At 41.1% G+C, this 144179-nt stretch overlaps 4 protein-coding genes across 7 annotated transcripts in view; 1 reads left to right on the top strand and 3 right to left on the bottom strand.

Moving 5' to 3' along the window:
- ran (RAN, member RAS oncogene family) overlaps positions 1–6400 on the bottom strand; it is a 20287-nt gene extending 13887 nt beyond the window's left edge. Inside the window, exons 1-3 of one of the 2 annotated variants that reach the window (XM_039767526.1) lie at positions 6298–6400; positions 5501–5554; positions 194–278 (exon numbers count right to left, since the gene is read on the bottom strand). In XM_039767526.1, coding sequence (XP_039623460.1) covers positions 194–278; positions 5501–5533 — 118 coding nt within the window. In that variant the 5' untranslated portion in view covers positions 5534–5554; positions 6298–6400. The other variant, XM_039767527.1, reaches the window with a different exon arrangement.
- Positions 6401–24662: 18262 nt separating this feature from the next.
- Positions 24663–49144, bottom strand: prpf19 (pre-mRNA processing factor 19). Its single transcript, XM_039767524.1, has 16 exons — positions 48963–49144; positions 46355–46504; positions 43336–43412; positions 41101–41242; positions 40904–40977; positions 39774–39836; positions 39512–39553; positions 38572–38646; positions 38410–38485; positions 38168–38277; positions 37645–37800; positions 37257–37326; positions 30999–31084; positions 30627–30797; positions 30431–30536; positions 24663–25849 (listed from the first exon to the last, which is right to left on the bottom strand). The coding sequence occupies exons 1-16, from the start codon at positions 48979–48981 to the stop codon at positions 25752–25754; spliced, it is 1515 nt and encodes a 504-aa protein (XP_039623458.1). The 5' UTR covers positions 48982–49144; the 3' UTR covers positions 24663–25751.
- Positions 49145–59894: 10750 nt separating this feature from the next.
- LOC120538095 (transmembrane protein 109-like) lies at positions 59895–83128 on the top strand. The gene is made up of 4 exons (XM_039767523.1): positions 59895–59992; positions 72187–72438; positions 80171–80273; positions 82294–83128. The coding sequence occupies exons 2-4, from the start codon at positions 72241–72243 to the stop codon at positions 82641–82643; spliced, it is 651 nt and encodes a 216-aa protein (XP_039623457.1). The 5' UTR covers positions 59895–59992; positions 72187–72240; the 3' UTR covers positions 82644–83128.
- Positions 83129–94422: 11294 nt separating this feature from the next.
- tmem132a (transmembrane protein 132A) lies at positions 94423–132372 on the bottom strand. Of its 3 annotated transcripts, none has more exons than XM_039767519.1 (11): positions 131747–132372; positions 115728–115936; positions 112610–112831; positions 111169–111569; positions 107130–107288; positions 106821–107013; positions 103342–103485; positions 103041–103246; positions 100013–100241; positions 96962–97153; positions 94423–96553 (listed from the first exon to the last, which is right to left on the bottom strand). In XM_039767519.1, exons 1-11 carry the CDS (start codon positions 131826–131828, stop codon positions 95309–95311), a joined length of 3282 nt encoding a protein of 1093 aa, XP_039623453.1. In that variant the 5' UTR covers positions 131829–132372; the 3' UTR covers positions 94423–95308. The 3 variants fall into 3 exon arrangements, with proteins under 3 accessions (XP_039623453.1, XP_039623454.1, XP_039623456.1); XM_039767520.1 differs by having other exon boundaries at positions 115728–115933; XM_039767522.1 differs by lacking the exon at positions 131747–132372 and adding an exon at positions 117967–118000 and having other exon boundaries at positions 115728–115933.
- Positions 132373–144179: the final 11807 nt, after the last annotated feature.

The raw sequence follows: 144179 nt of genomic DNA, 5'->3' as shown, positions 1-144179 counted from the left end.
CTGTCATGTGCCATCTGTCTCTAAAAGATGTATGGCACTTATAAGCACTAAAGGTATTTCATGTATTGAAGTCACAATGGTGTGTCTCATCTAACAGTGACATTTTAAAACAAACACAGATAACGACTGAGAAGATTAAACACAAACAGCTAGCATTTATGTAAGCACTCAAAGTTCCTACGGAAGAACTTACCCACATACTTCTTTTCAAATTCGCCTGTCAAATGCCTCTTAACAAATGTTGTCTTCCCAGTACCACCATCACCCACTAGTACCAACTAAAAATTAAGAGGGAGGGGGAAAAAAAAACAGTTAGGACAAATTCTAATCTTTAAGAAGGCTGAGGCAAACAACGCATAAGCATCTGAAATGTACCTGTGAAGGATCACCAGGGGAACCAAATGACAAGAGCATAAGGTAAATGAATGGACACTGGAAACAGAAAGCTTCAAAACAGCGTGTACAACCCAAATGAAAGAGAAAATGGCCTGGGCAAAATGTAAAAGGGTTCATGAAGAGGGCAAAATGAACAAAGTTAAAGGAGTACTTCTCCCAAAATTAAAGTCCGTTTAACCCATGTAGTTTGTAGTGATGATGGCAATGAAAAATTTTCAAATCTTGTGTTTTTATGCAGAACATAGATGACAAATTTGACAGAATAGGCAACTCTGCAGACAAATGGTGGAAAACAATATCTAAACCGTCCATGAAAAAATCTCTTATTACTCGTGCCACATAATTCATATGTGAAGTCATTCAGCCACATACAATGCCCCAAACACATGTACTTTTACTATAATACCGCCTGAAGAAGGGGCCTGAGTTGCCTCGAAAGCTTGCATATTGTAATCTTTCTAGTTAGCCAATAAAAGGGGTCATTTTGCTTGACTTTTCACTACATTTATAATGGCTAACACTGTACAACACCCTAGTACTACTATACCACTTCTAGAAAACAAAATGGAACGAGCTCAGACATGAACAAGCGTGTGAACTGCAGACCTGCCACCCGTCGTTACATTTACATTCATATCCATAGCTGGAGTATCTCAGGATTATTTATCAGTGGTTTATGGAACTGCACGGGTGAATTCACATTCTGCTTGTTAAAGCGTCACCTTGGTACGCACATGTCCAAGGCATGTTCTCTCCCTGATAATCTTTTCACTCACTTTCCTTTAAATGTTCATCTTTAGTTGTTCACATCTCTCAGTGAACTTGCAATGTTGCTATCACATGAAGCGCAATGTTAGCCAATAAAAAGGTTAATGGGCTGGACTAGTGATCAAATGAATGAAATAGGTTGGGAAGCAGGTCTTCATTTCAAATGCTCAGCCACGTTTGATCGCGCTCTTGTTTTAATTCAAAGATATTTTCTGGAAGTGGTCTATTTAACAATATTTTATGGAAGATACACGTTTGGGTCGTCGTATGCATGAAATTGGGTCACCTGACACAGATTATGTGACCGTACGCATGAAATTGGATCACATGACACAGATTATGTGACAAGAGTAATGCGAGATTTTTATCCCCTTCTTGCTTCAATCACAAAGCCAACCCCCCCAGCTGACTAGCTGATCACTGTCACCTGGATGGTGACTGTAGATGTATTCAACAAACCCCAACCAACAGTAAAACCCATCAGTAACGACCTCTTCTGCTACTCTCTTAGGCTGCTCTAAATCAGATACTTGTACTCCCCCAAGAAAAACATCTGATGAGTGGTTTAGCCAATTATGCTGTTTAATGTTGGTCACAAAATTAAAAATGTACTAGGGGTTTTCCCCCTGCTTGCTTCGCTTGTGAACGCCCTAGCTTGCGATATGCACCATCCACTTCACAATTCTGCCACTCGCGTATGTGGATTTCACTTTCAGCAAACAACAAATCTTTTAATTCTCGCGGATAGGCCTCTTCATTAGGAAGAAACACTACTTCCCTGATGGCTGACTTTCACTCAGCGATATCAACTCTGTAAAAAAAATCTAGTACCGTTATATTTTTGGCATTTTGGTAAAGTATTAAGTTGCTACCAAAGTACCATTTCTTGTGACTGCCCACTTTCAGCCAATGAATTATTCAGCAGAAAGTGTCAAGAAATGCTGCTGGGACTCCTTCATACTTAACAGCAATACACTTTTATAATGCCTCACTGTGACTGCGACTACTCTTCTCATCTTTATCCAAGCCAAGTTTTTTTTTTCTCTGGTGTGTATTTGAGATAAAGGCTGTTTGTTATAATAATATTTATTTAATAAGTTTCTGTAAAAAGGCAATTTCACCCCTGGGGACAAATAAAACGCTGTCAACCATTCAGATTAGTTCCATCTTTAAGAAGATCTGAAAGGTTGGCAAGTGTGCAGAAATGGAAAAGGTTTTGCCTTCAAACCCTGAGGTTGTGAGTTTAAATTCCAATACTGACACCACTGTGTGACCTGAGCAAGTCACTTCACCTGCTTGTACTCCAATTGAAGACGAAAAAAAAAACCAAAACAGATATAACCTCTATTGTATCTACATGTTTTAGGTCACCTTTGAATAAGGCCGTCAGCCAAAATAAGTAAATGTAAATATCTGTCATATACTTTTTTTGTCCCCAGGAAAAATGTGGCTTTTAAAAGAAGCTCATTAACTCTTTCAGGGTGGATGTCGACCTCTGTCAAAAGTCAGGGGTAGAGGACGCTAATCAGCTGTAAATGGTGACAAAACTCGCCATTCTGTTTTAGTCCACCACTCTTTAAAGTTAGCTTTGTTGATTTGACTGAGGTTTCCTGCGCGTGCCTGAGTAGCAAAGAGCAAACAACCTCTCAAATGGCATCGACATCTGGTGAAAGACCAAAGCGAATGTGCAAGCAAAATACTCTGTGGACAGCGTTTTGAGTGTCATATTGCTGAGTCGGACTCTGGAGTTGTCGGATTTTGATGTAGGTGATACGGAGATCGAAGTGAGGAGGCAGCATCAGCTGATTGTGGTGCTGAACATCTCCGTGTTGCTAACGCAACTATGCCACTGCATATTCCTGCTGGTCACTGAGCTGCTCCTGTGCAGCCTCTGCTGTCAGAGACGCCGAACGGGCGCTGACCGAAGCCACGGCATGAAGCAAAACACATTTTATATTGATTTATGTGTGAAACCATTGCTCCGTGAGCTTTTCTGAAAACTGGAAAAAATATTCAGCCCGCTAAGTGTTAAATACATTTTATTCATCTCTCAAACACACACAATATATATATATATATATATATATATACACACACACACACACACTCAAGCACAAAGATACTATGGTGTGAACTTCAGTCAAACTAGTACTAAACTTTTGACTTTGCTGTCGATACGAGCTTTCAGGCCTCAGTACCAATACCAATACTGTTCTGAAGCAAACAGATAATTTCAGCATCCCGTCTTACTCCAGTGTCCCTGGTATGCCACACCATCACGCCACAGTGCATCCAAGTGTAGGGAGGCTGATCAATATGAAGTCTCAATCACATTGAAGCAATGGGGTGTAGGGGTGAAAGGGTCCATCTGTCAAGTTTTGGGCACAATGAAGCATGTATATCCCACCCCTACCCCGTGTAGTGTTCGGCATGCTGAAGGTGTGGGGTGTTTGGTTAGAAATCAAAATTTACTTGCTGTAATGAGAATACCAAAATTCTGGTAGCATACCGTTTTCAAAATTAGGCTTTTTGGTACTTTTTTATTTTCAGAACTTGTATATTGTGCAGCTGTAGTCTGAACACACACACCGGAATGATTAAAAAGAATGGAAACTTCTGACTTGGCAGTTACAGTCACAATCAGACACTACAGAGGCATATTGTTGTTGGTATAAATGAACCCCAGATGCATTTCTTGACACACTTTTACTGAATGATTTGTGGGCTGAAAGTCCTCAGTATTGATGTGTCAGAGACAGGATGTGCAGCGTTGTTCATAATGGCACTCAGTTTTTTCATCAGTCTCACCTACACAACTACCTCAGGATTTTAAAGAGGGTGCCACATATCCAAGTGTGCCTTTATAATTAGCTTGCAGATTCGGCTGGCCGTTCTTAAAGCGAGGTTAATGGCAAAGCACACTGCACTGGCCCTCACAGAGTTGTAGGGCATGCAGTTCTACTGGCATTACAGGAACGCCTCCCGGCATTCTAACAACCTTCTACAGGGTCCCCAGTGAGAGCGTTCTGACCAGCTGCATCACTGTCTGGTTCAAGATTCGTTATTCGTCAAGTACATAGTTATAAAGGACAACACGCAGTGAAATGCATCCTGATCCGCTTATCAAAAACTGTGCAAAGTTAGAAGAATATCAGTTAGATTAAAAAGAAGTCCTAGATTGAAAGATAACAATATAATAGAACATAAATAAGTGAAATTATGTGGAATAAAGTAGAATTAAGTGTTAAGGTGCAATACTGCAGTGAATATTGTGCAAAACCAAAGTTAGACAGGTGCATAGTTAAAAGGACAGACCAATTCCAAAACAAGGCAAGGGTAGACGTCATGGTACAATTACAGTCCAGTCTAAGTATGTGGAAAGCCGTGGACGAGCTGGCATGTTCTGATTTAACAGTCTTATGGCTCGAGGATAGAAACTCCTTCTGAGTGTCTCTGTCCTGGCTAGGATGCTACAAAACCTTTTGTCTGATTTTAATAGATGGAACAAGCTATTGCTAGGTATGCGATTTTGAGTCTGGGGTTGGGGACTGCAGTGTCTTTGATTGTAACATCCTACAATGAACCGATGGTGCACACAGCAAAAAAGATCACTGGGACATCTGTCCTCCATTAAAGGTATCTTTATATGGCATTGCATCCACAATGTCTATAATATTGAGAAGGATCACTCCCACCCCTCTCACGGTCACTATGTCCCATGTTCACCTGGCAGAAAGTACTGTAGCATCCAAACCAGTTCTGCAAAGGCTTCAACCCCTTGGCTGTCCCGACTCTGAATTCCATGCTGTCCCCCTGCACTCTGATCTACTCTAATAGCTTATTTACATGCAGCACATTTGTTACACTTGGTACTACTGTAGTTTATCAGGTGTTATTATTTATTACTACTTTAAATTACTACCTATAGTTTATTTACATGCAGTACATTTGTTACACTTGGTATTACTGTTGTTTATCATTAGGTGTTATTATTTATTTACTACTATTTTAAATGACTATCTATTCGCTTACTTATTATTTCCTTACCTGTTCTGCACTTTTCCTGTGTTTATGTATATGCTGCAACACACTGTACGGATGGAATGACAACAAAGCCACTTCACTTGACAGTGTCCTAAGAAGAAATCGAGTCTGTTCTGCCCTTTATCATAAAATCTACGTTCTTATAAATAATTCCTGTTACAATTTGAACAGATTTAAATCATAAGTGGGATCACAATTAAAAAATAAGCAATGTGCACAAATCTTGCGATGACTGTCAAGAAAGAAAAACTTTAAACAACACTTGCAATGACTGTTGAACATTTCGACTTACCTTGAACTGCACCTGCGGTTCACCTTCTGCCATCACGGTATAATCAGCTGCTTTCTATGGGCACAGAAAGCACAATTTGAGTCCTCCAAAAAACAGAGCATCGCCCACTACGTCCACTTTGTGCTGAACATAGGACATCAGCACCGCCCCCATCTCCAACTAATCAAGCCGGACAAATGTGGCGATCGTTCCCCGTTGGAGTGATGGCAACTTCCGTAAAACACCGGGCAGGGTTACCATTCAACACAAGGCCGACGATCTTGTGAATGCTGCCCGATACGCCATGCCCCGAGACTCATTTAATTCCCGCCATGCTCCGCCGGAAGGTAGGCCGGCTCGGCTTCCTCATCATGCAAGCTGGTGACATGTGGCCTGGCCAGAGCTAACCCTGTGTGTCCCCCCAGTAGTTGACACTGAAAATGACAAGCCGACATGCGTGCTGCGAGGTGCTAAGCTCTGCTAAATTGCGCGATCGGTTAATAACGAGTACATTATTTGACAGTCTCTCCCCATGCCCTTAAATCGATGGCCAGCCGCTGCGCACCCATCAGTTTGACAGCGCGCCGGATCACAGGCCTCAGTCGCACAAGCGAGGGGTTAAAAAAGTTACCAAGTGTTGCGAGCTAAAACAGGTAAGTGGCTAATGAAAAGAAAACTAACACAAATGCTAACGTGACCTTTTTGCGGAAACGTTCAACTGCAAAAACGTTCTGCCACCGAACCGCCGATGTCTTTGTTTACTAAAATAATGAAAGGAGGAAATAAAAATAGCACGCCGGCAACAGGAACAACCTCACCTGCAGGAGCGTCCAGCAGCAGCAACCCGACTAGCAAAATGGCGCCGTCCAACTGGGCTTCACCAAGCCACCCACTCACGCGACCGTAGTCCATCGGTCACATGACGGCCTGATTTTTTTTTTGCGCACCATCGCGAGGAAACGCTACTCTGGTCACGTGAGAGTGCCGCGCTGACTACAATAACATGAAAAGTTGATGCGTGTGGTAGTGAACGTCATCGGGGAATATTATGGTTCAGTAACGGTTCCAAATATCCAATAAATTGTGTTAGCGGAGCTCCTGTTGTAGTTTTCGGATAGCATTTAGGTTGGAGTCGCAAATGAAAGGGTAGTACCAAGAATAAGGAGGAAGGAACAGTGGCGACGAGATGGGTGGAAGGCATCAGAGGCAGTAGCCCCTCATCTATTGCGCCCATCCCCTAATTCTTTTTTTCCCAGATTGTGCGAGATAAACATCAGTAAGGCCTAGGCGTTGTTGTAAGTGGCGCCCAGCTACCTACCTTGGCTTTGAGTGGAATCATCACATTCAGACATGGGGGACAAGGGAGGGTACTTTCACTGCAGCAACTCCAAATCTTACTCAGTAGTTTGTATGAAAACCCCACCTCACCCCACCACCACGTGCTTGTATGCATGCCTGACAATGTCCTAATGAGAAGACGGATGGTGTCCTGGGGGATCTCCTCCCAGATCTGGACCAGGGCATCACTGAGCTCCTGGACAGTCTGTGGCGTCAGATGGACCGAAACATAATGTCCCACCCAGAGGTGTTCTATTGGATTAAGGTCAGGTGAGTGAGCGTGGGGGCCAGTCAATGGTATCAAGTCCTTCATTCTCTCGCCACAGGAGGCCATTGACCAGGAGGAACCCAGGACCCACTGCATTATCATAGGGTCTGACAATTGGTCCAAGGATTTCATTCCGATACCTAATGGCAGTCAAGGTGCCGTTGTCTAGCCTGTAGAGGTCGATGCGTCTCTCCATAGATATGCCTCCCCAGACTGACCATCACTGAGCCACCACCACACTGGTCATGCTGAACGATGTTACAGGCAGCATAATGTTCTCCATGGCTTCTCCAGACCCTTTCACATCTGTCACATATGCTCTCATCTGTGAAAAGCACAGGGCACCAGTGGTGGACCTGCCAATTCTGGTATTCTATGGCAAATGCCAATCGAGCTCCATGGTGCCCACTAGAGGATGTCGGGCCCTCAGGCCACCCTCATAAAGTCTGTTTCTGACTGTTTGGTCAGAGACATTCACACCAGTGGCCGGCCGGCCTGCTGGTGGTCATGTTGTAGGCTCTGCCAGTGGTCATCCTGTCCCTCCTTGCCCAAAGAAGCAGATACTGGTGGGTCCTGCTGATGGGTTAAGGACCTTCTACAAGGTCCCTGTCCAGCTCTCCTCAAGTAACTGTCGGTCTCCTGGAATCTCCTCCATGCCCTGGAGACTGTGCTGGCATACACAGCAAACCTTCTGGTCACGGCATGTATTGATGTGCCATCCTGGAGAAGTTAGACTACCTGTGCCACCTCTATAGGTGGCCTCATGCTACCAGTAGTGACACTGACCGTAGCCAAATGCAAAATGAGTGGCCTCCAGCTGTTAAACCATTCCTGTTTTGGGGGGTCATCTCATTGTTGCCCCTCCAGTGCACCTGAAACTGAGAGGTAGAGTGTTTTGTAAATACGTTTAAAAATCTGGGATCAGTGGTAGCCTAAGATGGAAAATTAGACTCAGAGATGATCCACAGAGTGCAGAGTGGATGGAACAACTGAAAAGGGGCATTCAGAGTATTGGGTGTACTTTAAAGGAGTTTTAAGACAGTGGTGAGACCAGTAATGATGTATGGAGTCGAGACATGGGCAGTAAAGGGAGAGCAGGAGAAGAAGTAGTTAGATGTGGAGGAAAATAGAATGTAGAGATGGATGTGTGGAGTTACAAAGATGGGCAGAAGAAGAAACGAGACAATAAGAGGTACAACAAAAGTGGGATGGAAATCTAAGAAAGGACAGGAAAGTGGGTTGAAGTGGTATGGACATGTGATGAGGAGAGACGATGAAGATGTGGGAAAACGAGTGATGGGAATGGAAGTCCAGGAGAAGAGAAAGCGAGGGAGGCCGAAACAGAGTAAAAGAAGATCTGAAGGAAAAGAGCCTGACTGGCAAGGAGGTGCAGGACCGAGCTGTATGAAGAACGTTGATCAAGCACACCAACCACACATTGTAGTAGGAAAAGATGGAGAAGGATGAAGAAGGAGCTCCTACTTTTGATCCCGATTCCGTAAGGTATAGATAAAGGTTTCTAATAACTTTTCTGTAGATGGTACCAACGTTGACATGGGAGTCACCAGATGGACTTGTGTAGCCTTCTCTTTGCAGGTTGATTGCTCCGTATGCAAATCAATTAAGAAAACACTTTTTGGATTTGCATGCTGAAACTAAACCCATCACATTGAGGATCATTATGAATTCCACCGATGTTGGCGGTTTGAATTTTTCTTTTCCGAGTTACATTTTTAAAATTACGCGGATTAGACGATTTCTTTCCAAATCTGAAACTGTCAAGAATTTTATTCCAAATGTTATCTTTTTCCAAAATGGGTGGCTTACCCTTCTGATTGATGTGTAACTATAATATTGTAACGACGCAAGAGGGTAAGGAAGACAGAGAAATGGAATTAGGCTCTGTGTGAAGATTGCTGGTAACGGCCCCTAAACAGAACCACTGCCATCTTCCCTGCCATGCCGTTCAGGTCTTCAGTGGCCACACCCACTCCCAGCTGCTTTTTCTTGCTCATACCTGGCACAAGGCTCTGCCTCACTCTACTAACCCGGGGTCCAAGGGAACCCGTATACCACACTATCCCCTGGCTTCATAAGCCGAGTCAGGGACTGGACCATAGTAGCCATGGATTTAGGCTGAGGGGCTTAGCCAGGAGAGTCTGTGTTCCCACTCCTCACCTGCTGCTTTATTGTTGCCTTCTCCAGGCTGTGAGGAGCACGTCCCTCTCCGGTCCAGACCCAGGTGTTGCTACACTCCCCCCTTCTTTTAAGTCCTCATCCTAAGGCTGGCATGAACCAAGCTCAATGAGGATCTTCAAGGGGCGTGAGGTGATCAGGTCTGCCGTGCCTGATGCGAGCCATTGTGATGTGATCGAGGGGTACACCAGCATCAGTGCTAAACCAGTCCTCAGGCTGTTGGTCTGCTCTTCTCCAAACCACATTCACCAGTGTTTGTTTATCTTTAAATAAACATCCAGTTCTAGGATGCAGGGATCTTCGATATCCGCTGCTCAGGCACGTTGAGGTATTCACTCCAACACAGAGGTGAGTTTCTGTACCATTGTTGCTATGGCTCCTGTTGCCTTCACCGTTCAGCCATCGATCGAGACAGGCAAGTGTCAACAGTAGGCATCGCTTAACTAACCCATGTAGCCAAGTGGGGTCTTTTACTCCGAGCCCCTGCAGTTAGCCTGCTGGCTTGAGTCTGGAATGGTGTCTGTTCCTTTTATTTATGGGGCAAGATCTTTCGTTACAATATTACTAAGATATCTTGCAGATTAGCCAATATTCAGAAGCTGATGCTTTTAGCTTGGCCCGTATGAAATCTAAATAATCAACATAGACCTCAGCATTAACATTTGTAGTACAGCATCAACTGGAATGTACTGTACTTTGTAATGCTTGTGGTAACAAAATGCACATTACAAACATTAACACCACTTTTACAAATCCCATACAAAATGGCATAAAACAGAGACATATGCATTGAATTTGTCATTCCAATAGATGGTGCATCACAAACATTTGTAGTAATGCATTTTATTACTGCAAAGTTTTGTGATGTGCCTTCTGTTGGAATGACAGATTCAAGGCATTTTATTATGATAAATAATGATGTACCATCTGTTGGAATGACAAATGCAAAGCATTTTATTACTACAAATGTTTGTGATGCACCATCTGTTGGAATGCAAATCGGCAAGGCATTTTATTACTACAATTGAAGACAGGACTCCTGAAGGTAAATGATGGGAAGAGGCAGGTCTTTAATTCAAAAGTGCAACCCCATGTGAAATGGAATTATTTTCCTGGACTACTTTCATTTCCCAAAGAGTTTTTTATCTAACAATATTTTCGTAAAAATACATGTACATGTTTTGCACATGGTAAAAGTACGCCTGGATGACTTGATTTGTGGATTATACCACCCTCACTAAACTTACTGCTTTGTCAAGTCATCTTAAGATGCCTCCCTTTACCTTCATTAATACACATTTCTTGCCGTAATTTGCCGATTCTGAATTTCACTGCCCACTTTTGATATCCTAGGCACAGTGTCAATGCTACAGTAGGTTATTTTGTGCCCTAGGCCAAGCTTATTAGTGTGCCAACCAACTGGTGGGTAGCTAACCCATGTGGCTGGGTTTCCCTCATCCCTTATGATTTGCACCCTAAGCGAATGCCCAGTTTGCCTTAATGTTGGCACAGCCCTGCCTAAACAGAAGATACAATGAGGAGCCAAAATATTCCAAGCACTTCCATATCAAACAAAAAACGTTGATTATCTTGTACAACTGGCGCATGCCAAGGTCAGGGCTTTACGAGATGGTAAGCTGACATTCAGTACTCGTAGTCAACATACTGAATGCAGAAAATATGGGCAGAAGTAAAGACCTCCGTGATAAGGACCAAATCCCTTCTGCATTAGAGCCTTGGCAAGAGCATCACCAGAGAAGACCCTTGGCACCTGGTGATTTCTATGAATCGCAGACTTCAAGCAGTCATTGCATGCTGGGATATGCGACAAAGCCCTAAATATGACAACGGCTTTGATAGACCTGCCATTGCGGTGTCCAAACATTAAGGTGCCCTGAAATGGGGGTGGGTGGGTGCGTAATGTATAAAAAGTGTGGTGTAACCAAAATGTTTGCAAATTCCCGTCAATGAACGTCTGCAATGTGCACTTTAATCACGATGCCTGAACTGATTGATTTGTAATTTGAAACTGTGGAGCAGAGGGGGAAATCAAGGAAAAAAAAAATGTCTTTGCCCCCAAACATGATGGATGGCACTGTATTGTAAGACAAAACTGTACATGAAGTGCAGTCTGAACATAACTGCCAAGGTTGGCTATTTTTTTTCCCCGAGTTTTGTACGTGAGGATTTCAATTTTACTCTTTCAGCCGGCACAACATGCACATCAGAGGGATTTGTTTGCTCACTGGGATTTACAAAAGACTGTTAAATGTAACCCAGCAAGAGCTTTTCATTTCAAGGGCAAGGCACAGTCTTTTTGACTCAGGACAAACAGAGATTATGGAGGATTACTGTTCACTAAAGCGCTGCCCCCACCCCTCTATATGTTTATTACGTACATCACCTATATATGCATTGCCAAAAAAAAAATAAAAAATAAAGAACCAAGACAGTAACATCCAACCACATGTATTGTGAACTAATTAGAATGGATGACACAAATGTTTAAAGGAATACAGAAGTTAAATAATGACCTTCAGGTAAACACTGTGGCCGAGTGACAAAAGAACTGGAGTGTAACACACAAGGTCACAGTTTCAATCCGCACCAATGACGCTGTAATCACAAGAAAGTCACCTGGTCTGCCTGCCTGTATGAATCATATAAATAGTTTCTGTTCTTCCTACCTAGGCTATGTACTGGACCTGTATAAATGATATATCAATGATTGTGTTGGTGCCACCTCTAAGCTCCAGAAACCAGCTACAAAAATTCATTAATGACTTTATGAGTTTCCATCAGGTTTACAGTCAATATTTCTACCACAACTGTACCATTTTTAGATATCAATCTTTCTAGGATTTTAAACCACTGTCTATTACAAGCCCACTGACTCACACAGTTAACCTTCTCTACAGCTCCTTCCACCCTCGGCCCGCTAAAAACTCTCACCCTCTTTTGCAGTTCCTTGGACTCCTCTGCAGGGATGATGTAGACTTCTGTAATTCAGCACTCGGAATGAGGAGTTTTGTCATTGAAGGAGAAAACCTTTCACATATTGTGGATCAGGCCCTCAATCAAGGCAGGAGTAGATCTTGTACCTTCCCCAAAAGTGCAACCCACGTCCCGCTGGTCCTTCCACAGGTGCCTATTTTCCTTAGACTCCAGTGCTCTCCTTCCATTGACGACCTAACCAATGCAAACTTCTCATCTGCAACTTGCTTCACATTCTCCACCAGGCAACTCTGCACTGACCCGCTGTATCACTTGCAAATATGTCACCAACAACACGCTTGTATCTGGTCCCTCTGGAAAATTCAATATTAATCAACAGGCTTCTTGCCAGTCTAAATGACATTATTTACTGCACTTCCAGTCGCGAGGTATTGGTCTGACTGTTTATGTGAGCAACAAATGGCGCAGAAACCAGTGCTCTCCAGAGGTGGAACGTCTATTGTTAAAGTGTCATCATTTTTAATCAAATTTACTATTATTTTTATTCTGGCCATTGTTTAGCAAGCGGGTTAAAGGACATCCTCACAGGCTCTATTGAGGTACATGGGCGAGAGTAAGCATGGCCACCAATGATCTCTTCTCCTTCTCTCTCCACAGCTCAGAGAAACCGCCCAGTGTGAACACTTAGCCCCGCCCCTTTCCCACCCATGCCTGGAAGGAGTCGTCATTCTCTCTCTCTCTCTCTCTCTCTTGCGTGAACCGACTCTTCTTTAAAAAGCCTAGAGCTTTTTGTGTTTTGCCCATGTAGCCAATTTTCTTTTTGTCTTAAAGGCGCATTTTTTGAGATGGACTTCTTACAATTAAAAACATCAAATCAAGTCCACTGTGGTTCAACTTTGCATAATAATAAAACGTGAAAACATCCCATGGGGCGAATACTCTTTATAGGCACAGTACATCTGATATTTGGAAATGCATGTAAACTTGGTGCCATCACAGATATGCAAATCCACCTTAATAAAAGGGTAAGTGTCTAAGTATTTGTGTGTCTGTCTAGTTGCTATGTCTCTATCATTCCGATAGTGGGCACATCATAAACATTCATTGTTAAAAAAAAGCATTTCAATTTGTTACTCCAACGCATGGTGCATCACAAACATTACCAGTGCTTTTCCTGAACCCATACCAAATGACATACAGTATAACAAAGAAACATGCATTGCATTTATCATTGCAACAGATGGCACATCACAAACATTAGTAGGAATGCATTTCATTGCATGAAATGTTTGTGATGCGCCATCTGTTGGAATGACACATGCAATGCACTTTATTACTACATGCATTACAAAATAGATTTCAATAGATGGTGCACTGTAAATGTTAACACCGAGTTCCACATTGATTACTTGGCACTAGTTGAAGATGTTTTACGAAACTAAATTATCTGAACTTACCCAGCTGTGACCACTTACGGTTTCCTCCCTCCAGCAGGACAGAAAATCTGCAGGTTTAAGCTGATCACTGCTTTCGGCCTGGCCTCATGTTTTACACCTACTAGCACAGTTGGTAGTCGCTCAATCCCTTGTTCCAAATTCTATGATTAGATCATTAGCCTAACAGATATATTTTGTAAGCATGTAAAAAAAATTCTCTTATACATTTGATCCAAAAAGAAAAGGAAACAAGTGCTAATACTGCTTCAGCATGCAGAAATAAACTTAAAAAAGGTAAAGATAAAGGAAGGAAACAAACCGCTCTTAGCAGTTATAATGCAATGGTCTATTTTTAAAAGTGACATTCTGATACTTCCAACTCTGTCTTTATAAGCTGACAAAAATCTAGTTAACACTCTTACAATTTACACCTAAGCATGAACTATTTAAATATTATTACGCTATTAATCTGAGAAGCTTTGTACTTTATATTTAAAAAAAAAAATCGGATGGGGAAAAAATAAAATATATACTACTAGGGGGCTTTGTCCCCTGCTCGCTTCGCTTGCCATCCCCCGTGTTTGTTTTTCTGGTTACACACTTTTAAGATTTTTTTTTTCTTTGAATTGTTGCTCTTTCATTAGTTTCACTTTTATTTCAGAACTTTGTTAAAAACAATATTTGGAATCTTTCGAGTCCCAACATGCTGAATCTTTTAAATGAGGTCTGTGAGACGTGTTTAATGACTTTGTACCACAATTCAGGAGAGGTTTCTCTGTTTGGAATTTCAGCACAGACAAAACGATCGACATAATTTTTTTTGCAAAGTAACCAATAAATGCACGTTAACTAAACCCCATTTTTGAAATTCTCTGACTTAAACTTAAAAGCCTTACAATATTTACATACTTCTGACATATCACCTGTGTCCATATATTCAATCTGTTTGCATTTTCATTATTTCTCTGAGTAATAATTTCCATTTGTTTGCGCTACTGCTATCGTTACTTTTTTTTTGATACTTTCTAATTTTCCTGATTTCATATTCTTTAACTTTCTCCGCATGTGTATCGCGCCTTTTTTATTTTTAACCTTTCGAATTCCACTGCTTTTATAATCTCTAACCTGCACTGCATGTGTATAGCACCCACGTTTTTGAACGTCTTTATGAAGTCCTACTTTATCTTTTAATTCTGAGCCCAATTGGACGTGCTTTTTTTCAATTCCACTTGTTCCGGGTTGATTATTACTTTCCTTATTTTCTGAATTTGCACCTAGATTATTCTTTTTCTTTTTTCTCTCCAACAATTTTGAGTCTCTTTTCTTCACACTGCTCGTTCTTCTTCGCTTAGTCGTCGACGTTTCATCTATAACGTACTGTCCTTATACGCTTTATATGCGCTGAGAGCCCTGGATCTGTGTGTGCTCAAGCCTCCTTTACACGACGGTTTTGCTGCCCGTGGTCTTATTTGATATTGATTGTAAGTAAGGCGTGTCTTGCAAGAATCTCATGTTCTACGTCCCCGCGAGACGGTCCTGGGTCAATCTCTTGGCACAAAGTCTCATGTTTGGTCACGGAGCGTCTCGCGGGACCCTTAATCTCTTTCGTCTCATTGGTCTTTTACGTGTCTTCTGTGATCTTCACGTGAAGATCATGTCTCGTCTCCCCAGTCTCTCTCTCCCAGGATTTTTTTTATAATAAAGAGAAATTAAAAGACTGAACAATTGAAAAAAAAATCAGTTTTAGAAAGAAAGAACTTTACCTGAAAAAACAAAAATAATAATTATTAGAAACAGCTTTATGTTGCAAAGACACTGTGGTAAGGCCCAAGTTTCAAGACCCAGCTCAGTTATGGTCTGTGTGGAGTTTGCACATTGTCCTCGTGTCCAGTTAGGTCTCAGCCCCAAAGCCTATTTGGTTGTTCTTAGGGTAACTGGCGTGTCTTGTAATTGGTCTAATGAGAGAGAGAGAGCCTTGCATCTGATCCAAGTTTGGTTCCTACTTTGTGTGCTTTAAAATGTCAGTACAGGCTCTGGCGTGTCACAACCATTTTGGACCAATCATGTTCAAACAAGTAAGAACATGTACACAAGATGCGTTCGGAGACTTGGTTATCAAGTTTGTAGAATTTAAAAATGTTTTACTGACTGTTCTGTGTATTACACATTTTTCTAACAGTTAGTCTTATTTAAAGGTGACAGACAACACAATGTAATTACATGAATTTGCAGTGAACATAAAATGCTCTGCATTACTGTGTGTCTGAAATTGCATTCATAGACAGCAGCTTCCAGCTCAACAGATCAATAGACTCTTGTGCTATAGTTCAGTTGTTGGAAGTGGTGGGGGGGGGGTCTGTGGCTAATTGTTATTCAAATTAGTCAAACATAATATTTTTCCAAGAATCCAATGGAGATTTATGCCGAAGTCTCAAGCTAAAATTGACAGCAGATTACTGTATGGCTTTACCTATAAATCACAGCGTCAAAGAAATACTGAATCACTGTCATCTTTAGATAATGCAGCTCTGTGGTTGCTTTTAGGCCGGGTTTATACTTCACGCAACGGGACGTATGCTGCAGCGGACGCTCCTGCTACGCTAGTGTTTGAATGTTTATATTTGAGCGTGTACTTTACATATATCTGGAGGAATCCAGCAGGTGGCAGTGTGAGATATCATCACGGTGAGAACAGGTTCAGCTTCTGTGTGTTGTGAATTGCCTGGGACAGCCATTAAATTCCGATGACACCTTACCGCAATATCTCTGATAAGGATGTTTAATGATTAAATCCATCAATCCAAGGATGTGTCCATTCCAGCAAGCATTAAGCACGAGGCAGAAACAATCCCTAGATGGGGTATCTCAAGGTGAATACAAGCACACACATTGGAGTCATTTTAGCGGCAACAAATCTGCAAGTCTTTGGAAGGAAAATGGAGCCCACTGTGGAAACCCAGCAGGAAAACATGAAAACTCCAAGCAGGGAATACCAGCGACATGACTCCCTGCGAGACAGCAGCGCTACCGCTCTGCCACCGTGTCACCCCCATGTGTGTAATTATTAACAGTATTTGTTATTTAAACGAAATTAACAATTTATCTGTAAAATGTAACATACATACTTTATTGCAATTCATTATGAAAGTGATGTCAAGTATAAATCTAAAGATTCTAAATTTGCAGAGAGTTGAAATATCATACATTTATTGAGTTCTGTGTGGTGATCTATTGCCGCTTGCCGCTGCTGTCAGGTCCAAGAAGCTCATAGCGATTAAAAACGTTTACGACGGTCTGCTATAATAATAAACTACGAGGTTAAAGTGGACATTGAGATTATAGCCGAAATTTCCACTTTAATCACAAAATACACGTTTTCACCATGTCCTTAATTTTTTTTCTCTGTGGCTCAAATACAGCGCTATACATTATGTTGCTGTTGTGAAGTTGCAAAAAAAAAAATAATAAGACGGCACAAAAGATGGTATGTGAGACTTTTAAAATGTATCGTATCATTACAATGAGGAATATGTGACGCTTGAATACAAAAGCACCACGAATGCATCTGTATGTCGGCATTTTACTTCACCACATTCATCAAACAGCGACGCACGCACATCGATTTATGATCCTCAAAGCGGCTTTCTGTCACATATAGATAGTAAACAGAGACTCTGATGTCACATTCCAACTTTTAGCACACTGCGCCCCCCGACTTTTTGCTGGTACTGCAACTTGTGCACGCGTCGCATTAATTTCTGAGGACCTGCTCAGAGGACACGTTAAAGGAACGCTGGGAACGCATGGCAGCCATGATGTGGGCGCGTACGCGTTCTGAGGGTGAAGTATAAACCGGCCCTTAGTGTAACAGAAATAGTGAATAGACATTTAATGCGTCAGCTAGCCATCCATCATACATTTTTTTTTTTATTTTCACAGGCATAATCATCGTGTCACTCACCCACTGAAATTTCAAGGACCAAAAGAAGTGAGCTGCTGTGACTGAGGTTTGCGCAAGACACCACAAAGACGAGTGTGGGACTGGACAGAGGGCGAGGCCAGACTTGATAGGATATAATAAGACCTACCGCCACATTCTGGTACAGTAAGAGACAATACCAACAAATTCAATAAATTAATATGATTTATTAGCAAGTTGAACAATCCAGCAGATAGATGTACTTGCTTCTGCATACACAACTGCTGGTGTTACAGTTTTGCTGTTGGGATAGACTGTTGAATGAATAAAAGAAAAAAAAAATAAAAATCTACAATCTGAAGCAACTGCTCTCAAGGTTAGATTGACACAGTAAATCAATCAGTAATTGAAGAATACACACAATCTTTTTGTTTTAAGTGTGCATACTTGCTGATGCTTTTCAAATGGGAGATTTTCAAATTTCAAAAATGTGTACAGTGTGCTGTGCTTGTGATAGCTCATCAAATTGAGCAGTCCATACCGATTTCCTCAAAGAGCAGATACGTCAAACTTCAACAAAATGTGTCCACTGGTAGCAGAGTTATGTCCTACAGACAGATATAGCTATTGCAAGTACATGCTTTTCACATTACATGCAAATATACGCAAAAACGATCAAACTTAAGTTTACTTTTCTGGCGTCTGTCAGTTTGACCGTGGCACATCCTTTAAAGACCTTCTTTGAATTGTGCAGTTTGCTGTTTAGAGTAAACTTAAAAAAAAAAAAAAAGAAGAAAAAAAGGTGTAAGTTTACTGCAAGGGCAATCATATCAAATAAATACTGTGCTCATACTGAGCAACTTCTCACAAATGATGGAAGAGGAGAATTCTAAATTGTGTTTCTGCATTTTGAATGTGTGAAGCAGTGCAATCTCCGTTCCACTCCAAGATCATATCACAAAAATACAGAAGTTCCCAGGCTTAAATCAAATGATAAATTCTCCAGGCTAAAGACCCAGTCAGCTAATGTCCACGTACCTCAAGACTTAACTCAGAATCTCAAGATTGAAATGTGATATCCAGACTCAGTCTTTGTATGCTCTCACACTTGGCGTTTGTATATGTATTATTATATTTCCGAGCTAATTTTTATCACCATTTTTTGGTTTGTGAAACAGTAACTTGCGCCTTTAATTTTTATTAATTCCCACTGTAGGTTATATATTAAATGAATAGATGGTTATTTCTTAGTGGCAATTCTTACACACACATCTAAATGTATACTTTATTAATATTTCTGATCTTTTAAAAGCACACAGGCTCTTTTTTTCTGGCCTGTGATACAAGCAAGACAAAAACTGTAATGTGTTCTCTGTATTAACTGAATCACTGTAATTGTAAAAGGGCAAAAAAGCACAGCAACAAAAACATACACACTGTAATTTTGTGCCAACAACAAGTATACAGTTAGGTCCATAAATATTTGGTCAGAGACAACAAAACGATTGCATAAAAATGTGAGGCAACTAAAATATTTTTTAACACAATCCCTTCATTTCAGGGGCTCAAAAGTAATTGGACAAATTAAATAACTGGAAATAAAATGTTCATTTCTAATACTTGGTTGAAAACCCTTTTCTGGCAATGCCAGCCTGAAGTCTTGAACTCATGGACATCACCAGATGCTGGGTTTCCTCCTTTTTAATGCTCTGCCAGGCCTTTACTGCAGCGGCTTTACTTTCAGTTGTTGTTTGTGGGCCTTTCTGTCCGAAGTTTAGTCTTCAACAAGTGAAATGCCTGCTCAATTAGGTTAAGATCAGGTGACTGACTTGGCCATTCAAGAATTTTCCACTTCTTTGCTTTAATAAACTCCTGGGTTGCTTTGGCTGTATGTTTTGGGTCATTGTCCATCTGTATCATGAAACGCCGCCCAATCAATTTGACTGCATTTAGCTGGATTTGAGCAGACAGTATGTCTCTGAACACCTCAGAATTCATTCGGCTGCTTCTGTCCTGTGTCACATCATCAATAAACACTAGTGTCCCAGTGCCACTGGCAGCCATGCACAACCAAGCCATCACACTGCCCGTCTCCACTGTGTTTTACAGATGATGTGCTATGCTTTGGATAATGAGCTGTTCCACACCTTCTCCATACTTTTTTCTTGCCGTCATTCTGGTAGAGGTTGATCTTGGTTTCATCTGTCCAAAGAATGTTTTTCCAGAACTGTGCTGGCTTTTTAGATGTTCTTTAGCAAAGTCCAATCTAGCCTTTCTATTCTTGAGGCTTATGAGTGGCTTGCACCTTGCAGTGCACCCTCTGTATTTACTTTCATGCAGTCTTCTCTTTATGGTAGACTTGGGTATCGATACGCCGACCCCCTGGAGAGTGTTGTTCAATTGGTTGGATGTTGTGAAGGGGTTTCTCTTCACCATGGAAATGATTCTTTAATCATCCACCACTGCTGTCTTCCGTGGACGTCCAGGGCATTTTGCGTTGCTGAGTTCACCAGTGCTTCCTTTATTTCTCATGATGTACCAAACTGTAGATTTTGCCACTCGTAATATTGTAGCAATTTCTCGGATGGTTTTTTTCTGTTTTCGCAGCTTAAGGATGGCTTCTTTCACCTGCATGGAGAGCTCCTTTGACCGCATGTTGTCTGTTCACAGCAAAATCTTCCACATGCAAGCACCACACCTCAAATCAACTCCAGGCCTTTTGTCTGCTTAATTGATAAGACATAACGGGACTTGAACACACCTGCCCATGAAATAGCCTTTGAGTCAATTGTCCAATTACTTTTGAGCCCCTGAAATGAAGGGATTGTGTTAAAAATGCTTTAGTTGCCTCACATTTTTATGCAATCGTTTTGTTCAACCCACTGAATTAAAGCTGAAAATCTGCACTTCAACTGCATCTGAATTGTTTCATTTAAAATTCATTGTGGTAATGGACAGAACCAAAATTAGAAAAAACTTGTTTCTGTCCAAATATTTATGGGCCTAACTACAGTGGTGTGAAAAACTATTTGCCCCCCTCCTGATTTCTTATTCTTTTGCATGTTTGTCACACAAAATGTTTCTGATCATCAAACACATTTAACCATTAGTCAAATATAACACAAGTAAACACAAAATGCAGTTTTTAAATGATGGTTTTATTATTTAGGGAGAAAAAATCCAAACCTACATGGCCTTGTGTGAAAAAGTAATTGCCCCCTTGTTAAAAAATAACCTAACTGTGGTGTATCACATGTAAGTTCAATTTCCATAGCCAACCCCAGCCCTGATTACTGCCACACCTGTTTCAATCAAGAAATCACTTAAATAGGAGCTGCCTGACACAGAGAAGTAGACCAAAAGCACCTCAAAAGCTAGACATCATGCCAAGATCCAAAGAATTTCAGGAACAAATGAGAACAGAAGTAATTGAGATCTATCAGTCTGGTAAAGGTTATAAAGCCATTTGTAAAGCTTTGGGACTCCAGCAAACCACAGTGAGAGCCATTATCCACAAATGGCAAAAACATGGAACAGTGGTGAACCTTCCCAGGAGTGGCCGGCAGACCAAAATAACCCCAAGAGTGCAGAGACGACTCATCCGAGAGGTCACAAAAGACCCCAGGACAATGTCTAAAGAACTGCAGGCCTCACTTGCCTCAATTAAGGTCAGTGTTCACGACTCCACCATAAGAAAGAGACTGGGCAAAAACGGCCTGCATGGCAGATTTCCAAGACACAAACCACTGTTAAGCAAAAAGAACATTAGGGCTCGTCTCAATTTTGCTAAGAAACATCTCAATGATTGCCAAGACTTTTGGGAAAATACCTTGTGGACTGATGAGACAAAAGTTGAACTTTTTGGAAGGCAAATGTCCGTTACATCGGGAGTAAAAGGAACACAGCATTTCAGAAAAAGAACATCATACCAACAGTAAAATATGGTGGTGGTAGTGTGATGGTCTGGGGTTGTTTTGCTGCTTCAGGACATGGAAGGCTTGCTGTGATAGATGGAACCATGAATTCTACTGTCTACCAAAAAATCCTGAAGGAGAATGACCGGCCATCTGTTCGTCAATTCAAGCTGAAGCGATCTTAGGTGCTGCAACAGGACAATGACCCAAAACACACCAGCAAATCCACCTCTGAATGGCTGAAGAAAAACAAAATGAAGACTTTGGAGTGGCCTAGTCAAAGTCCTGACCTGAATCCAATTGAGATGCTATGGCATGACCTTAAAAAGGCGGTTCATGCTAGAAAACCCTCAAATAAAGCTGAATTACAACAATTCTGCAAAGATGAGTGGGCCAAAATTCCTCCAGAGTGCTGTAAAAGACTCATTGCAAGTTATAAAGCGCTTGATTGCAGTTATTGCTGCTAAGGGTGGCCCAACCAGTTATTAGGTTCAGTGGGCAATTACTTTTTCACACAGGGCCATGTAGGTTTGGATTTTTTTTTCTCCCTAAATAATAAAAACCATCATTTAAAAACTGCATTTTGTGTTTACTTGTGTTATATTTGACTAATGGTTAAATGTGTTTGATGATCAGAAACATTTTGTGTGACAAACATGCAAAAGAATAAGAAATCAGGAAGGGGGCAAATAGTTTTTCACACCACTGTATATATTGCTGGGTTGTCCTCGAGATGTAGGAAAGGATGGACAAATATTGGAATATTGATGATGAGAGAAGAAACAATATGTTGTCAAATTCAGAGTCACAGAAAGTATTAAATGTCAAAGAATTAAAGTTGAGGGGGAAAAAAAGTGAAATCTATCTTACCACAACATGCTTGTCAATTCTTCCCAAAACGTATCTGGTGCAATTACTGTTTCATTTAAGAATCTGGCTTAAGTGTTATCAAACAAATGGTAAATATATGAGGTTGAGTCAGAAATTTTTATTTAACATCATGTTTTGAACTGAGCCATGAGTCGGGCAATTTAGAGAAAGCAAAGCTACCCCAAATCCTCCCAGTTGTGACATAACTCTGACCTTTTACCTTCGTCAACTGTCGTCTTCTTCTTTCAGCTGCTCCTGTTAGGGGTCGCCACAGCGGATCATCTTCTTCCAGATCTGTCTGTCCTCTGCCTCTTGTTCTGTTACACCCATCACCTGCATGTCCTCTCTCACCACATCCAAAAACCTTCTCTTAGGCCTTCCTCTTTTCTGGCAGCTCTATCCTTAGTACCCTTCTCTCAGTATACCCCTCATCTCTCCTCTGCACATGTCCAAACCAATGCAATCTCACCTCTAACTTTGTCTCCCAACCATCCAACTTGAACTGACCCTCTAATGTCCTAATTTCTAATCCTGTTCATCCACGTCACGCCAATGCAAATCTTAGCATCTTTAACTCTGCCACCTCCAGCTCTGTCTCCTGCTTTCTGGTCAGTGCCACCGTCTCCAACCCATAAAACATAGCTGATGTTACTACCGTCCTGTAGACCTTCCATTTCACTCTTGCTGATACCAGTCTGTCACAAATTACTCCTGACACTCTTCTCCACCCATTCCACCCTGCCTGCACTCTCTTTTTTACTTCTCTTCCACAATCCCTATTTCTCTGTACTGTTGATCTCAAGTAGTTAAACTCATCCACCTTCTCCAACTCTACTCCCTGCATCCTCACCATTCCACTGACCTACCTCCCATTTACTCACATGTATTCTGTCTTGGTGGTCCTACTGATATTCATTCTTCTCTCTAGAGCATACCTCCACCACTCCGGGGTCTCCTCATCCTGCTCCCTACTCTCTCTGATCATAATGGCATTAGCAAACATCATAGTCCACGGGGACTCCTGTCTAATCTTGTCTGTCAACCTGTCCATCAACATTGCAAATAAGAAAGGGCTCAGAGCCGATCCCTGATGTAAACCCACCTCCAACTTGAATGCATCCGTCACTCCTACCGCAGACCTCATCACAGTCACACTTTCCTCGTGCATATCCTGTACAACTCTTACATACTTCTCTGCCACTCCCGACTTCCTCATACAATACCACAGCTCCTCTCTCCTCATCCTGTCGTATGCTTTCTCCAGGTCCACAAAGACACAATGCAACTCCTTCTGGCCTTCTCTAAACTTCTCCATCAACATCCTCAGAGCAAACATCACATCTGTGGTGATCTTTTTTGGCATGAAAACCACACTGCTGTTCACTAATCATCACCTCACTTCTTAACCGAGCTTCCACTACTCTTTCCCATAACTTCATGCTGTGCCTTATCAAATTTTATTCCCCTGTAGTTACTTCAGTCCTGCACATCCCCCTTATTCTTAAATATTGGCACCAGTCCACTTCTTCTCCACTCCTCAGGCATCCTCTCACTTTCTAAGATTCCATTAAACAATCTGGTTAAAAACTCCACTGCCATCTCTCCTAAACACCTCCATGCTTCTACAGGTATGTCATCTGGACCAACGGCCTTTCAATTTTTCATCCTCTTCATAGCCGTCCTTACTTCCTCCTTGCTAATCCATTGCGCTTCCTGATTCACTATCTCCTCCACATCATCCAACCTCTTCTTTCTCTCGTTCTCTTCATTCATCAGGCTCTCAAAGTACTCTTTCCATCTTCCCAACACACTCTTCTCGCTTGCGAGTACGTTTCCATCTTTATCCTTTATCACCCTAACCTGCTGCACATCTTTCCCAGCTTGGTCCCTCAGATCAGCCAATTTTCTCCCTCCTTAGTGTCCAGCCTCTCATACACCATTTCTTTACCTTAGTCAACTGTATCAAATAAAAAATAAAATATAACCTGGTCAGCCATAAATTCTGTTTTTGAAACTGATACACAATAAATATGTTTAGTTTACTCTTTATTTTCATGATAAATGCAGGGTTTACCTTTGTTTTTTTTTTTCGTTTTTAAATAGACCAAGTAACAATCAACAGCGACCTCCTGTTTCCACAAACAGTCCAACCAGACTAAGATCTGGTGAAGTTGGAGCTCATAATATCCTGAACGACATGCAAACGCACCATTAGCCTGGATTTTCTTTTTTTGCATATACACAAACCCCATTATTATTGAAGCCCATAATACTCATAACTCGCACGTATTTCATTGAAGTTACTTTATTAGATGGAAGTAGAATCTGTTTACAAAAATGAGTCTTAGACATCACACAATTTCAAGAGAACAACACACTGAGTAGGTTCTTCATTTCATTCAACTGGAATACAAAAAAGATGTGATAATGTGTGTCTGGGGTGGTAACTTCCTCAAGTCATGATCAAAATGATTAATTCCTAATGCAATCACATCAAATCAGAAGAGGCCAGACAGAGACAAAAAGAAACAACGTAGTCCTCTAGGTTAAACCCCTGCGTGCCATCACTTTGCTGCAAGTGAGTATGTTTGAGACAAACTAACGACGTACAGCAGGCAAAATCTGTTAAGAGCCGACTCATACAGTCCAATTTAGCAGAGGCAAAAACAAATAAAAGCAACTCTTTAGATGGGAAAATACAATTCAACTATTAATTTAATTGCAATTTCCACAATAAAAAAACACAGTAAAAAGAGAAGAGCCTGTAAGCTCACAGACTTAAGCTTCAAACGATGAAATATTCTACAAGGCAATGATAACCATAAGTCTTGTACTATTCATCCATGGAATAGCTCTAAGCCCAAATCATTGGGGAACTATAATCCTGTGCCATTTTCTAATGACTCCTTATAATATCCATTCAAAAAATTTCTAAAATAAAGTTTGTTGTGGCTCAGTTTTAAATAGCAAAAACAAAAAAAAAAAAAAAACAAAAATAAAACACCTGTTCATAAAACATTTGTCGCAATCCTGCACCCAAAAGCAATGTATGTTGGTCTCTAATCCACTGAGGGATGAATATTGATGTGCATATAATCGCACAGGCGGTGCCACAAGGTGGAAGCAAACTGAACAGAATTCAAGCACAGCCAGCGAATGAAAGCTTAAGTGTTGGCTGACTTCTGTCCGTCAGTTTCCATGGAGCAAGCCAGTTATGTCCAATGCTTGGGCTATAAGCCCTAATTCAAAAATGGGGGAAAAACAAAAAACTGCAAAAACAACTAATTTCCTAAATGAGGAGAAAACTAAATTGTTCCTTAAATGAGTGCAACTTGACAGCCACAAAAAAAGGAAGGAAGGAAGGAAAGCATCCCATTTACAAACTGTAGAATTTAAGGCTACGATCCATTCCAGTTGAAGTAAGAAACTGAGCATGCTGTCCAAATGCCACACCAGTGGTGATTCCGCTGTGTTCTGTGGGGGGAAAGAAAACAAACAAACACACACATCAGTGTAGGAGAAATCACTTATCTGAATATCATGTGCGTTTCCCACCCAAACATATAAAGAAGCCAACTCCCAGTGCATAAAAACTGTTCGCTTGTTCACTAAATGGATTATTGTAGATTTTATGACACACACCACATCAGATAAAAACTTTTACCTGCACTTTCTATATATATTTTTTTAATTAATTTTCTGTAATATTGCAGACATTTTCCCTACATCTTCAAGCTGATGAACATTAAAGTAGGTCACAACTGTAAAAAATGTTTTTACACAAAGACCGGAATTGATAGAGCAAACAGCCAAGCATATTTTAAAATACCTATTTCTATAAACTTAAATAAAAAGCACAGTGTCCTCCCAAAAAGTAAACACAGCACTGTATCCAAAAGCTGTGTTAACACTGAGCAAAAAATGGAACATTAAGGTCATTTAAAGGTGTTGAGGGATGGATGAAACTCACAAATACACACTTTTACACTTTCCAACGAATGAGAGGTGGATGTATTAACACATGCTTCAAATACTTTTATTTTTGTGGTGAACTCACAATCTCTCATTTTCCTTTCGCCTTTCCAAATGTGAAACATGCAACAAACAAATTCACCTTTTAAACTCGGCTCCATTGTTTTGGATCCACCAACGTCAACAAACAATAATGCAAAATAGAAAACTGCATAAAATCATTCATTTCCTCATTGCTATAATTAATGTAGAATAATGTTGAGATTGCTGTCAAAATGACGGGTCGCATACCCTTATACCACATTGCCATATTTTTTCTTCTTCCCTCAAAGATGGTGAATTGCTGTGTCACAGCAACACCTGCCCCCAGCCACTTAGGCTTTCTTAGACGTCCTGATTCAGCTGTGCACAATTTGATGGAAAGACCATCATCTACTAAATGAGAAAGGTGTTCCAACTTTCATATGACACCACATTCCACTTTCTCTATATCAGAATGTCTTTTTTTTTTTTTTTTGGTAAATATGTTTTTGAATCTTGCAAATACTGAAATTGTAATTTGGATGTCTACTCTCTATATATATGAAATCCTAAACCTAAAAGTGAAACAATTTTATATCACGTTTTTATGTCACTCTTTAAAATCTGCTTATTTTAAAACCTACACACACACACATATATATTTTATATATATATATATATATATATATATATTTTATATGTATATATATATATATATGCTGTTAGATTTTCAGATTCTTATTCTGTTTTCAAATTATAAACTAAAAAAACATCAAGAACTCGTGTCCCACAAGAAGAGACTTTGTGACAACAGATTTATCCACGCCTGGGGCAGGAAATAAAAGACAAAGAGTAGGACAGCTGCTGTACAGGCTTTTAAATGTTCAAAGCACCATGCGAGATGCAGATCATGTGGCACGGTAGCAGCAGCAATCCAGCAGCTGATCAAGCAAAGAGGTGGTTTAAAAAAAAAAAAAACAACCTGGATTTGTTTCACATTGTATCACTGTTTAAGAGGGGGTTTTGGAGGAGCAATCGCGTCTCCTTGAGGTGCGTTCAGCCCACCTCTTCACAACAAGAGGGTTCAGAGACGTGAAGTGGCTGGCATCAAGCGCAGGCCGTGGGGTTTGGCGCGCGAAGTGAGCAGGGGGTAAAGCCCCCTAGTATGGTGCAATCTCCTTATCAGAGTAAGATCTGCCCTTCCAAACGGCATCATGTGTTTCCAATATGGGTCGTAGGTATTCAATAATGGATATTAATGTTATGGTTATTTATTTGATAACAGTAAAAGCAAAGTATCCTGTTTTTTTTGTACTGCTACAAAACAGTAAAACTACAAATATTACTTGTAGATATTTCATAACCATTTTTTTCTGGGTGTTCCCAACACATTCACCAATGCTTTTATATGCTTTTTCAAGCACTTTGAGCTACATTTTTTTTTGTATGAAAATGTGCTATATAAATAAATGTTGTTGTTGTTGTAATGTTTGGAATGTTATTCCAACATCTACGGAAATAAGATTAACATTCAAAGTGTATGTTTTGGTAAAAACGTTACTACATTGTGCAGCTTATTTTGCTGCGATATATCTATAACACATAGCAATTCCCCAGGTGTAAAAGTTCTGAAAGAGAAGTGTCTGACATTTATTTTGAGGAGTAGAACATACATACATACAGAGTAAAGGATGATGAAGTTATAGCCAGTGAAATCAAAGCAGCAGAAAACAGACATAAATGAGGCAGAGGTTAAAGAAACCTGCACTTGCTTAACAATACACACAAGGACAAAAGTCTAAGCGCAAACATTCACAAACACAGATCAGCATTCACTTTCATGCTTTTATTAGATCCCAAATACCATTTCTACAGACTATTGATAATCTGTAAACTTACCATTTAAGCAAACAAAATGAAATCACATTGCCAAGTTAAGGCCATAACACATTAAACACTTTTTCCAGCTATACCATTCACAGACTTGATTTACGTAATCTTTGTGCGTCAGAGGTAGTGGCAGTGACCTCTGGTGGCTGCCAGTTGTATTGTGTGCCATTCCCAGACACGCAGCCCAACTAGTCTATGACTCTTCCTGACAAAATCAAACAGGGTGGGCTCTGTGTGCATGAAAGATCACAACTAATGAGTGATCGCCCTAAAATAGAATACAGCAACAAAGGAGAAGAAATGTGGGTTTTTTTCGACCTCACGAGTTGAAGAGAGACTTGTCTTTCTGTTGTCTTGTGTTTTACGCATTATGACAGGATGGAAAAAAATAAGGGCCTAGACTGCAGCTGACCCTGCCATACCTGTAAAAATCCTTTGCATGGTCACAAGCTCCTTTGGGCAGCATGCTATTGTCTATAAGAAAAAGGGGTAAACTCTCGATACTCGGGACATGTGAAACTATGCTGGAAAATTATTACACCGTCATTTGAAATCACAATGAGTTCTAGTCATGTAAGCACATCAGTAATCCAATGGATACGTTGACATACCCTTCTACTAGATGTTGTGTAATGTGACACAGTCTTAAAGGAATCAACCAATCTATCTTAAATTGGCCTTTATTTTTGTGATACCTCTTTTGCTAATCACATAAACATCTATGGTTTCTTAAACTGACTGTGACTTTACAGTTATGTAAACGGGTTTGCATTGAATACTTTCTGTTCATATCGAGCATCGTACATACTGCATTGTCTGTTGTGAGGGTTTACAGCCTAACCTGAAACTTACATGTATAACTAATTTATTAGTATTTAAAGGAGGAAAAAAAAAAAAACAAAAACAAAAAACATTTTAGTAAACATAAGCAGCTCAACAGAAAACATTGGACAGCTAATCTGTATTTAATCCATATATACTGAAATTATACCATTTGGGGGAAACAGAAGATACTGGCCAAGCAAAAAGGTATTCTAAATGTATTATGAGAATGTATTCTTTGTATGTATTACAGAGCTTACTTTTGTAAGTCTCCTTGATAAAGGAGTTGGCCAAATAATCAATATTAATAACAATGAGAAGCATTTGGACCAGCAGTTAATGTATTTACACACATTCAGACGGCCTCGAGATTTGGTCATGCTATGTGATGACATTCTGACTGATAATGCTGAGAATCAAGTGAAATTAAGTTTAAAAACTGATCATGCAAGAATTCTGTTGTAAAATCACTTCATAAATGAGGTCTTGTTTTTGTAACCCAACCACCACAGTATTTCAATACAAACCTCAAATTTAGACTTTCAACAGGAACCTATTTTTAGTATTACAGAATGGATATTGGTTATTTTTAAAATTCAACAGTCCCCCAAAGACCACTAGACATATTGGTATTGTTCCTGAGATTAGCCAAAATGATTCTAAGAACTGAACTCTAGAGGTTTAATTAATCTACTGCGTGGCACTCAAAGGAGAACCATTTCCTGCTTTACAAGGATTATAGGGCCGATTATTAAAATAACAAAACACAAAAGCACTGGACTATGAAGTTTAAATAGGAACGATAAGGGAAAGAAAAGAAATCTTTGTGCTCAAAACTGTACACCCACTTCCAACTAGAATAATACACTCTTTATACCAACTTGTTTTAACATTAATTTAGAATAGACTTCATTATGTAAAGCCTAAAAAAAGAAATCATGACTAATAATCAGAATCTTTTTACATCATGCACACGAGTATTTGCTATGATGGCACTTGCACCATTTCACACCACCCCTTCTATCACAACTTAAGAACAACATCTTCACGCTTTTATTTCTTTAAAATATCAGCTACTTAAATGTTATGTTTAGTGAGCAAACTCTTTTTTCAACACCCATACTGTTGAGATGCTGATGTGGATTGCAGCTATTTGATTAAAAAAAAAAAAAAATGTGTGCTGGTAACTAATTATTGGTGGCCAACATAATGTATTTCTAACTTTGTTACTTAATGTAGTTGTGCCAACGATGTCCTATAATTATAGTGCAATTTTCACGTTTCTGTCAGTTACTTCCTTAACTCCTAAAACCAACTGACAGCAGCAACCAGAGTTAGCCCAGAACTTACCTGTGAAGTTCAGGACTTCTGACCATTGCTTACAGACATAAATTCTAATATCCGAGCCTGCAACTGCCAGGTATGTGCCACTTTGATCAAAGACAAGAGATTTCACCTAGAAGACAAGACCAGCACAAATGTTAAGTATTGCCTTTTAATAAAGTGGGTGCTTACAGCTTTAAATAAAAAAGGCTAACCACACTACCTCATAATTGTCATCCAGCTGGATAGTTTTAAAGTTCTTGAGCTTGCGCAGATCCCACAGTTTGACAGAAGAGTCATCTGCAGATGTGGCCAGGTAATAACCATTCTCCGAGAAAGCAATACTTGTGATTGGTCCAGAGTGCCCAGGGAAGTTGGCTACATTTGTTCTTTCCTAGAAATATGTAGAAAAGCAGAGTTATTTTGAGAATGGACAAGAAAACATTGACAGCTGTGTATTCAGGTGGCATTTAAGTAAAGTGAGATTTTGATGAGCTCTATTTAACACATCTGCCTGTATTAAAGATAAAATCTGTGGTATAGCGAAGACTCCACACCCCCCCATTCCAAAAGCAAGTTGAGAATGAGTGCTCACCTTTAGATCCCAAATCTTTATCTGAGAATCTATTGTTCCAGTCCCAAAAATCAGCCCATCAGGATGGAACTGGGCACAGGTTAAAGCTGCCAGGAAGACAAAGTGAGGAAAAAATTAACTGTGCACAGTTGTGTTTTTCAATTTTAACATTTTATTGTTGTTTTGGCAACTGCCCTTAGTGGAGGAGTTGGAGAATGACTGGATCTTGTTCACAAGCAATGAAAGGGGGGCTTGGGTAGGAGACTGACAAGCAGACTATAGCGGTGGCAAAAATTCTGCAGGTGATGTACCGGGACTTTAGACAAAGCTCCTGATTAACTGGTTCATCGACATCTCTGTCCTCACCTATGGTCATGAAGTGTGGGTAATGACAGAAAGAACTGTGAGTACAAGCTGCAGAAACAAGATTTCTTCACACAGTGGCTGGGCTGAAACTCTATTATTGTGTGAGAAGCTCAGAAATCTGGAAGCACTTTAGAGCATAAAGGCTGCTCCTCTGAAATGAGAAATGCCAGTCGAGGTGGTCTGGGCATTTTGTAATGATTCCCCTTCAAGGCAATTCCCTCTGGATTTACTCTTGGCACATTTGATTGGATGGAGACCTTGTGGCAAACCCAGGACAAGTTGGAGGGACTGCATTTCTCAGTTGGACTGGGAATGGAAATTCACAAGATAAGCTGGAATCTGTATGCTCTGGCCAGGGAAGTCTGGGCTGACCTGCTTGGTCTGCTGCCACCATGACGATCATCAGGAAAAATAAGTCTAATATGAGGATATCATGTTTCCTCATACAGTAGAATCACCAATCCAAATATCTTGTAAAATGCGGTCTAACACTGCCAGTTTCTCTTCAACATTATACGATTTTTAGGGGTCCTTAACTACTGGACACTATTAGCACGGCCTATTTTGAACTACAATTAAATGTAACTTTACTCTTAGATTAGCTGGCTCTTCTGTATTAGTTCTCTCTGAATAAGTGCAGGTATGTGCAGGAGTGTGTTGTGTGATGGACTGACATCCTGTCCAGAACTGGTTTCTAACCTGAACCTGTGGCTTAACCTTAAAAAAGAATGTCTGACAATTCATTTTTGAATTGTATGGTTGGACAGTGCAAGCAATAATAAAAGATCTTATTAAACTGGCAATTAAACAGGCAAGAGAACTGGAAGTCGCCAGGTTTCTCATATTGCGTATTATCAGGCCATTAGGCTGCTAACTGTTGGAGACGCATTACTATCAAGTGTAAAATTAACTCATGAACACATTCAGCTATGCTCAATTTTATGTTAAGGCTGTACTTATTTCACTTTTAGAAAGCAGGCATAATTAAAACTTTATTATAGCCTGTGTGACCTTTACAATCAGCTGCTGACCATTTTTTATTTTATTTGTGCTTATACAGTATCTCACAAAAGTGAGTACACCCCTCACATTTTTGTAAATATTAAAACACTGAAGATGACACTTTAATACAGCAAAGAAATTATCAAAGCAAATTTACACTGTTATACAAGCTGTACACTGACTACTTTGTATCAAATGGTCATATCCTCAGTGTTGTGCCATGAAAAGATATAATACAATATTTACAAAAATGTGACGGGTGTACTTACTTTTGTGAGATACTGTATACTTAATGCAGTAAACAAAACAGTATTTTAGATCAAGCAACACCAAAAATCGACTAATCCCTATGAATACTGGACTTTTTTCATTGACTAAGCTTGAAAATGGATACTTGGAAGTATATTTGTGACATCAGTTTCATCAGAATTCTACTGTTTGCAGCAAAAAACATTCATTTTACACGAAAATGGAAACATTTCTTCACTGCACTATAAATTCAGAGACATAACCAAAAAAAGTAAACTTAAAGTAACAGTAAACAAAGCTGAAAGGACTGAATTTTAGTTTGACACCTCTATTCATTTTGATTTGAAAAAAATATTAATATGTACTGGGATCCACTACCCACATACTTCATTTTCTAATATAAGCCATTTGTACTGCATTTTTTTTGTAAATCCAATTCATTTAAGTACATTTTTCAACTTCACAATATAAAACATCTGAATTAACAGTACAGTTAGGTCATATAGAACAACTGAAAATATATACATGTACACACACACACACGGCTGACCCGCCTTTTAAGGCGACCGACTTAAGTTGACCACTTCTTAAGGCAATTCAATATGTAGATCAATTTGGTATTTTATACAAACTCATTCATTTGGTTATACTGCATTTGAGCGGTATTACTTTAATACTCGTAGTTTCTGTAGGTGTAGTCCTAAAATCTTGATCAGCTGTAAAACAGCCTGTTTCAATTTAGTCGTTATTTTCAATTAATTGCATGCTCAAAAAAAGTTTTGTCTCACTCCCATTTCTTCTTGTTGCATGTTGAAGCTCTACTTGGAACCTTGTTAAGATCCAACCATGCAAAATATGATTTTTTGCTATTTTTCAAGTGGTCTTAAACTTTTGATCGGGAATATATATATATATATATATATATATATATATATATATATATATATATATATATATATATATATATATATATATATATATATATATATATATACATATATATATATATATATATACATACATACACACATGCCCTTGCCCTTAACAGCATTATGATTTTTTATAAGGGAAACAAAATTACAAACGAAAACCCTTGGACATTGATTCGATAGGAATGGCCTACTCGGAATCACTGTCCGAATCGTAATTATGTGGTGGTGTAGGAGCATTTCTGCTTCTGTCCGTTCACAGTCCGTCTCGTTTTCACGACGCTATCGTTTCCTCTCACAAGGTCTTCTCAACCTTTCTCCAATTTTGCAGTTTGCTTTGTGGCAATCCAAAGAGTAAGGCAATATACACGGAGCAATGATTATAAAAGGGGGACACATAGGTATCCAGGTTCTTTAAAGCATAAATAGGGATGACTTCACTGACATGCGAGCAAGGCACGGTACAACTGTGAGACGCGCAGCACTCGCCAGCTACAACATAACAATAATAATTTCTGGAACGTGCTGTTACTTTGTCATTCATTTTACCCACTGCCTTTCTTTCAGCCATATGTTACGTAGGCACGTATCTTTTATCTTCGGCAATCTCATTCTCTAACCAGGCCTCAGGAGCTAACCAGCGTAACACTGTCCACCACCCCTTTCGTTATTCCGGCACATTGTTGACATCCGTGAGTAACAACAACGTACTAAACTGGAAGGTGGAATTCGCGGACAAACAAAGATCAAGATCTAAATGAAGATCTCTTTAGTTAATTTAAAGCACAACAATTTGTTTAGTTTGAATGTCTGTGTTTTGAGGTGTGACTGGCGTACTGCAGTCTTCAGTAGTATAAGCCTGGAGGAGATTCTTAATGCAATGCCTATGTTTTAGCTGTCTCTCTACTGCCATCTAGTGTTGCTTCTTCTAATTCATTCGCGGACTAACAAAGATCAAGATCCAAATGAATATGAATATGAATATATATATATATATATGAATATATATATATATATATATATGAATATATATATATATATATATATGAATATGAATATATATATATATATGAATATGAATATATATATATATATATATATATATATATATATATATATATATATATATATATATATATATATATATATATATATATATATATAATTACATACACACACACAGTGCATCTGGAAAGTATTCACAGCACATAATTTTTTTCACATTTTGTTACATTACAGCCTTATTCCAAAATGGATTAAATTCATTTTTTTCCTCAGAATTCTACACACAATACCCCATAATGACGTGAAAAAAGTTTGAGGTTTTTGCAAATTTATTAAAAATAAAAAAACTGAGAAATAACAGGTACATAAGTATTCACAGCGGGCGGCATGGTGGCGCAGTGGGTGGCGCTGCTGCCTCGTAGTTGGGAGACCCGGGTTCGCTTCCCGGGTACTCCCTGCGTGGAGTTTGCATGTTCTCCCCGTGTCTGCGTGGGTTTCCTCCCACAATCCAAAGACATGCAGGTTAGGTGGATTGGCGATTCTAAATTGGCCCTAGTGTGTGCTTGGTGTGTGGGTGTGTTTGTGTGTGTCCTGCGGTGGGTTGGCACCCTGCCCAGGATTGGTTCCTGCCTTGTGCCCTGTGTTGGCTGGGATTGGCTCCAGCAGACCCCCGTGACCCTGTATTTGGATTCAGCGGGTTAGAAAATTGATAAATGGAAGTATTCACAGCCTTTGCTCAATACTTTGTCTCTGCCCCTTTGGCAGAAATTATAGCCTCGAGTCTTTTTGAATATGATGCCATAAGCTTGGCACACCTATCCTTGGCCAGTTCCGCCCATTCGTCTTTGCAGCACCTCTCAAGCTCCATCAGGTTGGATGGGAAGCGTCGGTGCCCAGCCATTTTAGGATCTCTCCAGAGATGTTCAATCGGATTCAAGTCTGGGCCACTCAAGGACATTCACAGAGTTGTCCTGAAGCCACTCCTTTGATATCTTGGCTGTGTACTTAGGGTCGTTGTCCTGCTGAAAGATGAACCGTCGCCCCAGTCTGAGGTCAAGAACACTCTGGAGCAGGTTTTCATACAGGATGTCTTTGTACATTGCTGCAGTCATCTTTCCCTTTATCCTGACTAGTCTCCCAGTTCCTGCCGCTGACAAACATCCCCACAGCATGATGCTGCCACCACCATGCTTCGCTGTAGGGATGGTATTGGCCTAGTGATGAGCGGTGCCTGGTTTCCTCCAAACGTGACGCCTGGCATTCACACCAAGGAGTTCAATCTTTGTCTCACCAGACCAGAGAATTTTGTTTCTCATGGTCTGAGAGTCTTTCAGGTGCCTTTTGGCAAACTCCAGGCGGGCTGCCATGTGCCTTTTACTAAGGAGTGGCTTCCGTCTGGCCACTCTACCATACAGGCCTCACTGGTGGATTGCTGCAGGGATGGTTGTCCTTCTGGAAGATTCTAATCTCTCCACAGAGGACCTCTGGAGCTCTGACAGAGTAACCATCGGGTTCTTGGTCACCTCCCTGACTAAGGCCCTTCTCCCCCGATCGCTCAGTTTAGATGGCTGACCAGCTCTAGGAAGAGTCCTGGTGGTTTCAAACTTCTTCCACTTACAGATGATGGAGGCCACTGTGCTCATTGGGACCTTCAAAGCAGCAGAAATTTTTATTTAACCTTCCCCAGATTTGTGCCTCGAGACAATCCTGTCTCGGAGGTCTACAGACAATTCCTTTGACTTCATGCTTGATTTGTGCTCTGACATGAACTGTCAACTGTGGGACCTTCTATAGACAGGTGTGTGCCTTTCCAAATCATGTCCAACCAACTGAATTTACCACAGGTGGACTCCAATGAAGCTGCAGAAACATCTCAAGGATGATCAGGGGAAACAGGATGCACCTGAGCTCAATTTTGAGCTTCATGACAAAGGGTGTGAATACTTATGTACATGTGCTTTCTCAGTTTTTGTATTTTTAATAAATTTTCAAAAATCTCAAGTTAACTTTTTTCACGTTGTCATTATGGGGTGTTGTGTAGAATTCTGAGGAAAAAAATGAATTTAATCCATTTTGAAATAAGGCTGTAACATAAAATGTGGGGAGAAAAAAAAAAATATATATATATATAGCATAGTTTTACTGTGAAATAATGCAAAGAATACGCTACAAGTATTTCGCCCTAATCAGGCGTACCCACTCACTGCACTCCCTCTCGGGGATCGAACCTTGGACGTCAGCTTCAGAGGCGAAGCCTCTTTACGTTGCACCACGGCGTGTGGTTCGTTTATTTGACAGAATGTAGATCGGGGTAATTACATTAATGGCATTCGTAGTCTGAATCACAATCTGATTTTATGGGTGGTTACCTTGCATTATTTGACAGTAAAACTATGCAACATTCTATGATCTGCTTCTAGGGCACCGTGGCGGATGTTTGCCGACTTGCAGACCAACCACAAGCGTTACCTGGTAGGTAACCTACCATACAAACTGATTTTCCTTTAAAAGAATACAATTGGACAAGATGTACTCCATTTGACAATAATAAAGTAAATGGTATGTAACTACAATGCAACACAAGATATGCACAATCAGTTTCACATAAACTTGCAAAAATGTTATCAGTGCTTCTACTAATAAATAATTATGTGACTTCTTCTTTAACACTTAACCCTTGTCCCCAATGCCCATCCACACCCATCTTAATGCATGTGATAAAACTTACCACAAGCAGAACTTTCATCTGCTACCTTGGTCAAAATACGGCCGGTCTGAACATCTGAGAATGCCCAGTACTGAAAATGAATACAGAAAGGCATTAATTAGCCTGTGAGCAACATAAACATGCACACATTTTCAATCAAGATTGGGACTACAGTGCAGCTGGAGTCTCTTTTGACTGTAACAGATGCAAGGCAAGAATTCATCCTGGAAGTTGCACCAGTCCATCCCAGGTCTCAGTTTCACTCACTCACTCTCTCAGCCACATCTACCTAAATTAAAACAAAGCCTAATTGGATTTGCCAGTTAACCAAAAAGGCAAGTCAATGACAACGTAGAAGGAAAACACAGATACAGTAATTTCAAAAATAACAAAAGAGTGTGCTCATCACCTGATCCTCTGAAGCACTCAACAGGTAGTCTCCAGTAGCATGCAGACTGAGCCCAGTAACTGGACCTTCATGGGCTCGAACCACTTGAATGCAAGAGGAATTGGGCACAGACCAAATACGAATAGTTGAGTCGGGGGAAGCTGAGAAGACAACAGTCTAAAACACAAAAAGGCAGCTAATTAGAAATAAGAAAAGAACATGAAAAAAATGACAATACAATCAGGTGGACATAAGTATTAGTCTTTGGAAAGCAGTGGTTATTTTTTTAATTTAGTTGACTGTGTGATTTACAACACTCTAAAGAGACCAAAATCAATATTAAAAACTCTGTAAACAATAAAATTACCAAAGATTGCTTTGAGATTTAAACTTCACTAGATTTATTTTTCCTGATTAGTACATGTTACTTTTACATTTGTTGAAAGCAGAACTGCACAGAATTTTTAGATCTAGAAATACCCTCTATTGTACATACTTAAAAGACAGAATTTAATTTATTTATTATATAACAACTTTTCATTACCTGAGATGGATGGTATACCACACTGGTGACTTTCTTGGTGTGGCCCTTGAGTGTTGCAATAATGTGTTCAGCATTTTTGTCAAAGACAACAACATTTTTATCAGCACCACCTGGTGTCAAAACAAAGAAGTGTTACTTATGTACAGGCTACAATAAAACAAAAAGACTAATAATGAAATAGAATTTCAGCTTTTCTACTCTTGCATTTTGCAAGCTGTATAAAGGGGGTACCAAATACCCACCAGTAAGCACTTTGCTGGTGTCTGATGGGCAGAGGTCAAGAGCAAGAATTCCTGGGATACTGGCACTATGCAGACCCTAAAAATAAAGTATAAAATTATGCTCTCATGTGATAATTGAATCTTATTGAAGAAAACCAGCAACATGAAGGTCACAAAACTTACTGCATGAGAAGCAACTTGGCGATATTTACTGAGATCCTCTGCACGAACCAATTCCTCAGGAACGGTCTTTCCTCTCTGTTGATAGAAAAAAAAAAAAGTTATTGGGCATTTATTTTAGTTTTTAACAAACAAAATATCATGGGTAAACTAATGTGTTGTGGGGAGCTACAGCCTGTGCCAGAGCACTGGGCACGGTTTCTCTCATGAAAGCTTTTTAAATGTATTTCTGTATTTAACTTTCTAGACCTTTTTTTAATAAAATTGATCGATTAACATTAAGGCATGTCTTTAAAACCTAGAGAATCCAAGGTACATTAAAATTAAGAACATTACCAAAGCTAATACAAGTTTTATGAATCAGACATTAAAGAAATGGGAGGAGGCACAACTATCCAATCCCTCGTCCCATGTGTCTGATGACAGAGTAGTAAAAATAAATTAATAAATACAATGTCAACATCCATTTCTGTGGTTCTGTCACTTCTGGGAAATGACATCCTTCAGCAGAAGCTCTTCTTATGACTAGTTAAAAGATTTTAAAATGCCCAAATATCCGAGAGTCAAGACATATAGTACATTTTGTATTCATTTGACCAATACCAGTTTAATTCAGTTGATCTTCATATAGTGCTCTTCACAGAGTTATCAGTTGACAATATGCTTCATAAGCCTTTCTAATTATAACCAACACTGTCCCTTTCCTGGCAACAGTAGTCCCTCTACCATATTGTGTTATTTTTTTTTCTTTTTAATTCTCTGATGGCAGACTGAATGTTGATTCCATCAAGCAGAAAAAGTACACCAAAAAAAAAAACAAAAAAACAATTGCATTCTTCACAACTATTACTATCACCTTATTCCTACACTACTGACCAAACCCTTTACACAAAAAAGGCTAAGTGTGCAATGCTATACATTAAATATATTATATTCTTATTACCTTCTTACGCTCAGTGGTGAGCACAGTAGCTTTGTCTTGAAGCTGCAAAACAAGCAAAAAAAAACTTTAATACAAAAACGACTATCAAGACACCATGAATATGTAATTCATAAATGAAAAACACCACATGGTTTAGTTTAGCTTTGAGACCACTTTAGAAAACACTGAAACTTATGTACATTTATACAGCATTTTATAAACTTTGCACTCAATGTAAATTTTAGTAAATACCACTGATTTACTTATTTAAACAAGGACTTGCCTTCTGAATGATGTCAGGAGTCATTCCAACCTGTTCACCCACTTCCATAGATTCTCCAGCACCCTGCCAACAAGAACAAAAATGACCTTTGACAAGTAGTAGACTGTTTAAAAACTAAATAAGAATTCCAGTAATCATCAAAAAAAAAGGAACAGATGTAACACTTAATGCAATTGATTCTCAAAAGGGCCGGCACGGTGGTGCAGTGGGTAGTGCTGCTGCCTCGCCATTAAGAGACCCAGGTTTGCTTCCCAGGTCCTCCCTGCGTGGAGTTTGCATGTTCTCCCCGTGTCTGCGTGGGTTTCCTCCGGGTGTTCGGGTTTCCTCCCACAGTCCAAAGACATGCAGTTTTGGTGCACTGGTGATTCTAAATTGTCCCTAGTGTGTGTTTGGTGTGTGGGTGTGCGCCCTGCAGTGGGCTGGCGCCCTGCCCGGGGTTTGTTTCCTGCCTTGTGCCCTGTGTTGTCTGGAACTGGCTCCAGCAGACCACCCTGACCCTGTCGTTAGGATATAGCGGGTTGGATAATGGATGGGTGGATTCTCAAGAGTATAAAAAAAAGAGAACAGTTACTATTAATCTTTACACATGAATATGTTAGTATGCCTCTAGAATTTGGTGCGGAAAAAACATAATCAAGGTTACTACTGTACTCCTTTATCACAATTCCATACTTAGCATTACATTTTTTTAAACATATGAGCTGATCCAACCTGTTAAACTACAGAGAAATACATCACTCAATTGCTCATTATATTTCAAATAATGTCACCAGAGTTAATGGAACTGTAGCTAAACCTATTAGAGAATCACTCTTGGGGTGTATACGAGTGTGTTACAATCAGCATACTAACAAGCAGCAATGAAAACCATTACAAATTGGATGTTAATTACGGCCTAGTCCTGACACTACAACACAAGGCAACCCACCAGATGTTTGATGCCCCCACATAATGCAAATATGCTGGATATAATGAACGCTTATGTAAGCTATCATATCAAATCAATTTTTTCATGTTACATTCAAATAAATTCATGGGAAAGAGTTAACAGTGTTATACAAAGACTGATCAAACAATTTAACTGAGAAGCCAATATAAATTAATAGCAAATACACAATACAATAACTTACCACTGTCATGGGCTGAGAAGCTGGCACTGCTTGAGGAACAGCCAATCCAGCCTGAGGCTTCAGAGTAGCCAAGGCTGGAGAAAAAAAACAAAAAAAAAACATTAATAGGAAGCAAATAGTTTTTATATATAGCTTAGATATACTAGTTATTATCTGGCACAGCTTCAGCTGCACAGTCCATCAGTACTAAGATATACCTTCTCTGGCAGCAGTTACTTCTTTGGTCAGCCTAGCAATGACTCTGCAGGCAGCATCATGCTGGTACAGGGCGTGGGAGAGCTCCTGCCGAGTGGTTTGTAGCTGCTGTCTAAGAGTGAAGCTGTGCAACATAACAGCATCCTATAAAAAGAGATAACTGTCTTTAAAGTCAGATTTAACAAGAATAATTATTGGGGAAATTAAACTAGAAAAATTACAAAAGAAAAAAAAAGAATGACCACCATACCAACAACTGTAAGCAGAGACACTAAGATCTCATTGTGCTCGACAGTAAAATTGTGCACCTTTTACAACTTAACACAAGTATTTGACCGTATAAAAGGCATTGCTTTTCTGAGAAAACTCAGGCATAAGCTCTCCAGGGTTAACAAGAGGAGCTGTAAAGCAGAGCTCCAAATGACGCCAAGGTATGCAACTTCAAAACAAAAAGAATATCATTCTGCATACTAATTTAATCTATTGAAGGGAAAGGGTGAAGAGCAAACTAGAAAGTGATCTAATTCTCTCCTCACTTCCCTTCCCTGCCCTGCCCCTTGAGCGTTCTGTTGTTCTTAAATTGCCAAGTTTCCAAGAGATATTCCCAGTTGGCCATTACCTTGGAGAGTCAGAGAGACTGTGCCATTAGTAGATGGATGCTGAGTACCATCCACCTTCCAGACTACCCTCTACTCATTTTCCAAGACACATTCGGTCATCCCTTGGAGGGATAACATTGCGCCGTCACTTGCCATTGTATGACCTTAGTAAAGCAGTACCAACCACAAGACACTGGCCATGTGGTGCTGCCTCTCTCTCATATGATCTTGCACCCTTTGCCACCCATCCCTAGCTTCTCTATGAAGCTTCATAAAATGGTCAATCTCTACCACCTGCTGGATTGCTTTGCCCTATTTAATCCATCGCAGGCCCTACATTCCCTATTTGCACCTGCAGAACCTCTCCTTTTGGTATAGTAGCTTTCACACTGTACATCTTGGAGAAAGATCATTAGAGTCATGTTTTATTCAGAATAATTTCTGTTTACATCAATGTGAATTCTCAACATAGGATTATAATAAAGTCTGTGCTTTACATATGCAAAAAAAAAAAAAAAAAGGTAACTACGTAGTAGCAGAAGTACTTTTGAAGAGCTAAAAGAACGTACACCCCGTAATGACTTAGCTGTTAAAGGGAAAAAAAAAAAAATCAGTAGAAAACTAAAACAAGCATGTTCTTAAAATTCCCGCGCGTATATACTGCCATCAATTTCCCTATCATTGCCCCATAACAGATTATAATTATTCTTGTAGCACAGAAGATTCAAAATAGTGTCTCAAGTCCAGGTAAGTGCCCGATATTTCATATTTCAATTGTGACCCCCATATATGATTTGTGATTTTTGTATTAGTACTTATAAGGCTGAAATGTATCTAAAGAAACTATTCTGATATGTACATACTTACTGCTCTAGGGATTTTTTTTTTTATTTAGCAAGTAAAAAATAACAATCTGCACACTGTACTTACTTACCCAAGAGTGGGTAAAGTCAGTCCTGCAGGACCACAGCGGCTGGAGGTTTTTGTTCCAACCCAATATCTTTATGAGAACTCAGTTATTGTGGGTGAAGTCCTTACTGCTCAAGCTAAATTTTTATGCTCCACTTTAGTTGATTTTAATGGCTCTTTAAGGAGTAGTTCTCAGTCTGACTTGTTTCCTCTTAAAATCATTGTGTATTTATTGCAAACCATCTGGTTTAATAAAATTCTTGAAAGGAAACTGAACAAAAAAAAAAAGGACTGACAATTACTCATTCATTTCAGGCCACAAATCATCTGGATGATATCCATCCAAAGAAAAAAATCAATGATATAAGAATAGCTTAAATGGCTTGACATGGCAGAATGAAAATGCTAACAAGCTATAAAATTAAATAAGATGTTATTGGTTTAGAACAAAACCTTCAGCTTCCATAGCCCTCCAGGTCCAATTTTGCTTACCCTTGCACTAATTAAATACTATGTTAGTATTATACTTATTCCTAAAACATGTAGGAAACTGGTAAAATAAATCCAGACTCAAAAATAAAAATAGGAGGCTGAGGAAACTTGATTTGAATAACTGCACTGTGTGACACATCAGCCAGCACTATAAATACCAAAGCAAATCTGACAGAACTAACATTTGCAATGTTCCTAACATATTTCAACATGATACGGAGGGTGTGCTCTACTTACCCATTCATCTTGTAGGGCTTTAAGAATTGCAGGGATACTTGTGGATGAAGGTGGTTTTGGACGAATAGGATGTGATACTAGCAAGGAGAGAAAAACAAATAAATTAAACAACGTCTTGTCTGCCTCCACCATACTAACTGGGGGAGGTCAAAAATATTAAGAACAGATAAGTCTTCACAAGGTTAAATTGCTTGATCATGAAAAAACCTTTTCATTACAGCAAAGTACAACATGATAGGCTAAGAGCAGTTAATTTCAAGTTGATTTACAAGCTCAGCAGTCATTGTAATGTACTGGGCAATGACTAATGCAAAGGTCATATATTCTCAAACCCACTTATGCCAGTTCAGTGACACAATATCTAGAGCCTAACCAATCTGCACTGGGAGCAAGACAAGAAATAAAGGCAAGAGTCTAACATATGGCACACTCACTTACACACCTCACACACAACTTAGAATCACAAATTAACCTAAATGTACAATCTTTGGGATGTGGGAGGAAAATCCCTGAAGGCATGTGGAGAACATAAGAAAATAAGAAATTTGACAAACATGAGGTGACCACTCAGTCCATCAAGATCGTTTCTTTAGATAATAGTTAAACTGTCCTAATTTCTCTTAAAAGGCTGTCAAGGTTTCATCTTCAACTACATGTGTCAGTAAGTTGCTCCCAATTTCCACAACTCTTTGAGCAGAGGAGTGTTTCTTAGCTTCTTCAACTTCATGTTACAAGTGTTCACACAGTTCTGAAGCTTGTCCAATTCTTTTTTGAGTTGTTTTTGCTGCCTCTTTGATATCTGTCATTCTTTAATTTTACTGCGATATGTGAATTTCACACGTTTACTAACTATACCAAAATCAACGTCATCAATATAAATCAGAAAAAGTAACAGTCCCAGGACATACCCTAAAGAAACTCCACTGATGACCTCACTCCTTGTTGAGCATTCTCCCCTTACCTGTACTCTTTCGTCTGTAGCCAGTTAACCAACTTGAGATCCAAGCTGAGAACTTTTAACGTCCACACAGATAACAACCAATTAAAGAACTTGACCTGGAATACTACATCTGTCAGGCAGCAGCACTAACCTAAATATTCCTTCAAATGTAAAGATGTTTAACTAAAACAATAATAAACACCTGTTCTACAGATCTGTCTGTCTATCTCCAAGTCCAAAGTTTTTTTTCCTTGCTGTACAAATGTGATATGATGTGGTAAATGAATTTAAACTCCGTACAGGTTTCTTTAAAATAAAGACTAAAATTATTAACATTGTTGCCCAGAACTACAATAGGCATCAGGCAGCAAGTTAATTTCTCCGTATTAATTAGCACACCATTTGGTTTGCCTGCCCCCCAAGGGCATTCCCGAATTTTTCCAAAAGGATAGTTAAGGTAATATATATATATATATATATATATATCTATATCTATATCTATATCTATATATATAAAAAGCGGTTGGGATTGTCCTTCTGTCCCGTGAATGCTATGCAGGCACGGAGTTTCACACACGCCCCGTCCATTTTGCAATGCACGATGGGATTTGTAGTTTCGTTTTTCCAGGTAAAAGATGATTTTCTACTCCAGACTGTGCGATATCTTCTTCTTTCTTACTATATAAAAGCGGTCGGGATTGTCTTTCCGTCCCGTGAGTGGAAAGCGTACCCACTTATCACAGACTTACTACTTGCAGCTTGGGGTACGAAGCAACATGATGTGAGCAGAGTTCTGGTGCTCCCATTGTTCCCTTGCTTTTGTGCGCGATGCGCTGGAAAAATAGACAAAATTATGTCTCTGGAAATAATTAGTGTTGATGGAGTACAAATGCCTCACCACGTAGTAAATATCAGGGGGGTTCAAAAGGGCGACCTCAATATAGAAAAAAAGTTTAAATTTCATCACAAAAATAACAGAAACTACGAGTATTAAAGTAATCAGGGCTGTGGAGTCGGAGACAATTTTGGGTACCTGGAGTCAAAGGCAAAAAGTTAACCGACTCCGACTCCTACTAAATTTAAATGGGAATTAAAAAAGTAAGTTGAAATGTCCCAATTCACAAACAGTCATAATGAACTACTTCTCTGCTGTAAGAATAAAGCCCAATGCATGCAGTGCATAATGTTACCACAAAATGAACATGTCAAGTAACCATGAAGCATGCTTTTCATTGACTGTATGCGTCACTATATGGGATGTAATGCACAGGTAAGGTGCGGCACTGCTTTCCATTGTGTCATGTTCCACTGTTACAGGGAACTGTGAACCTAGCCTAAAGCCCACCGATTTTAGATTGTATTTAAAGGGACCCCGAGGTCAGAGAAATATGGAGGCTGCCATATTTATTTCCTTTCCTTTAACTATAACTGTGTTCCAAGTTTAACATAGGTTTTCCAGATATTGTTTTTAGTTCATATAGTTAAGCTTTTTTTTGTTTTAAAAGTTAAAACTAGCAAAGAATGTGGTTTGTATTTTTGAACCAATACATTTCCTGTTCCTGATTTTTATTCCTGCTATTACTATCCAGACACTTGTTTAAAAAAATAAATAAATAAAATCTTGTTTTCATTGTGTTTGTCTTTAATCTGGCATTATAGTAGAGTGTTGACTTCCTAGCCAGTAGTTCTGTGGTGAAATGACATGTATGTTGCCTTCCTTTCCTTCAATGGATGTAGAAAATACATTGGCATAGTATATACATACAGAGGAGTCGGAAGATTTAGAAACTGAGGAGTCGGAGCATTTATCTACCGACTCCACAGCCCTGAAAGTAATACCGCTCAAATGCAATATAACCAAATTAATGAGTTTGTATAAAATATCAAATTGATCTACATATTGAATTGCCTTAAGAAGTGGTCAACTTAAAAGTCGGTCGCCTTAAAAGGCGGGTCAGCCTAGTATATATATATATATAAATTTTTTTTTTTAATTCTTCTGCAGCTTTGTGTTTTGACAATATGTGGAAGACACAAAAAGTAATGTCTGCTTAAGAATCAAACGTATTAGAAACATACCTTTAATATCAATTAGCTGCTCCTCGGAGAGTGGCTGTCCATTAACAGGATCAGTCCCATTCTCTGCAATGTACTTCTCGATCAGCCTTCGCTCAAACACCTGATTAGACACAGGAGATACACAGGGGTGCTCAGGCACCTCATTAGAAACTATGAAAGAAGGAGAGAAAAGACAAAAAATAAATACATACATAAATACAAAACCAATTAATTAATGAAAACACCAAGAAACATGTCTTCAATACAAAGTTTTCCTATCTTTTTTCCTTATTATTACTTAAGGTCTTTCATTTAAATTCACAGGTATACATTGAAAAAATTGTTTTGACCACTTCATGTGATTTTTATATATTTTTGGGCACTGAATTCAAAAATGAAAACCGTTTCTCTCCATCATATATTATTTTTCTCACAAAACACATTTTTAGCTGCCAAGGTTTTTAAAATTGTTTTCATATTATAATTATCAATGTTTTAGTGATAACTTGTTTGATTTTAACATTTTCTAATATTAAAATCTATGTTCAAAGTAAAACAGTTACTCTGTGTGATAAGGTTCATATATAGGGACCTAAACGTTCTGTGTATTTTACTGGGCCAGCACAGTGAAGACATGCAAAACTCCCCTATTTTCTCAGCAAGGAAAGAATTGACATGGTGTTGAGATTTAATAGCCAGTTAGGAAAAAATAAATAACATCTACAGCTCGGTGCCAAAAACATCATTTAACCTCACTCTGTGGATCCAGATAAAGCACTGCTACCACCACCTCACATTAAGCTTGGTTTAATGAAACAGTTTGCCAAAGCCCTATCAAGAGATAGAGCTTGTTTAATGTACTTGTGCTGAACGCTTCCAGATTTGTCTGAGGATAAACTGAAAGACGGAATTTTTGCCAGACCTGATATCAGAAAACAGATTTTGGGTGCACAATTTGATGGTCCGATGAAAGACTTGGAATGAGAGACTTGGGTATCAAACAAAGAAATTACGTTTAAAGCTAAAGGTAACAGTAAAGACACAAGCTAGAAAGAAATTGAGAAAAACTTATTAATTAGGTTTAAGGAACTGGGTTGAAACATTAGTTCATTTTTTGGATTCACATTTGGAATTTTCCCCTGAAAATATTAGAGTGGTTAGTGAAGACCAGGATGAAAGATTCCATCAGAATACTAAAGAATATGAAAATAAGATGCCCAGAATGTTGTAATATCAGTATAATGGCGGACAACTGCAGGACAATGCATGGGGTTGCACCAGAAAAGCAGACAAACGATGGGTCGTCAAATGAAGAAAAAACAAAAAACCTAAGTAGTGATTAAAAACCAGAGAAATTATATGCAGATCAATTAATATATATTGTTGTTTTTTTTTTAAATACATACTGACTCAATATATATAATTTAATTTAGAATAACATTGTGTACAATACATGAATAGTTTGTATATCTTCTTAAAGTTTAAGTTTCTTTACAGCTTTGTCCTTAAATGTGATGTGAAGGAAACATTCCAATTTAATTTTATATTGTGTTCATGAAAACAAACTTCACAAAACATTTTTATGAGCTTAACTTTTCAGTTATGTGTTATTAGTATGCGAACAATCGTGACACTCACTGGCTTGACTACAGGAGTTACTTTTACAGTAAGTTTAATTTTAATGAATGAAATAAACAACACTTTATAGAAAAAAAAATAAGACAGGCATCTGACAGCAGCAGACTATCAGCTGAAAGGTTGAAATGCGTTGTAAATGTAAACACACTAATGCAAAATTTAAAGTCAAAAGATGACTGCATAAATATGATGGCATATTAAAAAGGGTTCCATATTTATAACCAGACAGAATCTTTATTAATCCCGAAGGAAACTACAGAGTTACAACAGCAGACAAAACGGGCACAAATATACGTATAAATACGAAATTTACATCGGTTTGAAAAGTGAAAATCTTCTAAGCCTGGATAAACAGAAGATCCATTTTTCATTGGGCTTGAGTCGATCCGTGAAACGATAAGCACACATTGATTCATCAAAAAGAATACAATTTTCAAAGGTCTGAGATTTAAAATGCTGCATACTCGGTCTGTCCGGTGAAGCAGTTTTAAAATGTATTTCACTAGATATTCCCAGATGTTCCCCTAGATCCTTCTGACTTGCTCTGCTTAGACTGCATCTTTACAATAAATAACAACGTAATAAAAAAATGTATCTAGAATCCATTTCTGCAATATCCATCAACCCGGCAATCAACTACAATTCAGACTCGGCATGCTCTGGAATACGGGGGTCTCAGCATGACGAGATCTTTTGCTTTGAGATGACAAGGGCCGCAAGCTTGCATTTTTTTCTGTTTGCTCGAATGGCTGTCTATTAAAAGAAGACGATGCGCCTTTAGTAAGCATTCCGGTCGGAAAACACGGGATGCAAATAAACAAGGCACACGGCCATGGAGGTGCAGTAAGAGTCAGGTAAAAGTGAGCACGAGTTTCTGAGTTCAGTCCCGCCAGCCTGAACGAATTCCACCGATAAGCATTCCATTCATATATGAAGCGCAAACTACGCATGCAAATATCAGCAAAATAGGAAACATAAAAACAAAACTTACTTGAGCAAATTAACGACATTTCGATGCGACCAGCCGTTTACTTTCTCCTAACTTTACAGGTACCGTATGTATTTCAACTTGTGTGTTGCCACTGGCGAGTTAATGCGCGGAAATACCGTCTATGATCCTTAGCGGACTCCACGCCGTGGCGTATGGCCTGCTGGGACAACCAAACAGGCTGCAGTCCTCCTGCCCCACCCATTGGGCGTACGAGAAGCCACTCAACAGCGAAACACCAATCCCCTAGAGCGTTCTGCTCCCGCCTACTGGCTCTGTGTACACCAATCACAAGGCGCAATGTCCACGCCGATATGAATTTGGAGGCTTCCGGGCTTGAGAGTGCGTAAAACGAACGTGTGTCAAGGCAGGTCTGATCAGTCTCATAAGTAGTAACGAATACGATTTTTTTTCAGTCATGTCTTAGCTCTTTTGTCTTCACTTCTGTCACACTGCAGGCGTTAGGTCGCTTGCATAAAACGAATAGAAATACAACGAGAAAGGGCTGGGTTTGTTATATTATGCAGTGCATTAAAACCAAGTGATGACTCCTTGAGGCCATGGTGATGATGTTCTTAATGTGAGGCAGCTACTGCGCCACTTCCGTGGATTCGGTGTTTTGGACAGTTGCAGTAATTGGAGTGACTCAATTAGCACCTCAACTTTTCTTTAGTACATTGAATAGGGTACACGCATATAATGGTATATTTACTCCTGTGAGATACAGTCGTAAGGATTTTTGGCCATTTGAGTGAAAGGAACATTCCCTCAGCTAGGGTTAGTTACCACATTTAACTATAACTATAAGGTGGCTCCACAGAGTTCCAAACAGCTGACACTTCAGTGCCCAAACAATTTTGGTTCAAGTGCAGGATTTTTATTTGTCACAAACAAACACCTGTGGTGGGCTGGCACCCTGCCTGGGGATTTATTCCTGCCTTGCGCCCTGTGTTGGCTGGGATTGGCTCCAGCAGACCCCCGTGACCCTGTGTTAGGATATAGGGGGTTGGATAATGACTGACTGACTGACAAACACCTTTCCAAGAACACCAGCAAAACTGCACCAATTCTCTTCCACCCCAAAAAGTGTTGCCCACTGCCTCCTGACTCTAACTCGATTAAGTGAGGTGGTGGGCTCTCTCTTAAATTTAACCCAGGAACTGCTTTCAGTGTCATGCACAGGTCATCTGGAGCATTTCCAGGTTGTGTGAAAACCAGGGAGGTCCTTCTCCAGTAGTGCCCTCTGGCGGTATTCAAAACCCCAACAGGGGTGCGTTTCTATGCCACCCTGCACGTGTCTTAATCTGGTCCTGCCCTGGGAAACGCTGCCACCTGTCTTTTGAGAGGACGAAATGCTCCCGGTAAGCTTCTTCAAACAGTATATCCATATGGCCTCCTGACCAGGTATGAATCCATCCTTTATCCCGGCCAGGTACTGTCATAGTGACCATGAGTAATTTGTCCTTGACGCATTTGTAAAATTAGGGTATTACTAGTGCACTTGTAGAGGCTGTTCTGATTACGTACGGTTTGCCAGTGCCATTTTAAGACAGTCTATGTACGGTTTGCCAGTGCCATTTTAAGACAGTCTATGTTCAGTAGGTGCTCTCTGAATGTGGTCAGCTATTTTCTGTTATGTTTTGCTAAAACTAGAATCATTCAGTAATACATGTCTTGTAGTCAAGAACTATAAAATGAGGACTGAAAGTGGAGATGAATAAACTAAGCAGCAGAATGAGGTTTCTTCAAAGGGTTACTTGGTTTATCCCCCCACCCCGACCGAGTGAGGAAATTAACAATGCAGCAGGAACTCAGTGTACTGTTACTTCTTGACTAGATCGATAGCAGAGAAGATGAGGCTGTCTCCGTGAAGTGCCTTCAGATGAATGTTTCTCAGGTACAACTCACTTGGAAGATAGCCAGGGGAAGATGAGGGCTTTTTATCTGGCAGTTGGCCTGGAAACACCTGGGAATCCCGCAGGAATAACTTAATAAAAAGTTGTTCAAAGTGAAACTTTCACCCTCGCATTGCTCATTAATTCGGTGTGCCATAATGTGTCTAAAATGTTATTATTCTGTACTTTAAAAATCCTCAAGGTTTTGCCATCACCTATGCTTTATACTAAAATGCTGCTTGTCTCGGAATCTCCCACTGTAAAGACATCCTTCCTGACATTTGTGTGAAATGTCCTCTTGACTCACTGCTGCCTGCGCCTGTCAGTGGACTGATCTTAATTGAATTGCTGTCGTTCTCTTTACGTGCATCCATTTTCCTAACCTCTGCCGTGGGCTGGCGCCCTGCCCAGGGTTTGTTCCTTCCTTACGCCCTGTGCTGCCTGGGATTGGCTCCAGCAGACCCCTGTGACTCTGTATTAGGATATAGCGGGTTGGACGATGACTGACTGATTGCCTGACATTTTCCTAACCCGCTTATCTAGGGCTGACTACTGGGATAGACTCCAGCTGCCCCCTTCCTTTACATTTTTTTATCTTAATTTTAAACATGCCCATCAAGTTTTTTTCCTTTTTTTAGACTGGGAAGAATTTACTTCTTCATTCTTATAGTACCTTAACACATAATTCTGGATTCTGGCTATTAACTCACATCTGAATGTCCCCTAAATCTCTTGTGTTGAGCAGATAATGACACAAAATATGCACTAAAGACAACATATCTTGACTTGCACGTCACACAGAGCTGTCAAAATGCCCTTTAAAACTTTTTGCACTCCATAACGAATTGGACAGAACTACAAGGTGGTGTCATGGTTACAGCCGATGCCTCAGGTCTAGCATCTTGATTTCGGATCCTTTCCCAAGGTGATGTCTGTTGGGACCACCTGAGCCCCAAAAACAATCCTTGGTTCAGATCACAGTCATTTATTCAACAAAATACCTTTGATAGATTCTGTAACTCCTAAATGACACAGCACAGCAAATAATTCTCTTTTCTTCTCTTGCCCCTCCAGTCCTTCCAGGTTAGTTTTGCCCTACTCCACTCCTGACTCCTGAAGTTGAGACACAGAAGTACGTCCGGCGTCAAAAAAAACTCATCTTCAGAAAGCACTTCCTTGTTAGGAAGAAATTCACCCTCACCTTCTGCTAACTCTCTCAAGGAACCCAACAGGGTGGCTCTATGAGACCACAACTCCCAAGCTGCCCTGTGGGTGACCATACCAGGACTCGCCATAAGGGATGCTGCCACCCAACATATGGAGGAGCCACCAGCACATGGGAGGCAGTTCCATGTGTATGGCTTCCAGACTGGGAAAGGGACTAATATTTATACTAAATTCATTTTGTCCATCCTGTCAGTTGGCATCCTGTCTGCGTCTGCAAGTCCTGTCAACTGTTTCTGGGATGTCTAACCTGGTTTGCCACTCTTCTGCGTGTCTTGTGGTGTTGGCGGGAATCCATTCTAGCCGGGTTGCTGCTCTGACCATTGCAATGTGTGAAGTTTGTGTGTTTTCTACGTCTGCAATATGTACCTAAAATCACATTGGATTAAGCTGATTTAAGAATGTTATGTTCTGGATAAATGTCATATACCCTTATCTGTGCTTTGTGTTACTCTGTTGTCTTATGGAAAATGGAAAATTTGAACATTGCAGACTCAAACAATTATTTGGGCATAAAAATACTTTTATGTGGATACTTCAAACATGTAGTTTATCCTGCTACACTATTGGCAAATGCAGTGACTATTGTAATACTAAAATAACCTTGCAATCACAGAAATGCTCTTTTTTTCGATATATCCATTCTGTGCTGTGTTTTATGTACTGCCATGCTTCTGCAACACATTAATGGCTGAAATGGCATGAGGCCTCCAAGAAGGCTGCCAAGAGGTCCAAAACATCCCAAAAATGCCCACTAGAGGAGGTAAAGACCTTAAAAAATCCTCATCTGGTAACAAGGGCAACAAATAATCCTTATAAATAAAAATATTTAGTTTTATGCTCTGTTACAGAAAGCTCCACTGAGCAAAAAAGGCCAATGGCTTCTCAAAAGGCAATCTAAAAGCAATCAAAGTCCTCATACAAATTCTAGCAAAAAGCCGAAATCCAGTAATTCGGTAAAAAGTTAAGTGCCTCAGAACAAAAGAACTTGCCACTTCTAAGCACATTCGAAATACACCACCAGGAATCTGGGGGCGACCCTATGGGAATTATAGAGTGGTGGGCAGCTACTAGGAATGATTGGCCTCTTGAGGGACCACCCACAAAACACATGGAGCATAACACATGCATTGAAAAGTGCTTATAAACAGAAATAAAATGAATACAAACAAAAGAATCAAAAATGAACAAAGAAGATGTAACAGAATGATTTGAATCCCAGCCACGACAGGAAGCTAGACTGAAACTTGATATATATAAATTTTAATACCTTCTTGTCTTTAACTTTCATTTGTAATAATTAGGGCCTCACTATCATATTGTGTGCCTCAGGTCTCTGTCCTTGATCCCATTCTTATTTTTGCTATACGTTTTACCCTTAGCTCATATTATTAGGTGATTTAATGGAGTCTCCTATCACTTTTATGATGACGACATTTAGCTTTACTGCTCTTTCAAGCCTCAGCAGTTACACAAGCTGGCAAGCCTGGTTGATTGTCTGCTGGAAGTTAGTAATTGGTTATCTGCCGATTACTTACAGTTCAATCCAAAGAAGACTGAGGTCTTGATTTTTGCTCCTCTTGAACTGCAACCTGTCATTAGTTAAAGAATTGTGAGGTGTGGAAGCCGGCCCGGACACAGACAGGCAGACACGTTGACATCACCCAACACACATTTATTTAAGTCCATTATACAGTGCAGCAACCCCAAAAGTCCCCCAAAGTCCTGGCCACAACACACTGGCTTCCTTTCTTCAGGCCGCCTCTTTGCCTTCTCCCAAGACCACGTTCTCTACACTCCTGACTCCAGCCTTCACATGAAGGGAGGCTGGCCCCTTTTATATGCACCCGGATGTGCTCCAGGTGTGTTCCGGCAATCTCCCACCAACACGCCCCAGTGTGGCAGAAATACCAGCTGCAGCCCCGGAAGCACTCCGGGTGTCCTTACTCTTCTTCCCCCAAGCACTTCCGGGTGTGGCGGGAGTGCTGAGGTCCGGGGCTCCAAAGGCACAGGGGCACCCCCTGGCGGTGACCACGGGCCCCTACAGGGTAGAGTTTCAAAGCTCTGTACCTGTGGCCCCCAAAGGAACCAGGGCGGTTGCCCCCACATGGTCTGGGGAAGGCATAAGCCCTTCTCCGGTCCTCCGGGGCATCCTGGCCAGGTCGCCAGCCCAGCCATCTCCGACAGAGGATATCCACTTCCACCCAAACATGTCTTCTTAACCTGGATACCATTTTGGATCAGTCTGTCACCTTTGATGCCAACGTCAGGTCTCTCAGTCGTTGTTATTTCTTCCAGCTGAGAAAACTTTCTAGGCTTAGAACCATGGTCACTAAGACAGAGATAAAAATGCTTGTCCATGGTTTTATCTCATCCTGCCTAGGCCATTGTAATTCATTATTTACTTGTCTGAGTAAGTCTGCCTTGAACCATCTGCACACTATACAAAATGCTGCTGTCAAGCTTTTAATGAGGTCCAACATGGGGCCTCATATTGCACCCATTTTATCACCCCTCCATTGAATGCTAGTAGAATTTAGGATTCAGATTTAAGATCTTTGTTGCTACTTAAAGAGCCCTCCATGCCCAAGCTCCCCGAGTATATTACTGACCTTGTGCATCATTATATTGTTGATCCAGAAAAACAGGGTTTGCTTTATGTTACCAAGCACGAGACTGAAGCCACATTGTCACTGTGCTTTTCAAACAGTTGGCGCTGAGGTTAACGAATAGTGCTACTACTTGTCTAAACCACACCTCATGTGACCTCTAGTGGCAAAATGCATGTAAACACAGCATTCTCATTTACCCTGCTATTGGTCCTCCTCCCAAACCTCCAGGTCTGTTTTATTAGACTGTATTGTATTGTTGATGACATTCAAATATCTGGCCACTACACCAAAAACATTTTATGGAAGAGCAGTTTTTTTTTTTTCAATTTGATAACAAGATTATTTCCACTCTGCTCCAGGTGAAAAAAAACAACTTTGATTTGAATAAGTTAGTCATTTTCCAACTCGCTATATCCTAACACAGTGTCACGGGGGTCTGCTGGAGCCAATCCCAGCCAGCACAGGGCGCAAGGCAGGAAGAAACCCTGGGCAGGGCGCCAGCACACACACCACAGGGCACACACCCACACACGCACACACACACACCAAGCACACACTAGGGACAATTTAGGATCGCCAATGCACCAAACCTGCACGTCTTTGGACTGTGGGTAAGGTAACCGGAGCACCCGGAGGAAACCCACGCAGACACGGGAAAACATGCAAACTCCTTAAAAATTACATTTTTTTTATTATTTACTGGCAATGGATCAGATGTAGTCCCTTATGAAATCAAATCAAATCAAATTGTATTTCTCACATACAATTATACACATAATACAAATTGTAGTGGAATGCTTTGTCAGAAAAAGCAGACACAAGAGTCATAAAAAGGTTTGGGGCAGCCACCCATATAATATTTTCTGGCTGCAAATGTTTAAATTTCTAGCACTGATGTGCTCAGAACAGAGTCCAAAACAGAACTGACAATGTTAGTCCAATATGGCGGCTTTAAAGGCCAGAAAAGGAAGTGAAGTCATTGAGGGTGGAAGTGGAGGGGTCCTCTTCCATAAGTTCAGACCCAGACGTGACATCATCAAAAGGGCCGGAACAGGAAGTCTCCTCAGTCATGGGTTCTTCACCGGAAGTGATGTCACTAGGGCCAGGTGGAATTTCCCGTGAATGGTCTGCAGGAAAGCGAGAATAAAGGTCAGTGCACTCTGCCACCCACTGGTCTGGCATGGAATTACTCTCATTTAGACAGCAGTGTGTGACAGTTTAGTTACAGACTTTCAAGAAAAATGCGAGGGAGAATCAAAACGTGAAAGCAACTTACCCTTTAATACTGGTAACTGTGGACAGATGAACATAACAGTTCAATCACTTCTCTACATATTCTCACTACAGGTTAATGCACTTCTTGTATCGCTTCAATAACTTTTTCATTCCTTGGGAGAAAAAGCTTTTTGGCAGCTCATGAATCTATGCCTGGACTGCTTCATTAACCTCATCATCTATTAAGGTGTTCGCTCAGAGATACGCAGGTGGATGAGCTTGTGGTGTCCTGGATCATGTCCCATAGTTTATGAGACTCAAAGACTGTGTGAGCAACAGTGGAGCACCACAAGGAACAGGCCTGTCTGCCTTTCTCTACACTCTGCACACCTCAGACTATAAATATAACACCAGCTCATGTCACTTCCAGAAATTCTCAGATGACTCTGCTCTTATGTATGAAATTGTGAAACAGTGGAGAAGAGTTAGGTGGAGAACTTTGTTTTTGGTTCAAAAAGAATTGTCTGCAACTTAACAACAGTAAAACCAAGCAACTACTTATTGACTTTCACTGCACCAACAAGCCTCTGTGTCCGGCCATGCCTCACTTCTTCTTAAATTTTTTTTTCCTTTTCAGTCATTCTGGTATGTGTTCAGAGCATGTATTTGTGTATATATACCTGTACTTATTTATTTATCAATCTATTATTGTATTTATTTATTGAGTGAGTTTTTGTAAAAAGCCAAATTTACCCCCTGGGGTAAATCTATCTGTTTATCTATCATGGATTTTTTACAGCTTATTACAAATTTATTTATTTATGGTCAAAAGTTTAAGAACACCTTAGTTTTTTTAGTTTTTCTTAAGATTTAATCAGTTGAAATGGAATGAATGACCAAAAATAGTGAAAAGGTAAGCAGTAAACTGGTTTAAATTTAAAGTTTAGGTTAGTAAAAACTGAAAAAATGAAATATCAGAATATTACAAATGGACCTTCCGCATGGAACAACTAATAAGTTACAACCTACAGATGTTCTGTAGCATTTAAAGTAAATTACGCCTTGCAAGTTGAAGCAAACAATTTGCACAGGTGTCCGAACTTCTGTTGGTTACTTTAAAAAACCCTCTAATTGTCTTAAAGCAGAGTTGGAACAGAATGTATTACTACACCCTCTGAAGTACTGCTTAGACAAAATTCCGGTGATAATGGCAAGAAAATGGCAATTAACAAATGAAATGAGACAGAGTATTTTTACCTTTAGAAGTTTATGTCTTTCATTTAGAGAAATTGCAACAAAAAAAAAAGTGTCAGTGAGTACAGTGGTGTCCTACACAATCCAAAATCAAGCAGAAACTGGAAGAAACTCTGATAGGACAAGATTTGGCAGAACCAAAGCCACAACCCAATCAAAAGTCAAATTTCTGAGGGTAATAAGCTTACGTGATAAGGTGCCTCACAGCTCCCCACTCTCCATGTAAAGAGCTTTGTGTAGTGAGAAAAGTGCTATATAAATACAATGTCTAAATCTACCATGTGTCGCAAAGGATGGACGTTCAAAGTGAGAGCCTAGTGGTGTAGCGAAAGGATAAAAATAAAGAAAGACAAGCAAAACATGATGTTCTACCAAAATCTTAACCTAACAAGACAACCTAAATGAAGCTGTAATACTGCAGTTGAGACATGATGGCTTGACTCAGCAAACATGAGTACTGGGAGCAGTTCACTCCCCCACACTGCAGGTGGCAGTGTTCCTCTGGGCTGAACCCAGTTAAGTCACCTGCAAGGTCTCATGGAAGTTGGAGTCCAGGATTGCAACCCTGTCAGAATCCAAAGTGGGGCTGCTGGGGGAGTACTGCCCAAGTTTCCACCTGACCCAGTTGACCAAGTCCCAGGTCCAATGTAAAGGGAAGCCAGCAGCCTCACCCTTATGAGTCAATATTGGATAGAAGAGGAAAAAGCTCACTGTGGAGAATTGGGAAGAGACAGAGGGAAGGAAGAAGAATTTTGCTTGTAATTGAGAACATATGAAATTTGATAAGCAAGAGGAGACCATTCAGTTCATCAAGCCTGTTTGCTTAGCTAATAACCAAGCTTTCCCAATATCTCATGCAGATTCTTCTTAAAGGTTGTCAGGGTTTCTTCTTCAAAAAATTGTGGTTGTGCAATCTTTGGAGAAGCCTGTGTGTGGGTATTTGTGAATAATAAATCTGTATTTGAAGGTCGTGGTGAGGATGTGCAACGCCCCTTACTGGTAACACTGTGCTATCAGAAGGAAGTTGTTTTTCTTTTCTTGTTTCCTGTAGATGAGATGTTGCACTCATCATTGGCTGCAAATCAACATTGAAAAAATGAAAATACTGATGTCCGACAGGTGTCCTGCTTCAGTCTACCTTAATTGCATTCAGCTTGATCAAGTAGTGGAGTTGAAATATCTTGGATCAATCATACAGGAGAGGAAAATAGCCGGTACCTCTGAAGTTCTCAGCCGGATTGGCCAAGTTACTGCTGACTTTGGGTAGCTAAACTGGTTTCCTTTGGCAAAAAATCAATATAGCAAACAAGACTAAGATGCAACTTTTCTGATCACTCGTCATCCCAGTCCTTCTCTATGGCTCAGAGACCTGGACACTTTTGTAGACAGACCTCAACTAAAAACACCCCTGATGTGATGTGATGAAAATGCTCGGAATCTCACTCAAAGACCACCTATGAAATGAAACGAAAAGATCAGATGCCTCCAACAACCCAGTATAGCTGGGGAAATTTGGAAAAGAAGATTACATGGTTTGGCCATGTGTACAGAATGGACAAAAATCGACTCTCTTACTGATTGCTATGGCGAAACCACCCAGCAACTGTACAATGGTACAATGAAAAGCGCCTAAGAAAACATGGGCACGTCAAGTTGATAATGACCTCAAACAACATTGACTCAGCCTAATGGAGGCCAAGGCGATAGCACAAAATCGAACCGGCTGAAGCAAATCATGCGGGATGTCCAAAATCCATCTGCATCTACAGTAGCATTCTGGCTCTGAGGGCATCCTGGTCCAGTTACCTGGTAAAGGATTGATGACAAGTTACAGTTGTTGTAATACATTAATAAATGAAAAAGGAAGAAGTTGACCATATATAAAGCTTTGGAGTTTACTCTACGTCAGTGGCCGTACTTGATTTATTACTGACAAATGTAATAGTCATAATGTGTAAGTATACTGTATATGTATGCTTAATTGGGGGTAGTGAGGTGAAGGGAATGCCTTTAGAGTTTCAACATCCTGTGGTCTGTGAGGTCTTCATCTGGTCTTCAGATCCTTCTGATGTTTCTTGCTCTGTGAGCTTATCCAGATGGTAATTGAGATGGTCTGACCGCTCGGGTCTTGTGATGTCAGCAGCATAATGATTGTTCGATTTAAAAATTAATTTAAATTTGATAGTAACAAGCCAGAGGTCATATCTTAATATTAATAAATAAATAAATAAATAAATACATTTATATAACCTTTTCCTTACTGAATGTTTGGTGTATGCAAAGTCACTTGAGTTAATTAAGGGCTGAAAAGCCAAGAAGTTGGTGAAAACTTTACTCAGTGATTACCACCATTATGAGAACATTATTGACGTCTTTTTTGTTTTCCTTGATTCTACTTTAATATTTGAATATATTATTTGTATTGTTATATATATTTCAAAATGCTCTGTATAATGTATGTAATATTTTGTTTTCTAATTTTAAAGTTTTCTAATAAATTATTTTTGCTTTGGAGTGAAGTAGGATTTACTTTGTAACTCAATATTGCAAAAAAAAAAAAAAAAACTGTCAGCAAAATATAAATAACTATACTGGAAACTTCTGAAGTTATCCAGGGCTTCCCACTCCACAGCCTGCGTCACGTTCATTCTTCAAAACTTCGATGACTTCCCTACAGGAGCCATTTTGGCTTGGCAGGCACTGGAGTGGGCGGGGCAATGAGGCAATATGGCGAATGTGGGCGTGGCCTCACGACAACCGTTCCAATCACGCTAAGTGATCGGGCTAGTCGCGTGTGTCTGCTTGACCGTACGAAGAGTTGTTCTTATCTTTCGTAAGTTTCACATTTTATTTCTTTTCTTGACGTTACCGTGGTTGGATGGTGCTTTTCTTTTTGCGTTACTGATTATTTAAACTTTAACGACTCAGAATATCCCGGGGTGGGGCAGGGAGGGACGTCTGTGACGTAAAAAGTCGGTGTTATGTCGGGACGCGCATGGCTTGTCTCATTTGAAGTTCTGGATGTTCCTTCATTTCGGATATCACTCTAGTGTTTTTGTAATGTTTTTGGTCATTGTTTGTTTAATCAAAGTAAAAGCGACATGCGACTTCATAGACATCCGCATTACAGGACGGTGCGACCAACTTGAGAGAAAAAAACGTTCGATTTATTTAACGCCACTGTCGGTAGAAAATCCTGTTTATTACTAATTTCTCTTTTCAAAAAATTTTACAAAAGACTGCTTTAGCCTTATAGCAGCTTCGGTAGATTAGCCAAAATTAGACCGGCAGCTTAAACCTGTTCAAAACTTAGGGGGTGCTCAGTATTTCACCCGTGGCCTGGCATTTCCGGACAATTCTTTGAGTAACAGCCGGGCCGAGCAGATGACTGGCACTAAACCTCTCTGCTATGGGCCCTCTTTTTTAACTGAGTCCATAATAAATCCAGCAGGTTAAAGCTTTCTGACAAGGCAGCAGTCCCAAATTTGCCTTCTAAACATTGTTACAGGCAGGTGGCACGACATGTAAAGACATCAGAAAGTCCTCACTGTGTGAAAGTTTGCATGTTCTCCCTGTGTCTGCATGAATTTCCTACTGCAGTATAAAAACATGCAGGTCAGGTGAATTGGTGTCACTAAATTAACCTGTGTGTATATGCTTACCATGCAATGGACTGGTGCCAGTCCAGGGTTTGTTCCTGCCATGTACGCTGTGCTAGCTCAAACCTCCCCCTGCGACCTTGGTCTGGAATAAAAAAAGGTTAAGAAAATGACATAAAAATATTACAAAATTATGTTCATTTTTATCCGGTGGGCATTGAGTGTGGCTCTGCTGCCCAAAACTTCAAAGTCCTTATTTTTGAATCCAGGTCTGGTTGTTGTTGGTGTAAAATTTGCATTTTCTCTCATATGTAGGTTTTTCTGACAGTGCTCAGATTTCTGAAACCTATCCAAAGTCAAGAGAGTTAGGTTCACTATCAGTCAAATGTCTGAACAAACCCAGAAAATGTAATGTTTTTGCTGAAATTTGATACCTTTTTGTTTATCGTGATACCAAAATACAGCCAACATCTTAAACAAACCTCTCCCTCTAATTTCACTCTGGTCTAATGATCTCTGTCCTCTGGCATGATATATTCAGGAAAGTCTGATTTTTTTTTACTTTTTTTGCTTCATGAATACCAGTTATCAATTTATACGATCTAAAAAGCTGTACCCCTGCGCCTCAGAAATATTTTTTTTTGGGTCAAAATTGTCATCTCTGTTCACTTGTTTTACCTAGCACTTCTTTTGCAAAAGTTCTGGCACTGGCTCCCCTGTCATTTCTCCTTGGACACAAGTCTGTCACTTTCTGTTTTCATTTCTTTTTGTGACTGTTAACCCCGATTCCACTTTTATTGTCCCTCTCACTTCTCACCAGCGTGATTTGTTCTGTCTTGCCACTTTCAGTTGTTAAATTACTGCCTGTCTCTTCATGGAAAACCCCAGAGCATTTTAGTTTTAACAACTGACATTCCTTATTTTTTAACTGAATCACCCTTGAACAGTTCTCTTGCTAATGCTTCAGTTAGGTTGATTTAGAACTGATCTGCCTTGACTAGGCCTGAGTAAAAAAAAAAGATTTTCTGATTAATCATTATTTTTCGTGGAAACAATTCAGTATCGGTTCTTAAAGTGTCAAGGTCAATCTCATGAATCTCTATCCTGCTCAATTACTATATGTAGATTTTTGCTTATTTTGTTTTTGGCGGCTGATCAAAGCAATTTACTACTTTCGCATAATGGTGCGTCCTCGAACTGAAATAAGCATCTTCAAACTTAAATCAGATGTGTGGACTTACTACGGATTCAAACAGTGGGTTTGTAAAGAACAACTGGATAAAAGCAAGGCCATATGCAAGTTGTGCAGCTTAGACGTTAATTATTGTCGTAACTCTACAAATTTCAGAAATCTGTTATCTCGATGTTGCCCAGAAATGTTGCCTTAGTCAACATTCAAACAAATAGACCCTAAAAATCTGCACTGGAGACTGCAATTTGTTCCAAGAGTTTGTTTTAAGTTTCCTTGTGCCCAAAAATAACAGAATTTATAGCAGTTTTTATATCTTTATATATAATACGCTACTGTGGCTGTTCAGGTGTTCGTTTGTCTGTCCAGGATTTTAAATCACCTGTAGCTTGAAAACCGTTGGACCTGAAATTTGGTACACATATACTATGTGACATTTACTATCCGCTTTCGGAGTGATAATTGACCTCAAAGGTTATTCCTTTTTTTAATTTTATTTTATTGTAGAAGTAACTCTCAGCAGCAGCCAGCAGGGTGGCCGTGTGGCGCATGCGTACGGGCGCCGTTCTCATCCCTACCACCTTCGCCATCACTTCCCCTACCTCTTCATATCTTAAATCATTCTTGAGGCAGATTGAAGACTTATGTGCCAGCATAAGTGAAAAATTAAAGAAAACGTACTAAGTAATTGCAACACAAACACTGACTTAATCAGTTTTAACGCGAAAAGATGCCGACTAAAGAAGAGAAGAAGCGGGCCGATAGGGTGAAGAAAAGGAGAGATGCTCATGAAGCAGCAAGTGCATCAACCTCTGAGCAAACGAATGTTAAACGTACAGAGAAAGAGGATGAAAACTATTAGTCAAGTGTATTCACTGCACCTTATCATGCAGTGCAGCATTACTGGTGTAAAGATAAGAGACCCTAAGGATAAGAGACCCTTCAGCTCCTCTCTTGGCAAAGCAAGCGGGGAATTGTTGGAATTTTCAGAGCAGCCTATGATATAAAAGTGAGTGTATGCTCAAAGCAGCCGACTTGAAGTAGCTCCATAATAGCAGCATTATCAGTCACACTGGCCGGTTCTTATTCTTTTATGTTCCAATCATTCAATGCCGCTGTCAACAGGCATCAGCTCTAGATCCTCATGGATCCTCTTATCAGTTATACACCTAGACCTTCCCCATCTTCTTTTTTTCTATCCTGGTTAGATGTAGTTTGTACTCTTCTCTCAAGGTAGTAATGGACACTTTTGAATGAAGTCTTTAGCTTCTTGGTAATCTGTCACATGGAATAGGCTTCATTCTGAAATTAAAAAAAGAAAAAAAAACAATTCAGACGTGAGTGTCAGTATGCTCAGCGCCCTAGGAACCAAGTTATCCAAACTATTGCATAATATTTTAGTAATTTTTACCACTAATGCTGATCTTTCCAGTCATAAAATAGGTAATTTTGATAGCAATTGATGAAAAGAATTCATAAGTAATTGCAGAATTATGGTATTTGCCATAATTCTCGAGATATTTTAAAAAAAAAAAAATAATTTGAGCGTTCCTCTAGAGTGTCTTTTTCGATTTGGCTCAAAAACTAATCCTATAACAGGCGTAAGTTTCGAGTTTGGTATTGTCCCATCCAGCCGGTTTTAGCTCTAGACCATCCTCAAGAAACTATGACACACAGACAGACCCATCATCGAGATATCAGTGTTTTCAGTATCCAGGGACCCTAAAATGTCGAGATCGGTCGAAAACTGGAAATCGAAATTTTTGACAACTCTAAAGCTTTTGCTCCTCCCCCTCCATGGACGATAGATTATCGTGGGGAAGGGTCCAAAGCAAAAAAAAAAAAACACTAGTCTGACTTGTTATTTTGAGAAAGCTGTATCATTTTAGAAATTTTTGAATCCAGAGAACTTTAGGAATGCCAGTACCTAGCAACCCAAGTGAACAGAATAACAGGTATCAGTGGTGCCAATGTAGTAACAAAGGTTTCTCAAATAACCAGTTAGCATTTATGTTTCTCTCTGTTATAATAAAAAGAAAATCTTGGGTCGAGACGTCATTTTCTCTGAGACACTTTAATATCCCACGATACAAGGCAGTGAGACAAAAGGACAGCTGCTGTACAGGCTTTTAAATGTTTGAAGTGCTGCAAGACATGCAGATCACGCAGCACGGCACAAGCAGCAGCAAGCCAGCTGATCGAGCATAGAGGGGGTAAAAAAAAAATGTATGTGTTTCTCATGGCATCACCATTTAAGAGGGGGTTTTGGAGGAGCGACTGCATCCCATTAGCTTGCATTCAGCCCTCCTCTTTACAACGCGAGAGGAAGAAACGTGAAATGGCTGGCACATAACGTGCCCTGGGGGTGGGCGAGCGAAGCAGCAGGGGGCAAAGCCCCCTAGTGACTAATTAAGGACTTTATCATCAGGTCACTGAAGAAATGGTCGCTGAAATTGGAACATTGCAGTTATACGTGAATAATATGTTAAAAAAAATCAGTAATTTCCAGAAGTAATATTCATTAGCAACACTAGCAATGACTTGGCTATATTTTTAAATCAATTTAATGGTATCTTGATAAAAATAAGGCATACATTTCTGTCAAAAACAGGAACATTTATGAGTGTGTCCAGGCTTTTGACGTGTAGTGTATATTATGGATGCTGAATTTCCTTAGTTTAAGTAATTATGTGTGTGTGTGTGTGTATGAATGAATGATTGTGTCCTTTAATGACCTGGTATCTTATCCAGGGCTCCATACTTTGGTAATCCTACTCTGGATAAACGGTATAGGTGGTTGGTTGGCTATAATGCAGGTTGCTTGGAACGAATGTATTTCCTAAATCTACTTTATGTTCATGGAGAGTATCCTGGTCATATTAGGCACAAAGACACCAGCCTATTGCAGGGCATATCCATGTGTATACTCACACCAGGCTGCATTAGGTTGACCCTTTAAACTATTCTGCACATCTTTGAAGCATGGGAGTAAAATTGGAATAGGATGAGAAAAACTTGCAAAGACACGAGAAGAATGTGCAGGCTTCACAGACTCAGGGATCAAGCCAGGATATGACCTCAGCCTAATGGAAAGGGCAGGCAAGAAGCTCAGACCACTGCTTTTAAAATATCTGGTTAGAATGGAGTCAGCTGTTCTCCTTTGGTCTTTGGGGAGGGTCTCAGGGTTTTACTCTGCACCTGTTAGCTTGTTGAAAGGTTCACTCAGAGGGAGAGTTGGTACTCATGTGTTATAAGCCCCCCACCCAACCCAGATAGCGCTTCTCCATTCACTTATGCGAAGACCCTTTCAGTGTTATACTTAATGACATTAGAAACTTTGTGACAGAAGTAATGTTTCAAAAGTAATTAAAAATCAAATTTTACGTATTCTTGTTTTTGTTTTGTAAAAATCAAAGAAGTTTTTCTCTTGCCTGTGCCTGTGGTGGGATTATAACACACGAGTATCAGATAGTTTCACTTCTTGCTAGATTTGATTTTTAATTTTACAGTTTATGCTCTCTGTTGACCTACAGTGTGAAACCAGGCAAAATTTTGAGTGTAACAGTTGTGTTCAGTCTAAAACCGGGTTTATACTTCACGCGATGTATGCTGTAGCGGATGCTCCTGCCACGCAAGCGTTTTACTGTTTATACTTGCGCGTGTACTTTACGTAAATCTGGAGGAATCCAGCAGATGGCAGTGTGAGATATCATCACAGTGAGAACAAGTTTGGCTTCGCTGTGTTGTGAATTGCCTGAAACATCCATTAAATTCCGATGACACCTTACCGCAATATCTCTGAAAAGGATGTTTAATGATTAAATCCATCAATCCAGGGATGTGTCCATTCCAGCAAGCATTGGGCACGAGGCAGAAACAATCCCTGGAATGGGCCTCAGCTCATCGCAAGGTGAATACAAGCAGACACATACACTGGCGTCATTTTAGCGGCACCAAATCCCCAAATCTGCATATCTTTTGAAGGAAAGCGGAACACACTGTGGAAACCCACCAGGAAAACATGTAAACTCCAAGCAGGGAATACCAGCGACATGACTCCCTGAGAGACAGCAACGTTACTGCTCTGCCACCGTGTCACCACCATGTGTGTAATTATTAACAATATTCATTATTTAAACAACATTAATGATTTATCTGTAAAATGTAACATATATGCTTTAATGTATTTCATCATGAAAGTGATATCAAGTATAAATCTAAAGATTCTAAATTTGCAGAGAGTTGGAATATCATACATTTAATGTGTCCTGTGTTGTTATCTATTGCTGCTTGCCGCTGCTGTCCGGTCCAAGAAGCTCGTAGCGATTAAAAACTGGGATGACGTTTACAACGGTCTGCTTTAATAATAAACTAAACTACGAGGTTAAAGTGGAGATTTTGAGATTAAAGCTGAAATTTCCACTTTAATCACAAAATACATGTTTTTACCATGTCCTTAATTTTTTTTTCTCTGTGGCTGTACATTATGTTGCTGTTGTGAAGTTGCAAAAAAAATAATGGCACAGAAGACGGTATGTGAGACTTTTAAAATGTATCGTGTCATTACAATCGGGGATATGCGACGCTTGAATATAAAAACACTACGAATGCATTTGTATGTCAGCATTTTGCTTCACCACATCGAACCATTCATCAAACATCGAAGCGCGCACATTGATCACGTAGGATCCGCATAGAGGCTTTCTGTCACATGTAGATAGTAACCAGAGACTCTGACGTAACATTACAACTTTTGTCACACTGTGCCCCCCGACTTTTTGCTGGTACTGCAACTCGTGCACGCATCGTGTTAATTTCTGAGGATCTGCTCAGAGGAACCATGATACGGGTGTGTATGCGTTCTGAGTGTGAAGTATAAACGAGCCCTAAGACTGGTTTACTTAATAGAGTAAAAATTCAAATATCTGATGTTGAGTCTTCAAAAAAACTCTCTTAAGGAGCATAATGTGGGATGGGTAATTTCCCAACTATGTTTAATTCCCTGGAATTACTGTTTTACATATCTTTATATATAATACGCTACTGTGGCTGTCCATTTGTTTAAATCACCTGTACCAAACCGTTTGACCTATTGACCTGGCACCGTTCTCATCTCTACCACTTTTGCCGTCACTTCCTCTACCTCTTAATATCTTAAATCATTCTTGAGACAGATTTAAGTGAACAATTAAGGATTACATACTAAGTAATTGCAACACAAATGCTGACTTAAATCAGTTTTAATGCAAAAAGATGCCGACAAAAGAAGTGAAAAAGTGGGCTGCTAGGGTGGAGAAAAGAAGAGCCGCTCAGGAATCGGCAAGCGTATTAACCTCTGAGCCAACGAATACTAAACGTACAGAGAAAGAGTATGAAAACTAGGAATGGTCAAGTCAAGTGTATTCACTGTACGTTACCATACAGTGTGCCGTTACTGGTTCTAGCATATTCTGGTAGCCTTCCCATGTTCCTTCCTTCATACGTGGCTATTCTGTAGTCTGCTTTTTCTGAAAATTGACTTGGTTCTCTAAGTGGGCATTTCCAGCCTCTTCATTTTTGATTGTCTTTTCATGTGATGTCAAGGTGATCTTACAAAACAAATTCCATCATCTTTTTTTTTGTAAATGTCTTTTTATGTTTTGATGTACAGTATTACATACCTCGAGGTACAGTGTCCTCCATACTATTTGAGGGCAAAGACACATTTGTTCTTGATTTGCCCCACTGCTCCAAAGTTTAAAATTACAAATGAAACAATTCAGACATTGTGATTAAAGAGTTTCATTTATGGGCATTTGCATACATTTTGGTCACACAACACTTTTTTTAACCTGGTCCTTCCAGGTCAGGGCACCATAATGTTTGATATGAATGACATCACAGGTGTTTGTGATTCTTCAGGTGCGTTTCATGGCTTCATAAGATACCTCGGCCTGCTTCTACCCTTTGGGGTCTGAAGTTTCCATTGTTCATGAGGAGTAAAGCTGTGCCAATGAAAGTCTATGAAGCAAATGAAACAAGAATGAAATCATTGGAGACCTTGGAAAAACCTTAAGATGTCCAACATCAACTGTCTGGAATATCATGAAGAAGAAAGAATGCACTGGTGGGCTCAGCAATCACAAAGGGACTAGTAGGCCAAGGAAGACCTCCACTGCTGACAGAAGAATCCTCACTATGGTAAAGGAAAAAGCCCCCAACACCTGCCCAACATATGTGAAACGGTCTTCAGGAAGCAGATGTGTGTGTGTGTGTGTGTCAGAGACAACAGTCTGCAGAACACCTCATGAACACAGGCCAGATTAGAGTTTGTGAAAAAGGACTTAAAAGAGTCTGCAGAATTCTGGAAGAAGGTCTTGTGGACAGACGAGACAAAGATGAACCTCATCACAGTGATGGGAAGAACAATGTGTGGAGATGACAAGGAACTGCCCGAAATCCAAAGCAGACCACCACATCTGTTAAACATGGTGGTGCTGGGGGTGTTATGGCTTAGACATGAATGGCTGCCACAGGTCCTGGCACACTTCTCTTCATTGATGATGGAACTGTTGACGGCAGTGGCGCAATGAATTCTGAGGTGCATAGAAACTTCTCATCTGCTCAAGTTCCAGTAGATGCCTCCAAACTCCTTGGATAGCGCTTCATCCTACAAACATACTGCTCAGGCAACACTGGAGTTCTTCAAAGCTAAAAAATGGAAATTTTGGTCCAGATCGATTACCCGATTTCAATCCAATTGAGCAGGCCTTCCATATGCCGAAGAGAAAACTTAAGGGGACAAGGCCCCTACAAAACAAGCAAGAGCTGAAGATGGCTGCATTAGAGGATTGGCAGAGCATCGCCAGAGAAGATCCTCAACACCTGGTGATGTCGATGAACCACAGACTTCAAGCAGTCATTGTATACAAGGGGTACAGACAAAGTCCTAAATATGACAACTTTAATAGACCTGCCATTGCTGTGTCCCTAACATTATGGGTCCCTGAAATGTGGGGACCACGTAGAAAAAGTGGTGTGTGACTGAAATGTATGCAAATCCCCTTATGTGAATGTCTGCAATGTGCATTTTAATCATGTCTGAATTGCTTGATTTGTAATTCTAAACTGGAGGAGAGCAGAGTAATTATAGAGTGTGGTGACTTGTTGCACATTGGTTATACCCTTCATGTAAAGGGAGAATTTCATCATACTCTACATGTAACAAATCCGTGCTTGAACTTGAAAACATAATAGCCATTGTTCTAATGTACAGTACCACGTTAGTGCTTTGCATGGCAATTAGATTTGCATATGCAGAGAATGGTGGGACATCTATTCACCCACACAGTTCTACTAAAATATTTATGAGCTTCAGACCTTATTGGGATGTTAAGCGCTCTGTTTTTTATTTCTTATTTGTTCATGTCTAAGGGGAGCGGTTTGGGTGGTGTAGTTTAACTGAATGAGCACCATGACATTATGGAGACTCTCCAGACACCAGGGCCTGTCCCTTTAAGTGAAAGAGTTCAGTTATGACTTGAGCTGGTAACCAGAGTGCAGTAAGTGGTATTGAAATAGGAATGTTCCTGTATACAGTACCGTATACTTTATAAATGTTTAAAAATAAAAAAAGTGATGGAGATTAGCCTGTTTAAACATTAAGATATTAGGAATGTGCTTGTATGTACATATTATATAGTAAGGATCAATGTCCTAGAGGCAAAGGTCATGTTAGTGATAGCAAATTTTCACAGCAGATGTATCCTGTTATACCAGCTTTATTTCAGTAATATGTTTAGTTATGTTTGTGTCAGTAGTTTAACGGTTAAGTGTAAGATGCTAATGAAAAGCTTTATTAGAGGGCTGATTGGCTAAACGTCTTTTGTTACTTTGTAATTCTTGTATTGTTAGCACATTAGACATATGGTAAGAGTTTATAAGTGGATTCTTCCTTTATTTTTTGAATTTGAGATGAAGAAAAAAAAGACCTAGAATTTATTTAGCTCTTTTTAAGACCCCTAAACCACTTAGCATGGGGCTTTCAGTCACTTTAACCGCCACCAATGTGTAGCACCCACCCGGGTAATGCAGCCACTTCATGCTAGTACATAATACAAACATAGCATATATATAATTTTTATTTATTTTTTTTTCATACACACACACAGGGGTGGTCAAAAGTAGGCTTACAGTTACTCATATGGAAAAAGACATGCAGGCTATGATTGCTGCACTCAAGTACACTTTAAAAATAATACCAACAGGCAACTGAGCTCTGTTTTGCATACATTGTGTGTGTATATACCGTAAAAAAAATATCAGTGGTCCAGATCTAATTATACATTTTAATTATGCTATAACTGTAAGTTTATTACATAGAGAATTCACAAAAAATTATTTTTGTTGCCAATAGATGGCAGCACCTGCCCTGCATTCCAAAATGGTGGGGAGACGGCTGTCAGTCGAACAGCGGGTGCGATGTGTTCGCCTTTTCATAATTGCATAATTAGATCTGGACCACCCTGTGGGTGTATATGTGTGTATGTATATATATATATATATATATATATATATATATATATATATATATATATATATATATATATATATATATATCTTCTTATATAATACGCTACTGTGGCTGTTTGTTTGTCTGTCCATGATTTTCAATCACCTGAAATTTGGTACACATATACTACATGACGTCTACTGTCTGCATTCGGAGTGATGATTGACCTCCAAGGTTATTCCTCTTTTTATTTTTATTTTAGTTTTTTGTAGAATCAACTCTTGGCAGCGGCTAGCAGGGCGGCCGTGCGGCACATGTATACCGGTGCCGTTCTCATCCCTACCACCTTCGCCGTCACTTGCCCTACCTCTTCATATCTTAAATCTTTCTTAAGTCTTCAATCTGCCACAAGTGCCAGCTTAAGTGAAAAATTTAAGAAAATGTACTAAGTAATTGCAACACAAACACTGTCTTAATCAGTTTTAATGTGGAAAGACGCCAACGAAAGAAGATAAAAAGCGGGCTGCTAGGGTGGAAAACAGAAGTGCTGCTTAGGAAGAAGCAAGCACATCAACCTCTGAGCCAACGAATGCTAAACATACAGAGGAAGAGGATGAAAACTAGGAATGCTCAAGTCAAGTGTATTCACTGCACGTTATCATACATACATATCACACAGAATTTTGACCCTTGTGTTTGTTTATTTATTTATTGATTGTGTGCTGCAGTTTGTACACCAGTGCCACCTGCTGGCTTAGAGCGAATGAAACATCCGAACAGACAGAAACCAGATCAGCAGACAAACTGGCCATTGCTTAACATCACTTATCCGCTGCATGCTGCTTCTATCTACTGTCTTATAAAAAAGAGTATGGTGCGCTTTTGCATTGAGGGGTGGTGTTGGGTGAGGCTTGATCAAGAGTGGAAGTGCAGCGCAACACAAAGGAGGGGTTGTTTAACTCCAGAAAGAGACCTTTTTAAGTAATCAAAAGAAGTTGGGACACCTGTACAAATTGTTTGCTTCAACTTGCAAGACTTCATTTATTTTAATTGTTGCAAAACATCTGTAGATTGTAACCTATTAATTGTACCCTGAAGAAGGCTCATTTGTAATATTCTGAAATCTCCTTTTTTCATTTTTTTGCTAAACTAAACTTTAAGTTTAAACCTCTGGCAGTTTATTACTTAGCTTTTCACCATTTTAGGTCATTTATTACATTTCAGCTGATTAAATTTGAAGAAATACTGGAGAAACTAAGGTTTTCTAAAACTTTTGACCAGTAGCGTGCGTATGTATGTGTTTATGTCTGTTATGTATGTATGTATACACACAGCTGCTTCAGCTTGTTGTGTTCACAAAAGGGACATGCCATTAGAAGTTTGTGCAGAATGACTCCTCTCATCTTTAAAAACAAATATCAGCAGGGTTATGCTACACCCTACTAGGCAGTAATGTGGACAAATCCATTTCATAGTCTGGATCAAATGTATCGACTTTAATTGTAATGTGTGTCCATCTTGCATTTCTTTTTCACATAAGTCTCCCGACCTTCTCTGGCTTTTCCACTCCGTCTGGTCATATTGTATGACACCTGTCAAGCAGCAAATCATTTCTGAAACAGGAGGTTTAAGCCGGTTCACTGCAATAACAAAAAACTTACCATAAGATGGTTAAAATATCTTAAAACATTTTTACTTACTGACGGTTGTACACCTGAAATGACAATGAAATATCTCCTCTTTTGCAGGTGCTGAAGCTTTCCAGCCTGCTTCATTGCTGCTGAAACAAGCAAGCTGCTGTCATGAACCAACGACACTGGCTCCTTTACCTTCTGCAGCTGTTCTTATTGCCGGCCTCACTGGCCCAACAGTACTCGTCTGAAACAAAGAAGTCCACGACATTTCCATGGTTTCGGGAGTTTGTCGGCGATGTCCTGGAGAAGGGCCGCAGTGGTTTGGAATTGTTGTTGGGCCGTGAAGTTGTGGACACATGCTTTGAGGTGATGAATCACAAGTTTTTATCTTCAGCATCTTTAACAGTAATCGCCAGATTTGCTACTGCTTGGACCTGCCAACAATGCATATACAATAGTCTGGTTTGGGGTAGGTGGGGTGATTATTACAGTGTTGCCCACTTTTGCCGTTTTAATTTTGGTGTGGGGATGTCCCTGCTACTGCAGCAGTGTAGGTTTGCTACATTATTAGAACATTAGAACACTCTCTAGACGAGAACAGGCCATTCAGCCCAACAAAGCTCGCCAGTCTTATCCACTTATTTCTACCAAAAAAACATCCAGTCGAGTTTTGAAAGTCCCTAAAGTTTTACTGTCTACCGCACTACTCGGTCGCTTATTCCAAGTGTCTATCATTTTTTGTGTAAAGAAAAACTTCCTAATGTTTGTGCGGAATTTACCCTTAAAAAGTTTCCAACTGTGTCCCCGTGTTCTTGATGAACTCATTTTAAAGTCACCATCTAGATCCACTAGACTAATTTCCTTCATAATTTTAAACACTCCACTCAGGTCTCCTCTTGATCTTCTTTTGCTCAAACTGTAAAGGCTCAGCTCGTTTAATCTTTCCTCATAATTCAACCCCTGTAGCCCTGGAATCAGCCTGGTCGCTCTTCTCTGGACCTTCTCTAGTGCTGCTATGTCCTTTTTAATAGCCTGGAAACCAAAACTGCACTCAGCACTCCAGATGAGGCCTCACCAGTGTGTTATAAAGCTTGAGCAGAACCTCCTGTGACTTGTACTCCACACATCAAGGCGCTATATAACCTGACATTCTGTTAGACTTCTTAATGGCTTTTAAACACTGTCTGGAAATCGATAGCTTAGAGTCCATTACGACTCCTACATCCTTCTCATAAGGTGGACTCTCGATTTTCCGACTGCCGATTGTGTATTCAAACCTAACATTTTCACTTCCTGTGTGTAATTCTTTCCATTTACTGACGTTAAATTTCATCTGCCACAAATCTGACCAAGCCTGTATGCTGTCCAAGTCCTTTTTGTGATGATATAACGGATTCCAAATTATCTAGTAATCCACTTATCTTGGTATCATCTGCAAACTTAACCAGCTCGTTACTTATATTCCTATCTAAATCATTTCTAGATTTTAAAATTAGCAGTGTTCCCTGCACGGACCCCTGCTGGTCACCACTCTTAACATCGGCCAATTCTGATGAGGTTTCTCGCGCCATCACCCTCTGCTACCTGTGTCTGAGCCAATTCTGCACCCACTGCACACCACACCCTGAACTCCCACTTCTTTTAGTTTGATGCCCAACCTCTCATGTGGCACCTTATCAAATGCTTTCTGAAAGTCAAGATAAATAACATCGTATTACACGGTTGCTACTTCTTGATCCCTGAAGTGAAATTCACTTGCTCTAGCATTAACCTAGAGTGGTGCAAAATTGTCAAAAAAAAAAAATTGCAAACTATTCCATAAGTAATAAGCATTAGTATAAATACAACAAAAATGATGTAATTTAAAGAAATGTAGGTTATGATAATAATGATTATTAATTACATTTATATAGTGCTTTTTGTGACAAACTCGGAAGTATTTTACAGAAACAGAAATAATATTAATAATTCTTGACATTTATATAGCAGTTTTCTTACTTCTCAAAGTGCTTCCATGATTGGGGAGCCACTTCAGCCACCATCAGTGTATATCATGTAAATGGCTGGTACGATAGCAGCTATTATTGCGGTCACAGCATATTAGCTATTAGGTGGTGAAAGGGTGCGAGAGATATTTGTCCACTGAGAGACAAGGGATGGGAGCCAAAATGAAAAGAATGTGATGGGCAGTTTAGCCAGGACATTGGGAAACTAAAGATGCCCAGAGATCTTTTATGACCGTGCAGATTCAGGACTTTGGTTTTGACGTCTTTTCCTTAGGAGCGTACCAGTTTTTATAGCACAGTGTTCCCATCACTGCATTGGGACATTGGAATCCCACACACACACCACTGGGTAAGAGTAGTAGCAGCCCAAACTTTTTCTTGGTGGTCTCCTATCCAGATACTGGCCAGACCCAAACATGCTTAGCTTCCGACGGATTACTTGTGCAGGTGGTATATTATGGTATGGTTACGGGAATTGGCATTGCTGAATTGGCCTTAACGTGTGTATTTTCACCCTGCAGCTGGCCAGTGCCCTGCCCAGGTGCTGTTCCGGCCTTGTTCAGGTCTACGGTTGCTGGGATAGGCTCTAGGTACCCCACCCTGGATAAGTGGGTTAGGAAGGTGGATGGATGGATGGATATTAAAGCCAATAACAAATCATTTGTTTAGACAGTAACAGGAATTCTGCCTTGAACTAATAATTAACAGGACAGTATTCAGCCAACATTCTCCTGTAGTGCTTCTAAGAATTCATCTGAAATTGGCAAGGCCGTACAGCTCCAAGAATGCTTAACAGTTTACAAGTTTATCTCTTAACCAGTGAAGCATTTCAACTAATACTATACATGCAGATTAAACACTCTTGTGGTGGTGATTAATTTTCTTCAAAATTATTCGTGCATTCTTGAAACAGTGATCATACCAGAGGAACATTAAAGGATTACTTTATCCAAAAATTACATTTTTTACGTGACTTACTTCACAGGATTACAAATGAGGACATTAGAGGGTCAGCTCAGGTTAGATGGTTGTTTGACAAAGTCAGAGAGGAGAGATTGTGTTGGTTTGGACTTGTGCAGAGGAGAGATGCTGAGTATATTGGGAGAAGGATGCTAAGGATAGAGCTGACATGTGAAGGGTGTAACAGAGCAAGACGACGAGGACAGAAAGATGATCCGCTGTGGCAACCCCTAATGGGAGTAGCCGAAAGAAGAAGATGACGACTTCGTGTAGTTTACAGATACATGGAGCTTTATTTTTTAAAATTGCACAATATCAGCATTATGCCAAACTCTGTACCGGTAGTTAATGGTTGTTACATACCGGCTCCTCAAGCTGTAAACCCAGAGGGAACACCCTCCAATCTGCTCCATATTATATTATGCATGCCTGAACATTCTCAATACTCTGAGGAGAGAAATCTCGATTAATCAATTATGAGCCTCGGAAGGACCTTGGTGAAACCATGTGGCAGTTGGGCTGCATCTGATGAAGCAGCAAGGAGGCAGGCGAGGGAGTTCCCTGTTTTTTGCATCGGTATCATTTTGGTACCGTTATTGAGGGGCGAAAGCTGGTATTGGTGCTGAAGTCCAAATTTTAATAATCAATCCCAACACTAGTCCAGCGTTGGTCTCTAAATGGCGTGTCTTTTCTCCTTGAAAAGGAAAATTCTTTTTGGCAGTCACTAAAAACAACACAGGTTAAGTGACATTAAAGAAATTAGTTTTTGGATGGGTAATTCCTTTAAAGTAGAAGTAAAGATTGTGCTGACATTTAACCTTATTTACTGTAGCAGATTTAGACACATGAGCTAAAGGGAAACACTGCTTATTAATAAATGTAAGTAGTTTATTCACTGATTAAATTAGGTGATTTCAGGGACGACCTACAATTTTGGTTATAAATTATTTTATATTATTATAGATTTTTCTCTTTGATCCAGTTCTCCCCTCCATTCCAATAAGTCTCCCTTATCTGCTGGTTAGATGCAGCACCGTAGCGTAGAGCTTGCACGGCTGTGCTGGGCAGATGGAATTAGGCTGAACATAAGACGTGCTTTGTTAGGCTGGATTTGGGTCAGTAATACATCCTTGTACTCCATTCCCTGCTGTTGCATGTTTGCTTCAATAAGCTTCTCAGTCATTAATCAGTTTGCTGCATGTTGCTCATTACATAACAAACTGAAAATTAATAAAGTGTCGTTGTAAAAGTCCCCATTCAATGTTAAGTCACACTTTTAAATGTTACAAGAAAAGTTTGGTTCCTTTTTTTTTATACACCTTTACAGGCCATATAGTGAAGTTATGTTCCCTTCATACTTAGTATGTGTTTGTGTAAAAAATACAGATATTAGTTTACGTTTTCCCCTTTTGTCCTCTCTACCATGGTGTTTATTACACGCTAAAAGCGGAGACTTTTGAAAATGTTTTCCAGCACTGTATTTTTATGAAAATTCCACTTACAGCACTGAAGTGTGAGTGGGCGAAAACTGAGTTTTTAAAAATGAAGAGTCTAAATCATGCTCTGATTGGTTTGTGCTTATTATGTAGCCATTCCCTGATTGGATCCTGCTCATGGCATCTGCTTGCGTGTATTTTATTCTTACAGTTTAAGTTTTGTTGTAATTATTACCTGAGAAATTTCATCTGTAGGTTGTCCTTTCCCAATTTTTTACACCACTTTAGGTGACAGATGATGCTTCTTTTTATGCTATAAAATGTCACTGTACTTGCATGGACATGACTCACAGAGTTGGTATTTTCCAAATATATATCTTTGTAGCCAAGAGCCTTTACTCTGGAGGTCCAAAGAAGTGTAGTTGACTCCAGTGGGCACCAATAGATTCCAGCTGCAGACATCCAGAGCTGTGCCCGGTTTCACTATGGTTAGATTTAGGTTATGGTAAAACAAAAGCAGAATAAGATTCAGAAGTGACGTGATTGATGTGTTTAATATTATGAAGGGAATTAGTCCAGTGGATTGAGACTGTTATTTTAAAATGAGTTCATTAAGAACACGGGGACACAGTTGGAAACTTGTTCAGGGCAAATTTCACACAAACGTTAGGAAGTTTTTCTTTACACAAAGAACGATAGACACTTGGAATAAGCTACCAAGTAGTGTGGTAGACAGTAAGACTTTAGGGACTTTCCAAACTTGACTTGATGTTTTTTTTTTTTTTTGGAAGACTAGGGGGCTTTTCCGGGGCACACTACACGCCAGCCACTTCTCATCTCTGTCTCTCGTGTTGTGAAGAGGGGGGCTGAATGCATGCTAAGGGGATAGGTTGCTCCTCTGAAACCCCCTCTTAAACAGTGATGCAAAGGGAAACAAATACATTTTTTTTACCTCCTCCTATGCTCAATCAGCTGTAACACTGTAAGATTATATTTTAAGTGGAAAGAATTTCCTTCAATATAAAAAAAAAAATTATTTAGTAACAAATTGCTATATCAGTCCCTAATCTTGTAACCATTTGAACAGATCCAATCATTTGGGTTGTGGGAGGGTTTCTGACTCCAATAACGACCACTAACCATTAAGTCAACTCTAAGTACTTGGATCTCCAGGGTAGAGGCTCCAGGCTGCTGAGATACCAGACTTGTATTTTCATCTGCTTTGCTTGACTTATATCTGTGTGTAACTGTCAGTGACAATTCCACGTCATCGTCAATCCAGACAAAACAATCCGTTTTTTTTTTTTGTATTCACAATTGCTGCTATCCGTGTGTAAACACATGTCATATGTGTTTTTGGATGTTTTGGTGTTAGCGGGAGATCCTTTTGTAAACGATGTGAAAATGCCAATGTATATGGGAGATTATTATGTAGAAATGGTACTTCTAATTGAAAACGTAGCCTGATAAAAATAGTGTCAGTTCTTGCTAGTGGTAAAAGGTAGTGACTGGCAAAAGAGGCACAATGATGGGCAGTGATCAGTCTGTGACTTTCAATGGGGGAAAACACAATACATGTACAAGGACGCAACATGTAGCTGCAGCTTGGACAGGTGAATCAGCCTTTTGAAGAGCACTCCAGATGTCTGAAGTTTTCAAAGGCCATGCTACAACAACCAAAAAAATAAATGTACAAAGATCTGTTGAAATTTCATCAACAGCAATGGATTAGTGTTCATTTAAACAATCCCATGGAGAAATTCAGATACATGCAGCAGCAGCAGCAGCAACATCAAAAACAGCAATGCAGACTCACAGGGCAGTTAAACCAACCAATCAATTGATAAATAAATAATTAGAATTAAACTTAACCAGTACACTGGGTAGATGCATTGAATTGCCTAATAGCAGTGGACAGAAAAGACCCTCAGAGGGGCACTTCTTACCTACCACACCGTGGTGGAACGAGCCTGTAGTTAAGAGTGCTCCAATACAGCTGCATTCTGGAGGGGATTTTTCATGATGGCATCCAGGTTTGCCTCCATCCCCTTTACCACAACAGTTTCCAGTATGTCCAGGCTTTGCTCTGTGTTGGAGCAGGCTTTCCTGATACCTTTGTTGAGGCATTGTGCTAATGATGAATCAACTTACCTTCGTTAAATTTCAAATCATAACACTGGGTAGATATGTTGCAATATTTGAAGTTCTTCCCTTTTGATACACAAGGTTATTTAGCAATACTAGTGCCTTGTCATAACTATTTTTATGCATCTTGCATGTTCAAAAAGATACTCACCCCAACCTCGTTCAGCACTGAAATATTTATAACTTCAGAGCATATCCTGCATATACTATAAAAATGAGATGGGTCTAACTGCAGGCTGCAATACCTATGATGGAGGTCAGGTAATGGCTGCAACGTGAGCCATGAAACGCCCTTTGATTCAGATACCTTCCCACAACCCTAATGTTAACCATTGTGTAACGGGGCCCTAATGTTAACCATTGTGTAACGGGGCCCTAATGTTAACCATAGTGTAATATGATGGCCATTTTGTGATGTTGTGGCACTACGTTACTGACATTATAGGTACTACGGTCTGCAATTACACTCTTGATAAAAACGCTTGCTTTTTCATTTCGCCATAGTAAAATGGGTGTGGACAGGATTTTATAACTGATAACTCAGTCAGTCATTTGGTTTATTTTTTTGAAATACTGTCTGTCCCAGCAACAACTAGTATTTTTCTATTGGGTCACATTTTCCAATGTAGGAAGTAACAAGCTTGTTGGTGCATCCAGTGTTGGTTCCAGCCATGTATTTTATACTGCTGGCCCTTGCAAATTTAAAATGGTTTAAGATTGATATAAAGCATGAAAAGAAGTCACAAAATGTCAGTGTATGGCTCTCACCATAGCCTTGTTATCTGTGGTTAGTCAAACTGTTTGGTATGCAGTCTTTGTGGTTGATGGCACTTTGCTCTTCCTCAGGTGTGAAAGGAAATGGCTTAAGAAGTACTTAAAAAAAAAAAAAAGTTGCCATTATTAAGAAAACACTGGAATAACTTGATGTACTGTTACTTGTATGTTGCAATTAAAAGCTTTGTAATGAGCTTTATGAGACTTTAAAGATCATCAGTTTAGCAGATAAATATAAATTAGAACATTCTGAATCAGTGCTTAATCTAGTTGAGGGTTGCTTTCAGCCAAGGCCTATCCTGGTAGAATCCAGCGGAAACAACTCTGAATGGAGTACCTGAAATTAGATTCGATCAAATAACACTTTATTAAGCCTATGAGGAAATTCAAATGCAAAAAGCAAGATAAACATAAAAAAACAAGAATACAGGACAGATGATCCAGCCAATCAATAAGTAAGTAAATAAAAATAAATTTAACAAGTACATCATGTGGAAGCATTGCATTGCTTGATAGCAGTGGTCAAAAAAGGCCCCTCAAAGGTGCTTTTCAGCACATCATTGTATTCCAAGAGGGGATGGAGGGACTATTCAAGATGGCATCCAGTTTTGCTATCATGCTCTTTTCCACAACAGTTTCCTGTGTGTCCAGGGTTTGCAGGCTTTCCTTATAAGTTTATTCAGTAAAGATGTTTGGCTTTGCTGCCAGCAACATTTTCTTCAGATGCTAATTCTAGTGTGATTTATTTATTTATTTTTTTGTTTGTTTCTCCTTTAGGCTATCCACAATGGCATTGTGCTGGTCTCAGGGACAGTGGCGACAGGTCTGAATTTGCTAGTCGTGCTGATAAAGGACCTGCTGCTGGCCATGGGCCTGGATGGTGAGTTGAACTAGGTAGTCCATTTAGATTTTTGTGCAGTGGTATCAGGATAGTTAGCTGTGAACTGATCCATGTATCTAAAAGATCATCCTCCTCGTTTAGCCAAGAAAAAGGAAAATTTAGAATACAAAAATGGTGTGTAAGGTTGTATGTACAGGTGGAGGTGGGCCTTGGGTTTTTAAAGGGTTCCATTCCTAAAAACATTCACTACTCAATTTTGTAAGTAATTCGGAATTTTTCTGAAAATGTTGCACTTATCGCAAAACCACCAAAAATACATGTTTTATTGGTTAGTTCACAAAAACGTGACTTGTTAATACTTTTCTTTTACTGTACTTTAACTCGCAAAAAAACTAAAGCACCATGGGTGTGTACAACCCCTATCAAAAATTATGGAATCACTTGGGGCCTCATGTATAAACAGTGAGTGTGCAGCATTTTTCGAGCTGCATAAAAACTCAACTTGGCGTAATGCTATGCACATTTTCAGGGTAGCCTCAGACCATGCATACGCACATTGCTACTTGGTTTTGTAAACGGGTGGCACTCAGCATCAAAGCAGTGGTACTGTTTCAATGGGGTTTCTTGTTTCCTTTTTAGATTCGCACCCATGACGTGGGCTTTATCAAATAAACCAAAATTAATTAAAGAGGTTCCAAAACATTGGTGCGATACACATGCAGAGCAGGTTAAAGATAATGAAAGTACTAAAATTCGAAAGTCTCAAAAAATGATAGTAAAGATTGCATTAGCACAAACAAACGGAAATTATTACTTGGTGAAATAACGGAACAGGGAAAAGAGATTAAATATATTGTTCGGATTTAAACTTTAAGTCGGAGACTTGTAGATTGTCTAATTCGTGTTACCATCAGGGAAAAGTACTGCTGCTTCCCAATGAAGAGGTGTATCTGTGAGAATTTGAAAGATTTGTTGTTTGGTGAAAGTGAAATCCACATACGCGAGCGGCAGAGACACAAACTGGCCCCCTAGTATGTATATAATATAAGTAATGTGTGTATATATATTGTGAACGTGGCCCGGGCACAGACAGGCAGACATGTTGTTTTCCACCACCACACGTTTATTTACAATTATATACAATGTTCACAAGTGCACACAAACCCCAAAGTCCTGGCCAACACACAATGCCTTCTCCTTCGGGCCGCCTTCTCTCTCTCTTCTCCTGCCTCGTCCTGCTTCCACCCAACTCCAGCCTCGACTGACGGGAGACGGCCCCTTTTATATTATCCCGGATGAGCTCCAGGTGTGTCCCGGCATTCCTCCCTGGACACTCCCCAGTGTGGTGGAAATGCCGGCTGTTCTCCCGGAAGCTCTCCGGGTGTCCCTTTCTTCTTCCCCAGCACTTCCTGGTGTGGCGGAAGTGCTGAGGTCCAGGGTCCCCAAGGCATTGGGGCACCCCCTGGCGGTGACCACGGGTCCCTACAGAGTTGGGCTTCCAAGCCCCCTACCCGTGGTCCCCAAAGCAACCAGGAAGGCAGCCCCCACGTGATCCAGGGTGGGCATTGACCCTCTTCCGGTCCCTCAAGGTGTCCCGGCCGGGTCGTTGCCCAATATATATATATATATATATATATATATATGTGTGTGTATGTGTATATATACATATATATATATATATGTGTGTGTATGTGTATATATATGTATATATGTGTGTATGTATGTGGAGATTCTAAGAGTCTGAAGATTTAGAGATTACTTTTAAATATTTTACACTGTTCAGTACACAGGGAGATTATTGTTGATGCAGATGATTTAGGGAATATTTTGATAATTACATGTTTTATTTTTTCATTAATCTCATCAGATTTATGTTATTGACTTTTTTTTGCAAAACTTGTTTTTAAATACTTTTCAGTACTTGGTTGTGGACGTAAATACAAAATCTATCCACCAACTCTAAGGGTGGATCTACACATTCTTTCTATCACATCTGCTTGCTGTTGTCCACTTAAAGGTGGATCCAATTTCTAAAAAATTCTTTTTCTCTCTTCTTCAGTCCAGTCCGTCTTACCAAGTTCCCAGCTCTTCACCCAGCACGAAGTAGCCACAATAATGGCCTGGGCCTTGATGGCTCTGATTATCTATTACTTGCTGGCAGCAGTCCTACGTAGAGTCCTGTGGCTGCTTCAAATGGCAGCTTTCTGCCTGGCATTCTTCTTCATTCTGCAGAGAGTGGAAGACCCCTACAACAAGGCTGCACTCCTACTGGTGCTGGTCACTTTGGCCGTCCTGCTTGGAGGGGCAGCAACCAGCTCCTCTCAGATAAACACTGCTAAATTGCAACGTGAGATTGAAAAACTGGAACATAAAGTGGGCAACCTAAGTAGTAAACTGAAAAGCTACTAAGAGTCGGATTCACTGTGACTGCTTAGTATGGCAGCACAAAGAATGGCACATGGCTATCAGTCCTTCACCCAGAAGCTGTCTGACAGTGTTTTGTATTCCCTGTGGGACAAGTTGTTACTAAAGCCACGACAAATGCATAAATGGACAAATTTATTTTAATTGGCCATCTGTATGAGCTATAAAACTCCTTTTATGTCTTTGAAACAAAGGGCCCAAAAGCATCATATTGCTTCATCATGATGCTTCTGAGACAGCGGTGCTGTCTGAACTTCAGCAAGGTGCTTGGGTCAGAGTGGCTTGTTTTTAATAAGTGTTACATTTAAGCTTTCTTGGGTTTTTATATAAGGTCATTAGGTGTGTAGGACCATGACGGTCATGTGGAAAATGTGTTACAAGAAAGAAAACCTTCTATATTTATGCTGTTTTATCTACATTTTAAGAATGAAACCTAAGTGTGAATTTGAAAATAAATAATTTACATAATACTGCAGGTTTGCTTTGTCCTTTATGATGGGTAGAGAATTGTTAGTCTTTTGTAATTTTACCTGAAATGACCATTAATTAAACTCATTCTCCTTAATTGTCTGCGACGGTAAGTTGATAAAATTATGCAGTGTCCTAATCAGTAAGTTTTTCAAAACTATTTGCAAACTGCTTACTCTTCTGATGCCCAATATGAGGAGTTCACCTTCTAACATAAAACCACTAGGTGCCCAGTTAGCCAGTAGATTGAGTAGGTGCTGAGGCCATTGAAGTTTTATTCTGCATTTGCACAAGAATTTTCCTGAGTTAACCGTTTGTGACTGCACACTTAACCAAATTTGTTTTCTTCACGTGCAAACCTGGTTTGGGAGAAATGCAAGGTTTCTGTTGATTTGCTGCTCAATCTAAAGCATTGAAATTAGTTGAAATTTCTTTCATTATAAAATAAAAAGTAAAGTAAATGCTTAGAGCAGAAAATTTCACTCAGAAAACATCAAGACTGGGGTGATTATTAACATTTTTTCATTTTATGTATTTAAGTGAGCCAAGAGGTCAACCTCATATTACAGCTTGGCTCATCCTGGTTCCAGATACAGCGTTCACCTTCTGTCTGAGAGACGATAGTTGCGAGTTTCTGAGCTGGAGTTTCCACTTGAATGTCCTACAACCTCAGAGGTTGGAGAAAACAAAGTTGCCTGAATTCTCTTGTTATAAATCTGACTTTTCACTTAAGTCAGTTACATAAAATAAAAATAAACAGTTATGAAGGATTTTTACATATTTTTCTGTATACAGTAAAACCTCAGATTGCGAGTAACTTGGTCTGCGAGTGTTTTGCAAGACGAGCAAAAATTTTTAAATAAATTTTAACTTGATAAACGAGTGAGGTCTTGCAATACAAGTAGTATGTATATGCTTTGCCTGCCGAGCGTCACGTGATAACAGCTGAACTGATGACGGTTCTCTCTCCACGGGATTGTGGGTAATAGGCTCCCATGCTCTGCCTCATTCTGTGTGCCTTACTCATACAGTCAACATCTGTACGAGTAGATACTGTTTACTATAGCATTGTGACCACATGTGTGTGCGTAAAAACATTTTTTTATTTTGTCTGCGAGCAATGAATGTTTAACGACAATACAATGTCACATTTCTGCAAAATCCTCAAAAACAGGCAAACGCAACTGTCATTGGATAGGTTCCTTGATAAAGTTGCCAAAAAAGAAAAAGATTCCAGTGAGCCAACAGACAGCAGTGATTCCGTTAGTTATAGTGAAAATCGTCCTACACAATTACCCTCCTCTTCTCTATCTCGTCTCCCTCACCCCAGCCACAATTCTTTTCAAAGATAAAGTGCCTGTTAATTTGTTTTATGTATTTTTACTTTATATTTTGTATTAATCATTTTTATATGAATATTTTTGGGTTGTGGAATGGATCGTCTGAGTTTCCATTACAGTGGAACCTCGGTTTACGAGTGTTTTGCAAGACGAGCAAAATTTATTAATAAATTTTGACTTGATAAACGAGCGATGTCTTGCAATAAGAGTAGTATGGATACACTTTGTCTGCTGAGTGTCATGTGATCACAACTGAGCTGATGGTTCTTCTCTCTCTCTCTCTCCTTATCTCTCTTGCTCGCAAAGCACGTCTTTTTCTCCTTATTTCGCTCGCTTGCACTCGCCTCTCTCTCTCTCTCTCTCCTTATCTCTCTTGCTCGCAAAGCGCGTCTTTTTCTCCTTATCTCGCTCGCTCGCTCACAGTGCAGTCTCTCTCTCTCTCTCTTCTCTTGAGGGCAATTGTCTCCTTTTCTCCGTCTGAGTCTGTTTGCCTCACTCATATAGTCATCATCTGTACGAGCGTATACTGTTTACTACAGCATTGTGACTGTGTGTGTGTGTGTGTGCGCGCTGTGAAGTGCGAGTCCCCATCTTGCGCCCCAAAACACGAAGCGGAGTCTCATTACTTTAACAACACCAGCCGCCTTCAGCTTGAAACAGCAACAGCGCTGTTATTTATTGCAGCAGGATGTTTATAATGTTTCTTGTATCGCCCATTGACGGCAGGTGCTTATAGCATGTCTGTGATCTTTTTAAATGTGCTTTTACGGCGAACTGCTACAGCGCTGGGAGACTGCGATTGCTTTGGGACGCTCTTCCGCGTGTCGTCCTGTTGGGTGGAATCCCACATGAGTTTAGAAACTCACACCAGCCATAATTCTTTTTAAAAGTAAAGTGCAGGTTAATTTGTTTCATGTATTTTTACTTTATATTTTGTATTAATCATTTTTATATGAATAGTTTTGGGTTGTGGAACGAATCATCTGAGTTTCCATTATTTTTAATGGGGAAATTCGCTTTGACATACGAGTGCTTTGGATTGCGAGTACGTTTCCGGAACGAATTATGCTCGCAAACCGAGGTTCCACTTGTATTTCTTATGGGGAAATTCGCTTTGATATATGACTGCTTTGGATTACAAGAACGAGTCTGGAATGAATTATGCTCACAAACCAAGGCACCACTGTATGCATGTTCATTTGTCTGTCCAGGATTTTAAATCACCTGTAGCTTGCAAACCGTTTGTCCTATTGATCTGAAATTTGATACACATATACAACGTGACATCTACTATCCACTTTCAGGGTCATGATTGACCTCCAAGGTTATTCCTTTTTTTTATTTTTATTTTATTTTATTGTAGAATCAACTCTCAGCAGCTGACAGCAGGGTGGCCGTGTGGCGCATGTGTATGGGGGTGACGTTCTCATCCCTGCCACCTACGCCGTCACTTCCCCTACCTCTTCATATCTCAAATCATTTCTGAGGCAGATTGAAGACTTAAGTGCCAGCTTAAGTGAAAAATTAAAGAAAACATACTAAGTAATTGCAACACAAACACTGACTTAATCAGTTTTAATGTGAAAAGATGCAGACGAAAGAAGAGAAGAAGCGGGCAGCTAGGGTGGAGAAATGAAGAGCTGCTCAGGAAGCAGCAAGAGCATCAACCTCTGAGCAAACGAATGCTAAATGTCCAGAGAAAGAGGGTGAAAACTATGATTGCTTAAGTCAAGTGGATTCGCTGCACCCTATCGTTACAGCAGTGCGCCATAACTGGTATACAGTGGAACCTCGGTTCACAACCGTAATTCGTTCCAAAACTCTGGTCGTAACCCGATTTGGTCGTGACCCGAAGTAATTTCTCCCATAGGATTGTATGTAAATACAATTAATCTGTTCCGGACCGTACGAGCTGTATGTAAATATATATCTGAAGATTTTTAAGCACAAAAATTGTTAATTATACCATAGAATGCACTGTGTAATAGTTAAATGTAAAAACTTTGAATAACACAGAGAAAACCTTGAACAGAGAAAACTAACCTTGCAGTCTCTTTAAAAATAAGCCCGGTGCATTCTTTAACTGCCTTCTCGTGCTCGCTCTGTCTCTCGCTCAATGCACTGGGAATGCACAGGGAGAGACTGAACATGTGCAGAAATCATTGGCGCGTACAAACCGGAAGGGAAACTGGCTTGTTCGTCACTCAAGTGTGTGGTCGTAAACAGATGCAAAAGTTTGGCGAAATTTTTGGTCGTAACCCGATTTGTACGTGGTCCGAGACGTTTGCGACCAGAGGTTCCACTGTATGTATAAAATCCAACATCAGTCTGTCTGCTTTTCACGAGAGAACTACTTAACGGATTTAGATCATGATTTTTTCTATAATTTGCTTGAACATTCCGGTTGAATTTGCGACTTATGTCATCGCACTAAGTATCATGGCTCGGCTGCAGCACGGATTTATTCACGCGAATGCGAGAGAGAGGCTGCGGGCAGAGGGGAGGGGGAAGCCTAACGTCAGGAATGGATAGCCGGGGTGGGCCAGTCTCTGTTTGTGTTGCTGTACCTCTTGCCATGTGTTGGAGGTCACCCTCCTCCCCTTAGCTTGCGATACCTGTTTGTTCAGCAGACATTGTAAAAGAGTAATGTTTGATGTTTTTGAGAGAGTGATCTCAGCTACGTGTGTTTAAGAGGTTAGCTGCTTATTGGCAGAGAGATCACATCCATGTGTTCTTTTCCCCACGCAGGGTACGCTCTCCCCTCAGAACTAAACATGATCAAATACAGTAGCAACATTTGACGCTGGAGCGTACCTACCTTTTGCTTGGCCAGAGATAACTTGCCAACTTTTTACACTTTTGGCAAAGAGATCTCAGCTACATTCTCGCTGCTGATATACAATAGTTTTGGTTTTGCTATCAAGAGGCCCTTGGATACGAAAGCCATCAATATAAATTCTTCTCAATACAAATTATTACATTTCTTTTTTATTTTTTTTTATTTTTAAAGTTTGTCCTGTTTCACTACTACGTGGGTGGAACTGTGAGGGACAGCTAGTATTGTATAAATGGATCCATCATCTGGAAGTGGAAGGTTCATCCCTGAACTCTTACTAGAACAAACCGTCCCTCAAAATGAAACACAAATCAAATCAAACAAGATGTTGACTGGTGAGAGAGGCGACTACAAATCCAACTGTCACTCTCTGAAGTCTGTAATGCTCTTTGGCTGAAACAGGAGTGAAGGTGAATGGGCCCACAGTTTCAAGAGCTCTTGATAAAACAGGGCTCTACGGCAGAGTAGCAAGAAAGAAGCCATTCCTCAAGAAGGTCCACATAAAAGTACATATGGCATTTGCTACAAAGCACAAGAAAGACCCGGTTAAAACGTGAGTGAAGGTTTTATGGTCAGATGAGACCAAAATAGAACTTTATGCCCAGACTTCGAAGAGGTATGTGTGGCTTAAAGCAATGCTGCCCATGCCTCAGGAAACACCATAAATATTGTGGTGGCAGCATCATGCTATGGGGATGTTTTTCATGTGCTGGGACAGGGAATCTTGATAGAGTTGAAGGGACAGCGGATAGACACAAATGCTGCACAATATTGCAGGTGAACTTGTTCCAGTCTGCTTATGAACCTACAGCTCAGAAGATTCATCTTTAATCATGACACTGACCCAAAGCGATACTGGAATGGCTCAAAATCAGAAAGGTGAATGTTTTTAGAATGGCCAAGTGAAAGCCCTGATCTAAACCCTATTGAGAATCTGAGACACAATTTGAAAACTACTGTCCAGGGGAGCCATCCCACCAACCAAGAGGATCTTTGTAAAGAATGGGGACAAATCACTCGTGAACAATGTGCAAAACTGGGACATGCTTACATACCCAAAAGAATGAAGGCTGTTATTGCAGCGAAAAAGTATGAATATGTAGGCCTTTTCTCCTGGCAATCTTAATGCGTGGGCACGATGGGCAGTTGCCTGGAGGCCCCATGCTAATCTATGTATATTGTGACTTGCTGTCAATAAATAAATACTATACTAAACTATAAATATTTGTTATTGTGTTACAAGTGGACAATGGCATTCGCCTCTTATTTAATATCACGGCCACCTCTCCTGCCTGTATGTGTACGGATCTCACGCACAATAACGTAAAATCGTAAATGTTAACGTTGCTTCAAACTCAATTGTCTGCAAAGAAATTTTGCAAATGTTTGTGTTGAACACTTGATTAATATTTAAATAATTCATAGTTTACCAATTGAGTATCATTTATATATGTTGAAATTTTTGTGTTTCTCAAGGCTATATTGTTATATTGTTCAAATGTTTGTGTTGATTAATCTTTGCTGTACAGCATGTAATTTAATGTTTAAAGTAAAGACTAATTTTGTTGGAAGTACCAATACAATGCATATATGTTCAATTTTATCTGCCATTTACATTTTTATTTCTGTGAGTGGTTATGTAGATAGGAGCCCCAGTGCACTGCTTTGCCCGGGGGTCTATAATGCTGTTAAGACGGCCCTGCCTTTACTCAAACATGAACTTTGGAGTTTTTCTTCTTTGGTTAAATATACATTGAAAATGGTTTATTTGGACTTTGGAAATGACAAAGCTGGCAAATGGACAAGCTGGGCTGTGGAGTCAGAGACAATTTTGGGTACCTGGAGTCGGGGTCGGCAACAGTGTAACGACTCAGACTCCTAATAAATTTAAATTGTAATGAAAAAAAAAATACAGCAAGTTCAAATTTTCCTAATGAAGTACTTCTCTGATGTACGAGGGATATCCAGAAAAAAAGGTTACACGTGCCCTGGAGGGTGCAGGGAATTTTTTTTTCGAAGGTTGGCATACCTGCGTGTAGGGGGGTCCTAACGGTCAAAATAAGCCCGGGACTGCGTCAGTCAGTTGTGAAATGTTATCACAGCAAGCGAGTTCGTCAGCCTCTGTTGAGGCTGTTTGCTCCACCTACTGCCGATGCGAGATTAGTTCGGTCATCAAGTTCCTCACTTTGCGTCGCGAATCCGCGGCCGAAATCCATCGTCAGCTTGTGGAAACTTATGGACCTGAGGTAATGTCACGTCAACATATTTACAAGTGGGTTAGGTCGTTCAAAGAAGGTCGCACTGACACTCATGACGAAGAAAGGAGTGGGAGGCTGTCTCTCATTTCAGAAGAGCTTCTGCAGCAAGTTGATGAAAAAATTCACAGTGATCGTCGTGTGACGATTGACACCCTTCATGAAATGTTCCCACACATCTCATGAAGTCTCATGGGTGAAATTGTCTCAGAAAAACTTGATTACAGGAAGCTGAGTGCAAGATGGGTGCCAAAAATGTTGACTCCAGAACATCGGCAAAATCGCTTTTTGGCTGCACGTGAATTTCTTCAGCATTATGAAATCGAGGGTGAGGCGTTCCTTGACTCTATTGTGACTGGAGACGAAACTTGGGTATGTCACTATACTCCTGAGTCCAAAAGGCAGTCCCAACAATGGTGCCATACCCATTTCCCATCAGCCAAAAAATTCAAAGTTCAGTTTTCAGAGCGGAAGATTATTGCATGTCTTTTGAATCTGAATGATCTTTATTGTCATTGTCACAGGTACAACGAAATTGGAAGATGTCTCTGGTCAGTGCATTATCACATATATAAAAAAAAAACAGTAAATATAAACAAACATTATAAACAAACATTCAGTAGTGCAAATTATCACATCTATAAAAAAAAACGAGTGAATCTAGACAAACATTCAGTAGTGCAAATTGCATAAGTCAGTGCATAATTCATATAGCTGTTATGTGACCATTATCTGCTTGTAGTGGCATTGAGACGTGCTATTGCAGTTGGGTAAAAACTATGTTTGAGTCTATTTGTCCTTGCATGTATTGCTCTATACCGTTTGCCTGACGGCAGCAGTTCGAATAGGGAGTGTCCAGGGTGTGAGGTGTCCTTTATGATGTTATTGGCTTTTTTGAGGCAGCTGGAGCTGTTTAGATCTTCTAGTGTGAGGAGAGGGCAGCCGATGATCCTTTGGGCAGCGTTGATGGCTCCCTGAAGTGCTTTCCTCTGAGCCACCGTGCAGCTAGCGTACCATATGCATATACAGTATGTTATACTTTCTATAGAGGCTCTGTAGAAGGACACCAGCAGTCTCTGTGCGATGTTATTCCTCTGGAAGTACAGTCTCTGTTGGGTCTTTTTCAGCAGCTCAGAGGTGTTCACACTCCAGGATAGGCTTTCCTCTATGTTGACTCCCAAGAACCGGAAGTCTGCCACCCTCTCCACACAGTCACCGCTGATGATTAGTGGTTGGACTTCTGTCTTGTTTCTTCTGTAGTCTATTATGAGTTCTTTGGTCTTTTTAGTGTTTAGGAGGAGGTTGTTATCCTTACACCAAAAAGACAGCTGCTCCACCTCATCTCTGTAGGCAGACTCGTCTCCCCCAGATATGAGCCCCACCACGGTGGTGTCTTCTGCAAATTTCACAATGGTGTTGCTCTGGTGGGCGGGGGTGCAGTCGTGTGTGTAAAGAGAGTAGAGCAGTGGACTAAGCACACAGCCCTGAGGTGACCCAGTGCTGAGGCTTAGGGTTGGTGACGGCCCACTCTCACTCTCTGTCTGCGGCCAGTGAGGAAGCTGTTGATCCATCTGCAGGTGCTGTGAGGAAGCCCCAGGTCTTTTAGTTTGACATCCAGTTTGCAGGGGAGAATGGTATTGAATGCAGAGCTGTAATCTACAAAAAGTATGCGTACATAGCTTCCTTGCCTCTCCAGGTGTGTTGTGGTGGCATGGAGTGCTATGGCTATGGCGTCCTCAGTAGATCGGTTCGCTCTGTAAGCAAACTGGTGGGGGTCAAGGCTGCGGGGTAGGGTTGCTGTAATGCGATAACGGACCAGCTTCTCAAAACACTTAATCGCCACTGGGGTGAGTGCCACTGGTCGATAGTCGTTAAGGCTGGAGATGTGAGGTTTCTTGGGCAAGGGTATTATGGTGGAGGTCTTGAGGCAGGGTGGGACAGTCGACTGTGTGAGGGATTGGTTGAAGATCCTGGTGAAGATCTCAGCCAGCTGGTCTGCACAATCCCTCAGTACATGTCCTGGTACGCCATCAGGACCAGCCGCCTTCCTCGGGTTTACGACCCGCAGGGTGCGCCTCACTTCATGTTCCTCCAGCGTGATGATGGTACTACAGTGGGCTGTGTGGTGTTGCCATGCCTCTAAAGCATCCACTGCAGTGACCTCAAAACGGGTGAAGAAGATGTTCAGCTCCTCCGCCAGTGCTAGGTCACCTTCAGCAGCGCCTAGGTTGGTCTTATAGTTTGTCAGCTTCTGGACGCCCTGCCACACAAGCCGGCTGTTCTTGCTTTCCAGGTGGTTCTCGATTCTCCTCCTGTAATCCGCCTTGGCCTCCCTGATGCCTCTTTTCAGGTTGGCTCTCGCCATACTGTAGTGGTCCCTGTTACCGGACCTGAAGGCGTTATTCCTCTCCTTTAACAGCTGTCGGACTTCCCGGGTCATCCAGGGCTTTTGGTTGGGGTAAGCCCGGATATGTTTGTCCACTGTGACAGTGTCTATGCAGTGTTTGATGTAACAGAGGACACTGTCCGTGAATATTTCCAGGTCTTGATGTTCCAGTTGGTTTTATCAAAGCAATCCTGCAGCTGTTGAGAGGCACCCTCTGGCCATGTAGTAACAGTCTTTGTGGTGGCCGACGCGGTTTTCCTGATGGTGGCATATACAGGAATTAGGAGCAGGGACAAATGGTCAGACTGGCCCAGGTGTGGTAGAGGTCTGGCCCTGTAGCCCTTCTTGATGTTTGAGTAAACTTTGTCCAGAGTGTTATCACCCCTAGTGGCACACTTTACATGCTGGTGGAAATTAGGGATTACTGTTTTTAAATCTGCATGATTAAAATCCCCAGCTATGATGTGTACAGCGTCCGGGTATTTGGTCAGTTTTTTGCTAATGTTTGTATGCAGAAGTGTTATCGCCACATTAGCATTAGCATCTGGTGGTATGTAAACAGCTGTTATTATGATGACGGTGAACTCCCTTGGAAGGTAGATGGGCCTGCATTTAACAGTCAGATATTCTATGTCCGGTGAACAGTGACGGTTTGTGATCACTGTGTTAATACACCAACTGTTATTCACATACAAGCAGATTCACCCTCCTTTTCTCTTACCGGAGTCCTCTGTTCGGTCCTGGCTTGCTTGCTAGCTCAATAGCCGAGTCCGAAACGGATTGATGCAGCCAGGACTTGGTGATCAGAAGGATGCATGAGTCTTTGATGTGGTTATTCGCTGTTATTTGTAACCTTAGCTCGTCCATCTTGTTCGCCAGGGATCTGGCATTCGAGAGGAATAGCCTAGGGAGCGGTGGTCTAAGTGGCTGCCTCCTTAGCCTGGTTAGCACGCCAGCCTGGCAGCCTCGCTTCCTCCTTCTCTCTTGATGCCGCCTGTGCCTCCTCCCTGCTGGGATAGTAATCCACGGAGCGCCCGGTCTCCTCGCTATTTTGTGCAAGCGGATAAATTCGATAGTCACACTCACACGGTAACTCACTCCGATCTTAAGGAGATCATTTCGGCTGAAGATGTTATTCGCTTGACTGACTGTACACAAAACAAAGCACAAGACGTACAAAAACAAAAACATCCAAACACAACACCGACTAGTGGGACACCGAGCTGCTGCAACTACGTGCGCCGCCATATTGTTCTCCTGTGTAACCGTGGTTTTGGGACAGAAAAGGGGTTTTGTTGGTGGATTTCATGGTCAAAGGGACCACCATCAATGCTGAAACATATTGTGAGACCCTAAAAAAATTGAAAAAAAAGATTAAAGATAAAAGGAGAGGAATGCAGACTCGTGGTGTGTCCCTCCTTCACGACAACGCCAGACCCCATACCGCTCGTGTGACTCAGGACCTGCTTGTGTCCTTTGGATGGGATATTGTTACCCACCCACCCTATTCCCCGGACCTTGCGCCCTCAGATTTTCACCTTTTCACCAAACTGAAATAATTCTTGGGTGGGAAACGTTTTTCCAACGATGAGGAGATGAAGGAGACAGTGGAGAAGTGGCTTTCGGAGGTGGAGCGGAGCGTATTCGACAAGGGTATAAAAAAGCTGGTGCCCAGGCTGAAGAAGTGCATCGAAGTTGACGGCGATTATTTTGAGAAATAAACACATATTTTGGAACATACCCTGTAAATTTGGTTGAAATATATTCATTTTTCGATTTTTAGCAGCTGTTGTAACCTTTTTTCTGGATATTCCTCGTAAGAGTGAAGCCCAGTGCATAGTTGTGTTACTACTAGTGTGAAGTTCAGCTGAGTGATTATACAACCGGACATTCACAGATTGTAATCTGGATTATGGCACATTACAAAAAGTGTTTTCATTTTATTTCAGATATAATGCGTTTATCAAGTGTAATGATGTAGGTGGAGGTGTGTGCTATGGCCTGAGGTGTGTTCAGGGGTTCTTTTCTTTTGTTTAAACTGGCCAATACGGTAGAGAGTCAGCTTCCTCGCCAGTAGTTCTGTGGTTAAATGATGTGTATGTTAAATTCCTTTAATCAACATGGAAAATACATTAGCATATTAAATACAGAGGAGTCGGAGTCAGAAGTACTGGAAACTAAGGAGTCGGAGTCGAAGGATTTATCTACCGACTCCACAGCCCTGGCCACAAGCATGTGAGTTCACATTAAACATACTGAATTGATAATTATGTGGACATGCAAAAAATGATGACGACTTTCAAGGGGATTGAATACTTTTTGCACCCCACTGTAGATGGATATATTCTTGAAGCCTTTTAATCTAATTCTGGGTCATAGGACCCTATCCCTAAAATTACTGTAACTAAATAAGAAATAAACATTTTTTTGAAAAGCTCTTTATTAAGAAAGTTTGTTTTTTCCAGTTAAGTTTATGTAATTATTTACACTACATAACAGTTACACAAATAAAATAAAATAAAAAAAACTTCAGTCAGGAGTTCTAGATGAATAAATCATGTAAAAGACATTTATAAAATGATCACCAGACACACAAAATGTTACTCAGAAGATGCACCTACCAGCTATTCAGTACAAAGGCTAAAGATACCAAGCTTGACTGACCTTTGCTAGGGGGTACCTGTGTGTCACCACATGTCAACTCTCACACTCTGGGCAGTCCTGCTTTGGTCATTGTGAAGATAATGGCAGATTGTGCACATGATTCTGTGAGTGGGATGCAAGGTCAAAGATGTTTGGCGGTACCCGGCCAACCTTCTGTCAGTGGTCACTGCAGGATGTAGGCCAGGAGTTTTCTCTTTTTTTAACCCTGTTTTGTATGAAGAGGAGAAGTTTGGGGCTGTAGGGGACTCCATCAAATCTAGGCAGGATTTTTAATGGGCTGGTGGGAAGCAAGACTTGTGTATGTCATGGAGGTTAGGTGGTCCAAAGCCCAGTTGTGTCCTTTTAGGGAACTTTGTTTAAAACATAAAAAGAAGGGTAAGGTGTGAAAGGAAGCCTCTTTCAGTCCCAGCTTCCCCTTACCTTTTTATCTCCACTTAGGACTTTTTTTCATCCTGAACGGACTCTAAACATTTTGTCCCTTAAGATGATCTAACCTGCAACGCATTGGCCTTTTTAGTATTGCTTTTCTTGATTACATGCACGCACTCAGACACACAAAACACACATGCTCTGTATGAATGGACCCCACTGACTGGAGGGCATTTGATGTTGGCTGCCATATCAAAGCTTTGGCTTTTGCCAATACAGGATAGGCCCAGTCCTCAACATCCGAGTTGTGGTTTTAGCTGCCTTTATGCATGCTAGCCAAGCTTCTCGGAGCTCAGCTTTATTTTGGCCATGTAGTTTTCCAGCTCTGCCTGCTGACTGATGCCCATGTCTTGGCACAGCCATCGAATATCCTCTTCCGAGGCTACCAAGATGGACCCCGCCTGGCGCTTGGAGTTTTCAGTGAACGGAGGGAAGTGGCTGTGCGTGACACCCTCACAAGCATGATCAGCCCTAGTTTCCGCCTCTGTGGCACTCTCATTGGTGGCCTTTAGGCCTAGAAGACTTGCCGTCACAGCAGAGTACTCCTCGGCGTCGCCACAAAGATGTTTCTCCGTGTTTAAAAGGCTTGGCACAATGTGAAGGCTGCCATCCTCCTCCTCTTCCTTGATTACTTCAGACTTGATTGGGGACTTGCCTTTCTTCTGATTGATGAGGTCCGCCAGATCTGCCTGGCGACCCAGCTCTTCACAGTCTGTACCCATCCAGACCCAGTTGTGGGGACGTTTGAGGTTTCCCTGTCCCATTGGCTCCTCTTTGACCTCAAAGGGGCCCTTTCGGTGATAGCGTAGCACAAACATAATGCAATTTACAAAGAAGACTGTGATGGCCAGGCAGAAGACTGCCAGTAGGGCGTACATTCCGATCTCAAAGTCGGAGAGCTTTCCCAGTCTTTGCAAATTGTCGTTCTCCCACTCGGAATCCAGCTGGCCCTCTGCATCCACCTGTTCTCCAAAGAGCTGGTCCTCCTCAGTCAGACGGAGAAGAGAGTCATTCTCAAACTCCAAGCTGGCCTTGGAAGCAGCTGCAGTGTCCTGGATGGCAGCACCTTCTTCACGGCCAAACAGAAACTCTGCCACCTCATCGTCCTCATCTTCCTCATAATGCTCCTCGTGGAGCTCCAAAAAGTCCAGCTCCAGATCTTCCACCGTAGCCTCCTGCCTCTGATCGTTCTGCCCAGATAAATCAAAGTTGACCCTCACCCAGCCTGACCCAGCAGCCAGAGTTCCTGACTTCTTCCGACCCGATGACTTTGCTTTATGGCAGCTCATGGTTCCATCATTCAGTTCTGCTTTAATTAATGGTCCGCCTCCCTCCCCATGGGCCACTGCCCGGGGCATGGCTTCACCTTCTTCCCGATTTCGTTCATCACTATACTCCAAGCTGATTACACCTTCAGCGAGTGATGACAGTTGTAAGGAGTAACTTTCTGTGTCAAATATCTCAAGGGGCACAACTGTGTCATCGCTGAACTGAAGCCAGACTCTCAGCACTGCCTCCTGCAGGACAAAACAGAAACAGCAACTAGAAAACAGGCCAGGTACAAAAGTAATTCATTGGTAATGGTGGTAGTAGTGGGATTGTCAAATCTAAAAAGTAGAGTGCAAGTGGCCAACTTTTGGCACCATGATTGACAAAGATTTATTAATACTAGAGCTGTCAAGTTAAACTCTTTAACGCATGCAATTAATTTTCAAAGGTAAAATGCGTTATTTTTTCCCTTAGCCATGTTAACCGACACCCTTTGCTATCAAAGCCAGTACTTTTCAAGCGGAGGTTTGTGGCCCCAACAAGGCTGGCATATTCTAATTTAAAATTTGTCTTGGCCTGGTTTTACTTTGTTTAGAACTTATCATATCCTAAAACAAAATGTCTGTCACACATTTCTCCCACTGAGTGCAACTCACCTGGCCAAACATGTGTAGGTGCTGCAGAGCACTAACCGTGGCGGTCACCACGCCATTGTGACCCGGGCTAGGCTTCACAGACAGTGCCAGGCCAGAGATCAGCTGGACTGAGAGGTCACCTAAAGTCACTTTATCAGCTGTCACGGTCACCTGATGCTGAGCTATGACCGTGTCCCAGAGGGAGGAGACAACCTGTGGAGAGAGCAAGAGGGAGAGATGAGTACACTTGCATTATCGTAGCCAACAAGGTGGAGAAATTAATTTTACTCTACACTGCAAGCTATATTCTCCATGGATCTTCAAATTTCAGGTGGGATGAAGCATTGGGATAAAATAAACCTTAGAGGTCACGGACAGACTCCAGCGTAGCCAACCAATGCAAAGAAAAATGGCATTCAGGAGTCCACTTAATTTTGAAAGGAAAAGGTTTGGATGAGTAAATAGGAGTACAACCCCTTTGAAAGGTAAAATTTCTAACAAATTCACAGTGAACACTAGAACATTTAGCCGAAATTTGACAAACCTGACTTTTAGTAAACATTTGTTTCATTAACCATATTAAAGATTGGTCACCAACATCATTTGGATAAGAACATAATTTTCTTATTACTTGAATATGCCTTACAACAAATTCCACTAACTCTAATCATTTGTATGTCCTCCATGATTTGTTAATAACGAGTTGGCGACATACTGCCACATCTGTTGTGTTCCATTCTTGGAGAATGGCCTCTTTGTTCAGGTTGATACTCCACCTGTCTTTTGAAAATTCCCCACAGGTGTTCCATATGGTTGAGGGACGGGTGACATGCCTGACCACTCTTATCACTTTCGCTCTCTTCTTCCTCAGAAATGCAACAGCGGCCTTGGATGTTTGTTTTGTGTCTTCATCATGTTGAGACTTTGCCCTGTGACCAAGGGTATGGAGAGATGGTAGCAACTTCTCCTTCTGTATTTCATGGTACATCTGTGAACTCATGATCCCATTAATGACACCTGCAGTTCTCATCCAACCCCACAGAAGAACAATGCCACCACCATGTTGTACTATGCGCATTGTGCATTTATCATTGTACTCTTTCACCCTTGCGACACCATACATTTTGGATCCCATCAGTTCAAAATTGATTTACGTTTGTCTCATCACTCCAGAGTCCCAACAAAAAAAAAAAAAAAAAAAAGTCAATTGTAGTTTTCAAGCACCTCATTCTCTGTCGTTTATAAGCATGATCAGAACTCCAACGGGGGTCCAGTTTTCCCTTCTCTTTGAACATATTAATGTTAACTTGCTAGATATTCGGGCGGCACGGTGGCGCAGTGGTAGCGCTGCTGCCTCGCAGTTAGGAGACCCGGGTTCGCTTCCCGGGTCCTCCCTGCGTGGAGTTTGCATGTTCTCCCGTGTCTCGTGGGTTTCCTCCGGCGCTCGGTTTCCTCCCACAATCCAAAGACATGCAGGTTAGGTGGATTGGCGATTCAAAATTGGCCCTAGTGTGTGCTTGGTGTGTGGGTGTGTTTGTGTGTGTCCTGCGGTGGGTTGGCACCCTGCCCAGGATTGGTTCCTGCCTTGTGCCCTGTGTTGGCTGGGATTGGCTCCAGCAGACCCCCGTGACCCTGTATTCGGATTCAGCGGGTTAGAAAATGGATGGATGGATGCTAGATAGTCCAAAAATGGAGGCTCATCTGATCGATGTACAGAGGGAGGCACATGATTGTGCGGCAGAGTGGCGAGGACTACGTGCATGTGGGGAACGGTGCAGCTGTTAGACCACTGGGGTAAGCTTTCCGTTATTTGCTTCTGAACCGTTTTGGTTCCGGTATTGAGGTCCAACAGCTGGTACCGATATTAAAGTCTAAATTTTAGTACCGATCCAGCGCTACTGCAAACCAAAGAAGTGCATGTATGGGTGGCAAAAGACATTGTAATTTTTATACCTTTTTCGGGAAGAATGGTGCATTGTTGGAATAAAATACAAGGGCACCAGTGTTTTCAGCTGCGTTTGTATTACTAAATAGTTTTTATAGGATATTAAGGACCATAACATACACCTAGTTCAGACGAATACATTTTATCTTTTAATTATTTCTTACTTCTCTGTCACCATCTGTCTTGTATGTCACATTTTATACATGTAGAGCCCCAGCTTCTGGGTGCAACTATTTATTTTTTGTTGTGTGTCTCTCTCTCTCTCTTTATTGCTATTGTAGTACTGTCAGTAAGAATGTCATTGTTCTGTGTATGCATGACAAAGTTGAACAGTTATGTGAGTGACCGATTTATTATGCTGTTGCGTGTTCTCAGGGTGCATCACTAGAATTCCTCTCCTTGTGCACTCGAAGATTGTCCAAGCCTGCATGAAATACCATATATAATCGCGTATAAGTTGGGTCTTGAAACCCGAAAAACTGATCATAAAATTAGACCCCGACTTATACGCCTATTCAAAAACACGACACTTGCTTCCTCCAATCTCGCACCAGTTTCTCAGACACATCAAATTTCTTTGGCCACTTCAACGACTTTTACTTTAAAACTAGCTTCATATTTTTTCCTGATTAAACACTCCATCGTAGATAACGGATGCTTTTACAATAAAGGTGTATGAGGTTGTGAGATTCCAAAAACACAAAGCAGTGCAAATGTCGCTTAGGAATAGTTCAGGTATTACCATGTGGTCACGTAGGCACAATCCATAGAAAAAAAAAAGGCGGTGTGCTCCGTGGTTACTGTCTCAGGTGGGCGTTAGCATATTCTAATCTCTTGGACCAATAGCATGAGTTTTCCTCTTTCGACTTATATGACTGACATTATAAAATATCAGAAATTATATTGTAAAAATAAAGCCCCGACTTATACAAAGGAGAACTTAAAAACAAGAATGTACGGTATGCCTATCAATAGTCCGTAGAACCAACATTTTTCTTGTATTTCCATCTGCCAAAGGTGCCAACTTGCAAACTACACTGAGCAGGAATGATGTCCCTCAACATACCCTCAGTTAACAAACACAACGCAACCGTTTTACATTCTACTTCCACTCCTGCACAGCTTACCTGTATTGATGTTACTCCTGGCTCTTGTCCAATCAGGACACCAGCCTTGTTGATCTTTGCTATCCTAGGGTTCTCGGTTTTCAGCCAGTCCCCCACCATCTCGGTAACATCCACAAACCAGTCATCGGCATCCAACATGAAAGCTAACTGGCCACCTTCCTCTTCTGGAAGAACAGCAGCAAACTGGGCCAGAACTTGAACAGAAGAGCGCTGGTACTGCAGGGAGCATCTGAAAGAGTAGTGTTTAAAAATGACAGGTCAGTTTGGACTGCTGAATTTAGGTTTGAGAAATCCTTTTTTATATTCAAGCTCATTTCACTTTGTTTAGAATTTCTAAATTTGGGGCTTAATAAATAAGTGTTATATATCCGGTGGCAGTACCTGTAAGAGACTCATTATGGTCAGCTAACGTATTCCTCAAAACGAAAACATTGCGAGTTGTATTATTTATTGTTTAAACACATATGAGATGGAAGTCTGGGGGGTTGAAACAACTGCGAGTGGAAGAATGGGTTTTCCCCTTGGTGAAATAACTCCAATTAGAGATATGGGGAAATATTCAGCCGCACTGTCAAGTGTGATATGGTATTTTATTATTTTCTTTCCCTTGTGTGCTTGTGACCCAGTGAAGGCCACATCGACAAAGATCTAACAGTAAGCATGCATGAAAGTTCTGCACGTGGCTGTTGTGATGTCGTGCTGGCCTTGCAAAGCATCATGGGGCGCTTAGAAAAAAATGTCAGTTTAAAGGCTGATTTATACTTTGGCATCAAGCCTGTGTAAAGCAATATATACTTCCGAATTCTAGTTTTTAAGCACACAACAAATATGAATGATCCATTAAAATGCAGGTTACTTTTGTCCTCCAGGATCACCGTTCTTCTTGCCACACATTTTCTTAAGTTGGCAAAATGAATTTGTCCGTCACGTCTTTTCACTTTTTCATAAATTCAACACCTCCAAACTGGAAGTCGAGTGGAAACATGTTTCAGGAAATAAGTAGTTACCAAACTGGTCAATCGGAGACGTAGGGATTCAATTATATAGTCAAATTTTTTATATTTTTTTATTGATTTTAATTACAAACAGATAACATTCCATACATTCAAGTCTAATTTAACAAATCAAAGCAAAATTCAACCCCTACCCAAGAGAAAGAGAGAGAAGCCAGCAACCAAAGCTACTCTATAAAAGGAGCAAGAATAGAAGGGTATTCTTTTCCTTAAAATGGAAGCTAATTCTGAAATCGATTTTAAAATATAGCAGGATATATAAAGTTTTGAACAGACCCTCCAAGTGAGAATTAGATTTTTTCCCCCCCAATTTCAATTTTCCAATTTCAAGTAATATAGAACATTGGTTACCCACCGACTTAAGAATGGTTGGGTGGGATTCTTACAGTGGAGCACGGTAAGCCTACGTGCTAGTAGCTTAGTAAATTAAATTACAGTTCGTTTGTCCTTTTCCACTTTAAGCCCCTCTGTGAACCCACCAAACACAGCTGTTAATGGGTTAGAAGTGATTGTAACGCCAAGGCTGTCTGATAAGCATGCAAAGATTTTTGCCCAAAATGTCGTTAACTTGGTACAAGCCCAGAACAAGTGGCTGGAGTTAGACTGTAACGTTCACAGGTTGAATTCTGCCCTGGAACTATTTTCGACAATTGTAAACGAGAAGCAAATCTAATTTTTGAGGAGGTGCACGTCAGGATACGCCTTAGATACGCCATAGGCTAAGCGGGCAACAGTGTACATATGGCACAAGCTCGATCTGGAAGTATACATCAGTCTTAAACTGACCGCATAGTGAACTCTCAGGACAACATTCGTCAAACAAGGTCACTGACCCAACGGTCACTTCTAATTCATATTTTGCAGTTCATAGTGCCATAAACAGAGCTGCCAGTTCTTTCAGGCTTCCAACGTACCGTTCACGTTTACCACTCATTCATTGATGCCACCGAATGCCAATTTAAAACGCCAGTTTGTGTAGCATCCACTTGCATGATGCGAAGGCAGATGTTTTGTTTTGCGCTGTATACGCTCACCGCACATGAGCTAATGAGGTGAAATGATGAGAGAGTTAGCTAATTAGAAACAGGGGGATGTTTAGGGGGCCAGAATGAATAGGCTGTGGTAGGCAATTTAGCCAGGAAATCGGTATACACCCTATACTTTACGAAAGACGCCCAGGGATCTTTATGGACCCAGAGAGTCAGGACCTTGATTTTATATCTCATCTGAAGAACAGTGCCATTTTTACAGCACAGTGTCACTGTCACTGCGCTATGGTACCGAGATCCACATTCAGTCCACGGGGTAAGCGCATCCTACTGGACTCACCAACAGCACCTCCGCAGCAACCCAGAGTTTTCCTAGATAAAACGTGCAATGTGCTCTCTGCACATGTGACACACATTTATATATCTAATAGGGTTTTGTTTGGGAGACTTCAACTGTTCTTCCTAATCAGAAGCTTGCCATTTGCCAGAGCAGCTTAACGACAGCACCTGTGATCTTTGCAGTTCCAAATCACCGCCCCCTACATTAAGCAGCGCCTTCATGAGGCATTGGATTGGTTTAGAAATGTGACACTCAGTGAGCCGTCTAATCGTTCCCGCCCACTTTTAAGCAAAATTCCCTCATGGCTGTCCCCAGACATTTATGTTGTATGTTTGGCTTCTTTTTCTAGAGAAAGAGAACCCAAGTGAACACACAATTACAGGGATTGCAGCCCCCTTTAACAACAAGAATTGCAACTCAAAACTTCTTATAATTTGATATCAGTCTTTCACTTTGAGGAATTTGATTGCAGCTCTCTTTGCAGGCTGCATTGTTCGGTTTGCAAGTATGAGCTGTTTATCTTAGCACCAGACAAAGTGGTATAGCAGCATTTTTATAACCAGTGGTTGAGGTGAAGGAATGTGTAGAAGTAATCATAAAAATGAGCCGTGTTGGTCATACGCTATACAGTATGTCGCATTATCAGAGATGGTTAAAAAAAAAAAAAAGAAAAAGAAAGGACTCACCCTCGGTCTAGGTGATGGACCTTCCACGGCTTTATCTGACTCAGATGAGGGTCCGATAGCTGAATGGTGAGAGGGATCCTTGGTACCCACACTGAAAGGGTCAGGGTATTGCGGAGGCTCTCCAGGTAAAACTCTACCACCGCTGCTGTAGCACCCTGGGCCGACTCCTCTCCATTCACATAAACGGAAGCACAGTTCCCCGAAACCTGTGTGACCAGAAGAAGAGGTTAGACCTCCCTCATTTTGTCTCGTCTCTCAAGTACATCCACATTTTTAAGCACTATTTAGTAGCCCAGATTACCTTTAGGACATCCTCGTTGGCAGAGCGGCAGTTGACCGAGTGAGTGATGTCAGATACTGTCCCATCTTGCTCAACCGCAAGGACGGTGACTGGAACTGAAACAGCCTGGCCGGTAAGCACTGCGGTGTTCACCAGTGAAAGGCTCTGGAAGAAGAGAGATCCTCATCATTGAAGGTATGGAGGCATTTTATTCAGGCTTCATGCTTGTTTTCAGTTTCACTGTGGCTAATAATGATGTTTAACTCTTTGTTGCACATGTAAATCTGGATTTTTAAGAAAATGGGTTTCTGCCTTAACCAGGTTACTCGCCCTATCCCGGTTACGTGTGTGTGTGTGTGGAAACACACTGAATATCTCGCTGGGCTACAACTTTTGTCCGAGTGTGTCCTTTAGTCTCATTGTGGGTTGTGTTTAGCCACGTTGAATTTTCTAAAGAAAGTTTTTCCTCTAATACTACAACTCTACTACTCTAATACAACACTGGATACTTTACACAGCTCCATGTAAAGAAAATTGGATTTATTCTAGTTTTGGGCAGAGCCTCTGTAGAATTTGGCAAGAATTCATTCATGTGAAGGGACAAACTAGCGTTCCAGCCAGTGTGGACCCCACTCTCCATTACCTGGTCTTGATAATGGAAGGCCAGGGAAGGAATGACAATATCTCCTTTTCATGCCAGAACTCGGATGTGGAGAGACATTACAGCGGGGCCGGCACCCTAACAGCCACTGAGCGACACCCGGGACGGACAGCACAGTGGGCGACTGCCCGCTATAGAAAGAGCATCCCCCGTATACTGTCTGGCAAGCTCCATTGTGGATGCCTGCAGGGCATCATTGAACCTGTGGTCCTACAAAGTCAAGTCCTATGTCCTGTCAAGTTCTGGTGGGAGGCAACCATGGGGGACTCTTGGATAGTGACAGCACAAGGACTGCTTTAGTCCTGCCTGACCTAGAAGAAGCGTTTCCTGGAGAAAATTGATTAAGTATCAGAACAACCCTTTGGTCTAATGTTAAAAGAGAGACCTCCACGTGGCTCTGGGAGTCATGAGTCGGGAGAGGAGCTGGGCAACACTCCGCTGGTAGGAGCAAAGGGAGCAACTGGTGGTATTTTTGGGCTTTACTGTGTTCTGTGAGAGCCACTTTGACACTGAAGCAAAAAGCACACGAAACTGCTAGATTAGAACCTGGGACTCTGTGCGTGCGTGCGTGTGTGTGTGTGTGTGGTTGTGTCTAGGGTTTGGGTTGCTTTTACGCTTCCCTAGTGGCCACACCACCTTATAAAAGGATAAGTGCCTGTGTGACGGTCAGGTTCAGCTCCACACTCCAGAGTTGTTTCCTGGAGCCTCTTAAACCCAGAAGTGCTGATAACGTACCCAAGGATGAGCTGGGCAAATGAAGACACACACACACAGTTAGCAAGGGGTCGTGCACAGCATTTGGTTCCTATCATTTCAGCTAACATACAGTGCTCAAAAGTACAGAGAATAAATAATCTAATAAAAAAAATCAAGTGCAAGTGGAGGTTAAAAGGTCCAAATAAATAGATCCAATAAATAATCCCATTAAAATGAGGTCAAAACACATGGCAGGAAACAGATCTAAAAACTCAACGTCTCCAATGCTTACCCCAGATGGGATCCTGCACTCAGGGGAGACGTCCCTCTGACAGGCACAGCAAACTTTTTAACTGGGATTGGACCCCTACTGTCATCACAGGCTCCTGGTAGGGCGCTGTGCTGAGCCTTGCTCCTCCAACTCCTGCTGCCACTCCCAGGCTTTACATGAGAGCCCCCAAGCAATGGGTCACTCCAGCTACCCCAAGATACTCAGCCCAAGTGACCATCTTCAGTCCCCTCCAGTGTCAGCCATATGCTCCTTTCTCAGAGTTCTCTGTGATGCTTGCCTATATCCCCTCTACCTGATCCTGCTGTCTTTGTCAACTTTTCCTCTAACCTCTGTGTCTCTTGTCCCATTCTCCATTTCGCCGAGCAGGCTCATTTTTATAGAGCCGACTGGGTGCAGGTTGCTGTCCTCCACCTGTTACTGAGGTGTGAATGAAGCACTTGGACTGACCCGCTCACTTTTGCACATGAATACATGATCAGCAAAGCGCCCCAGTCAACCTCGGAGCGGAGTGTGCGCGTTCACACATTCACCTGTACCTGCCTGGAGTCTGCACACTCTGGAACCCTTGATTATTTCAAAATTTGGAACACCACAAACCTTTCTTATCACAGTCCACTTGATTACTACGTCTCTCTCATTCCAATAGATAATGCATCACAACCATTAACACTGCTTTTGCAACTCTCATAACAAACAACAGAGACCTATATATTTTCATTCATCATTCCAACAGATGGCACACCACGATTATTTGTAGCAATGTGCGTTTCTCTAACTAAAAAACAAGGCATTTTAGAAACGAGGTTTCTGTGAATAACCACGTTATTAAAGCGTATGTAAAACGCACTGGCAGAAACTGTTGTCCAGTGTGATATATGGTCGGCAGTTTATCCCGGCCAATACCCCACACCGCTAGATGGAGTCCTCCCTGCAACATGGAGGGGCCCCGAATTCCAGCAGGGCATCATGGACATTGGAGTTTTACTTTACAGCCCTGCTGGATACCATGGAGGCTGCCAGGGGACGCTGCAGGGAGGCACAGGGATTTGTATTTTCCATATTGCCTGGAAGTACTCCCTAGTCACGGGAACGGAAGAAATGAAGTACTTCCGGGCTGAAGAAAAAGGAGTTTTCATCTGACTCGGAAGTGCTAGGAAATCACATGGACTGAGGGACAGAAACACTTCGGGTCAAGGAATATAAAAGGACCGTGGGAGATCCCAGCAAGGAGAGCCGAGTTGGGTAGGAGTGTGACGAAGCTGCTGGGTGGAGTGGAGGATCGTTTATTGTATTATTATTGTGATTATTTAATAGATTGGAGTGGATTGTGGAGGTGCTTTGTGCACTTTATTGTAAAAATAAATTTATTACTGGGACTTTTACCTGGTATCTGAACGTGTTGTCTGAGGGTTCAGGGGTCAACAGCGACCCCCATCTGTCACACCAGATTAGTTGAAAAGAAGACGCGGCACTGCAAATGATAATGTGGAGGTCTACGTTGATTACTTAGACTTCAGCCTGTCTGAAAAATAAGTCCACTGGGCTTCTGCTACTGTGTTGCTTTAACTACTTTGGTTTCATTCAAGCTTTCTGTGACTAATGGGCTCTTTTGTCTTGGGTTAGGGTGGCATTTTAATAGGTTTTTTAAATCAACCAGTCAGTTGGTCATAACTTGTTCTTTGGATCGAATGGATTTCTTAAAAACGTTTGCTCATAACAATGAATGTCTGATGAGTTTATTACAAATCTATTGCAATGCGTCTGGAAACAAAAATGTGAATGAGCTTCTTTTAACAAGACATTTTTTCAGCTTCTAGGTAGCTATCAGCACATGCTCCCAACCTTAGGTACCTCAGCTATAGGGACAATGGCCAGCACTTCCTTGTGAGTGAGCGTGATCTGAGTCAGTGCTCCACCTTCCATGTTGCCAAGGGGGTTTCTGCCTGGGTACTCCACCTGCCATGAAATCCGCCGGGTCACAGCGATGCCGGTAAAATTTTCTGAGTGTAGAGACAGCTGAGCTACCTCCATTAAGGACGTGGAGCTAGAGGGAGGGAAAAAGGTACAAAACAATAAAATGAGTGCTTTTTATTTTAAAGAATGGAGAAAGACCTTTCTTGCCAAAAAAAAAAAAAGCAACACAAGCAATGAAATGGTTACCTGTTCTCGTCTTTGAGCTGAGCACCCTGTGCCCTGCGACAAATCACCGACGTAGTGTGATGTTTGGAGCCCATCATTTTCTCCACACTGATTGACCACGTGTGAGGACTGATGGGTGGGCTCACTGATACTACACTGAGCCCCTTCTTCAGCTTTGCCCTGTGAACCAATCAAGAGAAGTTGAGCACTTGGTGACAATGGGGAAAAAAAATGTGTAAGTGAGATGGAATACTATTTGGAAAAAGTGGCCCTTTTATTTTGCATTTCTTAAAACATTTTATGGACATACACACTGTCACCGGTAGCCATACAGTAGGGTCCAGTCCATGAGTAGATTCACATTGCTTTCAGTACAACAGGTTGATATGCAGAAGAAGAGAGAGTCACACTGGAAATCTATAAGCTGTGGTGTAAAGAAGGATATCTATCTTTTCTATAGTGCATTTCACATCTAACTATCCATCCATCCATCCATCTAACCAGAGGGTGAGAAGCCCAATGTATGAAATACTGAGATTTGCTGAGGAAGGGAGAGTGTGTTGACCCCATAAATTAAAGTTCTGAACCCCCCAAAATCTCCCCATCATCCTTGTGTTTATCAATATTTTATATAAAATTGTATTGTCCCGTTTCTTAAAACAAGTGGGACTTCAATTACCTTGATTCACCTCCTACAATAGAGAAAGGTGAGGTGAATAAAGTAAGAGCATTACCGAATTATTTGATTATCTACCAACATTACAGCTGAAAGGTGAACCGTCATCCCAGTCTGAGATGCCGTACACCCTGGATCAGATTTTCTTCATGGACCTCGCTGAATTTACCACTCCCTTAATCCGGATCAGTTCTCCTTGTCCCTGCCGCCAAGCACCACCCAGATATCAGGATGCTGCCATTGCTACGACACTTCAACCATAGATCATGAGCAGTGCCTGGTCTTTGCCAGACATAGTACTTAGAGTTCAATTTTTGTCTCCTCAGACATGAGAATGTTCTTCCTCTTGCTCTCAGAGCCCTTTAAATGCCTTTGACTCAAGTATGGCGTCTGTCTAGTCACTCTATCATAAACACCCTGATTGATGGAGTGATGCCGAGAAGCTCATCCTTTGGACAGGTTCTCCCATCTCAGCCAAAGAATTCTGAAGCTCTGTTAGAGTGGCCATTGGGTTTTTAGTGACCTCGCTGACCAAGGCCCTTCTTGTCCAGTTACTCAGTTTGGCCGGACAGCAAACTCTAGGAAGAGTCCCGGTGGTACATTTTCCATGTCACAATTATTTGGGAAATTGCTTTATCCCCTTGGCCTGATCTATGCCTCACCACAATTTGATCACAGTGGTCTACAGAGTGTTTGTTGGACTTTATGGCTTGTTTTGTTTTTGTCCTGTCATACAGTGTGGATTGTGGGACCACTCAGGTACACATGTGCCTTTCTAAATAATGCCCTCAGGTGGACTCTAGTCAAGTTCTGGAAACATCCAAAAGGAGAATTAAAGCAAACAGGAAGCACCTGAGTGCCCCTTTTGGAGATCCAAAAGGGCTGAATGCTTATTGGAACGAGAGATTTTAGTTTTTGATTTAAAATGAAATTTTGGAAACTTTTCTGAAAATAGGTTTTCACTTTGTCATTATGAGTTACGGAGTGTAGATGGATGAACAAAACCAGTATATTTATCCATTTAAAATGAAATGTACAACAGAATTAAGCGTGCAGAAAGCGAAGGGGTCTCAGTACTTTCTGAATACACTGTAGGTGCGCATACGTAAAAGAAAAATGGCCGTCCTTGCATGATGCTTAGCAGAAGTACAAGCTGATTTGCCTTTTGTTTGCAGGTTGCCTTTGTGTAGGATACGATTCTTCTACCGATGATATGCGCATGCTACAATGAGGACAATATACAGTACATATTTTAAATGATCGCATTCTCCATAGCGTAAAGCTACCTCAGGCTAAGCCCACCCTGAATTTACAGTTGCAGTGGATCTCAAGAGTGAATTAGTCAACAATGAGACTCGTTTTACTCTCATTACTGGATTAAAAGCACTCAGATATAAAAGATAATCCTCAATCCAGGATGTGGCTCTTCACAAATGAAATTATATTACATTTTATATTACATATAGCAATCGGGGATTAGTTAGGCCGACATCTGTATTCAGTCAGTAGCGCCGTTTCCCATTGCAACTGCCCCAACATGCCTGCCCATCTCCACACCCTTTTGGTTTTTGTAGAAATGTCCGATTTCAGGCTCAACATTAATAACCCAAAGCATTCCTAGTGTTGGGGTGCATCGATGTCCAAACTACACTTCTCCTCAATATTTGGCCCATTATGAGCTCTGTTATATTGAAAGCTACATTCCCCCTCCATGATGTTTGGGACAAAGACACATTTTTATTTGATTTCTCGCTCTGCTCCACGGTTTTAAAATACAAGTCACACAATTCAGATGTGATCAAAGTGCACGTTGCAGGCTTTCATTTAAGGAGATTTACAGACATGCGGTCGCACAACACATTTTCCCCCCCATTTCTGGGCACTATAATGTTTAGGGCACATTACAGGTGTTTGTGATAAAAGAGCTGGTCAGAGAAACCATTAGGAGGGTGAAAAACAGGAATAAAACCCATTCAAGACATCAGTAAAACCTTAGGATGACTAAGATCAACTGTCTGGAATATCATGAAGAAGAAAGAACACACTGGTGAGCTCAGGGATCAGAAAGGGACTGGTAGGCCAAGGTAGACACCACTGCTGACGAAAGAAGAATCCTCACTATGGTCAAGAAAAAGCCCCAATGCCTGTCTGACAGATCAGATATAGTCTTCAGGGATGTGTTAGACACGACTATCAGCATCCGCTTCATGAACACAAATACAGAGGACACACCGCAGGATGCAAACCACAAAAACAGGATGGCCAGATTACAGTTTATGATAAAGGACTTCAAAGAGCGTACAGAACTCCTCAAAAAGGTCTTGCGGACAGATGATACAAAGATGAACCTCATCAGAGTGATGGGAAGAGCAAAGTGTGGAGATGACAAGGGACCACCCGAGATCCAAAGCAGACCACCTCATCTGTTAAACATGGTGGTGGCTGGGGGGATGTTATGGTTTGGGCATGTATGGCTGACACAGGTCCTGACACACTTCTCTTCATTGATGATGTGACTGCTGACGGAACAGTGAATTCTGAGGTGTGGGGAAACATCTGATCTGCTCAAGTTCCAGTAGATGCCTCCAAACTCCTTGGATGGCTCTTCATCCTACAACAAGGTAATGATCCAAGCATACTGCTGAAGCAACACAGGATTTTGTCAAAGCTAAAGAAATAGAAAACTCTTAAAATGGCCGAGCCACTCACCCGATTTCAATTCAATTGAGCAGGCCTTCCATATGCGGAAGAAAAAATTTAAAGGGACGAGCCCCCCCTCAGAAAAAACAAGCAGGAGCTGAAGAGGACTGTATTAGAGGCTTGGCAGAACATCTCCAGAGAGCCTCAGCACCTGGTGAGGTCCGTGAATTGCAGACTTCAAGCAGTCATTGCATGCAAGGGATACAAGATAAAGTCCTAAATATGACAGCTTTAATAGACCTGCCATTACTAGGTCCCATAGACTGTGGTGCCCTGAAACATGGGGACCACGTAGAAAAAGTGTTGTGTGACCGAAATGCATGCAAATCTCCTTAAATGAAATCTGCAATGTGCACTTTAATTATGATATCTGAATTGTTTGATTTGTAATTTTAAACTGCAGAGGGGAAAATCAAGAACACAACATCTTTGTCCCACACATTATGGAGGGCATTGCATGTACAAATAACCAATGGGTTTTACATTTTGATGGCAACATCTAGCTGCGGTGGGCTGGCGCCCTGCCCGGGGTTTGTTTCCTGCCTTGTGCCCTGTGTTGGCTGGGATTGGCTCCAGCAGACCCCCTCCCCCCGTGACCCTATAGTTAGGATATAGCGGGTTGGATAACAGATGGATGGATGGATGGCAACATCTAGATGACAGAACTCCCTCAAAAACATTTACCTGATAACCACTAGGTCTGCTGTGAAGTTCCCACGGAGGAGAATGGAAACCGTAATAGGTCGTCCCAGCTTGAGCGGCCCTTGTGGAGAACGGATCACAACGTTGGCATCCACTGCCAGCTCCTCCTTTTCGCCTCCCCAATTTTTCAGCCTGCCAGCGTCTGCCTGTCGTGTGTCCGGACTTGCAGTGGGTTCCTTCCTCTGCAGCTTGACATATCCGACGTAGAACAACTCACTTTGGGAAGGGTGCAAGGCAGCATCAACACAAGTTGGGGAAGTCGTGACTAACTTGGTGGCGCTGTAGTACAGCTCAACTTTTTGTCCTGTGGCAACACTGGCAGCGTCTAGAAGGAACCAAGAGTCTGGAAGGGTGACAGACGATACACAGGCTCCCAAAGGATGCTGAAAAGGAAGGAGGAGATAGGGGAGTTAGTTTATTAAGTGGAGGAGCAAATCATAGGACATACAAAAATTGCATATGATTAAAAATAATAATCCCATCATCATAAACAGATAAGGTGGGCACAGTGATTGAATCAAACAAAGGTCTTTACGTTTATATAGCACTTTTCTCGCTACTCAAAGTGCTTTTTATAGAAGTATGAGTAGCGACTTCAATCACTGCTAATAGCATCCACCTGGATGATGCGATGGCAGCCATTTTTGTACCAGTGCACTCACCACGCATTAGCTATTAGGTGGTGGAAGGGAGAGAGAGACAGAATTAGAGACGGGATAATTAGGGGGTCCCGAATGACTAGATTATGGTGGGAAATTTAGCTTGACCACTGGATACATCCTGCTCTTTACAAAGGATATCCAGAGAACTTTTATGACCATAGAGAGCCTGGACCGAAAGCTTTATGTCTGATCCGATGGACATTTTTTCAGCACAGTGTCCTCATCACTGCTGTGGGGCATTGGGATCTATATTCAGGCCACAAGGTAAGCACCCCCTACTGGCCTTGCCAACACCTCTTCCAGCAGCACCTCAAGCTATTCCCAGATGGTCTCCCATCCAAGTCCTGTCCAGGCCTGAACATCTTATCTAAAGCACCAGTTGGCCAGCTGAGGAACACCAAAAAGGTCCCATGTGTTGTGAAAGGCTGTTTTTGAGGTCCTCACTTCTTGTACTAGGGCATTCAGCAACATTTGTGTCACCAACCACTCCCAGAATGAATGTTTCCCATTGGCTCCAGTCATGCAGACCACAACTCTTCAGGAAGCTCACCTGCATAAAAGGCTCAGCAGATGGGTAAGACTGTCTTCTTGAAGTTTACATTGTAAATACTAACTTATAAAACATAAAAAGCAAGTTGAACCCACCGCCTTGCTGCCTATAAAGTTGTATAATTTCTGGCAAACTCCACTTTGGACAGACTGAATGAATTTTTTTAAGCCTCCTTTCCACTCTTAACTATAAATTATGGCTCATTCCTCACCTGGAGATGACATGTGGCCCTCAGTTCACGGGTCTCTTTGAAGGCGTGCAGGGTGACGCACGGCATTCCCTGCTCACTCGACTCATTTCTTCGCTCCCTGATCCCTCTCCAGTGGAATAAAACGCGAACCCAGGGGTGAATCTCCGTCACCACCATCTCAGGTCCTCCCAAAATAGATGCATGCAGTAGAGGAGCTGAAGGAAATAGCGATGGATTCAGTTCCTAAATTAAGAAAGAAAAACACATACACTTGACATTATAAATGTGTGTAAAACAACGTAAATATAACCGATGCGTGGGGCGCGCACACACACGCACACACACGCACACACACGCACACACACGCACCGTACTTGATTTACACAGAGCAGAAGTAGATTTCCTAAATTAGATCACCATAGTATAGGGTCAATATTTCCTGGAATCAAGGCCATTAAAATAAATTGGAAAAAGTAACAGCACTGATACCCATACACCATAGGTGGCATCCACCTCTCTTCTCTTCGGCTATGTCTACATGACGATGTTCTTGTTTAAAAACGAACGGATATTCCTCCCGATCTGAAACCGCACTGCTTGTGCCCGTTTGGCAGCAAGACACACCACAATACGTTTGTACCTTGGGACTCCAGCTGGATGCTGCAAGTGGGACCCAGGCAACAGCATCACACGCGCCTCAAGTAGCGAACCGCTGTGCCAGAACATGTGGCTAGTATGCATTTCAGCTCCTTTTCATGGCTGCTTTATGGCCTACCAGTGATGGGCAATTTGAGAACGATTTTTTGAGCAATTCTTTTCAGTGAATTACATGAATCTATTTGTGAGCGCAAATGAGTCTTTCAGTGGAGCTCAATGGGATGCGTGCCCTGCCTGATGACGTCATCATCTTCTGTTTCACTGCCGCTGGTGGATTTTTAAAGCGCTTGTACAAGAACCGCCCGACTTGAGAGTCTCAACTGATTCAATTTGTGAACGAGTTCCAACCGGAGAAATCAGTCTGACTGCACTGGGGCTCGTGTTTATTTTAAAATGGATGGATAGATGCCTGCTGTGTTTTAATTACCCCTGTTTATATGGATTTTAATCTCCACGTATGACTTTGCTTTTAAAGGTTATTTATTTAATCGATGGATGATCGGTTTTAGCACTGCATTACTGAACACAGTATGCTTTTGGTTTTTTTTGTTTTTCTGCACCAACCCCTTGCTGATTGTGCGTGTCCTCATTTGTCCCTGCTCGTCTCGGTTAATGACTATCGATGGTTCAAGGGTCAATAGACTTCTAGAAGCAACCATCGAATGAGGAGCCAACCTGGACCATCACAAGGATGGGTTATGAGGAAATATTAAAAGAGCCGAGCGTTTTCAGTTTAAGCAAAAGACGATTAAGAGAAGACATGAGTGAAGTGTTTAAAATTATGAAGGGTGGCTATTCCAGTGGATTGATACGGTGACTTGAAAAGGAGTTCATCGAGAACACGGGGACACAGCTGGAAACTTGCCAAGATTAAATTTCACACAAACATTTGGAAGCGTTTCTTCACAGAGAGAATTACAGACACGTGGTGGAATAAATGACCAAGTAGTGTGGCGGACAGTAGGAATTTAAACAATTGCCAATGTTATTTTGGAAGAGTTAACATGGATAGGATTTGCAAGCTTTATCTGGCTGAATGGCCTGTTCTCCTCCAGATTCTTCGGAATGTTTTTCATTTTGGAAAGTTAAAAACCATTAGAAGTGGAGTGCAGTTCATCTTGGGATTTGGACGAGCATGTGTATGTTGTTAGACATAACTGTCATAAGATGAACACTTCAATCATGTCTTCTCTTAGGGCTCGTTTATACTTCACGCTCAGAATGCGTACGCATCCACATCATGGCTGCCATGCGTTCATTTGACGTGTCCTCTGAGCAGGTCCTCAGAAATTAACGTGACTCGTGCACGAGTTGCAGTACCAGCAAAAAGTCGAACGGGCGCAGTGTGCTAAAAGTTGGAATGGGACGTCAGAGTCTCTGGTTACTATCTACATGTGACAGAGAGCCGCTTTGAGGATCCTAGTTGGTTCGATGTGCACGCTTTGATGTTTGATGAGGTGAAGCAAAATGCCGACATTTAGACACATTCGTGGTGCTTTTATATTCAAGCGTCGCATATTCCCAACCGTAATGACACGATACATTTTAAAAGTCTCACATACTGCCTTCTGTGCCGTCTTTTTTTCTAGGGCTACTGACAGCAGCGTCAAACAATAGATCGCCACACTGAGCACATTAAATGTATGATATTCTAACTCTCTGGACATTTAGAATCTTTAGATTTATACTTGATATCACTTTCTAGATGAAATGCATTAATGTATGTATGTTACATTTTACAGATAAATCGGTAATTTCATTTAAATAATGAATACTGTTAATAATTACACACATGAGGGTGACACGGTGGCGGAGCGTTAGCACTGCTGTCTCGCAGGGAGTCACGTCACCGATATTCCCTGCCTGGAGTTTTCATGTTTTCCTGCTGGGTTTCCTTCCAAAGATATGCAGATTTGGTGGCGCTAAAATGACGCCAGTGTATGTGTCTGCTTGTATTCACCTTGCGATGAGCTGATGACCCGTCCAGGGATTGTTTCTGCCTCGTGCCCAATGCTAGCTGAAATGGACAAATCCCTGGACTGATGGATTTAATCATTAAACATCCTTTTGAGAGATACTGCGGTAAGGTGTCATCGGAATTTAAAGGCTGTTCCAGGCAAATCACAACACAGAGAAGCCAAACCTGTTCTCACCGTGATGATATCTCACACTGCCACCTGGTGGATTCCTTCAGATTTACATAAAGCATGCGTCGCATCGTGTGAAGTATAAACCCGGCCTTAATCTAATTTTACTTAAATATTGTCAGATTTTATGACCATAATAATATAAAACAATATAATTGAACAGTTATATTCCAAGAGTTTGTAAGAGAAGGTTAGTAATTGTTATAAAGGAAAAAAAAATTGCTGCCCCAGGTGACTGCCTAGTTTGCCTAAAAATGGTAGAGCTGGCCTCGACTACAGCCACCTGACCAAAAAAAAAAACAAAACACAGAAGGATTGAACAGTAAGATACTAACCTTCTTCACAGTGAAAGGACCAAAGGCAGCCTGGACAACAGGAAGTCTGGAAGAACCAGATGGTTGCTGAAGTAGCATGTGCTCGGAGCGACTGCGGAGGCTGGAGTTTCCCTGTGCATCTTGGCCAAGCTGTACCACCGACAAGAAATCCCAGGGCTTTGAAACGGACATGCGAGCGGGGAAGTTGAGGATCAACTCAGCGGGACCTGCTGAAGGAAGCAAAGTGACAGGTGGACATGACAATAGGAAATGGAGACTAGGGTTAGAAATAGGAGTGCTGCAGCCACATAGCTGAATTATGTCCATTGTGTGAAACTGTAGATCAGACGTCCAGATGTATTTACTTATAAAGCACTTTAAAAACAACACCCAGGCTGGCCAAAGTGCTGTACAGTAAAACCCAACATAAGAAACACACAAAACCCAAAGGGTAAAATAAACAGAAACACATAAGAACTGAAGAAATTCATAATTAAAAGTACACAGATAGTCAACATATCATACTGGGTTAAAGACCAGGGAGTAAAAGTGCATTTTTTAATAAGATTTAAAGACAACAAGTGAAGGAGTCTGTCTAACGTGCAATGGCAAATCGTTTCAGAGTTTTGGAGCCGCAACTGAAAATGCCCGATTACCTCGGAGTTTGCATCGTGTCTTAGGGACAAGTAAAAGCATCTGGTCTGCGGACCTGAGACAGCGAGGTGGTACGTATGTGTGCAGCAGTTCCGACAAATAAAAAGGGGCACAACCATTAAAGGATTTAAAAATAAATACAAGGATCTTAAAATGGAAAACATGAACTGGAAGCCAAAAATCGGGGTAACATGCTCATGCTTACTTGTGCCAGTTAAAAATCGAGCAGCGGCATTTTGCACCAACTGTAGGCGAGCAATGGAGGCCTGGCTAATTCCAAAAAGAACCGCATTGCAGTAATCTGAACGAGAGGTTATAAAAGCATGTACCAGTGTTTCAAGGTTGCGTTTAGACAAAACAGGAACAGGAGAAATCTTAATTTATTTTTTATTTACTTTTTATTTAAGTACAGAATTCCAGTGTTAATCATGCTACCAAATAGCTGCATCCTAATCAGACCTCCTTGGTCCAAACAGCTGGTTGTTTTGGATGGCATGTGCACTGGAGCTGGAGCCGGTGTCACCCACATGCAAAGGTGGTCCTCTTTGTTTTTACAGATGCAGGCAATTTTGTTTTTTAAATGTATGTAAAATAATTTGTACATTGCTTCAAAGAGCGTTTAGTATGAAAGGCACTGTATAAAATACCCAACAGTTTATGGGTTCAATGTAAATTTTAAAATTAAGCAATGGTGCCAAAGTGGCAGAACCTCAAAGATTCAATGATCTGAATCCGATTTATGAGGGAGGCACAAACTGTGCAAAATGTGTTAATTTTCCTCACGTTTATTCCTGAATGTCAGTACTTATTTTTCCCTGATGCCACTCGGGTTAGTAATGGTCATCGTCTACTGCCAACCTCCCAGGGTATGGCAGATTTTAAACAATTAAAAACAATCCAATATGTTAACTACATTGCGATGCATGTAGTGCATTCAATTTTGGCATATTTTTTATTGTGTAATAATTAGTTTTGATCGGCAACATTTGCAGGAGCATTTTTTGTAACTGGCTCTTACCTGGTGGAGGGCAGAAACACCTTTAAAATAGTAATAAATCTTTCATTGTTATTAATTCACAGGGCCTTGTGTTTTCTGATGAGGGGAGGGAGAGTGGGAGGGTTTCTTTAAGGTTTGTTTTGACCTGACCTGTGGCACATGGCTAATTATGAATGCCAATTAGCCATGTGGTGCTGCACTCTGGTGGCAGTATTCCAAACCCTTGGATGGATGGATGAATGAGGGACTGCCTCCCATTACATGTATTACATGTACCCTCGGCACACTGGGTGGCAGCATTCCTGTGCCAGTACAACAACAACAACAACAACATTTATTTATATAGCACATTTTCATACAAACAGTAACTCAAAGTGCTTTACATATTAAAGAATAGAAAAATGAAAGACATAATTATAAAAAATAAATCAACATTAACATCGAATAAGAGTAAGGTTCAATGGCCAGGGGGGACAGAAAAACAAAAACTCCAGACGGCTGGAGAAAAATAAAATCTGTAGGGATTCCAGACCATGATACCGCCCAGTCCCCTCTGGGCATTCTACCTAACATAAATGAAACAGTCCTCTTTGGATTTAGGGTTCTCACGGAAGGGCTTGATGATGATGATGGTCACGTAGACTTCTTCCTTTTAATCCGTCCATCATTGTTGGAGCATCATGAAGCTTTGAGTAGGTGGAGGTGGCGCAGGCCACCACCACAAAGAAACCGGAAAAAGAAACAGAAAAGAGAGTAGGGGTCAGTACCGATTTTAGAGCCACCATGAATAGTTGTTATGATGAATTGAACATACAGAGTATCAGGATTAAGTTAAATTACGATTAAAATGAAGTTATAAAAGGCCATGTTAAAGTAATGTGTTTTCAGCAGTGTTTTAAAGTGCTCTACTGTATCAGCCTGGCGAATTCCTATTGGCAGGCTATTCCAGATTTTAGGTGCATAACAGCAGAAGGCCGCCTCACCACTTCTTTTAAGTTTTGTTCTTGGAATTCTAAGGAGACACTCATTTGAGGATCTGAGGTTACGATTTGGAATATAAGGTGTCAGACATTCCGATATATAAGATGGGGCGAGATTATTTAAGGCTTTATAAACCATAAGCAGAATTTTAAAGTCAATTCTGAATGACACAGGTAACCAGTGTAGTGACATCAAAACTGGAGTAATGTGTTCTGATTTTCTTTTCCTAGTTAGGATTCTAGCAGCTGCATTCTGCACTAGTTGCAAACGATTTATGTCTTTTTTGGGTAGTCCTGAGAGGAGTGTGTTACAGTAATCTAGTCGACTGAAAACAAACGTGAACTAATTTCTCAGCATCTTTCAGTGATAAAGAGGTCTAACTTTACTTATGTTTCTTAAGTGAAAAATGCTGTCCTAATGATCTGATTAATATGTGATTTAAAATTCAGATTACAGTCAACAATCACCCCTAAGCTTTTTACCTCCGTCTTGACTTTTAATCCTAATGTATCCAGTTTATTTCTAATAGCCTCATTGTATCCATTATTGCTGATCACTAAAATTTCAGTTTTCTCTTTATTTAACTTGAGAAAATTACTATTCATCCATTCTGAGATACTAGTCAGACATTGTGTTAGTGAATCAATAGAATCGGGTCATCAGGTGCTATTGATAAGTACAGCTGTGTGTCATCAGCATAGCTGTGGTAGCTCACGTTGTGCCCTGAGATAATCTGACCTAACGGAAGCATGTAGATTGAGAATAACAGCGGACCCAGGATAGAGCCTTGTGGAACACCATATTGGATATCATGTGTCTTGAGTTGTAATTCCCACAACTAACAAAATATTTTCTCCCTGTCAGGTAGGATTCAAACCAATTTAAGACACTGCCAGAGAGGCCCACCCATTGACTAAGGCGATTTCTAAGAATGTTGTGATCAATGGTGTCAAATGCAGCACTCAGATCTAAGAGGATGAGAACAGATAAATGGCCTCTGTCTGCATTTACCCGCAAGTCATTTACTACTTTAACGAGTGCAGTTTCTGTGCTGTGATTTGTTCTAAAACCTGACTGAAATTTATCAAGAATAGCATGTTTATTTAGGTGGTCATTTAACTGCATAATGACTGCCTTCTCTAGAACTTTACTTAAGAAGGGCAGGTTAGAGATGGGTCTAAAATTTTCAAGAGCGAGGGTCAAGATTATGTTTCTTAAGTAGGGGTTTAACTACAGCAGTCTTAAGACAGTCTGGGAAGACCCCAGTATCTAGTGACAATTTACTATGTCAAGAACATTATCAATTAGCACGCCTGATACTTCTTTGAAAAACCTTGTTGGTATCGGGTCAAGGACGAGGTGGAGGGTTTTAATTGAGATATTATTTTTGTAAATCAGGTAAATCTATCCTAGTGAAAGAGTTTAATTTGTTTATAACAGGATGTTGGGGTTTAGGGGATCCTTAGTGTTGGGGAGATATACTATGTTATTTCTAATATCATTAATTTTTTGATTGAAAAATACAGCGACAGCCTCACAGGTTTCACTGGAAGCACTTAGGAGGCATTCCTTTGAGCTACCTGGGTTTAGTAGGTGATCAATTGTTGAAAATAAGACTCTAGGATTACTAGCATTGTTATTTATAATATTAGAGAAATAGCAGCGTCTCTCAAGACGGACAGTGTTATTGTATTCTGTTATTTTGACTTTTAATATTTCGTGGTGGATAGTAAGTTTAGTCTTCCTCCATTGACGCTCAGCTCTACGGCATGTTCTCTTTAAATCAGACACTCTTTGGGTCTTCCATGGTATAACAATGCTAGAAGATTTTTTCACTGTCTTTTCAGGTGCAACTATGTCAACAGCAGCTCTCACTTTAGAATTAAATCTTTCCACCTTACTATTTACATTGTCCTCGCTATTATAGCTGGCACTATAAACGGACTGATTGCTTAAAATGTTTGTAAGTTTTAAAGCTGCTGCGAATCAAAGAAGCGTTTTTAACAATATGCTTCTCATGAGTGTTTTTATCATTATTTCTATATTAAAAAGTAGAAGAAAATGGTCTGATAGACCAATATCAATGATCTGTTTTATATCAACTTTCAGTCCTTTAGTAATCACTAAGTCTAATGTATGACCTGCTTTATGTGTAGGCTGATTTATGAGTTGTCTCAAATCAAAAGAATCCAGGAGGTTCATAAATTCTTTTACTTTTAGATCACACTGATTATCTATATGAAAATTAAAGTCGCCAACTATTAGGAGTGTGTCATAATTAGTAATTAAAATTGACATTAAGTCAGAGAATTCCTCAAAAACGCGCGTTATATTTAGGAGGTCTATACACGGATAGTACTAGAACTTGAGAATCTCCATGAATAACAACGGCGAGATACTCAAAGGACTTGAACTTACCAAAACTGACATCTTTACATTTTAATCGGCTCGAGTAAATGTTAGCCAATCCGCCCCCCCTTTTTCCCTGGCGGTTTGAATGAGTAAAACTGTAATCCGGAGGCAGATTCGATTAAAACTGACGCGGCATCTGAATTCAGCCATGTTTCATTTAGTGCAATAAGATCTATTTTTATCACTAATAAGATCGTTGATAAAAACGTTTTGTTAGTTAAAGCTCTGACATTTAATAGTGCCATATTTAATGTTTCGGAGGTGCAGAGATGAGTACTATGTGCGTTATTGTTATTTGGAATAGGAACTAAAATTATTATTATTAGCGCCGCTCTGTGTATATTTTTGTTTAATCTGATCTGTTTTATAGTTTTAATACATTGTTCCTCTAAAATAGTGATTTTAATTAGATTATTGGAGTTTATGCCGTATTTCCTAGGTTTTCTACGTGCATTGAGATTGCTTATTACAGTATTAATGGTGTGAACTTTAACGGAAGACTCTATTAAACATTCATCATGTCCTGGCACAGCAGTATTATTTCGGAAGGGGTTAAGAGCAGAGATAGATAGTCAAGAAAAACGAATTACCTTCGATATGTTTTCGGAGAGGACCCGGGCGCCGAAACTGTTCGGATGCAGGCCATCACGCTTGAAGAGACGCGGCCTTTCCAAAAAGAGATTCCAATTGTTGATGAAGCCGACATCCTTCTTCTTGCAGAAACCCTGTAGCCAGTTGTTCAACCCTAGCAGACGACTGTAGTACACCCATTCATGTGCCTGCAGAGCATGCTGGGAGTTGTAGGCCCATAGGGAAGCACTGCTGGGCTCCATGGATGCTGGGAAGGTCTGTTACTACTTTCTGGGGCTTCCATACATCCTCCTTGACACCAGAAGTATTTCTGTGTTCGGCATAAAACGCCGAACACCTCCATTCAGTCAGAGTTGGGAGAGGAGTCAGACTAAGCTCACTTGGGAGTAGGGAAGGGGACAGACGTGCGTTATAGTTGTGCTTTGGTGACTAAAAGAGACTTGTGCAAGGCATTGTAAAATAAGATTGTTTGTTGGCACCAAAAGCATGTTAGTAAGGTGTGAACTTGCTCTCAAAATACAATTTTGGATGTAGGTATGCAGCTGATGAGCCAAAAATGTTTTTTTTTCTTAGCATTCCATGATGTTTTGTGGGGCCAGTGTGGTATGACAGAGCTGTGGCAGCTTTGCTTCGAACTTTCATTTATTCGCTGCCATGTTTCATGTTTTGGGCATGCGTAATGTCACAACCTGATCAGTACTCCAGCCATTCTCCCAGCATTAAAAAAAATAATAATTAAAAATTTGGACGCGAACGTCAGTAGGTTTTGCACCCTAGGAACTATTGTAAAACATTTCAGTAATTATTCACCACTCTGATGCTGATCTTTCTGATCATAAAATAGGTTATTACGATAGCAATTGACAAAAAGAATTCATAATTAATTGCAGAATTACGGTATTTGAAGGTTCCTCTAGAGTGCCTCTTGCACGATTTGGCTGAAAAACTAATCAGCACGTCATCTCATAGCAGACTTAAGTTTCAAGTTTGGTATTTTTACATCCAGCTGTTTAAGCTCTAGACCATCCTCAAGAAATGGCGGCACACACCGATCGTCAAGATATCAATGTTTTCAGTATCAGGGGACCCTAAAACGTGCAGATCTGTCAGAAACTGGAGATTGAAATTTTTGATAAATCTAAAGCTTTTGCTCCCTGTCCCTCCAAAGATGGTAGGTTATGGTGGGGGAAGCGCAAAGCAAAAAAAAGAAAACAAAACTTGCAGTATTTTCATTTGAGGGGAACTTTTGTGGACCATGTTACAAGTACTTCTCCAGATAAGAGCGCAGCACCACATGGCTAATTATGCATGCAAAGGATAAGCCAAAACAAGCCTTAAAGCAGCACTCCCACTCTCCTTTCCCTCATCAGAACTCACAGGAGACCCCATGAAATAATCATAATGGTCGTTCAGTTTTGAAAGGTAGAGCAAGGGGTGTCAGCATTTAGGATGGGACTTTCCAATCACGAGTGTGTTCACCCAGCACTGAAGTCTCACTGAATAGGTGGAAGCCCCTCTTGCCCTTCTTAGTTTATTCAAGACTCATTTCTTGGAAAACCGATGCAGATTATAAGAGCTAGGGGGGTGGTCCTCCTTGGCAGATCACTGCCTATCATTGAAGCTTGTTGGTGTCCAGCTCAAGGAAGAACAATGGTGACTGCTTAATCAATCCGCAGCGATCCACCATGATGCACTTCACAAACCATGCAAACCCACTCACATTAAATACAAGAGTGACTCGCGACCATCTGGTAGCAACCCACAACCCATAGTTTAAGATGCTCCAATCTAGGTGGGCCAGCTCACTAAGGACCCTAGAAAGATGGATGGCTAATTCAAGTGGTGGAAACTTGGCCAGAGTTGGTCTTCTACATCCAGTGGGTGGACCCATTTACATTATATATGACAGTGACTCACGACCCACCAGCAGAAACCCACGACCCATAGTTTAAGATACTCTTACGCAGGTGGACTGGCTCACTAAGAACGCTGGAAAGAAGGATGGCTGATGGACACTTGGGCAGCAGTTGGTTTTCTACATCCAATGGGCAGATGACTGCGACATACAATAGCAAATGGCCAGACAAGTGACATAGAGGTTCTGACACATGGTGCAACGAAGGAAAAGCACTCCTTGCTGCGAGATGGAAAGAGGTGGATACCCATCATCTTAATCACCCCAGATAATGAACTCAAACATGCATAACTCATATTAGATAAAGCTTATAAAATCTGTATGTGGTCTGTGTGAGAAGTTTGGAATGAGGTACTCCATCATGTGACCCATCTCACCCATTTATCCAGTTCAAGGTTACAGAGAGCTGACGCCAGTCCCAGCAGTGGGTTTAAACTCAATCCTGGACATGGTGCTAGGCTTTCGGGGGCACACATAGTCTGTTCACTGTCACCATTTAACTGAACATTCATGACAACAAGATGTGGGAAGGAAAACTGAACTATCAGGAGTGAAACTCCACACAGATATGAGGAGAATGTCTAAACTCCACACGGGCTGGGATCTGCACCCAAACTCCATGAGCTGTGAGACCATAGCAATAACCACTCCACCAGTGTGGCACTTCCAAAGTTAACAAAAGGCCAAAAATGACCAATGTAAATACATCATTAGCCTACTGCTGTAGAAAAGGGTTTTAAATGGGAAGCCTAATTCCTGTGCCGATTTAATCCACAAAGATACATTTATGCTCCAGCGGACAAAGGCGTAATACTGATCTGCAATTAGGTAACAGATGCGCCATCTTCAATTAAAAAATCATTACTGCCGCTCTCCCTGCCGGCAGCTTCACTGCATGACAGCTGTCATCTTGGCCAAAGAAAGAAAATGAATAGGCTGACCTCTTACCAATTAGTGACCCCAAGCTCCACACTTCCAGACCTCTGGGGACAATGGGCAGGTGCCACTACAAGTAATACTGTCTCCCCTGATGCTTTCTAATTAATACAAGTGCTCTCCTACATGCTGTCTGGGAGAAAAAGCATTCATTACAAGCTGTTCTTCTCCAAAATTGGAAAGCGGCTGGCCTTAAGTGCAAAGTTCCTGTACAGGTGGCAGGTGGATCCTGCTCATCTTAAGGATGGGAGGGAGGAATTAGACCCTGTTTCTAGCAAAATAAGTAGAAGTTAAAGGCATTAGTGACAGTACACATAATTAGATTAAAAGATACAGCCTGGGGTGAGGTCATTAGTGGAGTTCCTCTGGGTTTTGTAGGAGAACTGTTGCTCATCCTAATCTGTATTAATGGTGGGTATTGAGAGATGGAAGACCAGAATCGTGATGAGTCAGTAGAGATGAAGTCCGGCTTATCTGGCAAAATTTGAGAGAATGTTTCTTGTTTTACTTTATTTGTCTTCAATATTACCCGGTTTTGTTTCTGTAGGTTGGTATAGTTTTACCACTTGTAGTCTCATTTAGGGTTGAGCCACAGTTGGAACGACTAGGCAGAATTTAAGGCAAATAAATAAATAGTTCATTTGTTTGTCACAAACTTTTGTTCTCTCTGTAGGTGTAACTTAATAAATATATATATAACTAATAATGTGGTAGCTAGTATACATGATCAAAAGATTCTTCCAACTATACCATGCAGTTCCCTAAATTTTGATCCTTCCGACTATACCATGCAGTTCCCTAAATTTTGATCCTTCCGACTATACCATGCAGTTCCCTAAATTCTGATCCTTCCGACTATACCATGCAGTTCCCTAAATTTTGATCCTTCCGACTATACCATGCAGTTCTCTAAATTTTGATCCTTCCGACTATACCATGCAGTTCTCTAAAGGGACCACTTTCAGGGAACTAATGCAGAAGCTTTAGAATTTGTAAGGATTAGAGGATGTTGGTGCACCTCTGAAGTCGAAAAGCATGCGCCATTATGAAAATAAACACATAAAAAGATAAGAGCTGTTATTATCACATATACAAAAGTACACCTTACATAATGAAATGCTTAATTGCGTATGTTAATCAAAATGCAACACGTGGCAACTCTCTGCCACGACATCTAGTGAGAATAACTGCCTGACCTCGAAACTGAGGTCTTCCCAAACTGGAAATTTGTCAGAATGTGCCAACATAAAAGATAAATCTCAAGCACTGAGAATATTTTATGTATTATATAACACACACATACCGTATCACACAAGAAACGTACAAACTCAATTCAGAAAAAAATGTTCATAATCAAGTTCAAGTTACGTTAAGGAAGAAACATCATACAGAACTTTCCTGCAACAATTTAAAAATTGAAGTCCGTTTAATGTGTTAACGAGAAGTTAATTATGTTTGCTCAACCATATTTAGAGGCTTGTAAAATCAGAGCGAGGGACATTTCTAACTCTGTAAGTAGAAATGGAAAATTTAAGAATATCGGCACAGAGATGGAGTTTAAAACTAAGCTGGGACTGGCACTTTGAAAGGCTCCTGGACAGTCTGAGGTGCAACCTGGTGGCATTGGATGGACCAAAACATAATGTCCCAGAGGTGTTCTATTGGATTTAGGTCAGGAAAGTGTGGTGGCCAGTCAATGGTATCAATTCCTTCATCTGCCTGCATACTCTCACCACATGAGGCCAGGAATTGTCGTGCACCAGGAGCCACTGTACCAGCATAGGGTCTGACAATGGGTCCAAGGATTTCATCCTGATACCTAATGGCAGCCAAGGTGCCTTTGTCAAGCCTGTAGCGGTCTGTGTGTCCCTCCATGGATATGCCTCCCCAGACAATCATTAACCCACCACCAAACTGCTCATGCTGAATGATGTTACAGGCAGCATAATGTTCTCCATGGCTTCTCCAGACCCTTTCACTTCTGTCACATGCTCAGGGTGAACCTGCTCTCATCTGTAAAAAGCACAGGGCACCAGTGGTGCATCTGCCAATTCTGGTATTCTATGGCGAATGCCAATCGAGCTGCATGCTGCTGGGCAGTGAGCTCAGGGCCCATTAGAGGACATGGGGCCCTTGGGTCACCCTCATGAAGTCTTAATATCAAGAAAATAATTTTCAATTTACAATGGGGTAGAACCACCACCTTTGGTTAATAGTTGTACAGCAGACTGAGTAGCTAGAAACTGTGCTGTGCCCCGATATGCCTGAATGACCCCAATTCCTTACCGGCATCAATCCATTTGGCCCGTGTTGTCCCTGCTGCGTTGCCCTCCATTATTTCCATAGCTGCATAAAGCCAGTAATCTGCAGCACAACCGTAAAAGCAATTATAGTCAGTGGCCCCTGTTCTACTTACTGTGGTGGAGCACGGTGTATTTTTATACCTGACCTACTCAACTGCCAACACTTCTACCACAGAGATGGCTTCTGTGTTCCTGCACATTAAAGCTTCCATATGTTCCTCTGTTCAAGGAAATTAGCGCAGTCTGTCCAAAGAATTCAACAATAAGAGAGGAGGAAGCCCTGGTAGAACATAAAATTAGTTTTGAAGTTAGCACGGTTGCCTTATGGAGCTTTTGGGAGTGAGAAGATGGACATTAGGCTCGACAAGCAAACCCCGGTTTGGTGGTTTAACTTCATTCCCTGGAGACACACTGTGGCTCCTTGTTTTCACTCCATCCACCTCCAGTTACGAAGGTAATGGAACATCAAATAAAACAGAATGGTTTGTTTCTGGTCTCCATCCAAAAATTAGAAAGAGTCTTCTTTATAAGATGGCCGATGATCAGAGCAGGATGATATTTAATTAATGACATAAAACTAATCAGACATATGGTGCCACATTTGACGTTACCGGCATTTCATTTAAGCAACACACAGGGTGTTTTCTTTGGAGGGGAGCCCAATCAGCTTTAAATAATGTAACATGCAATTTGATTCTGTGCATGTGTAACTGTTTTTAAATAACAGTAAGTGAGCACGAAACCAGAGGGTGATGGTGATGTAGAAAAGGTGGCCATAACTGGCAGGGGCATTTAATGGGTTGCCTCAGAGGGAACTATCACGTCTATGCTGAGCCTCGACAGGATGGCACTTGTTTGTTTACTTTCTATATGATAGGTAAATCAAAAAGTAATGACAATTGAAAATTACACACTAACCGCAGAGAATGGATGCTGACCCAATATAATACGTTCTCAGTGGCTTATGGGTAGTTTGAACACGCACAGCACGGTCTTCTGCCATTAAGCTAATTGAAGCCAAAGTCAAATGAATATCAATGCTCTGCTGTGGGATGGTTGAACAACATGTTGTGGTGACATCTCTTTCTTCACTTCCATAAATTTACCATTTTTAATATTTTTATTAATTGGGTGTGGACACTCCATTGCTTCAGTTAAGCGAGGAGCTCCCTCTTGACGATTTCAGCCCATGGACACTTGATCAATTCACCCAGCGCTTCCCCCTTGATGACTAAATCAGCGATAAAAAAAAAAAAAAACTGCAAATATTTTATAGCCAATCATGTGGGTGTCACACCCTCTGATGTCGTTACCCGATGCTGTCCGCACTCCCCTCACCCGCCGTAGTGGCCCCACAATGTGGATGTAGGCATATTCTGCGTTCCATTTACCTCGGAAGTCAGATGTCCGAGCTGAAACCCAAGTTGACGGCGTTCCAGCAAAACACTCAGAAAACCAACATGAACACGTCCGGAAAAGCCTCTGTCGTGCTTCCTCCACTGGAATAAATAGCAGTTGATAACTCATTACGCGGCATTTTGAGTATCCAAACACCATAGCAACATTTCCACGGACAGACGCAGCACTGTGAGTATGACCGATTTAACGAGACACTAATAGACAGAAGTGCTAATAAACTTTATAATACTGCAGCTTACACTAAAGTTCGAGGTGTAGGTCGCCATTTTGGATCGGCATCATGACGTGAAGTCGAACAAACATGGACTTTCAGACCAGCCCAGTGTTTTCAGAGTTGGAAATCTGACTTAAGTGGGCCCTCCAGATGAAAATTCCAACTAGGAACTGGGAAATTCCGACTTCTCACTTCAAGTGGAATGCAGCATTGGTCGCTCATTAAACAGTACAGTTGGCTCAAAAGAAACCTCCTGTGCAACAAAAGGGCAAAAGCGATCTTTGCCCGCTCATACGTCTCTCCGCACACTAAACGACGATTGCTTACAGTTGCTCCCATGCTAAAGTACCACAGAAAGTCTTTCTGGTTCTCCTGAAAACCAATAAGAAAAAATAAAATTGACCTGCAACAAAAAAAAACCAAAAAAAAAAAAAAACACACCAGCAGTGTAGATGGCGCAACCAGACAGTGGTATATTATGGGCGTACTCTGACACAGTGAAGATTGCCATTCCGGCCAGCCAGGTTATGCTGGCACAAAGGTGTAGCGGCCTTTAGGGAATATGCTGTACGGCAGCAGACTGCAAGATTCAGAGAGTAGAGTAGCAAAACGGTAGCAGAGCATAACAGACTTACATAAGTCGGGCCAGCAGGGGTATGCAGTAGATGGGTGGGCTGTTATACCAGCCTTTCAGGTATGCATCGCTTTGGAGCGGGCTTGAAAATAACCTTGGCAGGTTTAATAATCCTGGTTTCTTTTGTATCCCAAAAACATGCTGTATATTAATCTGAAAATCTAAAACTAGCCCTGGTGTTGCTTAGTGGCTCTATGAGAAGGATTTAGGAGTGGCAGTGGACTCCTCACTATCAACTGGCAGACAGTGTTCATACACCATTAAGAAGGCTAACAGAATGTCAGGTTATATAGCGCCTTGATGGGTGGAGTACAAGTCACAGGAGGGTCTGCTCAAGTCTTTATAACCCACTGGTGAAGCCTCATCTGGAGTCCTGGGTGAAGTTTGGGTCTCCAGGCTACAAAAAGTGCAGAGAAGAGCGACCTGCCTGATACCAGGGCTACGGTAGAGGAGTTACGAGAAAAGATTAAAAGAGCTGAGCCTTCACAGTTTAAGTAGATGGAGATTAAGTGAAGACATGATTGAAATGTGTAAAATTATGAAGGGAATTAGTGCAGTGGATCGAGACTGTGATTTTAAAAATGAGGTCATCGAGAATATGGGGACACAGTTGGAAACTTAAGGGTAAATTTCACACAAAAATTAGAAAGTTTTCAGGATGTTCAGGATGTCTCAATGGATATCAAAGCTAACTCCCACTTTCTGGGGCCTGGGTTCAATTCTAATTCAGCCACTATCTGTGTGTTCAAGTCTACCTACGATTTGTTTTGTGTACTGGCTGTGCTACCCACCTAAGACAGGCGGAAATCTAAAGAATCAACACAGACCTCAGTGTTGATGTTTGCAGTGCACCATCTACTCAAATGTATTATTTAAATGCATGCAGTAATAAAATGCATAGCAATTGTCATTCCAAACCATTCTGCATCACAAACATTTGAAGTAATAAAATGCATTGCGTTTGTTATTCCAACAGGTGGTGCATCTCAAAAGTCTGAAATAAAATGCGTTGCATCGGTCATTTCAACAGATGGCATATCTCAAACATTTAAAGTAATAAATTGCATTGCATTTGTCATTCCAACAGATTACATACATTAACATGGCCTTTTTCACAAATCCCATTCCAAATCATTATAACAGAGACTGATGCATTCAATTTGTCATTCCAACAAAATGCATTTTATTACTTCAAATGTCTGTGTGGTGCAATTCGTCATCTCTGTTATATGCCACTTGGAATGGGATTGGTGAAAGCAGGGTTAATGCTTCTGAAGTGCCATCTGTTGGAATGACAAATGCAAAATCATCTTTTGAAAGGGGGGGGGTTAGGGGTGGCATACTGGTGCAGCGATAGCACTGCTGGCTTGCAGCAAGGAGATCAGGTTCATGTCGTATGTCTTCCCTGCATGGAGTTTGCACGTTCTCACCTGGGTGAATTCATTTCCTCCCACCATCCAAAGACATGCAGGTGTGTGCGAGTGTGTTTGTTTGTATTCGCCCAGTGAAGGACTGGTGGTTTCCCCAGGGTCAGTTCCTGCCTGGCACACTATGCCAGCTGGGTTAGGCTCCGGCCTACTGTGACCCTGGTCTGGTTTAAGCAGGCTAGAAAATGACATCTGTTAGAATGACAAATGCAAGGCATTTTATTGCTACAGATGCCGGTGATACACCATCTGTTGGAATGACACGGGCATAGCAACTGGACAGGCACATCATTGTAATAAGGTGGATATACCCCTAACCCCTGTGCATGTTTGTCTAAATGGAGAGTCTAACCTGGCCTCCTGCACCTCAGGAAGTGCCAATGCACCTCAAGACAGACATTTAATCCATGCGGTTGCTTCCTTGTGCCCTCCAATGTTACTGACAAATGGGCAAAGGGGATTTGAAAAACAGACATCTCCGGCGATGGCTTGAGAGGGTATCACGACTAGGACGCCCCCTGCAGGTTGTTCCTGTGTCTACACGAGCTTCCTCCACGTCCAAAGGGACACAAGGTTGGTGGACTGGCGATGCTCTGTGCGTTTGTCGTTGCATTCACCCTGAGAAGGACTGGCGCCCTGTTCGCAGACTGCTCCTGCCTTCACCCCGGTGCTTACCGAGATAAGCTCCGTCTCGATGCCAGTTTGGCCAATCAATTCTTTAAAATATTGGTTCTGTAATGGCACGTTATCAGATTGTGTGGTTCCTCGTAGCTCCGTCGCTTGACAAACGACCTTTTCATTCTGTGAAGGGTACTCTGCACAAGAAGTTGGTTCTTTGGGCTTTGAAAAGGTTCCTAATACGCGGACGAAACAAAATGTTTTAATAACTAACATAGTATACCCAGCAGCATACCAACAGATCAAGAAAACCCGAACTGAACCTGCGCGACTGTATGCAGAGAGAGTCCGTTTAAAATCAGGAAGCCATTGGTATTTCACACATTTTACCATCTATTCGTGTTATTTATTGAACCCGTTACGGATCTTAATGAAAGGTGCTTTGCTCCCTCCCATTACATCACTCCGACACCTTGATTTGTTTAAAGAGTGAAGATCAATAGCATGAACGAACTTGTTCTTGTTACCCCCTTTGTAATATTCTCCCCGTATGACTAACATGGGCGTTTGTCCCAACACAGGCAGGCTGCGGGTCCCAAATAATATCGGGACGGAAACGCAGATTTTAAAAATAGACTGTGATGAAGTTTAAGCATTGTCTTCAACGTCTGCCTCGACAAAGGCGCTATACTGTACATAATTTAACTTAATACCAGCACCGAGACTTGACTTAATTAAAGTAGATCGGCTCATACTGCCAGGAGGTATGACCCAAACAGTTTTCCGATCAATCGGCTAAAATCTGACCCGAACCGCCGACACTGTTCTCATTTCCTAAGAAGGTCCTGCGGCGATGAGAGTCGCAGCTCTCTTTGAACACAAGACACGAAGAAAAAGAAATGTTCACAAAGAAATGAAATTAGGCACAGCCTTACTTACCTCCCAGAGTACTGCCGCACAGAAAAGCGAAAGCCAAAACGTTTCGGAAGAGCCAATGGGCCGGCGGCTTAGCGAACTCCATTTCCACAAGGAGAGTACCGAACGGGACAAGCGCCCCGGCGGGTTAGGGTGCGGTGCGGTGAGATGGGCACGGGACAATCCACTCGGTCAGTCAGCACGTTCGATGCGATTCCAAGTTCTTCCAAATTCTATTCAAAGTTAGCCACTGGCTCATCTCAAACTTTTCCTGGACACACAACGAGTCCGCTGTTGATCTAATCGCGGCTGCTGCGCCGTCGGGCCAATTTCTAATCACGGCTTTCCTTAACCGAGGCCGGACGCGACGTCAGCCGCACGATCTTTACTCTGTGCGATCGGATTGGCTTTTCTTTATTTTTCCGGCATTCCACTTTCTCTCTTAGTCTCTCCCGCTTTCCTTTTTTTAATCCAACAGCTGATCTCCAAGCAAACTCAACAAGCTATAACCACCAAAGTCAGACAAGACTTTTTTTTTTTTTTAGCGAAGCCTTTTCCATAGACACTCGTCAAGCTCGGCTGGGCAACTGAGACTTTTTAACAATGGAGCCACGAGTGCCGCTGAGGACCTCGAGCCGCGAATCCCTTAATAACCACTCAGTGGCGCTAGACCTGATGACAAGATAATACGAACGAGATGGGCAGAAGCGGGGATCGACACGTCCTCCCTCGGGAGTGGCAGCTTCTACCGACGGATCAAAGGTTCCAAAAAAATGCGTGGTCGAATCTCAATGGGCGTAATTTAAGGAGAAGCCAAGTTAGCGGAAAACCTCCGTCGCCTCACTTCACTCAGCTAGAAATGCAAAAAGATACGAGCGAGTTATTAATGAATCAATCATCTTCCGAATCCGCTAGCTGTGAGACAGGAGGATTGTTAATTAACTTTGATTATGCTGTCTATTTATTATTTGCAATACAAAGCTAAAAAGTCTGAAACCGCTCTAACTCGGGGTGTTCATACAAAACGTAATGATTTACAGTACTTCATAAAGTGTTTAATAAACACTCTCTTGAATAATACTGATTCTTAAATGGCAACATATGGTGCTTTACAGGGTCGTGTGGATCCTCGTAGAACGTTTTACTTTTTACTAAAGCTGTCCAGTTTCACGACTTGAAATGACGCAATCGCTATTGCCCCGCCCTCTTTCACGCGGCCAGACTCATTTGCATGTCAATGACTTCAGAACAATCAGGGCAGCATGACGCGCCTCTCGAGAGAACATCGCGCCGTCGTCCCGTTCTCTGGTTGCGTGGAGCTGGCAAAACTTTAAAAGTTGGACTCCTCAGCCTCGTCTTTTCAGCGGAGACGACGTTAAGTGGAATGTTTAACTTAATGTTCTTAACTTATTTGTAAGGTACAAGGTTAGCAAATGTTTTCTAATTAATTGTAGTAAGAAACACTCATATAGTGTAACAGAGTACATAGTACAGAAACGGCACTTATCAAAATTACTAACGACCTCCTTATGGCAGCTGATTCTGGTTTCATTCCTATTCTCATCCTCCTTGATCTGAGTGCAGCCTTTGACACTATTTGTCACACTACTCTTCTCAGTAGATTATCTTCGATTGGCATTACCCACACTCCACTCGATCGGTTCAAATCCTACCTCACTTTGTTCAGCCTAAAACTTTCACATCCCAACTCACCGCTGTTACTTCAGGTGGGCTCTGTACTGGGGTCCCTCCTTTTCATTATTTACCTCCTTCCACTTGGAAATATCTTTTGTAAATAGAACATTAGCTTCCACTGTTATGCTGATGACACCCAGCTCTATCTCACTAGCAAACCTACTCTTTCCTTTCCACCGTCATCGCTTACTGATTGCAGAGCAGAAATCAAATCCTGGTTTTCTTCAAGTTTTCTTAAATTAAATAACAAGTGACAAATCTGAGGTTCTCCTCATTGGTACAAAATCAACATTATCCAAAATTGATAACTTTTCCTGTGTTATTGATAATTCCTCTGTCTCCCCTTCCCCACAGGTGTCATCCTTGACAGTACTTTATCTTATGTCCCATTTAAATAACATCTCCTGGTCTACATATTTCCACTTGCGTAACATTAATCGTATTCGATCCCCACACCACAGCTCTCCTTGCTCATAGCCTTGTCACTTCTCATCTGGATTATTGCAATTCCTTCTTCGTTGGTCTTTCTCGCAAATCTCTTTATAAGCTTCAACTGGTCCAGAATTCAGCTGCCCACATTATTGCTAGAACCCCCTCGATTCACCATATCACTCCCGTCTTGCAGCAGCTTCACTGGCTTCCAGTTAAATTCCATATTCAATTCAAAATTCCTCTACTAACCTTTAAGGCTCTCCACAACCTTGCCCCCCCTCCATATATGTCTGATGTCCTCCATGTTGCCATTCCCTCCCGTACCCTTAGATCCTCTTCCTCCATCCACTTGACTGTCCCCTTCGTCCGTCTTACCACTATGTGGAGCAGAGCATTCAGTCGCCCTGCTCCTCAGCTTTGGAACTCACTACCATATGAGTTTAGAAATATTGAATCATTCTCACTTTTCAAATCTAAACTTAAAACTCATTTGTTTAAGACTGCTTTTCTCTTTGATTACAATTGCTCTGTCTAATTTTAATTTTTGTATTTTAGTTGTGTGTTTTATCTATTGTTTGGTGTCCTTGAGTGTTTAGAAAGGTGCCTACAAATAAATAAAATGTATTATTATTTATTATTATTATATAAGTACGTGCCCCTTGTAATTTGCACCATAAATCATCTTGTGCATCTTTCTTAGCATCCTACACACTTAAAAATGCTGGTTCTTTAATGGCACTTTATGGATCTTTACTGGGTTGTGTGCTTCTTCATAGAACCTCTGACTGACAAATTTAATTCTTGGGCAAGATCTCCATATATTGTATGAACTTGGATTGAGTTTTGAATATGTAGAAAAAAACTGAAATCTTAATTGCATGGTAGGCTACCTAGCAGGACAGTAACAGATTTAGAAAGCCTGTGCTGCTGGACAGAAAGAATTCTTTTAAAATCAGGAGCTATTGCTATTTCAAAAAACCTGTTACCATCTATTATATAATATAATACCACCTATTTACTGTATTTATGGAGCCAGCTACAGATCTAAAGAAATAAAGGATTCTTTCTGGAACCTTCATGTGGACCAACATGGTTCCTCAATGGCATCTCTCTGAATAACCGCTCTGGCACTTTTATTTTTAAACGTGTGTGTCGTCTAATGGATTGAATGGCTTTGCCAAGAAGTATCCCCATAGCATGATGATTCTACAGCCATGCTTCACTGTAGGTATAGAAATTCACGAGAGTGCTTGGAGTTCTGCCCAAAGAGTTTATTATTTGTCCCATCAGAAAGAAACTTTTCTTAAAAATAAAGGTGCCAGAGTGGTTCTTCAGGACAATGCCTTAATTAACCCTAACCCTAATCCTAACCCTTTTTGGTTCCCAGAAGACCCATCCAAATTTATTTAGATGCATAACAGGCTCCATATAATAACCACCGTAAGTGTTGGAGTGGATGAATTGGCATCTCAACAGGGATCCGGGTTAATTCCCTATCTGACTGAGAAGCCATAATGGAAGGATGTGGATGGCCAGGCATGCTGGCCAAGTTGGTTGCTGGTATCCCGGTCTGGAAGCCATAATAGATGGACAGAGGGAGGCTGCATCATTGGGACCATGTATTTGGCGAGTCGAACCAAATTGCGCTTGAATCACGACCCCACCCCCCTTGGGGATTTGTACGATCGTTCGGTGGTCCTGTCTTGATGATTCGAGAGCAATCGTCGGAAAGGGACGTGGCTGGGGGGCACCATCTTCATGATTCCAGCACGATTGTTGGAGCTGTGACTTGCCGCTACCCATTGCCATTATAAATAAAGTTAAGTTGCAGCCCATTTTAACCCCGGTGATCACACATCAATCACCAAGGTGAAATCCCAACAACGCATTCTAATTGGGCTCCTCGAATCACCCCGGTGGGTTACGAGTTTAAAAAATAACATAGAAAAAAGGGGGGTCACAACACCTTAAATGTTAAGAAACACTGCCATACATCACATGTGGAGAGACCTGAAGATGGCAGTTCACAGACGCTCCCCATTCAATTGAACCGGATCTGCCAGGAAGAATGGGATAAACTGACCGAATCCAGGTATGCAAAGCTTTTAGAGACTTATCCCAAAGAAGAATCAAAGCTGGAAATCCTATCAAAGGGGCTTCTACAAAGTACTAAATTAAGAGTTTGAATACTTAAAATGAGAGATTTCTATCTATCTATCTATCTATCTATCTATCTATCTATCTATCTATCTATCTATCTATCTATCTATCTATCTATCTATCTATCTATCTATTATATAGTGCCATTCATATCTATCTATCTATCTATCTATCTATCTATCTATCTATCTATCTATCTATCTATCTATCTATCTATCTATCTATCTATCTATCTATCTATCTATTTATCTATCTATCTATCTATTGTCACAAACTTCACAAAGAGCCATAGCAAGGTTTGGGGCAACCACCGTATAATTGGTTTCCTGGCTGCAAATTGACGTTTTTAAATGATTGCACTGCTGTGCACAAAAACGAGTCCAAAACAGAACTGAGGGAATAGGGAAAAGGTGGAGGCTTTTAAAGGGGAAGACAGGAAGTGAGATCAAAGGGGTTGGGCTCAGGAAGGTCTTCAGCCATAGGTTCGAGCTTGGATGTGACATCACAGGGGCCGGAGCCGGCAAGGCCTTCTTCCATAGGCTCGGTCCTAGAAGTGACTTTTAGAGGGCCAGGTGGAACCTCCCGTGAATGGTCTGCAGGCAAAGGAGAAAAAGAGTCAGAGCACTCTGCCACATTCCGGTATGATTCAGAACTGCCCTTACTCAAGCCCTTTAGCTGCCTCCCATGCACAAGTGTGTGACACTATCTATTATATAGTGCCATTCATATCTATCTATCTATCTATCTATCTATCTATCTATCTATCTATCTATCTATCTATCTATCTATCTATCTATCTATCTATCTATCTATTATATAGTGCCATTCATATCTATCTATCTATCTATCTATCTATCAATCTATCTATCTATCTATCTATCTATCTATCTATCTATCTATCTATCTATTATATAGTGCCATTCATATCTATCTATCTATCTATCTATCTATCTATCTATCTATCTATCTATCTATCTATCTATCTATCTATTATATAGTGCCATTCATATCTACAGTATCTATCTATCTATCTATCTATCTATCTATCTATCTATCTATCTATCTATTATATAGTGCCATTCATATCTATCTATCTATCTATCTATCTATCTATCTATCTATCTATCTATCTATCTATCTATCTATTATATAGTGCCATTCATATCTATCTATCTATCTATCTATCTATCTATCTATCTATCTATCTATCTATCTATCTATCTATCTATTATATAGTGCCATTCATATCTATCTATCTATCTATCTATCTATCTATCTATCTATCTATCTATCTATCTATTATATAGTGCCATTCATATCTACAGTATCTATCTATCTATCTATCTATCTATCTATCTATCTATCTATCTCCTTCCTGTTCTTGCTGTCGCTGTGCATGCTGGGTGGTTGTCTTGAGTGTGAGCGAGTGGAACTGGTGGTGGACGCTGAGGTGAGTGTGGTGATTCTTTTTTCTTCTAATTTTCTAGTTTCTTATTTCTATCTTTTCTTTGGTGAAAACAGCTACACTTGTTTTTGTACTGAGTGGCTTAGGCCACGGCAGCCGCAATGGCTGCTAATCTTGAGCGTTTGAGCCGCCGCCATGGGATTAAACTTATATCGGAGGAGTTTGTTCCTTTAGAGGCGGGGGTTTTGGCGGTAGGCGAAGTGGTCGGATGTGACAATATTAAGTCAGCTTCACGAATGAGCGGGAATATCGTGGTTTTTTTGAGCTCTGTGGATTTAGTTCCGACAGTGGTTGAGAAGGGGGTGGTTATTAATGGCTCCTTTGTACAGGGTTTCCCTTTTGCCGTCCGTCCCGTAGAGTAACAATTTCAAATGCGCCGCCTTTTCTCAAAAATGAAACTATAGCGAAAGAGTTGGAGCGGCATGGGCGTCTGGTATCGAAAATTCGGCACATTCCTTTAGGTTGTAAATCGCCTGATTTAAAACATGTCTTGTCATTTAGGAGACAAGTTTTTATGGTTTTAAATAGAATGGATGACGAATTAAATGTGGCAATGAAGTTTAGAGTGGACGGTTTCGATTATGTGATTTTCGTCACTTCTAACGAAATGAAATGTTTTGGGTGCGGGAGTGAAGCTCATTTAATTAAACAGTGTCCTGAGAGACAGCAAGGGAACAAGAAAACTAGCCGTACAAATACAGAAATAGAGGGGCAGAAAGTGGAAGATCACGAAATTGTGGCTGATGGCGCAGAGGCGCAAGGTGATAAGAATAAAAATGCTACTAGAGCTGAAGGGCAGGAGAATCAAGTGCCGCCCAGAGATGAGCCGAATGAAGGCGGTAGTGAAACGGTAGATCAAACAGCGACTGCAGCAGAAAGTGTGTGGGGAGAAATTGATATGGATGAGGGAGGCAGCAACGAGACAGAGGAAAAAAGTGAATTTAAACGTCCTGCTCAAAAAAGGCAAGGAGAAAGAGAAGATCGGGCACGAAAGAAAATTGTTTTAAGTCAGGGCTCGGGGGTCGTTGGAGAGGATCCCGCCTATGGTCCTTGTCAGGAGGATTTTCCGTCTTCGCGGAGACGGCCGATAACGTCTCAAATGCGGGAGTGTCGGGGAAGAAACGACGACGGTAATATCTCCGATGGGTCTGCTGCCTCGGAGCCCCCAGAGTTAAAAGCCAGGGGGGGTTACAGCGCTCAAAGTGTGAAAGAGTTTTTGGTGAATACCGCCGGAAAAAAGGGGGTGGATGTGGCCGAATTTTTCCCTGACATTGACCTCTTTCTATCGTCTGTCCGCGGGTTGCGACGAGACAAAGCAGTCTCCGCAATGTTTGATGTTAAAGAGCTCGTGAGGCTAAAGAATTTAACAAGTAAACTGAGAAAACAGTCCAATCTAAACACCACCTAATGGCTAAGCCCCCTGTTAAATCTACTCCACAGTCTTTGTGGTGGTCCCTGTGTTTTATTGTGTGTTCATCTATCTATTCTGTTACCATGGCAAGTGTACACATAGGAACCCTAAATATTAACGGTGGGAGAAGTCCAGATAAGAGGGTCGCATTGTTTGATTTTATCAGACAAAAGACTTGAATGTCACCTTTCTACAAGAAACCCACATTGATGAGCAAAATCAGTGGGAGTGGAGCAGAGATTGGAAGGGGGACATTTTATTTAGTAATGGGACAAATGTTAGTGCTGGAGTGGCCATTTTATTTCTTGGAGGACTTCAAGTAGAAGTTTGCAGCACTGATGAGCTGGTGAAAGGGAGACTCCTGAAAGTGACGGTGAAACTTCAAGGCAGTGTCGTCACTTTCATTAATGTGTACGCCCCGAATGAGGGTGAGGAGAGGCTCCACTTCTTTAACAAGTTAGGAGATCTTTTATCCAAGTGTGACCCTGAGGAAGTGGTGGTGTTAGGAGGGGATTTTAATTGTACACTTGATACCAGAATAGACAGAAATAATGGGCTGGAACCGCACCCTCGCTCAGCACGAGCTTTAGGTAAAATAATTAAGGACATTGGGCTGGAAGATGTATGGAGGGCTAAAATGGGGCCTGTCGGCAATACACCTGGGGCGGACGAGTGGAAATACGATCTCAATGGCGAGACTCGATCATTTTTATAGTTTTAAGCACCTGTTAGGTTTATTTAAGGTGTGCTCTATTGTGCCTACTGGATTCTCTGATCACAGTTTGGTGTGTTGTACACTTATTTGTAACACTTACAGACCCCGTAGTCCATACTGGCATTTTAACACACTCCTCCTTAAAGATCAGAACTTTAAAGAGTTATTTGTTCATTTCTGGGGAGGCTGGAAGGCTATGAAGAAGGAGTTCACCAGCTTACAACAGTGGTGGGAGGTTGGGAAGAGTCACATCCGGGCCTTGTGTCAGGAGTATACCAGAAATGTCACCCAAGTATTGCGGTCAGAAATGGCAGCTTTAGAAATTAAAATAGCTGAATTTCAACAGCTTCTAGAGAAGGGTCCAAATGAGCAGCTTCAGGCGAGCCTGACTTCTGCTAAACTGGGGTTGGCTCACCTGCTTGAGACCAGAGCTCAGGGGGCTTTAGTGAGGGCCCGGTTTCAACGACTGACTGAGATGGATGCACCAACTCAATATTTTTTTGGTTTAGAGAAAAAAAACTCGCAGAGTAAAATCTTACATTGCATAAGAACACCCGATGGCAGTGAGACACAAGAGCCCAGTGAAATAAGGCAGGTGGTCCGCGAATTTTATGAACTTCTGTTTGCTGCAGATGGAGATGGTGGCAGTGAAGACCAACAGGCCTTTTTGCAGGACTTACCGCAGCTGCCCAATGCAGATGTGGCACAGCTAAATAGAGAGGTGACCTTTGCAGAACTCACCACAGCCCTGGGACAGCTGAAAACAGGGAAGGTCCCGGGAATCGATGGAATACCAGTGGAGTTTTATAAAGAGTTCTGGGATGTCATCGGCCTGGACTTATTGGAAGTGTTCCAATGGAGTTTTAAAACTGGCTTGTTACCGCAGAGCTGCCGTAGAGCCGTGATCACGCTGCTGCCGAAGAAGGGAGACTTGTGTCTCATTAAGAACTGGCGGCCTGTGTCTCTCTTATGCGCTGATTATAAAGTTCTCTCTAAAGCCTTAGCCAACAGGATGGTCCAAGTTTTAGGGAGAGTGGTGCATCCTGATCAGAATTACTGCGTGGCTGGCAGGTCCATCTTTAATAACATTTTTTTAATTCGGGACATTTTGGCTGCTGCAGAACTGTTTGGTTTTCAGACTGGTCTTATTTTTCTTGACCAGGAAAAAGCTTTTGACAGGGTCAGTCACTCATTTTTATGGAATGCCATGAAGGCGTTTGGGTTTGGGGGGTCTTTTATTAAACATATTCGTTTACTTTATAGTGACATTTCTGGTATCATAAAGGTCAATGGTGGCTTGTGTGCACCTTTCAGTGTCAGAAGAGGAGTCAGACAGGGATGTTCTTTGTCCGGCATGTTATATGCTCTGGTGCTGGAGCCTTTCCTGGTGCACCTGAGGAAGGTGCTGACTGGTCTCTCCATCCCCAACTGCAACATGGACCCTGTGAAAGTCACTGCTTATGCAGATGATCTTGCTGTGGTCATCACAAGCCAGAAGGATTTGGACAAATTAAATGATTGTCTGAGGAATTACAGCAAAGCATCTTCGGCTAAAGTGAATTGGAACAAAAGTAGTGCAGTGTTGGTTGGGAACTGGAAAGGATGTAGTCCTCCTCGACTGAAGGGGGGTCTGCAGTGGACAACTGGAGGCTTCCTGTACCTGGGAGTCCATCTCGGAGATGACCACTACATCCAAAAGAACTGGGAGGGTCTGTTGGACAAGGTTACAGCTCGGCTTGCCAAGTGGAAGTGGATACTCCCTCAGTTATCCTATAGAGGACGGATGCTGGTGATTAATAACCTGGTGACCTCCAGGCTGTGGCATAAGTGTATTTGTCTACAACCTCCACCTTTGCTTGTTCAGCAGATACAGAAGGCGATCATGGATTTTTTTTGGACTGGTACCCATTGGATACAGAAGGGCGTTCTATTTTTACCATTGGATGAAGGCGGACAAGGACTTATTGACATTACCAGCAGGATTGCTGCTTTCCGCCTTCAGACCATTCAAAAACTGCTGTATCCTGTCGAGCAGAGCCAGTGGATGAACTTAGCCGTACTCTTCTTTAAACAAGCCAGGCATATGGGACTTGGGAAAAGTTTACTGCTGTGCCACTTAGATAAGATCAAGACTTTACAGGTGCCAGGTTTTTGTAAAAGCCTTCTAGCAGCGTGGCAACTGCTGTTGATAAAAAAGGACTGTGATGACCTCTCCACATTTTGGGTCCTTCATGAACCACTGTTCTACAATCCTGCTGTTGGCACTGCTACAGGACTTTCTGAAAATTGTATTAATCATTTCATAATACATGGAATAACCACAATAAAGGACATAATTGACTGGGAAAATTACACTTGGAAAAGTGCACAAGTGGTAGCAGTGGAGACAGGGTGCACTCAGTCCGCTTAATGGAGAAGTTTCTGTGGCAGGTACAATCATCAATGGACAGGGAATCCATGACACTCCTGCACGGAATTTTCTCATCACAATTGAAGCCAACTGACGAAACACCTTTTCCAACGCTTACTGTGTCTCCGGCTGTTGAACTGAGGGATGGTGAGACTAATGTTTTAGCCTTAAGTTCTCTAGAGGCGTTATCTCTACCTACAGTGCCGGGGAAACAGCTGTACAGGATTTGTGTGAAGGTGAACAACCTGGAGCAGCTGAGGACACGAAGACACGACACACCATGGAGAGACAAGCTTGGAGCCCCTCAAGGACTGAACCCCGCATGGAGGTCGTTGTACAAGCCGCCATTGGCCAGTAGGGTGGGAGACCTGCAGTGGAGGTTGGTACATGGGATACTAGCGGTGAACTCCTTCTTATCGATTATATGTCCGGGGTCTCAGATTGCTGCCCTTTTTGTGGTCTGAGGGAAAGTGTCTTTCATGCATTTATGTATTGTGAGAGGCTCCAGACCTTTTTAGTGAAATTGAAAGAATAGTAGAAGGGCTGGGGGTCCCGTATAATGGCACGGTGTTTGTGTTTGGGGTTAGAATTACAAAACACACCAGAGAAAATATGAACTTAATTAATTTTATTATCGGGCAAGCAAAACTGTCAATATGGAAGACCCGTAAAAACAAGATTACTGGGAGTGGAAATGAAAATGTTGTTGTATTTTTAGAAAAGTATGTGAAAGTAGGATATTAGTGGATTTTAATTTTTATAAGTCCACAAATAATTTAGCAAAGTTTAAGGAAATGTGGTGCGTGAATAATGTGCTTTGTGTATGTGATGAAGATAATTTGCAATTTGTGCTTTGACTTTGGTGTTTCATTCCTTTATAAATTGGGTGGATAAATTGAGAATAAGTGGGATTGGAGGGTGGAAACAATGGGGGGGATTAGATAAATATATACTCCAAGAACAATATGAATATGTAATGGTTTAAAAATGAATATTCATCATTAGGAAAGTGTGTACGTGTTTTTTTGTAAGACTTAAGATTTTGAGTTTTTACTGTGTTTTTTTGTATTTATTCCTGTGTTTATTTAATAAAGTTTGCTTTTAAAAATAAAAAATAAATATCTATCTATCTATCTATTATATAGTGCCATTCATATCTATCTATCTATCTATCTATCTATCTATCTATCTATCTATCTATTTATCTATCTATCCTGCCTACTATACTAAAATTAACATCTATCTATCTATCTATCTATCTATCTATCTATCTATCTATCTATCTATCTATCTATCTATCTATCTATCTATCTATCTATCTATTATATAGTGCCATTCATATCTATCTATCTATCTATCTATCTATCTATCTATCTATCTATCTATCTATCTATCTATCTATCTATTATATAGTGCCATTCATATCTATCTATCTATCTATCTATCTATCTATCTATCTATCTATCTATCTATCTATATAGTGCCATCTTTATCTATCTATCTATCAATCTATCTATCTATCTATCTATCTATCTATCTATCTATCTATCTATCTATCTATCTATCTATCTATCTATCTATCGTGCCTTTCATCTATCTATCTATCTATCTCCTTCCTGTTCTTGCTGTCGCTGTGCATGCTGGGTGGTTGTCTCGAGTGTGAGCGAGTGGAACTGGTGGTGGACGCTGAGGTGAGTGTGGTGATTCTTTTTTTCTTCTAATTTTCTAGTTTCTTATTTCTATCTTTTCTTTGGTGTAAACAGCTACACTTGTTTTTATACTGAGTGGCTTAGGCCACGGCAGCCGCAATGGCTGCAAATCTTGAACGTCTGAGCCGCCGCCATGGGATTAAACTTATTTCAGAGGAGTTTGTTCCTTTAGAGGCGGGGTTTTGGCGGTAGGCGAAGTGGTCGGATGTGACAATATTAAGTCAGCTTCACGAATGAGCGGGAATATCGTGGTTTTTTTGAGCTCTGTGGATTTAGTCCCCACAGTAGTTGAGAAGGGGGTGGTTATTAATGGCTCCTTTGTACAGGTTTCCCTTTAGCCGTCCGTCCCGTAGAGTAACAATTTCGAATGCGCCGCCCTTTCTCAAAAATGAAACTATAGCGAAAGAGTTGGAGCGGCATGGGCGTCTGGTATCGAAAATTCGGCACATTCCTTTAGGGT

This window comes from Polypterus senegalus, chromosome 10 (genome assembly GCF_016835505.1).
Source record: "Polypterus senegalus isolate Bchr_013 chromosome 10, ASM1683550v1, whole genome shotgun sequence".
NCBI classification, from domain to species: Eukaryota; Metazoa; Chordata; class Cladistia; order Polypteriformes; family Polypteridae; genus Polypterus; species Polypterus senegalus.
This window is presented reverse-complemented; position numbering and strand designations above follow the sequence as displayed.

What these genes read in the sequence shown, in the direction of transcription:
- prpf19 (XM_039767524.1), bottom strand. An exon ending in CTCCTGACATCATTCAGAAG is followed by an intron (nt 39,554 to 39,773) that starts GCAAGTCCTTGT and finishes CTTGTTTTGCAG; the next exon opens with CTTCAAGACAAAGCTACTGT. An exon ending in CACCAGCAAAGTGCTTACTG is followed by an intron (nt 38,278 to 38,409) that starts GTGGGTATTTGG and finishes TTTTGACACCAG; the next exon opens with GTGGTGCTGATAAAAATGTT.
- LOC120538095 (XM_039767523.1), top strand. Translation starts at nt 72,241, where the DNA reads ATGAACCAACGACACTGGCTCCTTTACCTTCTGCAGCTGTTCTTATTG. An exon ending in TTGTGGACACATGCTTTGAG is followed by an intron (nt 72,439 to 80,170) that starts GTGATGAATCAC and finishes TTTCTCCTTTAG; the next exon opens with GCTATCCACAATGGCATTGT. An exon ending in GCTGGCCATGGGCCTGGATG is followed by an intron (nt 80,274 to 82,293) that starts GTGAGTTGAACT and finishes TCTCTTCTTCAG; the next exon opens with TCCAGTCCGTCTTACCAAGT.
- tmem132a (XM_039767519.1), bottom strand. Translation starts at nt 131,828, where the DNA reads ATGGAGTTCGCTAAGCCGCCGGCCCATTGGCTCTTCCGAAACGTTTTG. An exon ending in GGGCCACATGTCATCTCCAG is followed by an intron (nt 111,570 to 112,609) that starts GTGAGGAATGAG and finishes CTTCCTTTTCAG; the next exon opens with CATCCTTTGGGAGCCTGTGT. An exon ending in GTCCATCACCTAGACCGAGG is followed by an intron (nt 100,242 to 103,040) that starts GTGAGTCCTTTC and finishes CTACTCTTTCAG; the next exon opens with ATGCTCCCTGCAGTACCAGC.